We start from the raw sequence: 127,324 nt of genomic DNA, 5'->3' as shown, positions 1-127,324 counted from the left end.
CCCCTTTATTACTATCACTCTCCCATGTCCCCTCCTGGGGCCTTCTTTTCCACCTGTCATCAGGGCTTTTCAGTTTTCTAGATCATGTATTTTATCTTTCATTCTGTAACTTTCCTAGTCTCCCTTTTCTCACTACATCAGTAAATTGTAACAGCAACCTATTTTCCTGAGCTTGAAGATAAGAAAAGCAGTGTAGTACCACAAACAGTAAAAGTGTTTCAGGTCTAAGAGGTCTTGAAAACAAAACAAAATCACACAGTTTGCCTCTTTGTTTCACTGCTTTTTAACTGACACCTAAGCAACGGCATGCAAAGTCAATGGACAACCCCTTTAATGTTTTAAGCCTGGAACTAAATATTAAACTTATCTGACAGGACTGACAACACCTCTTTAATAATTAATCAGACACACTCGTGACAGAATCCTTTGTGATGCATAAACACTTCCTGGTAACACAGAGAGGGAATTACCAGCACAGGCTGGTTGTTTTGGAAATCTGAGGACCAGGATGGGTGAAGGGCGGGGGTACCTCTTCTCTTAACAACCTTTTTTGGCCACTTTGATTACCAAAGTTACACATGCATCATTGAACTTTTAAACATTATAGAAACAGACAGAACGCAGAAAGTTAAAAGTCTCTCTAATCTGAGCCTTCCAGAGATGACCACCGCTGAGCTTGTGGAATTTTTCTCCAGATTTTTTCCTAAGTGGATACTCTTTTATGTTACTCATTTTACAAAAGAGGCTCGTAGTCTACCAGTTTTTTTTGCAATTTGTTCTTTTGGTTGGAGATCCACACTGCGCCCTGCTCACGCTGTTGGGTGCTCGTGGGCTGCCTTGATCATAAACTAAATGCTTGTGGCACACTTCTGGTTTATCCTGAGCAGAACCCTTGGCACCCTGGGCAGCCTCCACAGGGATGGGCTTGCAGCTGCCCTGTGGGGTGGGTGGAGGGGCTCATCAAGCCCCAGCAAAGGGCAGACTGGACTGTACCTGCTTCTCTGCCTCTGCCCCTTCAAACCTCTCCGTCCCTCCCCTCGCCTCTCCCCTCCCCGCATCCTCCTCCCTCTTCTCCCCTCCCTCCTTGGTTGGTTTCTCTTGGTGCCCAGAGAGAAGCCAGGAGACCTGACACATCTAGGAGTAACCAAAATTGTTTTGAAACATTCCCTACACTGTGTCCTAGAACCTTGACATCTCTGTGTGGCCTGATCTCTCCAACAAGGACTTAATAGGCTGTGCCTCTTGAAATGGGGCTTCCTTGGACCTCATGCAATGCAGGAGACCCCAGTTCAATCCCTGGGTCGGGAAGATCCCCTGAAGAAGGAACTGGCAACCGGCTCCAATATTTAACAAACTGTGAGCTTAGAGCCCAAAGAACTAGATTCAGTCCTGGCTCTGCAAGTTAGCGTGTTTCCTCATTTGCAAAACAGTGGGACTGGGTAAGAGTGCCTTTCTCATAAAAAAATATTGACAGGGATTAAATGAGCTAATACAGGTGAGCTATTTGGCAGACAGGCTGGCACCATTGAGCTGGCAGGTGTCGTCGCTGCCGCAGGTCCCATCTCAGAGCTGTCTGGACAGACTGCTCTCCTCCTCCAGGCCAGGAGATCCTGTGTTGCTCCCTTGCTCCTGCCCTGAAGGAGGGGCAGCCAACAGTGATCCTGGCCCCCCTGAAGCCCGATTCTCTTTCCAGGTAGAACTTGGCTGAGAGGCCTGGGTGGGGCAGCTGGGAGGCTGGGTGGGTTAAGATGAGTCCCCAGGGAAAAAACAAGAGCTGGAGGACCCTTTGGGTCCCAGCTGCACCAATCCAACTGTGTGACCTCCGTGTGTCACTTGACCCTCTGTGGCCTGCTTTCTGAGGAGATGATCTCACTGGGGAGGTAGAGTGAGGCCAGTGACTGAGCAGGGCTGGGGTGCTGCATCCAGGGCAGGGGGGTGCAAGGAATATACATTTCTAGCAGTAAAGAACCCACCTGCCAATGCAGGAGGCATAAGAGATGCTGGTTTGATCCCTGGGACAGGAAGATACCCTGGAGGAGGGCATGGCAACCTACTCCAATATTCTTGCATGGAAAATCCCATGGACAGAGGAGCCTGGTGGGCTACAGTCCAGGGGGTCACAAAGAATTGGACACAATTGAAGTGACTGAGCACACAGGCATGTATGTATATGTGTGAATATATATATATATATATATATGTATATATATATATATATCAGTTTAGTTCAGTTGCTCAGTCGTGTCTGACTCTTTGCAACCCCACAGACTGCGGCAGCCAGGCCTCCCTGTCCATGACCAACTCCTGGAGCTTATTCAAATTCATGTCCGTCGAGTCGGTGATGCCATCCAACCATCTCATCCTCTGTTGTCCCCTTCTCCTCCCGCCTTCAATCTTTCCCAGCATCAGGGTCTTTTCCAATGAGTCAGTTCTTCACATCAGGTGGCCAAACTATCAGAGCTTCAGCTTCAGTCCTTCCAGTGAATATTCAGGACTGATTTCCTCAGCATTGACTGGTATGATCTCCTTGCAGTCCAAGGGACTCTGAAGAGTCTTCTCCAACACCACGGTTCAAAAGCATCAATTCTTCTGCACTCAGCTTTCTTTATAGTCCAACTCTCTCATCCATACATGACTACTAGAAAAACCATTGTTTTGACTAGACGGACCTTTGTCGGCAAAGTAATAATGTCTCCACTTTTTAATATGCTGTCTAGGTTGGTCATAGCTTTTCTTCCAAGGAGCAAGCATTTTTTAATTTCAAGGCTGCAGTCACCATCTGCAGTGATTTTGAAGCCCCCCAAAATAAAGTCTTTCACTGTTTTCATTATTTCCCCATCTATTTGCCATGAAGTGGTGGGACCGGATGCCATGATCTTAGCTTTCTCAATGTTCAGTTTTAAGCCAACTTTTTCACTCTCCTCTTTCACTTTCATCAAGAGGCTCTTTCTTCCAACCAAAACAAAACAGAAGCACTTGGAAAGATTTATAATGATGAGGCTGCTCCGTCTCTCCCATCCCTGTCCCCTTCATCAGAGGCAAGCCCTTCCCTGTTTCTGGCTTCAGTTCTCTGGGGCCACTCCTATTTCAGAGGGGTTTTTGGTCAAAGTGGTAGAGAATCCCTTCTCCTTTCCAGGCTCTGATATAACGCAGAGGATATTTTTATAAGCGGTGAGACATTCAGAACTGTATGCAAACATCTTCAGAAGGGCTACAACAACCCCCTTATGTTCTTGTCCCAGTTTTGCCTACACTTCTTGGGTCTTCACCGATGAAGTCTATTTCATCACATCGATTCATGTGTCCAAACGGTGGCTAAAAACCAGAGGCTTTTCCTTAGCTAAGTTCATAAGCAGAACCATGTCATTCCTCTGTCCTAAACCTGCTTCTCTCTCTCTCTCTCTGGGAAGTTAGCAAAAGGGACATTGAATGTGATGTTTCTTTTCTCATTTGGGGCATTGAAAACTGGGGTTCCTATAGTCCTAGTAGGAATATTCTAAATTAGAAAGTATGTATGAATTCCAACGACACAGAGCAAAATACCAAAACTGAAGAAATATCTTAGACATCGATACCCTCTACTTGTAACTCTTATCCACTTTTCCTAGAAGGGGACCCTACTGAGACTGAGGGCAGAGTGCCCTTTCAGCACACCTACAGCAAGTCTGGGTGTTCACAGGGGAAGGAAATGCTCCAAACACCGGAAAGGCCAAAGTTCCTTGCCCTCAACTTACTTGCCACGACTATCCCAGCATCTCCTGACAGAGTCCACCCCTTGACCCCTTCGAGTCATTGGAAACAGATGGGCAGAAACAGCCATTATCCACTATGAGGTGAAAGAATGGGTCTGCGGCCCATCTCTCTCAGCAACAGTAAAGGGCCAGTAAAGTAAGCACACCTTGATCTTTCCATAAGATCTTATAGAAAAGTCCACATGAATTTCTTGGCCAACCCAGTATTTAACTGACTGCTACTTTGTGACGCATGTTTCCCTTGTTGCTGTGGTTTTACACACACACACATGTGTGTGTGTGTATATATAGTGATTTTAAAAAAATTATGTATCTATTTTTGGCTGTGCTGGGTCTTTATTGCTGCATGGGCTTTTCTCTGGTCGTGGAGAGTGCGGGCTACTCTTTGTGGCAGTGCGCCAGTTTCTCGTTGTGGTGTTTCTCTTGTTGTGGAGCACAGGCTCTAGAGAACAGGCTCAGTAGCTGTGGCACATGGGCTTTGTTGCCCCATGGCATGTGGGATCTTCCTGGACCTGGGACTGAACATGTGTCCCCTGCATTAGCAGGCAGATTCTTATCCACTGAACCACCAGGGAAGACCCTGTTGCTGTAGTTGTTTTATCTTCTATCCCTCTTGCCTTTCCATCTCATATTAGCCTTTCACATGCGAGGCTGAGATGTTCCCTTTTTCAGTTTGAACTGGGTTAAAGTGTTCCACCAATGTGGGTGTTAATTCAGGTTATCCTGTTGGACCTGGGGATGCTACCCCTGGTTTTGGTTTTATACCAGAGCTTACATCCTCTTCTGGGAGGCACATCATTTTCTGTCAGCCATGGAGGGAGTGGGGGCATTAGTTTGGACCTCCATAGCCTTGTTGGTCCAGAGCGTGATACCGAGTGACAGTTGATAAGCTGGTTAATCGTACAGGCAAAGATTGTCCCGTGATCATTCCATCTTCTCCCTCTGTCAGGGGAGTACCCTGATGTGGCAACCATGGGGCTTTACAGCAAATCCAGCCATTTGTACGGAAGTTTCCATGAAGAGGACTGTACGCCTCCTGGGAAGATCTCATAAAATCAATCTACCGCTGGCCAGCAGAGTCATGGGGAAGATGCTGACAGATGGGGCATCTCAGCTAACTACAGTTGTTAGGAAGAACAAAAATGGGCATCTCTGAGTGTCACATCCAGACACTGAAACTCTCCAGGTCCTGTATCTTGCTTCCCTCCACCTGGGTGGAATTCCAGTAATAATATCAATCGTGCCACAGACCGCAAGTCACAGCCTCCACTGACTTTCCTCTGACTAGGACTGACTGTTCTTCCTGTGTGGACTTGCCAAGTCTACATCACGACTCACTTTGAAACTCTTTCCATGGCACTGTGCCTTAAAAGCAAGAGTCATTCTCCCAAAGATTTTGTCTAATGCCCTTCAGGTCTGTGGCTACTGGGGTTTGTGGAGAACCCACCCCGGGAGCTGAGCCCTGACCAGCTGTGGGTCAGGAGGCAGTGCTGGCAAAATAGCCAGCACGGCACGGGACGAGAGTTGGAAAGACGGTTTTCAGGGGTAGGGTAGCGATGTTTTTAGCCACCCCACCCTGAAGGAAGGGGGAAATACCAGGGTCTCCCAGCTTGGAGAAGAACAGCAGATGTGAGTGAGCCCTGAGATGGATATCAAAATTCCAGATGATGACAACAATGGTACCAGCTGAGGTTGGCCTGTGCCAGATAGTGCTAAGAGCTTTCACTTCACTGTCTCAGTTAACCCTCAAGATAACCCCATGAGGTACGTACTGGTCACCACTTCCTCCCATCTGTTCTCCATGGAGAGTATGATGGAGGAGCCAGCACCATAAATGGAGCGACTATTGAGAAGCTGAGCAGCCTGGGGTAGAACCACAAGCCACTCTGCCATGTGTCTGTATCAGGGAGATCTGACCTGTTGTTTGAGGCGACCACCCTGTGTTTCTTTTTTTTTTTCACCCTGTGTTTCTACCTCACCTGCCACTCAATAGGCAGGATGGACTCTGGGCTCACACTTTGACCAAATGACTGTGAGCTGTATTCTCTGATCAGAGACCATGAAGTCAGGGATTGTTGCTTGTGGTTCAGTTGCTCGGTCGTGTCCAACTCTTTACAGTGCCATGAACTGTTGCCCGCCAGGCACCTCTGTCCACGGGATTTCCCAGGCAAGAATACTTGAGTGAGTTGCCATTTCCTTTTCCAGGGGATCTTCCCGACCCAGGGATTGAACCCGGGTCTCCTGCTTGGCAAGCATTCTTTACCACTGAGCCACCAGGGAGGCCCAAAGTCAGGGACACTGTGTCTCTAAACAACTTCCTGGAGTATTAGAGAGACCCAGCACACATTCTGCAGGGGCTGGTTTACTGGGCGCTCAGCCACATAACTTCAATCACTTGACACCAACTGCTCCGGGAATATACATTTTTATTCTGTTAGAAAACAAGAGCCCTAATGAAAATTTCTCTGCCAGTGACAGAGTCTACACCACAAGACACCTGATGTGTGTTAAGCAGATTCCTTAGCCTGAGATGGGGATTCTTGTTCTAGTGATTTACTTGTGTGTCTGTGTGTGGTGGGGGGGTGGGGTGAAGAGGGTGGGGGCAGAGTACAGGATGCAAAATAAGACAGGGGTAGGAAAGGAGGGTGCGGTCTTGGCTAGAGTCTGATCTTGCTGTGAAACTCTGGGACATCCCTAGGTTAGTCCACCTTGAGGCAGGACCAGGCCCATCAGTCAGGGGCTAAGAACTGGGAAAGGGTTTGGGAGGGGGCGTCACATCCCAGGTTGGGTGGCTTCCATTTGACTCATGGAATGGTAGCAGGAGGTGATTCCCACAGCAAGGGGATCTGAGCAGGGTGTCAGCGGCACCCACTACTGGCTGGTTTTATTGGCACCCCTCACCCCAGGCTACTGTGAGTTAGCTCAACCCATGACCAAGCAGAGTTGTTTCCCCATAGGTGATTAGGGGGTGTCAGAGAGGACCCTGGGTTTGTCTACCACTTGGCTGTAGTGAGAATTCTCAAGGAGGTTTGGTGGACCCAAATTGGTTTAGTGAAACAAAGGTGTTTAATTTGGTCAGAAATGTCAGCTGGTTGAAACTAAAGGGATGTGTCCCATATGGGGTCTGGGTGTACCATTCAAATAATTAAAAAGCCAGCAGCCAGAGCAGCCGACTAGACCTTACCCCGGCCCAGGTATCCGTATAATCATGTCCTGTTGTTACTCTACCATGTAGGCATGTGCTGCAAGTCCCAGGGTGACTGTCTTTCATCTTCATGTGGGGTATATCCCTGAGGCTGAGTAGGTGGTAGCTGCTACCTTGTCCTGCCCTTTGGAAATAATAGGAAAGAGCCATCTTTGAACCACACTAGTTCTGAGGTCAGAGGACAGTTCCTCAGGGGTTCCAGGACCTCTAGTGTCAGTAGGGGTTATTGTTGTTTAGTCACTAAGTCGTGTCCAACTCTTTGAGACCCCATGGACTGTAGCCCACCAGGCTCCTCTGTCCATGGGATTTCCCAGGCAAGAATACTAGGGTGGGTTGCCATTGCCTTCTCCAGGGGATCTTCCCAACCCAGGGATTAAACCTGGGTCTCCTGCATTGGCAGGTGGATTCTTTGCCACTGAGCCACATGGGAAGCCCTCAATAGGGGATGTCTCTTATAAAAAAAAAAAAAAGATATATCAGACCCAAAATGGAGTCAATTATCCCTAGGACAGCAAACCAAGACTCTACTATAGAGTCAACCACTCCCAGGAACTCGACCTTTAACCAGTCAATCTGGAATTACCTGGTCAGCACAGTGAGGTCACCTGCATGACAGAGTCCCCTTTCCTCCCAAAGGAAGGCGACCTTGCCTGAAATAATCCTTTCTTTCCTCTGACTTTATTGTCCCACCTACTTCCTGCCTTTAAAAACCTTCCACTTTGGGGCTTCCCTCAGGGTATACTGATTAAGAATCTGCCTTGCAGTGCAAAGGAAACCGTTTTGATCCCTGGTCCAGGAAGATCCCATATGCTGTGGGGCAACTAAGCCAGTGCTCCACAACTACTGAACCTGTGCTCTAGAGCCCAGAAGCCACAATTACTGAGCCCCTAGAGTCCGTGCTCTGCAACGAGAAAAAGCACTGCAATGAGAAGTCTGTGCACCATAACAAAGAGTAGTCCCTGCTCACTGCAACTAGAGAAAGATCACACAAAGCAATGAAGACTCAGCTTAGCCAAAATTAAATTTAAAGAATGAGATAGCCTCCCTGAGTGTGACTAGCTCATGGGTACTGACAACATCAAGGTACAAAATTGGAACCCAGACTCTGCCCCATGCAACACTGTTGATCTGCCAGTAACCAGAATCCACTTTCAACATAATCCAAGGGACAAGAGACAGAATCAGATCAGGAAATAGAAGAGTTACTCTCAGAAGAAACTGTATGAGCGAGCTAACGTGCATCCTTAGTTGCTTCAGTTGTATCATATTCTTTGTGACTGTAGCCCACTAGGCTCCTCTGTCCATGGGATTCTCCTGGCAAGAATACTGGAATGGATTGCCATGCCCTCCTCCAGGTAATCTTCCCGATCCAGGGATTGAACCCGCGTCTCCTGCTTCTCCTGCATTGCAGGCAGGTTCTATACTACTGAGTCACCAGGAAAGCCCTATGAGCTAGCTAATATACCTTGTCAAAAAATATAGGGGAAATTTATGGAAACTTTAAGGCTGTTTGACCAAGATAGTACAGCATAGTTTGTTGATTCAGGTTTTGTTAACTGATGTGTTCTCACTCACCAGAGATGCTGGAGAAGCTCAAACAGCCACAGTTCTTACCATGTGGGGTGGATATGCTGACCCATGCTAAATTGTAACAAAAGACCAAAAAGCCAAGGAAGGCAGGAACTCACAGATTTCAGGAGACAAGAGGGCTTTATTGGGTCCCTGGCAAGCATCCAGTCCAACTACGCTCTCACTGTTCTCTGACAGGACCGGCAAGATGGTCTCACTCTGTCGTGAGAAACTGGCGAGGGAGGCTCTGCTGGCTTCCCTCTCTGGGCCTGGAATGCTGGTTGGAAGAGGTCCTGTGAAAATGAACTCCCTGATCTCAGCAGCAGAGATAGATAAATAGAAGGAACACAGTAGAGGAGTCAGCATAATGGACATGGGTATAGAAACCAGACCCCTAGCTATGGTTAATCGATCATGGGGTCCCAGGAAAGAAAAAGACCAGACAGTGCCAAAGATATTACCCAGTTATGACCATAACTGAAGACTTCTGGTCGGGCAAAGAGGCCCGTCTCAAACTGCCAAAGTAGAGTCAAAATCTCCCATTTAATTTCCAGACTTCCAATGGAGAGGAAGTCAAATATTTTTTAAGAAAAGCCTTATTTTGCATATTATGAACCTTCCTTGCAGCCTTCCCTCAAAGGGATCTACGTTCAATTATTTGGGAATGGAAAGGAAAAGAAAATACTCAGACTCGGGGAGGGTGTTCTATAGGACACTGCCTTCAAACTAAGTCGAATGTCTGGGGACAACAGAAAAGTATGTGGTCTGCCCATCCAAGGAGATATTTAATAGATTAAATTTTGTGCCATAGTAGACTCGGTGGAAACTCAAAGCCAATGAAGGGTTAGTTATTTTGAGTGTACAGTTGACATGGATATATTCTGAAACAGGTATAACCTCCACAATGGCCCCGATGAGAGGGATAAGAGTGACAACAGTAGGATAGGATAAGCATGAGTGATTACAGTAGGACAGGATGAGCACAAGCCATCAGAATGCCCCCTCACTACCGAAATGGTAAAAGTGATACCATTTTTGTGCAGGAACTATAGATATCAGTGTTACTATCAGGTTGGCGGGCGAAGTCATAATGACTCCTACCACAGCCCAGCTTGGCTAGTGCAAAACACCAGGAGGTCTTTGGCTCGTTGTAAACTTTTGTAAAACGTGGTGACTCCGAGGACAGGTGCTCTCCCAGAAATGGTCTTCTTGCTAAAGGAAATCCACCCACCTCTTGGCATTTGGTATGAACCCTTTGGTCTAGCAAAATCATTTTCCCCCCTCCATTTTGATGAGCAAAGAGCAGAAGCAATCCATCTTCAGGTGGCAGGGCCACAGGACTCCATTGCTGTCCTGCTTAAAGATATGTAACATCTTATCTGTACATCTCTGTGCCACAACCTGCCTCATGGGGACCTTGACCTCAGCACTACAATGTTCCATCATGTTGATAGGGCCTGGACATCAGCAGTTTCCCTAGATGCTTTGTTAAGACATATGTATGAGTCAGAGGTGGGAGATAAAGCATGTGGAAATGCAAACTTTTCCCCTGATAAAGTTCCTGGGGATCAAGTGATCTGTTGAGGTCAGAATAGTTTGTTAATGTAGAACAAATTCCTACACTATGAATTCCTTACCACTAAGGCCCAATTTCAGGCAAAAATGTCAGGTGGGGGCATCTTCTTGCTCCAAACCACTTACTGACTGACCCAGAAGACTGCCAGCTTTGGGTTGGGCCCAGAGCGAGTGAAGGCTCTTGAACAGGTCAAGCCATTAACACAAATGATTCTGCCAACAGGCTGCCTGTGACAGACCCAGGGTGCTTGAGGGATTTATCTGTGGCATACTGGGGAGCTACACAGAGCCTCGGCTGAGCAGAGTGCTGTGTGTAGCTTTTGGAAGGTCTTGATTTGGAAAATGAGGCAGGAGAACCCAGACTGTGGAACCAAGAGATACGCTGGCCAACAAGTAACTATTAGCCTGTTGAGACACAGCCCTCTGACTTGTCACTGGGCTCTGGGGCAGTCTAAGGCTTGGCTACAGCATACTAGGTGGCCATGCTGGCCTTCAGGAAAAGAGGCTGTCAGACCCACCCAGCCACAGACAGGTGTGGCCACCATCACTAGGCAGACACGCCAGGATGGGGTTCTCAAGGCACAGGCAAGCATGTTGGTGGGGGAGGGAGGCGATGTGGCTCACTCACTCTCTCCCACAATGCCTCCTCCTGACCTATGGCTGAATTCATCTCAGTCTACACCTACGCTATGGCTTTAATGAGGTGGGAACCCGTTCTGACCATCATGGGCCCTTCTGGATTTGGTTTGCTCTCCTGACCTGTGACACCTCTCCCATCAAAATCCACAGGAATATCAAATGTTCTAAATCTTCAACCAGAAAAGGCACTTCATAGTAAAGTGATGGGTTGATGCTAATGGCATCTGTTCATCTTGTCAGGATCCCAGAAGTCTACAAGCGGTTAGCTTGAAAATACAGTGAAATAGTTTGCTGAAAACTCAGGTGTGGCACCAGCTGAAAACAATACCTTGAGAAACTGGGTAAGGCCTGCATGATGGAGCATAAGCTCCAAACTGGCAAACAGTTCATGGTGCTGTTTCTCCTACAGGTTGAAGTGTGAAGAGGGGCATGTTATTACTGCATCTCAAAGCTCTTCTCATACCTGAGATTTAAGATTCGACTGGTGTAGAGGTTTTAGTCCCCAAGGAAGCATCTTCAAAAATTCATAGTAATGATTCAAGTGAATTAAAGGCCTAGGCATCTGGCCGTCTCGGGATTTTTGTACCTCTGAGCAACACATAGCTAGGATAGGAGTGTATCTAGAATAGAAGTATACATAAAGACTACATGTAGGAGTAGCTAGGATGATTAACCCTATCAAGGGAAAATAAGATCTCGGCTATTTAAAAGGGGCAGGGTACAGATGGACGTGGGGTGTTTTCTAAAGTGCTTCCTGGTTCTCCATATCCAGTGGCTAATGTTTGCCACACAGGCAGGACCACTAAGGAACTGGACTTTGGGACTGAAGATTTAGGTCACTCCAACAGGCAAAAAAAATCCCATGATAAATACTAGTTCTCATGACCAGTTATGGAACTGTGCTGTAGCCTTTACTCACACCTCCCTTCTTGCTGGGTTATATTCCTTCCACAGGTTGCAGAATTTCAAGATGAGATTATGATAAAGGAGGGAAGAGTATAATTTGTGACACTGGACTTCAGAGAATGGCAGCCCTGGTCACTATCCCTGGACTTGGTCATTGGCTATGACCTTGAATGGTCTCCCCAAGCAGAAAATGACTTGCTTTTGGTCACATGTGAGAATCGTAATAAGTCATACGGGAAGAAGGGTATGTTTTTATGTGTCAGGGTTTCTCCAGTGATTGCCTACCAAGCCCTTACCCTCCACCATTCTTCTGGTGAGAATCCCCATTCTTTGGAAAACTGCCTCTCCCCTACTGCATTGCCCTGAGCTCCGGGATGGGAATTTGAATCTTGAGTGGAAGGAGACCCACCGAAGCCAACGCTAGCAGCTCCTGGGAGGCAAGCTCCAAGCTACTATGGCTCCTGCCCTTCTAGGTCCTGTGAACTACCCCACACCCTTCCCGAGTCCCTGCTCCTTGTTAGGTTGGTCCAAGTCCATTTCTGTTACTCAAAACCTGAGAAACATAATGGCCAGTGTCTCTTTTGAGACCACCTCATACATCTCTGCCTCCCACCGGTGGTCAGCTCAGGGTCTGGCATAAAGGAAGTCTGCTCAGTATGTCTGAAAGAACAGGTGGGTGAACAAACAAATCAACAATATTCAGCTCTCAGTTCACCAAGGCAGTCTGGATATGCAGGCTGGGAGAGTGGGGGGCACACTGGGGCGAGAGCAGAAAGAGGGGAGAGTCACCTGAGCACAAGAGGAGGTAGAGAAGTCAGAAATGTCTAGTGGAGGGGGGAAATACGGGACAAAGAAAGGCCTGGGCAGTCGGGTGGGGCTGGGGCTGAGAAAGCTCTGCAGCTGGGAAAGCCAGAATCAGTCCGTGAGTAGCTAAGAGGACAACGGCACTGGTCATCCCTTCGGCTGGTCTTGCTCCAGTGGAGGCAGTCAGAGACACTGGGCATCTCCCCAGCTCTACTCTTCTTTCCTGGGTTCCTTTCTTTGTGTTCCTCTTCCAAATGAAGGAGCAGTTCCAAAGGCCTAAGCACCCTCATGCTCAGGGACCCAAGTCATCTTCCCAGTGGTACAAGAAGCACAGACTGTCTGGCTGTGGCCATGGAAGGCTGAGACTGTCAATCCAGGAGCCAAACCATGGATCTATCTTTCCAGTGGGTCCAGGGACTGGAGGATGTCCTCAGAAAACCCTGCCTGGGGAGAGGGGACCCTGACCCCGTATACCTACAACCACACTAGAGGAGGTGAGCTGGATGCACAGTGGCTGCCTTTATTGCATTCCAAGGGGACTGGGCTAGCTCTAGACTCCCCCTCCCAGGACTCAAGAAGGGCTCTCAGGAAGGACCCAGGGTGCTGGGCTGAGGACAACAACTCCTCAGGAGCCTGTACTGAGGCCCAGAGCTGGAGGCCCAGGATTGAGAGCTGAAGGTTGGAGGCAGGGGTCCTAATCCCCAGACAGAGATGCTTATCTACCCCATGCAGGGATGGGCTGCATTCCTCCCAGAACTCCCACGTGCACTCCCTCTGGAGAAGAGTCCAGCCCTCTGTCCCCGGTCAAGAGGGCAGTGTGGAATTCACTGTGACCCCCTCTCCTTTCAGTAAGGAGCACGAGGTCTCGCAAAGTTGACGCCTTCCCTCTGGCCACAGCTGCTGATGCAACCCTCACCTCACAGGGGAGGGCCCGAGAGGAGGGGACAGGTGTACTGGGGATGGCGGCTGAGAGGCCAGAGCGTGTGCTCCTTCCCGAGGGGTGGTGGGAGGGTGGGGGTCAGCTAGGAAGCCCTCGGGTAGGGGGACAGTCAGTGAAAGGCAGGCACAGGCTGCAATTGGGCTCAAAGCCAGGGATGGGGATGGGGAGCAAGAGGGCAGGGGAGGCAGGGGAGTGAGTGCTTGAGCAACAGGGAAAGGCTGAGCATGAACACGCATCACCAAAGACCACTGCACAAGGAGGGGCAGGCCCTGGAAGGGCCCCGAGCCCCACTCGGGCTCAGGGACAGGTTAGTGGCAAGATAAGCTGGGATAAATGAAGCAAAATGGCTGAAGGAAAAGACCCTGAGAGTCACCAGGTCAGACAGAGCAGAGGAAGTCTGGAGCCCTGAGGGCAGGGAGAGATCAGAGCCAAGTGAAGGGAGAAGGGAGATGCTGTCCCACATGCCCCAGAGCATGACTTAGTGGCAGGGTCTGGGCAGGACATTGGCTGCAGATCATGCAGAGGACTCAGGGCGGCCCCAGCAGTGGCCAGTGTAAACTTCAAGGATGGCCAGGCTGCCAGGCACTTGGAGGCGGGGCCTGGGAGCCCTGGTGACAGTGGCATCATGAGAGGCCACGGGGCTGGGTGCCCCACGCCCAGTGTCTGAGGAGGAGCTGAGTGAGGAGCGGCTGCTCGGAAAGGCCCTGGGTGGAGCCTCCTGGGGCACACCTGCTCCGTTGGTTCTGTACTGGGAACACCTCTGGCGGTTTGAGCTGCTTCCTTGTTGGTCTGCTGCTGGATGGAGGCCCCCAGCCTCCTGTGGGGGCTACCGCATGCTCTGGGTCTTGGAGCCCCCCTCTTGGGTAGGAGGCTGTCCCAATAACTGGGTGGTGACCACCTCTGAGGCCTGAGGGGTGGCTTTGGAGCCCGAGGCACTCTTCCGGGTGCCCTGGGGACTTGGGGGGCCTTTCTTCTGGGGCTGAGGACTCAGCTGGGGGCCCTTCCTGCCAGCAGATGGACTCTTGGAGCCTTTGGCCTTGGCTTGAGGGTGGGTGGCCTCTGGGCCTTTGAGGGGTTTTAGCCCCAGCATCTCACAGAAGGTGTTGCACTGGTGGGAGGAGGCGAACTGGTCCAGCAGGGCGGGGAAACAGCTCTCCTTGAGACCTTGGTACCTACGGCAGGACACAAGAGCTGAGTGGGGTCCCACCCAGAGAGGCAGTCCTCAGAGGCAGACCGTGGGGTGGCCATGGCATGGTGTCATGTCTGAGGTGCCTCTTACCTCACCTCGGGGTGCTCGGGAGTCCACCTCAACGGGCAGCACCCTAAACCTCACTTTTAATCTGAGGCCTCATTTGGCCCTGGCCCACGGAACTCATCACGTGGGATGTCACTTGGTGTGAGGAGGCTCTGCTTTATCAACATACATTAGTGCAGACTCCAGGTCCCCACTCCACTCACAGGCCCTGTTTCTCTGCCCCCTGATGAACCCCACAAGGTTTCTCTGTGATAAAGCAGAGGAGCGGGTTCACTGCAACCCCAGAATGCCAGGTGGTCCTTTGTGGGTGGCAAGAGCTGCCGGTGGAGATCTGGGGTCAGGGCCGCAGCAGGTGGGGAGCAGAGGTCCCTGAGACTTTAGGACACATTAGCCTTGGGCACAGCGGGGGCTATTGAGTCACAAGGTCCAGCACCTTGGGAATGGAGAACCAGAAGAACTTTGACATTTTACACCCCAAGCAGCCTCTCAGAGGGCATTCTGTTGCCAAGAAGCACTCACCCTCGCAGTTTGGTAGCAATCTGCACATCGGTCATTTTCCAGTTAACCCCTGAAAAGAGAAAGACAGAGAGTTTTGGGAGCTGGTAGTAGCCTGGGGCAGTTCTGGGGGCCCCAGGTCTCCAAGATGCGTACCATTTTAGATGGGAACAAGCCAAGCTCTAGGCACATCTTCGGGCTACCTCTCACTGGGCATCACCTGGCCTGTGTCAGGGGCAGTGTGGGTATATTTGTATTATGGGTAGTAATAATAGTTCCATTTTCACAGGTGAGGGAATTAAGTAACTTCAGCAGTCATTCATTCATTCATTTAGTAACTGGGCACAGTCTGTATGCAATGACCACTGTGAATTAAAGTATCATTCCTAGACCCACAAGTCTTCCAGCTAAGTTATTCTGTCTCTACTAGGTGAGATTAGGTCATCCTAAACTGGGCAAGTCTCTGGCTTTGAGCTAAAACTTTCTGCTCCTCCTTAACAGATTAGCTCATCTGGACAGAGAGAGAGAGGTGGAAATGGAAAGGTATAACAGGGCTGGGCTGGCAGAAGTATAGCATGGATAAGACCAGCTTCCACATACTCATCAAGGCAGCAAGCAAGCACTCCAAGCAGCCAGACAGGATCCAAGGTTAAAAGAGCCTTGAAAGACAGAGTTGGGCAAACAGTGATGGAGGAAACACATCCCACCCTGGCCAGGCTACCCCAGCACCTTAACATTGCGCGTCAGGCCTGTGACCGCCCTTCCCTGTTTGCACTCTGTCCAGCTGCCTTCCTCCAGGAACCAAGCTCTCACTAACAGGCCTGAGTGCCAGTAGAAGACAGAGTAGCACAGATGTGGGCTTGAAACCAGGCAGATCCGGACTTCCATTTTGGCTGTATCACTTTGGAGCCGTGTGTGGTTGGCCAGTCACTTCCTATCTCTAATCCTCGACAGTAAACCCAGTGATCATGCTGCCCATCTTGTAGGGGAATTAAGATGATCACAGTATGTGTCAGACCCTAACTCAGTGTCTGAAGCACAGCAGTTAGGCAATAAATATTCATTTCTTTGTCTTTTCTCTTTCAGCATTTTTCACATTCCATTTTGCATGATAATACTAATGATCCCTCACTTGCACAGAACTCTGGTTTGCAGAGGGCATTCCCAAATACAGTCTCATGGAATCTTCATAATAAGTCTGAGAGAGAGGCAGGGAGGATACTATTATTCCTAGAGAGGGAAAGGAAATGGAAGCTCAGGGGGATGAAAGACGTGATCTGTCTGAGCTTCTTTTCTTCTCTGTAAAACAGAGACCCAGCTAGAAAATGAAGAGGCCTGGGCTTGAATTTCTTTTTCTTTCTTTTTTTTTTTTTCTTTTCTTTTTTTAAGGCTTGACTTTCTTTGATTTCCAAGTACTTCTACTATATTATGTTATTATCCCATTGTAGAAATTGGTATATTTATCATAAATTCTTGAGGACAATGGCTATTCCTAATTCACCTTTTTATATTCTCAATACTTAGTAATGTTAGGAAAAAAGGAAGGAAAGAAGAAGGGAAGGAAACATTTACGAGTTAACAAATGGAATGAATAACAGTTTAATGTGTTACTAGCTCACACTTCAATGTCTAGAGTTATATATAAATATTTATTGTACAGCTTACCCCCAATGCTAAGCACACTTAAAGTCAGTTTTCTATCTCTGGCCCTGGTTTTCTCACTTAATTTACATCAGGGATAAAATGAAATAATGTGTGACATCCCCAGCATCCCCCAATGTGTGTAGATAGAACTGTATCTTTTCCTTTCTCCTGCCAGGTCTGGTTAAAGAGTGTAGACCTGGAGAGGAGAAGTCAATGAAGGAAGGAGAATTCACACTTGCTGGCCTCCCTTTTTTGGGAAGAATCTGAATAATGGGAAAAATAGAAATAGAGAAGTATGAGAGATTAAGTTTGCTTACATAATATTAATAATAAACTACCAAAGACTGCTCAGTTGGTAAAGAATCCGCCTGCAATGTGGGAGACCTGGCTTTGATCCCTGGGTTGGGAAGATCCCCTGGAGAAGGGAAAGGCTACCGACACCAGTATTCTGGCCTAGAGAAGTCAATGGGGTTGCAAAGAGTAAGACACAACTAAGCGACTTTCACTTTCACACTCACCAAAGACTGAGAGGGAACAGAGAAGGAGGAGACAATAAAGCTCTGTGTGCAAGGGTAGAAGAGTTTAGGAAGTTGGAGAGGAAGAAAGTTCAGAGCAGAGCTGCAGGGAAGAAGGGTGATTTTGAAAACGTGGTCCTGCAGCTTGAATTAGATCCCATGAAATAGTCTTTGAAATAATATATTTTTTAAGTGGAGCCTGGAGTATACTCCTTTAAACACAACTGCAGTAAGAGACTAGGCTCCATGAGGGTCTGGCATGCACTAGGGCTGCACACAAAGTGCACTTTGCACTCTACAAGGTTACCGTGAAAGCAGAGGAGAACACACGCGGCAGTGCGCTGCACACCAGTGCCCCGCCCTCGGTGTGCTCTCCTGCACATGCACACACCCACCTCACACCCTCATACCTGCCAGGTCTGTGACAAGGAAGCTGCCGTTCGTCCACAGATAGAGCCAGTGCTGGAAGGTCTGGCATTTCCACACGGCCTCAGAGCTGCTAGGCGCTGCAGGAGCCGCAGCACAGCCCCAGTCTCGGGAGCAGTAGGACTCTAGGGGCTGGCCCAGGTCCTCCTCCAGGGTGGCATAGGGGATGTTGTTGGCAGGCCGATAGATCAGATACAGTGGGATGATCCTAAACACAGTGCCACCCTGCAGTGAGCAGGACTGACTGTGCCCCGAGAGCGCCTCCCTCCACCTCAACTCCACACTCTTGGAGACAAAAGGAAGGCCCTTCCAAAAAGGGAACTCAGCTCTAAGCCTGAAGGGCAGCAAGGACAGGAGTTCCCCGCTAGCTTCAGGGTCCTGTCCATCCTCTGAGGTCAGTGGAATGAGAGCTGAACCCTACTCTGGCCCCAGGAGGCCTCTGTGCCTGAGTGAGGGGCTGGGACCCGTAAGTGACAAACAGAAAGGAATACCTCTGAGAGGATTCAGCCAGACTGTGTCCATGCCCACTAGACCCTGGATGCTTTAGCCTCCCTGTCACCTTCAGAGAGGCCCAGAAGCTGCCATGCCTAAACTCCACAATCAGCAAAAACTGGAAGAAGGGGTGGAGAATTCGGGTGGGTGAGAGGAGACTGGAGACCAGAGCAGAAGCTTCTCTAAAGTGGGCCGTGAAAATAAATAAATAAATAAAGTGGGCCGTGAATCTTGAAGTCTTTGTTTCTAGATTCTGTGGAACCATTGAGCTGAGCATGGGGCTAGCTGGGAGCCCATTTGCACATGACCACTACTCAGAGGGTCCCCAGGAGGCTGTGAATCATGGCTCTGTGCAGAAGCTCAGGTCAGACTGCATGGCCCCCTCCCTGTGCACTTACTCAGGCACCTCTCCAAAGCCAGGAGCAGCCCGGGCTTCAGCCGCAAAGATTTTGCAGTACTCTCGGCTCATGTTCTGGATCTTGCACCCCTGTGGATTGAAGAGAACCAACTCTGGTCAGCACGGAATTGCTCCTGCCCTCGGTCATACCTTGCTCTAAGTGGGAGGCTGTCTGCTAGAGGCTGCAGGGAGGATCCCAGCCCTGGGGAAGGTGGGGTTCACTCCTACCCATCTCCCTCATCTGCACCTCATTTTTCTCATTTGTAAAACAAGAGGCTTCAGACATGTTTTCAAAGTGGTTTCCAAACTGTGTTTGCTGCAGCCCTAGTGATAGGTGGCTGTGTCCCAGGGGCCACGCTGCAGAAAGTGGGGTACCCCCCCACCCACAGTCATCACTTGTCCCCTCACAAATAAGGCTTCTCTGTGCAAGATACAGTTAAGGGAAGTGAAAAAGGTTTCTGCTGAAAAATACAGTTTGAAGACTATGGTCCCAAAGATGTAGCCTGGACTGTATCTCAGGCTCTCCTCAAGGTAAAGCAGAGACTGAGATGGCATCCACCTCCACATGGGGCTTACCAACAGGACCAGGCTGGGAAGGGGAGGGACTAGAGGGTGGAAGCAGGGGCAGGGGCATGAGACAGTACCTGGATGGTGACATCATAGTTTCTGCCCAGGAGAGATGTCTCGCTGCTGGGCCCGAACACAAGCAGGCTGGACACCTTGATGATGCACGTGCGGCCTGACTCGAAGATGGGTTCCAGCCCGTAGATGACCTTGGCCTGGGAGGCCTTCCTCAGGCTGCAACCGTGTCCACCCCCTCGAAGTTCCTCGCTCACCAGGCGGCCAAAGAGCTTGTCCCCCCAGCAGCCAGAGTCAGCCAGACCCTTAGCGAACACCATGGGGGTCATCTCAATCTCTTCTCCAACTGGAGGGAACAGGAAAAGTGTGAAAAAACTAGAAACTCCCCCTCAGGACATACCTGGCTGTCCAGGGGTTAAGATTACGCTTCCAGTATAGGGGGGTGTGGGTTCAATCCCTGGTCAGAGAACTAAGATTCCATATGCTGCAGGGAACAGTCAAACAAATACATAAATACACATTATAGAAACTCCCCCTGACTGATGCAGAGTTCACAGGGCAGGAAAACCGTGGAACTGGTACACTCACTCTGTCCATTACTGCTTTTTGGGGGTGCACTGTGGGGTCCCTATTGGACTGTGAGCTCTTGACGGCAGACCCTGTAGCTATGCAACCCTCGGTCATTCAACAGTGCTTGTGTGTGAGGGCTCAGCACACACAAGTAAGGGCTCAGCCTGTGTCTGTGGAAGGCAGGGGTTTTCTGAGGAAGCAGCAATCAATACAGACTATCAGGACTAATTTGTTTTAGAATTTGGTGTTTTGATCAAGTGAGTAAGTGATTCCATCTCAACCAACATGTTTGACTGGAAAAAAAAGTTTGAGACTAATCCAATAGCAGTGAGTACTCCTGGTGCTCAAATTGTGATCACTAAATACCATTTTCCACTAAAGTGAAAGTGAAAGTCGCTCAGTCGTGTCTGACTCTGCAACCCCATGGACTATACAGTTCATGGAATTCTCCAGGCCAGAGTACTGAAGTGGGTAGCCTTTCCCTTCTCCAGGGGATCTTCCCAACCCAGGGATCAAACCCAGGTCACCCGCATTGCAGACGGATTCTGTACCAGCTGAGCTACAAGGGAAACCCAAGAATACTGGAGTGGGTAGCCTATCCCTTCTCCAGGGAATCTTCCCAACCTAGGAATCAAACCGGGGTCTCCCGCATTGCAGGTGGATTCTTTACCAACTGAACTATGAGGGAAGACTATTTTCCACTAAAAGGAACCAGAACTCCCTGAACTAATGGCAGGAAGTGTCCTGGATTGACCAGAAACATCTATGGATCAGAAAGTAAGTGAAATATCAAAAACAACTGGTTGCTTGTCATAAGAACACAAGAGCCAACCTGAAGGGGCTTCCATTGGCCAAAAAAAAAAAAAAAGAAGAGAGAGAGAATTTTACTAACAAAAAGATTAACTGCAAAGTATTGAACATTCAAATGTGTTAAAATCCATACTTTCATAATTATTAAAAAAAAAAAAAAAAAACCTTCCTCCTAGAAAAAAACAAAAAACCCTCATTGGTGACCTGTGGAAGATGTTACAGCACTAATTCATTATTCTGAAAGCTTAGCAAGAGGGAAAAGAAAGTAATTTCCATTCATTTTTTTGTTGGACCTATATGTATCAGGATTACCAAATAAACATTTCCTCTTTACTGAAAAATTTTAGCTAGTGAATAAAGAAAAAATGACAGAATTAAAGTACTCCATGTTGTAAACCTTAAGGAAATAAAGGATTGAGGTAATAATCAGGGCTCCAAAATCACTGCAGATGGTGATTGCAGCAATGAAATTAAAAGACGCTTAATCCTTGGAAGGAAAGTTATGACCAACCTAGACAGCATATTAAAAAGCGAGACATTTCTTTGCCAACAAGATCTGTCTAGTCAAGGCTATGGTTTTTCCAGTGGTCATGTATGGATGTGAGAGTTGGACTATAAAGAAAGCTGAGCACCAAAGAATTGATGCTTTTGAACTGTGGTGTTGGAGAAGACTCTTCAGAGTCCCTTGGACTGCAAGGAGATCCAACCAGTCCATCCTAAAGGAGATCAGTCCTGGGTGTTCATTGGAAGGACTAATGTTGAAGCTGAAAGTCCAATACTTTGGCCACCTGATGTGAAGAGCTGACTCACTGGAAAAGACCCTGATGCTGGGAAAGATTGAGGGCAGGAGAAGGGGATGACAGAGGATGAGATGGTTGGATGGCACCATTGACTCAATGGACATTAGTTTGGGTGGACTCTGGGAGTTGGTGATGGACAGTAAGGCCTAGCGTGCTGCGGTTCGTGGGGTCGCAAAGAGTTGGACACAACTGAGCGACTGAACTGAACCGAATAATCAGTGACTGCTAAAACTTCTCGATAACGACAGGGGTGGTATCAGATACAGTTTTAATTAATTTTTTTTAAACTGTGCCTTGCAGTAAGTGGGAATCTTAGTTCCCCTAACAGTGATTGAACCCAGGTCTGGTGGTGAAAGAGTCGAGTCCTAACTACTTGATTGCCAGAGAATTCCTGTTTGTTTGTTTTTTAACTTTAAAGGGGATAGATCAGGCAGAAAACATGTGAATGAACTCAGTGATCATTCTTAGTAAAATGAATTACTAATTTAGTAATTACTCATTACTAAAACAAACAGATGTCATGTGCCTGAATATTAGAGACAAAAGGAAACACACAGCTTACCTGTGAAATGTTCCCCCAAATTTGCACCTGAATTGGAGCACTTCAAGCTAATCACCAGTTTAGAGGAAGTCCATCGATGAAGGAACATGTTAAATGGTGATACAATCAACAAAATCCAAAATGGAAGAAATTCTACACATCAAGTGACTTCAAGAAATAAATGGTAAGGAGGGAAAACAAGTGAGGGAGGAGTAACTATTATACACTTGACAGATTTGAGAGATATGTCAGGGACTTCCCTGGCAGTCCAGTGGCTAAGACTCCATGCTCCCAGTGCAGGGAGCCCAGGTTCGATCCCTGGTCAGGGAACTAGATCCCACAAGCCACAATTAAGACCTGGTGCAACCAAATAAATAAACAAATATTAAAAAGAAAAAAAAGAAGATATGTCAGCCAAAAGCACTGAGTGGTTTCTAATTCAAATAAACCAATGCTTACAAGATAGGAAAATCTGGTTTTATGAGAATAAAGTATTATTTGTTTTTAGGCATAAGGTTATATTTGATATTAACTTTGATAACTGAACAAAAGGTACTAATTGAATGAATGAGTAAAGGAGTGAGTGAATGAAGGAATTCATGAAGCTCTAGAAATCTTTCCATCACCAGCTGCCTTCGCAGTCCTAAAACCTTAATGTGTCTTTTGCAGGAGCAACACAAACTCTTCCTCTAATATTTGTGCCTTCAAACTGTTTGTCAAACTTCAGGGTGTATGACAATCACTAGGGTGTCTACTGACATGCAATCATGTTAGGTCCTTCCCCAGAAACTGTGATTAAGAGTGTCTGCAGCAGGGTTCAGGTAACTGCATTTTTAGCAGGCTCCCCACGTGGGTCTCATGCCGGAATTCACAGACCTCTGTGAGAAACTCCAGGGAGGAAGCCGGCAGGGAGAAGTACCCTGGTAGCCAGTCCTGCTCTCGATCAAGTGCTCTGATGAGGGGAGAGGGCACAGGCTGACTGAACTCCTTGTGGGATAGCCCTCTAGCTCTTCCTCCCCCCTCAACTTCTGAAACAGCTGTCCCCCTCTACCTCCTCCACAAGCCACATGCTAAACTAGGAGGAAAGGGTAGCTGTATGTGGAGATGAATGTGGCATTTGGATCAGATTCCAAGCTTCTCTTGTAGCTCAGCTGGTAAAGAATCTGTCTGCAATGCAAGAGACCTGGGTTCGATTCCTGGGTCAGGAAGATTCCCTGGAGAAAGAAATGGCAACCCATTCCAGTATTCCTGCCTCAAGAATCCCATGAACAGAGGAGCCTGGGAGGCTATAGTCCATGGGGTTCCAAGAGTCGGACATGACTTAGCAACTAAACGACCACCACCAAGTCTTTAAAGAACCCCTGCAGAGGCAGGCCTGGGGACACAGGCCCATCCATTCCTCCCCCTGAGGGACATCGTACCTTGACCTTCTTCTCTGGAGATGAATCCTGATAGCACTGTGTGGAGAAAAAGCAGAGGAAGTCACTGTCCTCAGGTAGGCATGCCCACAGAGAGCTCTACCTCTGCAAAGATGACGATCCCCGTCCTCCTTGGAGCAGAGACCAGGTGCAGGGGGCAGGGTCACACTCACCCTCAGGGCTGAGGCAGAAGTCGGTGGAGGCTGAGCCATGCTCGTTGTGGATGGTGCATCGATACACGCCACAGTCCACAGGGGACGCCTGCACGATGGCCAGGGCCGCGGGCCCCTCATCCCCGGCACTGCAGAGAGGAGACCCACCCCCTGAGGCCATCACCATGGCACAGCCCAGGCCAGACTGTGTCCTGAGGGTCCTCAGACCCCACTGTCAGAGGCTGCTGTGGGCACAGGCTCCAGGAGCTCTGGGCAGAGCCAGGCCTGTATCACACAGGCCAGGTTTGTGATCCTGACCCTCACTGGCTGTGGGACTCTGGGCAAATGACTTAATATCTCTCAGCCTCAATGTTCTCCTCTTAATGGTGGGAGTACTAGAGTATCCCTTATAGGGTTACTATGAGGATTAACTGAGAGGGTGGATCCAAAGTTGGGATGATGCCCCCACGTGATCACTGCTGCCATGTCTTAGGGGGCCAGGTGGGGGTGGCACCCATCTGGCTTACCTCCTGCCCACCTCGCCCACTGGGCGCTGGTCCTTGGCCCACGTCAGGACGGAGTCACTAAGAATGTTGAAGAACTGGCACCAGAGCTTCAGGCTGCCCGAGGCATCAGGAAACTGCTCCACCCGAATCTTCCGAATCACCTGTGGGGCTGGGATCAAGGGCACAGTGGGAAGGAGTGAGCCCCCTCCCCACCGTCCTGTGCCCTCTATGCCTTGCCCCACTTCCCTCGGTGTCCTTGGTGCACAGGCTGAGCGAAAACAGGATTCAAGTCTCCATACACACTCATCACTTCACCCGCCACATCTGTGTCTCTGAGGCCTTTGCCCTGACTTCAGAGCATACAGCTTTGCTAGAAAGAACCCAGCTATGTGCCCCTACTCCAGGCCAGGCAGAGCCTCACAGCTGAGGCCAAAGACAGCAGTCAAGAGAGGACATTCAGCCTGCAGCCTGGGCTCCTAACCCTAGGATCCTGCATTTGAGTCCTGTCTGCACCACTCTGTACTCATGGGACAAGTCTGCAAAGAGGGGATGATGGTGGTGACAACGATGATGATGATGCTAGAGCTAGGATGCTATTGAAGCCGGGCCCTGGGCCGAGCCCTGGATTTATTCTATCCCATTTAACCTCATAATGTTATGAAGTTGGTCCTATTATCAGCTCCAAGCCACAGAGCCAGGACAAAAACTAAGCCTTTCTGATTTTACAGCCTGTGGGATTATTACATGGGAATACCTTTACAGAGGTGCACCAGGTCTCCAGCAGGCAGGTGACCCAGCAGCATCCTCTCCTGGTAGCCCATACCCAGTATTCACCTTTCAGCAGGTCTTTGGCCTTCCTGGACTTGGCCGGAGCATCCTGATTGCCTTCCTCCATGGCCAGCTCGGCATCTAGACTGCTGGCTTTGGGGCTGGGGCCTGGGTCTCCTGTTGCCAACTCCTCCTCTTCCCGTGGCACCTCCAGCATGCCTGCCTTTCTGCCTTGAGTCGGGGAGCGTCTTTCCCGCCCAGGAGTCCCTGGGGACCCAGGTGCAAGGGCCTTCCTGGGCCCCCTGGGGGAGACCGAGGGGCTCTCCCTTTCTTCGGGCTTGGCGGCCTCTCCGTCTCCCGCGGCTTTTACCTTGGGGAGAAATCTCTTCCTCCGGGCCCCCAGAGCCAGCTCCTCAGGCGTCGCTGCGGGGAGCGTCTCCCCCGGGGCCTCCTCCTCTGGGGAGGGCTCCTGGGTTCTGCTCTCTGCTGACAGCAGGCCCTGCCCGGGGGCTGCCTGCCCACCACCCTCCTCCCTAAGCAGCCCACCCATGCTGCTTTCCCGGGAGGCCTCCAGGAGGACAGGCCCCTCAAGGGGAAACTCTCCCTCACCCTCGCTGGATCCTCCTGAGGCCAGCCCAGGGCCCTCCTCCTCACCAACCACGATGGCGGGGACCGAGAGAGGGCTGGGGCCTGGGCGCCGGGCAGCAGCCAGGGCCTGCCGGCCAGCCTCCACCTCACGGTCCAGGAGGCCAGTGAGGCGGCGGGAGGTGCAGGGACTCAGCAGGAGGGTCTGTGCACTCTGCACCAGGTGGTTGTTCTCCACGCGCTCCAGGATGCGCCGTGACGTTCGGGGACTCAGTCCGGCCACTTCTATGGTGGGGGCCAGGGTGGGCAGGGGTGCCGGACCCCCAGTGGCAGCTTCCCCCTGAGACTCCGGGCCCCCTCCACTTGTTTCTGAGCTGGACAGCTTTAGCAGCAGAAGCAAGTAGTTCTTCAGGGAGTCTATGAGGCCAGGGTCACAGGTCCGGGGACCTGAAGTCCTCTCGTCTGCATCTGGCACCTTGGCACAGGCCCCCTCACTGTTTGCCGCCACGGTTTCTGGAGGGTGACTCTGGCTGGATGGCCCTGGCCCCAGGTGCAGTGAGGGGGCAGAGCTCAGCAAGGTCTTGTCCTCAGAGGGCGGGAAGGCAGCTGCACTCCTGGGCTGAGAAGCTGGGGTGCTGGGCAGACCCTCCTGGGAATGACGAGCCAGGCCAGCCTCAGGAGGAGAGGGCAGGGGGCGCCCCTCGGGGCCTAAACCCCCTGGAGGACGGCCACCCAGAGCTGCAGGTGGTGCTCTTCCCAGCTCTTCCTCCCTCGGACCCTGGAACAGGCCCTCCCTTGGTTTGTCCCTCCCTGGAGCGGACCACTCCGGCCCTCCAGAGCGCTCTCCTCCCACCTGCTCCGAACGGCCCTTAGGAGGCAGTTGTGCCTTGGAAGCGAGGCCCCCCACCAGGGGACCCAGCACAGCTTCCTCCTGGTTCCCAGAGGCTGGTCCTGGTGTCTGGTCAGATGTGAGGATACAACCCAGTTTGTCTGGGACAGAGAACTCTTCCTGGCTCTGTCCAAAACCTTCAATAACCTGAGGAGACCTAGGATTCTCCGAAGGTGGGCGTTTGGGGGCTCTGGAGTGTGGGCTGAGACTGGTCATGGACGCCTTCTCTGAGCGACCTTTTGTGGTCAAGGGAGTGCTCCCCTCTGATTGTGTCCCCTTGTCTTGCTGCACCCATCTGTCTTCCTGGGTCCTTTCTTCTGCCTGCGTCCCCACCCTTCCTTGTGCCATCACATCCTCCTGGGAATTCCTGTCTGACTCTGACCTCTCCCTTCCTTGCATCACAACATCCACTTGTGTCATCCTATCTGCTTGTGTCCGCTGGGAGGCTTCTGTTTGGTCTCCCTGCATCCTCCCGTCCACTTGCATCTTCCTGTCCACCTCCGTATTCTTTTTGCCTCCTGTTTTCTGGTCAGGAGACATTTTCCTGTCCTCCTGGGTTTCTGCATTCATGGGCTCAATGATGCCCTGACTTCTAGAGGTGCTGTGATCAGCAGAGACTGGATCGGAGCTGCTGCTGGCCGATGCAGGAGCCATGGTTGCCTGGGACTCCTGGACCTGGGAACACACGGACAAAAGCAAGAACTTAACTACAGGTGCCTTAGGCTCTCTTTCCAATCTGATGTCCCAGTCTCCTCGGGCCTTAATCACAACTGCTGTGATGAGAATCTGGCCACCTGGTTTCTCAAGCCTGTTAAGGGTGACAAAGTCCCATGCCCACCCACCAAACCCCGTGAACCCAGAATCCAGATAAAGTAATATTCAGCATCGAGGTCTAGCTCTGGGCCTTCCCAGGTCTCCCTGAAGAAATCCTGCCTTTCCTGATGGACTCTGCTCATGTACTACTCCTCCCCTCACCCCCACCATTTGGAGGGGAGTGTCCTCTCTCAGGGCTTCTGAGCAATCAACCTTTCCCTCTCCTGTGGCACTACTGCTCTGGATAGAATGATAGGTGAAGTGGGAGAGTATTGAAGGGTCTTCTTGACAGCATCGGGGGCAACATCACCATTAATGCTGAGTGAGCGGTAATTACATAATGCTAGTCATAGAAGGTTAAAGTCGTTGTGAATGACACATATGCCAGGAGATCCATGAAATGTTACAATGTTACCCTTCTGAACACCCACTATTTGCAAAACATTATGCTAGGCCCCCACTTATTACATAGGTATTACCTCACTCCTTACAACAATATGAAATGGTTATAAGAATTATCTCTATTTTAGAGATAAGAACACTGATGGTCAAAGAAGAAATGTGGTTTGTCCATTATCAGATAGTAAACAGAAGAGTTTAGAAGCCAGGTGTGTCTAACTTCAAATTGCAAGTTCTGTGCTTTTATACTATAATGTCACACATTTAAATATAATTAAAGGACCCCCTATCTAAACACAGTGGCCTAAACAGTAATTTGCCTCTTCCCTCTTGGATATGCTCAAAATCAGCTAAGTAAACAAGAAAAATAAAGCAAATTTCACTGTTAGTGGAACTGGAGGCTGATAAAACCTATAGTCTCAAAAAAGTGTGGGGAGGTAAGGAATGCCAAAAGCAGACAGATGAAACTCTGGGAGGCTGTAAGACTGTAGGATTGTGGAAGACTGGGTGGAAATCCAGCAGAAGACATATAAGGGAGATGTCTAATGGAGTCAGGGAAAGAAAAGTGGAACAGCCTACCAGAGGCAGATCTCAAAAAACATCAACAAAAAACACACTCTTGAAGAAACCTCCTGAAAATTGCTAAGAAAATTGTTTTTGAATATGCAAGGGCTTAAGGATAAGTGTTCCCAGGGCCCTGGAGGAAATTACTGGAGAACAAACTTTGGTCAACCAAAAAATGATTGGAAAACCACAGCAAGACAACTGACAGTGAACAGTGAATATGCAGTTAACCCTCTGGCTAATCAAGACTAAAGCCAAAAAAGTTTAGAGTGGCAGATCAGAATGTCAATGCTTATGCCCTGACAATGCAGAAATGATACAACTAGCATAGAAGGGGAAGGAGCAAGAAGATGAGTGGTGTGAGTGCCTTAATTGTATCACTTATACAAGCTAGGAATCAGAGGAATGATTCAAAGCTGAAAATCCAGGCAATAGAAATATGGGATAGATATATATATAAAGATAGCCACTTAGAAATACAACTTTGGGCTAATAAGAGAGAGAAAATGAAAGGGAAAAAAGATAGGGAGGAAGTGGAAACACCACTCATAAAAAAAGTAAAACATTAATTAAACACAAAATTATAGACATATTATATAGAATTTAAATTCTACATTATTACATACAAATATTTCTAAGTATCAGAAGAACCACACACAAAACCAAAGCTAGAGGGAATCTGCTACATAGCACAGGGAGCTCGGTTTGGTGCTCCGTGAAGACCTAGAGGGGTGGGATGGGGGGAGGTTGGGAGGGAGGCTCAAGAGGGAGGAGATATATGTATACCTATAGCTGACTCACGATGTTGTACAGCAGAAATTAACACAAAAGTGTAAAGCAGTTATATTCCAATTAAAAACAAGAGCAAGGAGAATACATAATGAAAGACTTTATACATAAACTATATTCAAGTCTAGAATTTAAAGATACTTTACTGCATATGGAATGCTGTCCCTGGTGGCTCAGACAGTAAAGAATCTGTCTGCAATGCAGAAGACCTGGGTTCGATTCTTGGGTTGGAAAGATTCCCTGGAGAAGGGAATGGCAACCCACTCCAGTATTCTTGCCTGGAAAAATCCCATGGACAGGGGAGCCTGGCAGGCTACAATCCATGAAGTAGCAAAGAGTTGGACATTTTCAAGTGATCGACTAACACTTTCACTTCCATATGGGATGCTGAATGAACAGTATGAATTAAAAAAAAAAAAATAGAGCTTGGAGAATATTCTCCAAGTCTCTCCAAGTCACTTCAGTCATGTCCGACTCTGTGCGACCCCACAGACGGCAGCCCACCAGGCTCTGCCGTCCCTGGGATTCTCCAGGCAAGAATACTGGAGTGGGTTGCCATTTCCTTCTCCAATTGGAGAATATTAGGAGCCATCAAATATTAAGTCCAACTGAAGAATGTTAGTATCTTTTTACTTCTTTTTTTTTTTTGGATCTTTTTACTTCTGATATTCTAGGGTTCAGTTCAGTTCAGTTCAGTCGCTCAGTCGTGTCCGACTCTGCGACCCCATGAATCGCAGCACGCCAGGCCTCCCTGTCCATCACCAACTCCAGGAGTTTACTCAAACTCATGTCCATCGAGTCGGTGATGCCATCCAGCCATCTCATCCTCTGTCATCCCCTTCTCCTCCTGCCCCCAATCCCTCCCAGCATCAGGGTCTTTTCCAATGAGTCAACTCTTCGCATGAGGTGGCCAAAGTATTGGAGTTTCAGCTTCAGCATCAGTCCTTCCAATGAACACCCAGGACTGATCTCCTTTAGGATGGACTGGTTGGATCTCGTTGCAGTCCAAGGGACTCTCAAGAGTCTTCTCCAACACCACAGTTCAAAAGCATCAATTTTTCAGCGCTCAGCTTTCTTCACAGTCCAACTCTCACATGTATACATGACCACCGGAAAAACCATAGCCTTACTAGATGGACCTTTGTTAGCAAAGTAATGTCTCTGTTTTTTAATATGCTATCTAGGTTGGTCATAACTTTCCTGATTAGGAAATATTAATATGGACATGAGAGCTTTAAATTTACAAAGAAAATGCTGACTTTGCACACATGGCTCACGTGAACAGAACTTTTTAATTTTTTTGGCCTTGCCTTGCAGCATGTGAGATCTTAGTTTCTGGACTAGGGATCAAACCTGCACCCGTTGCAGTGGAAGCAGTGTCTTAACCACTGGACCGCCAGCGAAGTCCCATGAATGGAACTGCTGATTAAAGCTCTTCACTCCCCCTCACCCCTAAACTGATCAGTCCTATAGAACCTACTGCTTCACTATCTCAATATCCATTCCCTTCTGTCTCCACAGCCAAGAGCCTAATCTAAGCTGCCAACAATTCTGTCTTGCCTAAGCCTCCTAATTGGTGTGTCTGACTCTAGTCTTTGCCTCTGCAAATTTGCAGCCCAACTGATCTTTCCAAAATATAAATCTGATTGTGACACTCCCCTGCTTAAAAGCTTCTCAGTGACTTATCATCACTTACAGGTTAGAGCCTAAAAGCCCCAACCTAATACAGCAAGAAGTTGAAGAATACTCTGTGCCAGGGTGTGGGGAAACAGGCATCAGCACAGCCTCCATGGATAGTAATATGGCTTTACCTACTTAAACTGAAAATACTCACACTCTTTGACCCCAAAATCCCATTCCGAGGAGTTTATAGAAATACTTCCATGTTCAAACGGACATACATACAGGGATATTTGTTGCAGCATGGTTTACAATAGCAAAAGACTAGATATGATGCTGGGGAAGATTGAGGGAAGAGGAGAAGGCGATGAGAGAGGATGAGATGGTTGGATGGCATCACTGATTCAATGGACATGAGCTTCAGCAAGCTCCGGGAGATGGTGAAGGACAGGGAAGCCTGACGTGCTGCAGTCCATGGGGTCGAAAAGAGTCAGACATGACTTAGTGACTGAACAACTACAAAATCAGCAAGAAATGATCTAACTTACCTCCATATGGGATTAACTCAATGAATTATGGTACATCCACATCCCAAATAAGTAAAATAAATATCCAAATAAAAAAGCAAAGTATTGGGACAGAAAATATCATACACCACCCGTGTGTAGGAAATACAGACACATATACTTGTAAATGCACAGAAAACAGATCTAGAAGGATGCCCAACATACCAGTTACAGCAACTGACTTCAGGAAGAGGAATGGGGTGGGGGCAGTAGAGAAAGGGTGAAGGTTTCAGTTCAGTTCACTTCAGTCACTCAGTCGTGTCTGACTCTTTGAGACCCCATGAATTGCAGCACGCCAGGCCTCCCTGTCCATCACCAACTCCAGGAGTTTACTCAAACTCATGTCCATCGAGTCGGTGATGCCATCCAGCCATCTCATCCTCTGTCATCCCCTTCTCCTCCTGCCCCCAATCCCTCCCAGCATCAGGGTCTTTTCCAATGAGTCAACTCTTCGCGTGAGGTGGCCAAAGTATTGGAGTTTCAGCTTCAGCATCAGTCCTTCCAATGAACACCCAGGACTGATCTCCTTTAGGATGGACTGGTTGGATCTCGTTGCAGTCCAAGGGACTCTCAAGAGTCTTCTCCAACACCACAGTTCAAAAGCATCAATTTTTCAGCGCTCAGCTTTCTTCACAGTCCAATTCTCACATCCATACATGACCACTGGAAAAACCATGGCCTTGACTAGACGGACCTTTGTTGGCAAAGTAATGTCTCTGCTTTTTAATATGCAGTCTAGGTTGGTCATAACTTTCCTTCCAAGAAGTAAGCGTCTTTTACTTTCATGGCTGCAATTACCATCTGTAGTGATTTTGGAACCCCCCAAAATAAAGTCTGACACTGCTTCCACTGTTTCCCCATCTATTTCCCATGAAGTAATGGGACCAGGATAAAGGTTTCATATACTCTAAATACTTCTCATACTTCATGAATTTTATACCATGTGCCTATGACACATATTCCACAAAAGCTAATGAAGAATGAAAATGAATAAGTAAACAGGCCCTTCTGTGATCAGTGAGGCCTTTCAGCAGGAGAGCCAGGTCTGTCTCTCCAGGCTCATCTCTTGGGTTCCTCCGTCCTATAGCACTGACACCATACTGACTACTGTGCTATTTTATAATCACTTTGTTTCTTCTCTGCTGGACATTGTCAGTCTTCTCATTGCTCACCCGTAGGACTCCTTTTCCCTAAAGACTTCCCTCAAGTTTCTTCTCTTCTCTGAAGACTTCCGAGTTCCCTTGTGCTGTGCTGTGCTGTGCTTAGTCGCTCAGTTGTGTCTGACTCCTTGCGACCCCATGGACTGTAGCCCACCAGGCTCCTCTGTCCATGGGGATTCCCCAGGCAAGAACATTGGAGTGGGTTGCCATGCCCTCCTCCAGGTGATCTTCCAACCCAGGTCTCCCACAGTGCAGGCAGATTCTTTACCATCTGAGCTACCAGGGAAGTCCAAGAATACTGGAGAGGGTAGCCTATCCCTTCTCCAGGGACCTTCCCGACCCAGGAATCAAACCAGGGTCTCCTGCATTGTAGGCAGATTGTTTACCAGCTGAGCTACCAGGGAAGCCTTTGAGCTCCCTTCTCCATCCCTAAAAATTTAAGTGGCTTCCTGTCCTATGTACCCTTGGCAAATGTACCTAATTCTATCATTATACCCTCATTCTCTGTGGCAGTTATTTGTTTCATGCACATGTTTCATCTGCTAATCTTTGAACTCTTCTGAAGAGGGCCCAGCTCAGGTCCAGGGTTAGACTTGGTGCACAGTAACTATAAAGGTTGATGTCTCTAAACACTATGGTATGTATGTGTCTGCATCTGGATCTGGGTAGAGATCTGAGGAGAAATGTCATGTACTTCTTAAAAATAACACTTGTGTGAGCTGGGGTGAAACTAGCTGGTTCTCTGGGAGCTTTTTCATTATGAAGAACATTAGCAGTTTTAATTTGCTATCTTGTCTTTCTGTCTTCCCTATAAATTCTCAGAGATTAAGGAACCAGTTTGATTTACCTTTGCAATGTTCATAGGCCATGGCACATAGGAGGTTCACAGAAATGAACCACTGAATGACAAATACTATGGCTTGTCACCCTCTGAGAGGGCATGACCCTGGAGCGCTGGTTTTGGGAAGCAGGATTCAAAGCCAAGGGCTTAACAGGGATGGAGCTGGGCAGTGTCAAGGACCTGGAATCTATTTCTTGATGAAACCCAGACCCAGGGCTCATATCGAGGCTTCATCATCTTTAAATCTTTGATATAATTACCCAGTGAAACCATCCGGCCCTAAAGATTTTAGGGGGAAGACTTAAAAATTACAAATTAAATTTCTTTAGCAGTCATAGGGTTCTTCAAATTATCCTGTTTCATTTTCACATGAGTTTTGGTAGTTTCTGGTTTTTTTTTTTTAAAGAATTGTTCTATTTCATCTAAGTTGTTGAACTTATGTGTGCATTTTTTTCATAATAGAACTTTATTATCCTTTTAATGCTTGCAGGGTCTCTGGTGATATCCCCTTTCATTCATTTTTAAAAAAGCTTTACTGAGGTATAATTAACAAAACAGTATGCATTTAATATATACAACTTGATGTTTTGATATATCTATATATTGTGAAATGATCACCACAATCAAGCTCCTCTTTCATTCTGAATACAGGTAATTTGTCTCTTTTTTTTTTCCTTGTGAGACTTATTAGAGGTTTATCAATATTATAGATCTTCTCAAATAAGATTCTGGTTTATTTTTCCATAGTTTTAGTTTTCAATTTCATTGTTTTTTGCTCTTTTCATTACTATTTCCTTCCTTCTGATTGCTTTGGGTTAATTTTGTTCTTTCTTTTCTAGTTACTCAGTATGAGAGCTCAGAGTTTTGAACTCAGACCTTTCATGTTTCTAAAATAAATATTTAATGCTATAAATGTTTATCAGTACACTAATTTAGCAGCAGCAAAATTTTGAGATGTTGTATTTTCACTTTTATTCAGTTCAAAATATTTCCCAATTGATTTAAAGTCCTTCCTATTTGACCCATAAAAGCGTGGTATTTAATTTTAAAGGGTTTGGAGACTTTCCTATTACCTTTCCATCACTGATTTCTACTTTTATTTCATTTTTGCCAGAGAACATGCTTTGTATGATTTCAATCATTTTCTATATTTGTTAACGTTTATGACCCATCATATGATCTATTATAGTGAAGGTCTTATATGTACCTGAAACTAGTAAGTATTCTGCTGTTGTTACACAGAGTATTCTATCCGGCTATTAGATCCAGTTGGTTGGTAAGGCTATTCAACTCTACTCTTAAATAAAAAAATTATTTATGTTGTGCTGGGTCTTCATTGTTGCTCCTGGGTTTTCTCTAGTTTAAGAGAGTGGGGGCTACTTTTCATTGAGGTGCATGGGCTTCTCACTGTGGTGTCTTCTCTTGTGAAGTACAGGCTCTAGGCACATGGGCTTCAGTAGTTGTGGTAGATGGGCTTAGTTGCTCCATGGCATGTGAAATCTTCCCAGACCAGGGATTGAACCCGTGTCCCCTGCACTGGCAGGTAGATTCTTAACCACTGTACCGCCAGGGAAGTCCCCTGGTTCATTTCTGTTCTTACTGTTTGCTAGTTCAATTCATTATTGAGAGGAGTGTTTAAATATAGTCTCCAACTATAATTGTCGATTTGTCTGTTTCTCCCTTTAGTTCTGCCAGCTTTTCTTCAGGTATTTTGAAGCTCTGTTGTTAGGGGCAAACTCATTTTCATTTTCTTGAATTGACTCTTTTATCATTATGTAATTCATTATTTTTTCCTGGTAATTTTCTTTTTTTTTTTCTGGTAATTTTCTTTGCTCCGAAGTTGGCTTTGTCTGGGGGCTTCCCAGTGGTGCAGTGGTAAAGCAGCAGCTGCCTGCCAATGCAGGAGAGGCAAAAGATGCAGGTTCAAGCCCAGGTTGGGAAGATCCCCTAGAGGAGGGCATGACAACCCACTCTAGTATTCTTGCCTGGAGAATTCCAGGCAAGCAGGCACACACATGCTTTGTCTGATATTAATATGTGAAAGTCAAAGTGTTAGCTAGCTGCTCAGTCGTGTCTGACTCTTTGCCATCCCATGGGCTGTTCCCCACCAGGCTCCTCTGTTCATGGAATTATCCAGGCAAGAATACTGAAGTGGATAGCCTCGCCCTCTTCCAGAGGATCTTCCCAACCCAGGGATCCAAGCTGGGTCTCCCACATTTTAGGCAGATTCTTTACCGTTTGAGCCATAGCCAGTCCAAATTTCCATTGATTAGTGTTTGTATTATATATATTTTCTATTACTCTACTTAAAAATTTTATTTATTTATTTATTTTTGGCTATGCTGGGTCTTTGTTGCTGCCCTAGGGCTACTCCCTAGTTGCAGTGTGCAGGCTTCTCATTGTGGTGGCTTCTCTTGTTGCGGAGCACAGGCTCTAGTCATTGCAGCACGTGGGCTCAGTAGTCGCGGCTTCCGCGCTCTAGAGCAGAGGCACAATAGTTGTGGTGCACAGACTTAGTTGCTCCACAGCATGTGGGATCTTCCTGGACCAGGGACTGAACCCATCCCCTGCACTGGCATGACAGATTCTTTACCACTGAGCCACCAGGGAAGCCTTGTTATTTTTATCACTGGAATTGAAGTCAATTTCATGTAAAAAGTAGAGTTGGGAATGTGTTTTTGATCCAATCTCAAAATTTATGTCTTTTACTTCATGTATTTAGGTCATTTAATATAATTATTTAGATGTTTGAACTTAAATATCGATTATTTTATTCTTTGCTACTTCAGTTATTTCTTCTTGTTTCCCCTGTCCAGGTTTCTTGTAGATTATTTGACAATTCTTAGTATTCCACTTAAATTTACATGTTGTGATATATACTATATTTCTTTGTATTTTAATTATTGCTCTAGGGCTTACAATATATACACTTACACAGTCTCCTCAAAGTCAACATTTTACCATGGCAAATGAAATGAAGCAATCTTACCACCACATAGGTCCCTTTACCCTCTCCCTCTCTATATATTAATATTACATTCACATACATTAAAAACTATCAATGTTATATTTTTTTTGCCTTCAAACATATTTTAGAGAATTCAAGAGGAGAAAAATAATTATATTTACCCAGATATTTACAAGTTTCCTTCTGGTATCATGTCCCTTTTGTCTGAAAATTTTACTTTAGCAATTCTTTAAGAACAGGTCTGCTAGTGATGTAGTCCCTTAGTTTCCCTTTATCTTGGAATGTCTTTATTTCACCTTCAATGCTTAAAGATATGTTTGCTGAATACAGAATTATTGATTGAAAGGTCTTTTCTTTCAGCAGTTAAAAAATATTATTTCACTTCATTTTTAACCTCCACTGTTTCTGATGAGAAATTGCAGTCATTTGAGTTACTGTTCCCCTATAAACAGTGCATCATTTTTTTTTTCTACATTCAAGATTTCATTGTTTTTTTGTCCTTAGTTCTCAGCAATTTGACTATGCCATTTCTTGGCATGGAATTATGTGGGTGTTTCTTATTTGGGGTTTGCTGACCTTCTTGATCTGTAAGTTTGTGGGGTTTTGTTTTTATTTTTTGGCCAAATTTGGGACGTTTTCAACCATTATTTCTTCATATATTTCCTCTGCACCACACTCTCTTCTCTCTTTCTGGGTATCCAAGGACATGAATTTTAGACATTTTGCTATTGTACCACAGATGCCTGAGGTTTTGTTCATGTCTTTTTCTCTCTCTTACTCAAACTGAATAATTTCGACTATTTTCAAAGTACACTATTTTCTATTGTCCTCATTTTTCTGTTGTTCCTAACAAGCAAGTCATTTTGTTTCAATTATTTTATTTTTTCAGTTCTAAAATTAATATTTAGTTCTTCACATCTTGTATTTCTTTGCCGAGACTTTTTATCTTTCAACTTATTTCCAGAGTGTGCACCCTTACTTTTTGTTATTGCTTTAAAGTCAGATAATTCCAACATATCTGCCATCTTGACATTGTCATTCTTTAACTGCCTTTTCCCATGCAAGTTGAGATTTCCCTTACTTTCTCATATGCCAAGTAATATTCATTATATCCTGGATATTTTGAATATTATGAGATTCTGATTTCTTGAATAAATCCTATAGAGGAATCCTATAGCAGATGTTACTATTTTTGTCTCAGCAGACAATCCACTTGGTTGTGGTCAGGCTCCAAGTTCCATTCAACCTTCTGTGATTGTAGTTTCAATGTCAGTTCCATTTTCAAAGTCTTTGCAGTTATTCAGATCTGTGTGTGTGCCACCCAGTGGCCAGTCTGGGACTTGGATGATGGTCTCTTAGCGGGTTTTTTTGGTTGCTCCCAGAAGCAAGCGGGATCTTAGTTCCCCGACCAGGGATTGAACCCATGTTCCCTCCATTGGAAGTGCAAAGTCTTAACCACTGAACCTTGAGGAAAGTCCCTCTTAGTTCTTCTTGATAACAATGTTCAGAACCAGATCCACGCATGACTAGCTTGGAAATAAGCCCAGGAATTTATAAACAGCTTATGAAGTCACTTTCCCCAAACTTCCTCCCCATGATCTACCCTTTACTTCCTGGGTCCTTAGGATTACCTTTTCCATTCCTCTGTCCAGATAGTTAGGCTTCACTTAGCCTTCTCTGTTGCATACTTTCACACATGAGCCCCTGCCTTGGGCCAAGGAAGAAATCCAGAAGAGAAAAAAAAAAAACATCAGAAATTGATCCCACCCTCTTGGGACCACAGCTCTTCCAAACAGAGAGAAAGAGTCTCCTCCATTCTCTTTCCTCTCCTATTAGGCCTGCCTTGAAGGGCTTTTCTTCTCTCTATACTGGTGCTTACTTCTGAGTTTCTGACTGCATAGACCAGGCCAGGGAATAGTAGAAGATTTGACAGATTTTATCTTCTTGAGCTCCAAAATCACTGTGGACAATGACTACAGCCATGAAATTAAAAAACGCTTGCTCCTTGGGAGAAAAGCTATGATAAACCTAGAAAGAGTATTAAAAAGCAGAGAAATCACTTTGCCGACAAAGGTCTACATAGTCAAAGCTATGGTTTTTCCAGCAGTCATGTATGGGTGCGAGAGATGAACCATAAAGAAGGCTGAACACCAAAGAACTGATGCTTTCAAACTGTGGTGTTGCGAGAAGACTCTTGAGAGTCCCTTGGACAGAAAGGGGATCAAACCAGTCAATCCTAAAGGAAATCAACACTGAATATTCATTGGAAGGATTGATGCTGAAGCTGAAGCTCCAACACTTCGGCCACCTGATCTGAAGAGCTGACTCCCTGGGAGAAAAAAAAAACCCTGATGCTGGGAAAGAGTGAAGGCAAAAGGAGAAGAGGGCGGCAGAGAATGAGATGATTAGATAGTATCACTGACTCAATAGACATGAATTTGAGCAAACTCCAAGAGCTAGCGAAGGACAGAGAAGTGTGGTATGCTGCAGTCCATAGAGTCGCAAAAAGTTGGACAGGGCCTGGCGACTGAACAACAACATTGCAAAATCAGTAGTACTGATCTTATTCCTGGTCTTATTGAATCCTGGTCTTATTCCTCAGTCTGCTACTATTTGTTTATCAAAGTCATCAAATAGATGCAACAGGAGTTTTGCCCACGTTTTTGGTTGCATTCAGTGGGAAACACCAGGGTGGAGGGTGTTCACTCCGTCTCGTCCAGAACTGGAACTACCATAACCACAATAGTTAACTTAACATTAGTTATTATATTTTCTAATTCTGGAATTCTAGTTTTCATCATTCTAAAGTCTTTGCTACTTTTTATAGTTTCTAGTTCTCTGCTGAAATTTTCAGTCTTAACCTTTTATCTTTTAGAATATAGGATGTACAGTTTCTAGTTCATGTCTGATCATTCCAAAAGTTGGAATACATTGTGTGGCTGTTTTTGCTGGTTCTTTTTTATGTTGTTTTTTTGTTTGTTTGCTCATTTTGTTTTGTTTCAGCTGTGCCACTAAACTTGCAGGATCTTAGTTTCCTGACCAGGGATTAGTTAGTCCCCCAGGGTCATGAGAGTGAAAGCGTCGAGTCCTAACTATTGGACTGGCCAGGGAAGTCCCCATCTTCATGTTTGTTTTTTTTCTCTTTGTGTGCCTGCATATCATTTAGGTGCCAAATATTACACGTGAAACATTTTTCAGAAATGGTTTGAGGCCTAAGATGATGCTATCACCCTCCAGGTGACTTCTGTTTGTTTCTCCCAGGTGCTGCATGCACATCCAGGCACTGGGGGGCAAGGTATCTTGAATCACCTTAACCTAACTTCAGGGACTGAGATATTTCTTTGTCACCCAGGTAACTCAGAGTTAAGCCTCAATCCCTGTGAGGGTAATTTGCTTCTGGTCCCCTTAATCCTATGGTACAAACCTTCAGGGTTCCCCACTCAAAGACCAGAGGGTTTACCAGGGCTACCACTCTTGAGACCATGGGCTCCAATTATGGTCTCCCAAGTCCCTTGAGGCTGTCTGCAAACACTGCTGAGTGTTTCATTCGCCTCTTCTGGAGTGACAAACAACCCCAGGACAAAAGCTAAGCCAAGTGCTGGGGCTCACCATTATGGATTCCCATCTTCTCCCAGATCCTGCAAAGCGATTCTTCACTGTGTTAGCTCTCCAGTGCCTTCAAGCAGACATTTTTATAGTTTGCTCTACTTTACTAGTTGCCCTCAGTAGGAGGGCATTATCTAACCCAGCATTACTGGAAGCTAATATTCAGTAAGTGTTAGTTCTCTCCCCTTTCTGTCTCACGCCCAAGCCTGAAGGATGTTACAGTTAATGCTAAACAAACTAAAGCAGAACACAAGACACAGAAGAGAAAAAGTGTTGACAGGCTTTAAATGCACCAAGGCGTTAAGATTAGGACAAGCAGGTGTGCGTTCCTTGCCTAGCCTACCACCTTCCCTTTGTTTCAGGCTATGTGTCCTTCCCAGAATGTGTTCCTTCCTCTCTTTCATCCATTACTTTATTTTTATCTGAGGATATTATGGGCATTATTTTATATTTAAAAAATTGTATTGGATATTTTTCTACTATGGTATTTCTAGTGATGAATCCTATACATGCTGCCAACCAGTCTGGCCTCTTTCCAGATGCCTTCCATCATGACTGCATACCGCCCCATGCTTCGTCCCTGGAAACCTACGTAGTAACACTCACCACAACCTCTTTGAGCTTATGGTTTGGAGCAAGTCTAATCCCCTTGAGTTATTAGATAACTTCTCAAGCAACGATCATGTCTCTCCCCAATCCCTCCTTCCTTCACCAGTTCTCAGAAAATACTTATGTTCATGTAGGCTCTGAAAACCAAAGCTCCCTGATGGTGGGAGCGGAGTTTCCATGTACTGAGACCAATAATCCTCAGGATATTCGGGGCATAAGGTACTGTGAGGTCTAGAGGCATTCAGCAGAGCCTCCTCATGTCAATACCATCCCCTCAGAGGACAGTATTGACTATATCCCCACACTCCTATACCTCAGCTCCAGAGTTCTGCAGAAAAGATCTCAGGTTAGGGCACTTTTAAAAGGGGAACTAATATCCCACAAGCTGTGAGGGGTCACCAAAAAAATTTTTTTTAATTAAAAAAGAAAAAAAAAGTAAAAAATGAAGGTTTGAATGACAGAAAGAAATACCATGCTCCCAGATGAGAAAGCTAAATATTAAGATACTGATTTTTCCAAATTAATTTTTATATTTAATGCAATCTCAATCAGAATACCAATGGTAGAGAGACAGAAGGCAGATTAGTGGTTGCCTGGACCTCAGGGTGGGAACAAGGATTAACTGCAAAAAGAAGCAAGAATCTTTTTAGGGTGATAAAACTGGATTATGTGAGTGACTGCACAGCTCTGAATTGTGTGCACTGACCTGTACACTTTAAATAGATGACTGTTAATTGGTATAAAATCATACCTCAATCAAGCTCTTTAAAAATATATGCCTAGCAAATTTTACTAAAAGACCATTCAAAATTCAAATCTGACTAGTTTTCCATAAAAAAATTTAATATAGTTTTGATCTTGTTAAAAATAAGTCATCATTTTTTTTTAAAATGTGTGGGGTTTTTTTTAATGGTGAATATAAAGATACAAGGTAAAAAAAAAAAATGATATCTGGGAGTTTGGAAAAATTCAAACAATGATTCTAAAGTTTTCCTAAAGGAATAAATAAGAGAGAATAACTTCAAAAATGTTTAAAAGAAGTATAAGAGGGTTGCTCTGTCAGAAATTAAAGCTACAACAATTAAATGAGATCATTCTGTTGTAAGAATCAACAAATACATTAATGGATTATGATAGATGTATATATGGGAACTAAAATAGACTTTAGTGGGTATAAAGGTAGTTTATAAAGAAAGAATCACAAACTAATAGGGAAAGGTTGACTAGTCAAGGTAGATATGAGGGGAAATTACTTATTATTGAGCTAGAAACTGATATTATGCTATATACCTAAATCAATTCCAGACTGATTTAAAAGTCAAATAAAGGAATTCAAACAATAAAAATTATAAAAATATAGATATATGCTTAATTAACCTTGGAATAAGAAGGAAAATCATAAACACTATTGAAGAAATGGTTAAAATATGTATATTGTGGCGTCTTATATAACCACAAAAAGTGAACTTTTTCAGATAACTTTAAGGAACCATTAGAAAATGCTCATAAAATAATGAGAAGTAAAAGAAGCAGAATATAAAACTAATCAAAATAATATAAATTAAATTTTAAAAATAATAAAATACATATGCAAAAAGATTGGTAGATACAGCAAGATATCTGGATGGCAGACTTATAGGTGAGTTTTTACTTTTTCCTTTTAGTTTTTAGAATTTCCCCCACATTTTTTACTACGGCCATGTTTTCCTTTCATTATCAAAAACTAAAATGATTTGGTAGAATGAGAATATGAGAAACCAATCAAATTCAGCTACTAAATTTGTAGGAGAGAAAGTGGTCTCCCCGTCCTACTCCTCCGCCATCTTGGCTCCTAAAACCAAATTCAGCTACTAAAAAGCAACATCTTCAGAATACATATGGCCATTATATGCATTTTTCACATGTATGATGATACACTCCACAGTTTTTTAAAGTATTAAAATAAAATAAAAGCCACGCAAGCTCTTTGCGGCCATAGCAGAACCTCTGCAGACAGCCTCTCCTGCCCTGCGCTGCCCGAGCCCATTCATCCCACCTCGGAGAAGGCCTTGCCAGGAGGATGCAGCCGTCTGGCTGTGGTACTCCCCACCGCTGTGGGTGGAGAAGCCAGACTCACTCACAGACTTGGCCACCAGCCTGATCTCTTCCCAAATGTGCTCCCTAGGGGCCCATGAGGGCCATCCCTACAGTACGCCCTGCAGTCCAGCCTCTGGGCTGTCAGGCACATGGAGTGGCCCCATCTGGCCACTAGGAGCTCACCACTCCAGCTGCTGAGATCTCATGAGACCAGGCATGAGGGGCTGAGAGTCATGAACAGATTCCAGAGTCTGGTTTGAGGTTCACCCCACTCCAAAGATCTCTGAACTACTATCCCCACAGACTAACCTCAGCACCCACTGAAATAAAACCATCTCTCCTCATCACCCTAGAAACTGGCGCTCCCTCCTACCTCTTTGAAAGTCCTTTCAATGGGAGTGGCAGCTCCTCCCAATTCTCCTTACCTTCCCCATTGCACCCTTGCAGGTCCTGCAGCAGTGTGTACCTCATGTCTGTCCCTTCACCCTTCCATCTTCTGCCTCGACCCCTGTGAAATGCTGCTTTCAGCTGCTCCCCGTTCCCCCAGACCCATGCTCCTGCATTCCTGTGACCCAAGAAACAATTTCATCTTAGTTCCCCCAAAATGCTGTCTCTACTTAGGGTTGCCAGATTTAGCAAAGAGAAATATAGGACACCCAGTTACATCTGAATTTCAGACAACCAACCAACAATTTCTTAGTGTAAGTGTATCCCATCTATTTTACCCAACCCACCTCCAATCTTTTTTTTCAAGTTGATATGTTGTGTTCTCATTTTTATTCAGCTTAGGAAATTTTCTTTCTTCTTTTTTTGGCCACGTGGCATGTGGGATCTTAGTTCCCTAACCGACCTGACTGGGGACCGAACCTGCACCCCTGCGGTGGAAGTCTTAGCCACTAGGTGAGGGAGAAAGTCCCTCACCTCCAGTCTTGAAACACTTTTGCTTTCTGTCACTCATAAGAAATACTGTCTTCTTTCTGCTCCTCTATAAAACACTCCTTTCTCTATACAAACTCCTGGGAAATAGTGCCTGCCCTCTGCTCTCTGAAACACGAAACACTGACCAAACAGGACAAAGTTTCCTTTCTGTTAATCCCCTCAATCTTGCTCCTCCCCTCCCTCTTCACCCTCCCCTCCCTTATCAAACTCCTTATGCTGTCACCCACCAGCCTCTTTCTTTGAAGAGTGCATGTCCCTTCCCTATCTCCACACAAGACCTCTTTCCTCAATTGGCTACCAGATCCCCAGGAAAACACCAGCACACCTGTTTTCAGGTAAAACAGTTTGCCTCTACCTCCCACCACAGGAACGTCTTAAACCTATTGCCATTTGTCTTGTTCTTAATATGCACCAAGCCCTGTGCCAAACACTGATTCTCACAACAGCCCCATGAAGTAGGTGTTATTTTTATTACAGTTTTATGACTTGTTGAAGATCACACAACGTTGAGGATAGTCAGATTTGCACACAGGTATCCCTAACTCCAAAATCTCAGCTAAAAACCCGGATTAAGTCAGAATTTTCTGGACGTTGGATATGTTTTAAGTCTTCTAATAAGCATCCAGGTGAAGACCCACTGTCCACATAGACTGCTCCTCGGTCTCCCCCTTCTTTTCCTCCCTAAAGAACATCCTCCTCCTCCACCTCGCTCTGGGACATCATCGCCTGGCAGTGAATGTCCCTGCTATCTATCGGAGGAGACGGTCACAGTCGGGCTGTGCTGCCCACATGCCTGGCAGCTGGGGACTGCCTGGGGCGGGGGCCAGGCCTGTGGTCCCTGCTCCTGGCTAGCACCCCACCCCACCCCCTTCTATAAATATCCCACTGCTCACTGGCTGCCAAGCTGTTACAGCAACAGTTTCCATGAGGTCAGCACCCCAAGCGGCCTCCAGGTCCCAACACCCACACGTACCTTGCCTGGAGTGCTGGGGCCTGCTCGGCCCTGCAGGGGGCTGTCCCGGGTGCTGTGTCTCCGACGCGCAGGGGGTGTGGGCGCTTGGGCAGAGGCCTGGGATGGAGTCTTCCCCGAGCTCTGAGCCACGGGTTCCGGATCTTGACTCGGGGAGGAATCAGGCTTGCTGCTGGCGGTGGGCTCTCCTTTGAGCTTCGGAGGGGCAAACCTCTTCCTGTTGAAGGGCCCAGTTGGCTGGGGGGCTGTGGGCACAGGCTGGCTGGGAGCAGTAGACCCCCTCTCACCTCCAGCTTTGCTGGATTCCCGACATGAGGGCCTCTCTCCAGGTGTCCTGCCCCGAGAGGTCTGGGCCTCTGTCTCCACCTGGGGCTGATCTGCTCGGGTGCTCTCCAGGTACATGTCCTTCAGGGAGAAATACACTTCCGGCTCTGGGCCTGGGACAGGGGCTGGGACCTGGGTCTTCTGGGCCTGGACTGGAGTGCCTGCACCAGAGGCTGGCTTCCTGGTGCCATCTGCTCCAGGGGATCCAGGCCCCCGGGCAGCCCTGCCTCTGGGCCGGGTCTGAACCTGCTCCATGTTCAGGGGCCCCTGTGTCCCACGGGAGTCAGGCTTGTCTGAACTGGGGAAACGGTTTTCCGAGGCACGATGGCTTTGAGCTGCCTTCTCCACCTCTGGCTTCCGCACTCCTTGCTTAGGTTCCACGTCTTTCTTCTTTTTCTTGGCCCCAGACTCCTTTTTGGGAGCTCTCTGAGGCCCCAGCTCCATGGCCTCACAGATGTAAGTCAACAGGCCATGCTCTCCATCCTCCCCATTCTCAGGGGCAGCCTCCCCATTGGTAGTCACCTCTCCAGAAGCAAAACTGTTGATCAGGCCCAAACCTGGGTGCTGACCAGGCTCGGTCTCTCCCTCCTGCCAAGCCACCAGGGGTCCGTCCTCAACTTCCCGGGCAGGGGCCAAGGGGACAGGCACCTCGGCCCCACTCAGCCGCCGCTTTCGCTGGAAGCGGTCAGGGCTGAGTTTGCGCAGGGCATCAGCCTCGCCCACAGCCTCCTTCCCATGCTTCCAGCTCTGCTCGATTTCCCGCATCTTTGCTGCAGCCTTGCGCTTCAGCTTTGCAAACCAGCGCTGGTGGATCTTGTATTCAGTCATGGTGCCCACCTCCAAGACCCCTGAGCAGGACACAATGCCCTTGGCATTCCGGGCAGAGGCCTGGTAGATGGCGGCATCTTCCTCTCGACACCTAGAGGCAGGAGCATGATGTGGGAGGTGAAAGCCCCCCATCCCCTCACCCAGAGTCCTGCCCCTGCCAGCCCTGCCTCAAGTGCCCCTCCCCCCACTCCTCACCACGGCTGAGAACACTGAGGCTGGCAAGAGGGTGGGAGCTGACCGAGGCCACGCTGTTCTAGGAGGGATTAGACCTGGGGCCCCAGGAGGCTCCCTTCATGAGCAGGTGACCCACACAGCCCGTGTAGGGTAAGGGTGACTTGGGAGCTTTTTTTGGCAGCTGACCTCATGGAAAATGTTTCTATGGGTCAGGACCTCCTCTGGCTGTGCTCAGCTCTCTGGCTGTCAGAAATACTCCCATCCTGGCCTTAGGAGATCCCAGACACTGGCAGCCAGACACGCTTCACCAGGTGGTTCAACTCTGCAGCAGAACCCTGCCCCCACCCCAGACTTGGGTCACAGGACCTGCAGGAGGGCAAACAGAGCAGAACGGGCCCCGGGCCCCTCACCTGTAGAGCTGCAGGGTGTGACGGTTGCCCTGATGCATGATCTCATACTTGGGCAAGCCACAGTAGCGGTCCAGCTCTGTGTCATCCTTGTACCAGGTCACCTCTGGCTCTGGGTACCCTAAGAAGGAAGCAGCAGATTGGGTTGCAGGGAAACCAGTTCCAAAATAGTGGGCAGAGAGAAGAGGATCCCATGGCTTTCCCAGACCACCTGAAGAGACTGGACTGGTCCACCTGCCCCGGGCTGGCAGGAGGAAGAGGGCTACCCTATGGCTCAGCCTATATTTAGAAGCTAGGCCCTATCAAGGCCAAAAATTGTTCCCCTTCAGCAACTGGAAGGCAAATATAGAGGAGAAATTTCCTGGCTGCTGATTAGAAGGGAAGCAAGGAGTTTCCAGAAAGCTTTAGCTGGTAGTAATAAGCTTCCTCTCTTCAGTGGCCTGTTGTACATCCTCATCTGTAATAACAGCTCTACTCTCAGAGGTCTCTCCTCAACACCCAACATCAGCACCAATGCCAAGCACCCTTCTTTCATTCCAGGTTCCTGAGCTATTAGTATTATTTGATGATGCAGCTAAAACATCCATCCACCCATTTGTCATCCATCTATCCACCCATCCACACCTACCTTCTCACCTACTCACTGCTGTGAAACTGACTGAGGTGTTTTTCCAGCCCGTCCTCTCTCAACTTTCAGCCCTACTCACAGAGAAAGCTCCTAGCTGTGAGGGCCACATTTCCCTGCCTCCCTGACCACCTAGCTGATTGGTCCAGTAATGGACACATAACCACTTAATCTAATTCAATTCTTTGACCTGGTATTTGGGAATTAGAACATAGAGACAGTCTATCCTTAGGTCTGGAAATAACTTGGAAGGGGTGCAACCATATTCTGCCACATGGACTGAGAAGGAAACAAAGCTACAGTGAGATGGAAATGAAGTTGATGTTCAGGATAGAATGAAAAAAAGGAGACAGAGAGGGTGGTCCTGATATCCTTCCAAATACTGGTTCCATTCCTTGCCTAGCCACAGCCACACTCTTACTTGTGAATTCCATAAGAAGTTCATCTAAGCCTTACCAAGGAGTTCTGTTTCATTTCTTAAGCTGACTTCAATTAATTTGCAATGGTTATTAGAAATTAGAGACTCCTAACATTGTTGCTGTGCAGTCACTAAGTTATGTCTAACTCTTTGCAACCCCTTGGATTGCAGCACACCAGGCTTTCCTGTCCTTCATTAACTCCCAGAGCTTGCTCAAACTCATGTCCACTGAGTCAGTAATGGCATCCAACCGTCTCATCCTCTGTCACCCGCTTCTTCTCCTGCCCTCAATCTTTTCCAGCATCAGGGTCTTTGTCCCTTAAATATATGTATGTATTAGGTGTGTGCTGATTACCCAGCAAGGGTTATGAAGATACAGAAGCTTGGCAGCTCTCTGCTCTCAGGGAACCTACTGTACAATAGAAAAGACAGGTCTCCACACAAGGCAGGGATGCACCTACAACTGAGCACCCATGCGCTCTGCCTTCCCACCTGTCTCGATAAACTGCCCAAGTGTCTGTCTAAGACACCCTCACTGGATCCCATCTCTTCCTGCCTCATCGAGGACATCTCTCCAGCAGCTGTTCCTCCTTTCCTGAATTTTCAGGCTTTTCCTCTCTTAGATCATTCCCATCAGCATACAAGCCTCTGGACTGTCTTCCTTCTTTTCTTTGACCTCACACCCTCCCCTGGCTCCTGCCCCCATTTCTCTCTTTTCTCCTTTACAGAGAAATTGTTTGAAAGAGCTTTCTGTACTCACTCTCTTTACCCTATCTCCTCCGATCAGACTTTTGTACCTACCACTGCACTGGAATTGCTCCTGTCAAGGTCACCCGTGACTCACATATCACCAAATCTCTTAGCATTGACCTTCCCTTCCTGAAACTTTTCTTTGCTTGCTCCTGGATGCCCCTCCTTCTGAGTGCCTGTGCCACTCTACTGGCCACTTTTTCTAATATCTCTTTCATCTGCCCTCTCCCCACGACCTAGGCCTATAAGTGTTAGATGGGCCAGGGCTCAGGCCTCAGAACCATTTTCCATTCTCTCTATATATAACCTAGGGGATCTAATCCTGTCCTGCAGCCTTTAAATAACTATATCTTCCTAACTCCCAAATTTGTATCTCTAGCCCAGACCTCCCCTGAACTCCTGGTTCTTATTTTTGACTGCAAACCTGACATCTCCACTTGGAGGTCTCATGGGTATCAGACTTACCTAGTCCCAAACCAAGCTCCTTATTCCCCTCACCAAGCTGAGTCCCACTTACCTCAGTAAATGGCAACTTTATCCTTCTAATTTGGCACAAGCCAAAAACCTGAAGGTGATACTTTATTCTTTTATTTTCCTCACATACACTCCATCCGATGATTCCACAGGCCCTCCCTCCAGAATACATTCAGAATCTGATCACTTCCTGCCACCAACCTGCTCCATCAGCATCATCTTACACCTCAATTTCTCAACAACCTCCTTGCTTATCTCACCAGTTCCACCCTGGCCTTTCTTCAGCCCACTCTCAGCACAGCAGCCAGAGTGAGCCTTTTAAGAGGAAGTAAATAAGGTCAGGTGATAGCACTTCTCTGCTCAAAACACTCCACTAGCTCCCATCTCATGAAAGCCCTCATGATCTAGGCCATATCAGCCCACTGACCTCGCCTCCTCCCACTCTCTACCTTGCTTGCAGTTCCCCAGTCATACGCCCCTGCTGGCTGGCCTCAAGCATCACATGAGCATCACATCTTGATTCCTCCAGCCTATGTCCGCACATTACCTCCATGGAGAGACCTTCCCCACCACCTGTATACAATAACGACTCTCACTGCCTGGTGATTCTTATCTCTCTTACTGTTTCTTTTTCTTCATTTTCTTCATTGAACAGTGGCCACAGGACTGGAAAAGGTCAGTTTTCATTCCAATCCCAAAGAAAGGCAATGCCAAAGAATGTTCAAACTACCGCACAATTGCACTCATTTCACATGCTAGCAAGGTAATGCTCAAAATACTTCAAACTAGGCTTCAACAGCATGTGAACCGAGAACTTCCAGATGTTCAAGATGGATTTAGAAAAGGCAGAGGAACCAGAGATCAAATTGCCAACATCCACTGAATCATAGAAAAAGCAAGGGAATTTAAAAAAACCCTACGTCTGCTTCACTGACTAAAGCCTATTGTGTAGATCACAACAGTGGAAAATTCTTAAGGAGATGGGAATACCAGACCACCTTATTGTCTCCTGAGAAATCTGTATGCAGGACATGGAGCAACAGTTAGAACCGGACATGGAACAATGGACTGGTTCAAAGTTGGAAAAGAAGGACGTCAAGGCTGTATATTGCCACCCTGCTTATTTAACTTACATGCAGAGTATGTCATGTGAAATGCTGTGCTGAATGAATCACAAGCTGGAATCAAGATTTCAGGGAGAAATATGAACAACCTTAGATATGCAGATGATACCACTCTAATGACAGAAAGCAAAGAGGAACTAAAGAGCCTCTTGATGAGGGAGAAAGAGGAGAGTGAAAAAGTTGGCTTAAAACTCATCATTCAAAAAACTAATATCATGGCATCTGGTCCCATCACTTCGTGGCAAATAGATGGAGGAAAGGTGGAAACAGTGACAGATTTTATTTTCTTGGGCTCCAAAATCACTGCAGATGGTGACTGCAGCCACAAAATTGAAAGATGCTTGCTCCTTGGAAGAAAAGCTATGACAAACATAAACAGCATATTAAAAAGCAGAGACATCACTTTGCCGACAAAGGTCCATATAGTCAATGCTATGGTTTTTCCAGTAGTCATGTATGGTGTGAGAGCTGAACTATAAAGAAGGCTGAGCGCCAAAGAACTGATGCTTTTGAATTGTGGTGCTGGAGAAGACTCTTAAGAGTCTGAGCAAACTCTAGGAGATAGTGAAGAACAGGGAAGCCTGGCATGCTGCAGTCCATGGGGTCACAAAGAGTCAGACACGACTGAGCAACTGAACAACAATGCGTTACTGCCTGAACGATTATACCCCAATGAGTTTCCATCCATCTACTCCAACTCCCTGGGGAAAGAACAGCTCCATGACTTGTCTGTGTTATTCGCTGCTATGTCCCCAGTTCCTAGAATAGTGCCTGGTATGGAGTCAACACTCATTAAGTATTTATAGTTGAATGAATGAAGCAATGTGCTAAGGGCTCAGGGTACAGACAAGGGAACAGGCACCTCTGGCTGAGGATTCAGGGAAGGCTTTATGGCATGAGAGGCATTTGAAATGGCTGTGAGGGGCATGGAATTTCAGAAAATGTGGGTTCAGTGTCTTCCACAGTGCAAATCCCGATACTGGAACCAACTGTTCCCTTCTCTGTCTCCCCTCCTCTGCTTATGCCCCATGTGCGTCATCATCTCTCCTTCACTTCTGTATCTCTACCACCTAAGACAGTGCCTGGCACATAGTAGCTACTTAATAAAAATCTGCTGGATGAGTAAGGGGACGAGTGAGCGAACAAACAAGAGGTGGGCAGGGAGGGCATGCTGACAAAGGAACCACGACACCAGAGTGTGGCGTGGAAAGCAGAGGGCACGCTGGGGAACCGTGACAAGAGCAGGGAGCAGAGGAGGTGAGGCTGCGGCCGCGCCAGCCAGGAACAGACTCCGGGCAGCCCTGACTGTAAAGCGAGCCCCATGTTTCCACTGTGAGCTAAAGTCCCTGGTTACATCACCGTGCATGTCCTCACCATCTCGAGCAGTGAGCTCATCCCTCCAAGGGCCCGGCTCAGAGCCTCCTTGCCCCATGATCTGCCCAGTTGGGCCTCAGCCTCCAGGGCATCTGAGTCCAGTCAGGCTGCAGTGAGGGCAGGGACAGGGCAAGAAGGGGATGTTGAGTGGACCCCACAGCCACAAGGCTGGGGGGCTCCAGCCCCCACGCCACCTTTTGGTGTCTCTTCACTAGGTGGGGGCCAACCTGAAAGTCTGGGCTCCCTGGCAACAGTGGGTTATGGAAACAACTTTAGTTGAGCAGAAAACATTTCTTTGTCCCCTGGGTAATATGAACTATATTTTGAAACACACAAAAGCAAGGGAGGTCCATTACTCCCAGCTGCACACACACATGTGCCCACGTGCATGCCCACAGGCTGGCATACACACACACAGCCCTGGCCAGGAGACCCCATGGTGGTACTGACACCTGTGGCCTTCCCTCTTCCCCTTCCTACCCTGACACCTCTGCTCCACAGCAGCATGCCTCAGTCTAGAAGAAATCTAGCTCAGAGACTTACAGCTTCATCCCAACCACTCCCAGTTTGGAAAAGCTCAGATTCAGGAGAATAATACTGATGAATATACATATTTAGAGTTTTCAAAGAGCTTTCAAAGATAGAATTTTATTTGGTCCTCATAATAACCCTGTGAAGACAATTGTGAACATTTATTGAAGACTTACTATAAGCCAGATACTGAGCTGGACATTTTTCCTGTATTACCTCATCTTCTCCTCTCAAGAGTCCTATGAGAAAGGTGCTATTATACATCCTCAACTTAAAGGAGAGGAAACTAAGGCTTCTGTCCAAAGGTGTCCAGCTGGTACGTGGAAGAACCAAAATCCAAATCCCTCTCTTCTACAAAATAGGCAAGGCAGGTCTCTGAATCCGTCTTATACAAAAAGGAACATAAGACTCAGAAATCAAGTAACTTACTCAGGGTCACAAGGCTGGCATGTGAGAAAGTCCCTGGCTTCCTTTCCCTTATTCCTCTGTTCTTCCCACTACGAATTGTGGGGAAATATGTAAGTTTCTGACCCTGGCAGCCATCATCTTAGACTTATTTCTCTAAAAAGCGTATCTTCAGGAACTTGGTTCTAAGTCTAAAGGCTTACTCCCTCTGTCCAGCTGGCCCCACACACGCACAAGCTAACACAGTATTGACAATAGAGGTGAGGAGAGTAGGGGAAGGGGATCACCAAGCCAGACAGAGGTGGGCACCTCGAGAAGGACAGTAGCCCTGGCCAAGGGGCCCCTGGGGGAGACAGGAGCCAGAAGGCTCCGCCAAGGCCCACTGTCCCCCATATGCCCACTGTGAGAGGGAAGAACCCCAGGGTCGTTCGCCACTTCTTAAAGTCCCGAAGGACTTTCCGCAGAGTCAGCCAGCAGGGGCTCTGCCACAGACTGTTCTTCCTCACCTGAACCAGGGTCTCACCCACCACGAAAGCATCACCTCCTCCTGGCAGGGCCCTGCTTAGCCTGACTCATCACAAATTTATCTAGGGAATGCTACCAGCAGGGTGGGAGGAAGAGAGTCAAATGTAGTCACTCTATCTCCGTGGAATAAGCCAGGATCGCCATGCCAGTCTCATGCGAAAGCCACCCCCCATCCTCTACTCCAGACAGGCGCGGGGCAGGGTGGAGGGGAGTGGAGGGGAGACCCACTTTCTAGCTCTGTTTCCTGTGTTCTCTGATCTTTCTGTATAACCCTTTCCCTTTCCCCGGCCCTTCTCTTACAGTTTGCCTTTTCTCCCTGTTAATTGGGAAAGGCTTATTTACAGTGCACTATGGTAATCACAGAGACTTTGGTACTAATCTGCTACATGAAACTCAGGTAACCTAAGATCTCTGACACAGGTGGGGGTGAGGAGTGGGGAGGAGGAACTAGGTACAACAGTGGATTAAGGTATGGATGGTAGAGACAGCAAGTGCCTGGGAACCTCACAGCCTTACTTGGTAGAGCTGTAGATCCCATCATGGCAGGTGTTCCTGAGCAGAAGCCCACTGCCCTGGTGGGTCATCATGAGATAAGAGGATTATGGAAACTGAGGGGAGAAAAGCTTGTTCCTCTGAGTTGGGCTTGAGGCATGGAAAAGCTTACTTCCATGACGACACTGGGGGTATTCAGTAAAATACCCTAAGACTGTAAGTCAGACTCAGATCAGCTTCAGCACATTGCTCTCAAGAGTTCATGGCTACAAAGGACAGAATAGAAGAAGGAGAGGAGGGAGGCTCCTGCAGCAGCTGCTATTGTCAAGGCACTGAGGCTGCAGCTGCAGTGAACAGGCAACATGGAAGGTGTTGTCAGCAGAATCAGGGTCACCGCAGTCATACTTGCAAACATGTACTGAGTACCTTCTTCGTGCCTGCTGCATGAGGTGTCAGGGGTATGCTGTGTTTCACGGTCTTTTTTTTTTTTTTTTTAGTTCTATCAGTTTATTGCTACCAACCCACCTCCCTCCACCCTCGTGCACACAGGCTCAGTCATGTAACCCCATGGACTGCAGCCCACCAGGCTCCTCTGTCCATGGACTTTTCCAGGCAAGAATACTGGAGTGGGTTGCCATTTCCTTCTCCTGCTGTCTCATGGTCTTATGGGGAGAAAGAAGTAGGAACCAAGAAGCTGCACTGTGAGAGGCACAGCAAGAGCTCTCTATGGAAATGCTGGAGATGACCTCCTACAGCATAAGTTGGTTGACCTGGGCCTTGAAAGATGAAAAGGAATTTGCCAGGCTTCTAGGTAAAAAGCAGCATGAGCATACCATCTACTTTCACTCTCTCACCCAAACCCACTAAACTACATTAATGAGTTTTTTATTAAAAATATATGTGTGTATGTGTGTTAGTTGCTCAGTCATGTCTGACTCTTTGCAACCCCATGGATTGTAGCCCTGACAGGTTCCTCTGTCCATGGAATTCTCCAGGCAAAAATCCTGGGTGGGTTGTCATTCCCTTCTCCAGGGGATCTTCCCAACTCAGGGACTTGAACCCATGTCTCCTGCATTGAAGGCAGACTCTTTACCATCTGAACCACCAGGAAAGCATATATATGTGTGTGTGTGTGTGTACATATATATCTCCACCAAAATAAATGGGATAATAGAAATGAAACCAACAGGAAAAACAATATTTTGAAAGCTGGAAAGCAGATGGACAAGTAGAAACTGACTTAACAGACTCAAGGCAGCTTAACCCTAAGACAAGAAACTGAGAACTATCCTTTGAACACCAGAAAATCCCTGAAGGGCACAGGAACTGGCCACCAGATACCTCTGGGACTTGGTATAAAGGGAAAGAAGGAGAAGTTAAAAAGGGTGTGGAAAACAATTAGGTCTCTGGATCTCCTCAACACTCCATATCACTCCTTCTCCAACATGTCCAAAGATGAGGTTTAGTATCTGGAAAAGTAAAACTTTGTCCTGAGAGTAAGCCAGCACTGTTGATGGCATGAATTTTCTATGGAAAGACGTATCTATGAAACACATACTCTATCCTGGAAGCCCACCCAATCCTCTAATCTGCAGAGCTTCCAGAAAACTCAGTAAGACACAAGAAGAGTACTCACTATGGATTCTAGCTAGGCCAAGAGAAAGTAACTAAAGAAACTCATTTTGTCAGTTCCCAATTCTAGTGGTGGCCAGGCCACCCTAGAGTGAGGACCCAAGGTTTCAGGCTCCTCCTACTCACTCAGAACTTCCAATCAGCTTTTTAGTCTCCTACTCGTAATCATTATCTGACAACCAAAGATTCCTAGATATCTGAGGAAGCCCTATAAATAGGAGATGAAGAATCAAAACAATTAAATAGAAAAAAGGCAAACTGGAAGAAACACAAACTACATAGGAAACTTTTAGAAAACTACCATTACTAGTCTCAGAGAGTTTAGAGAAAATATTACACTCATGAGAAGAACAGAATGCTTTAGAAAACAATTTTTTAAAAACTCTTAGAAATTAAAAACCCAACAAAACAGTTGAAAGATAATACTGAGGAAATCTCTCAGGAAGAACAAAAAGACAAACAGGTGAAAGGGAAGAAAAGGTAAGAAAATGAGTCTGTGGAGGAGACATGCACAGGTGTTCCAGAAAGAAAGGACAGAGAAAGCAGAAGGAAGAAATCAAGATAAAAATAATCTCAAATTTCTTGAACTAAAGGCTGTCAGTTTCCATACTGAAAGCGTCCAAGCATGCCCCTGGATGAAGACACTCGTATCAAGATACACCATTATGAAATATCAAAACACTCTTAAAAGATTCCGGAGAGGACAACTGGCCTCCTACACAGAATCAGGAATCAAAATGCCCTCCTGCTCTAAACAGTAACACTGGAAGCAAGAGGGCAACCTGCAGCAAAGTTTCCAAAATTCTGAAGGAAAATTATTTTCAACTTAGAATTCTATACCTAGCCAAACTTTCCATCAAGAGTAAAGCAAATAAATAAATAAAGACATTTTCAGACATAAATTGTCTAACATTTATTTACTATATACTTCTCCTAGGAAGCTATCAAAATAAGAATGTAAGTCAAGAAAGAGACAAATGTAGAATACAGATAAACAGGAAGTCCATTAAAGGTGAGGTAAAGGGAACCTGCAGGATGATGATGAAGGGAGATCCTAAGATGACAACTGTGTACCAGACACACAGAGCAACCAAGTCACACTGGAACAGGATGACCCAAAGGAGAGAGAGGCTGAGAGCTTGTCATCATAATGCCTCCTGCTGTTGTACCATCTTTGGGACCTGAAGAAGCCACTAGATGTAGCTCAATAAAGCCAGAGAGTAAACCAAGAAAAAGGAAGACATGAGACCCAGGAAACTGAATCAAGCTCAGGAGAAGGGCAAAGGGAAGACCCAGTATAACAGCTGTGTATTAGGCCTAAAAGGCCACCAGTTCAAATAGAATAGGGATGTCTCTAAGGAAAGAAGCTGACAGAAGACTGATGGTATCAATCTTGTGGAAAGTTGTTCTAAAAGGCTATTAGAAAGTATAAGAAAAATTAGTCATAGACACCAAATAGCTAATTAAAAGAAAAATTAAAGAAAGAACTAACCTTATGAAAAATAGAAGAAAGAAATATAATCATAGTATACTACAATGTTCAGTTATGACTAATATTGCAGAGACATAATAAAGTCAACAGTAAATATTTATTAAACAAATATTATGATATAACTATTATTAGAAGGTAAGTGAGATGAAGCAGAGAAAATAACTGTAAAAAGAGCTAATTTCCTCTCTACTACAACAGGAAGACTGGGTAGCATCTAAACTTGAAGACTCAAAAGTTAGCAATATTCACATACTACACCAGCATTACAGAAATGTGTACACACCATAAGAAAGTGCTAAAGGCTGAACACAGTTGCTTCTGGGAAGGCAAATTGATGAGAGGGGTGAATGGCTGTATTTTGATAACTGCATTTTTAGTTCAACTTGAAATCTTAAACTATTCATAATATATTAATTTGATGAAATAAAAATTAAGTTTCATTAAAAAAGGATTAAGGACGTTCTATAAGGAGAAAATAACAGATGAAACAGCATGGTGTCCTGAAAGAGCTGAGTTTTCCTAGAAAATGGCTACTGCCAGAGTAATGCATCAGATGCAGGCGTAAGCAAGCAGCATCAGATGCTGCAGAGGGCAACAGCAGCATCTCCTCTTTACCAACTTCATGGGCTTTGGCAAGTCACCTAACCTATTCTAGTATCCTTCTCTGTAAAATCTGACTAATAATAGCACTGACTTCACTGGGTTTTGTAAGAATTCAACAACAATGGAACCAGATCAATTTTGCAAAATGTGTTGCGCTGTACAAAGGTAAGGGAGGCAAGTGCACCTCTGTGTCCCTGGGAAGTGCTCTCAGTTGGGAGCTCAGAAGATTCTGGGCAAGGTGAAAACTGCCCAGGGAACCCAATCCTAGAGAAGCTGTTCAGCTGGCTGGGGCAGACACACTCCCTAGAATCAGGGCATGTCACTGCTAGCATGTCATTAAGGGCATCAATGCTCTTGATTTACTGAAAAAAAAAAAGGGGGGGTGTCTCTCGGAGAGAACCTTGATCTGATGGCTGCAGAGCTGGAAGCGGTAGGCACCCATAGGTGAGTCCTACAGCCCTGGTGGCGTTAGTGCCATGGAAGCCAGTGCTGGGAGGTGTGGGGGAGGGGCAGTGCCCAGAGCCAGCTTCCCAGCCCTCACCCCTTTACCCTCCCCTTCCAAGGAGTATTTCTCTCTTCCTATTCTGCCAACCTGTTGCATCAAATTCCACTATGGAATTCGGTGAAATGCACATAATGATAACCAATTGCTAACACTTATATGGTACTTACTATATGCCAGGTATTATTCCAAATGCTTTGCATTCACACCATTACAGTCCCCACTTTGCAGATGAGGTATTCAATGTCATATAACTGGAAAGGGGACAAGCCAGCATCCTAAGTCAGGCAGCCTAACTCCAGCCAGGGTCTGCATTCAGAATCACTATATGTTACTGTTTATCAGGCTTAAGACTCCAAAGTCTCAAACTTCTCAACTGTAAAATGGGAATATTTGAGAAGATGGCCTTGAAAACCTCTTTCAGCTAGACAGCTTCTTTCCTTGGAATAAGATTCATCAGTCGCATATGCATATCTGAGAGTGAGGGACCTATATGGAAGACAGGCTTTGAAGAACAGCAGGGTGTATGTGTGGCTTCAGAGTGGGAGGAAAAAGGGCCCCCGCCCGCATGGAAGAGCTAAACTGGAGAGGAAGCTAAGAAGGCCAAAGCCAACTCGCACAGCCAACCCCTCTCCAGGCCTGTGCCCACAGGCCCCCCGGACCCTGACCTGCGCAGCAGCCCTGGCACAGATCACACAGGCGGCCTCATTACCTGTGACGATGCAGGTGAATCTGACGTCGCTGTCCTCGGACACAGCCCGGGACTTGAGTGTGGTCTCAAATAGCGGCTGGGTCTCCTCTGTTAGCTGAGCAATGATGGAGCAGAAGGTGCTCCTAGGAAAGGCAAAGAACTGTTCAGAGCAGCGTTTCTTCTATCTCCACTGCACGATGCCATGGCCTGGAGTGGTCCAAGGTGGCTTATATCTTACCATGTCCATCCAGCATCCTGTGGCCATGGCTCCAGCACCTGGGCAAGTCTTTCTTCAAGAGAGTTAGATCTCATGGCCAGGATGGGGGCAGGGAAGTGACCAGGGGCTGAATGGAATCCTGACCCAGACCCATTAAAACGGGTCCCTTCTGACCAGGGACCAGGCTCCTATCCATGCCTGGTCCTGGCATTCCCATTCCATCCTTATTGGGGGGCCTTGCTTCACACTCCACCTTTCATCTCCAGGTAAGCTTGTGCATGGGGGAGACATACACATGGACAGGCCCAGCTTCAGAGATGGAGGTCCCAGCACAGCAGAACCTCCATTCATGCCATGGAGGGAAAGCCGGCTGACCCCAAGGATAACAGGTCCCAGGAGCTCAGGGGTCAGAAGAAAAGCCCCTGCCTTTGTGAGGATGAGGAGAGACCCATAGCAGACAAAGAACAAGCTGGCCAATACCAGGGGTCTAGACCCAATGGCAGCCTCTAGTTCCTCGGAGTATCAGAAAAGAAAGATTCAAATGAATCCTGACCCTACACAGGGCTATGGACCTCCAGTGGAAAGCTAGCCATGGCTCCCTTGCTCCCCAGTGGGTACCACATGCTCAAGTGAATACTGGCAGCTCCAGGACCTACCAGCAGGACTGCCAATCACAAACAGATCCACCCATGCGAGAGTCAGGGCTTTTGGTTCCCTCGTGAAAGTCCATCTCCCAGAACTCAGAGGCATTTGTGGGCTCACTGAGTTGATCACAGACTCACCAGCACTGCTCAGCATTGACAGTCCTCTCCTGCCTGCCCACACGCAGCAAACCACCATGCCAAACCCTTCATGGGCCAGCAGAGACACAATGCATCCCTAGGCGTGATGTGTAAGCACATAGCCAGGTTGTGCGGTGCACAAGCCGTGCCCAGCCCTCTTCTTCCCGCCCCCAACCCACACACCCTCTGGTGAGCAGCAGGGAGGACTGTCAGGGATGATGTGAGGAGAAGCAGGAAGAACTGTTGGGGGGCAGACAGATCAAAGCTGCTTTGCTCTGTGCCTCAGAAGAAGCGGTGATTGCCCAAGGGTAGTGTGTCTGCCTCTGACCTCTCCACAGGGGCAGGTAAGAGTCTGTGGGAACACAAGCAGACAGGAGCTACAGCCCTACTTTGTTGGGAGGGCATCCCCATTCAGCTGACCATCTCTGTGGATGTCATTCCTGACTTGAGTTTGAGGAGAAAGCTTGCATCCCAGGAGGAAGGCCTGGAATCAAGTAAGACTTCTGGACTGAGAGGGGTCCAGCCGTCTCTGCACAGGATCGAAGATGCCTGGGCCTCTGGGGAGCTGACAGGAGTCCTTCCCCAGAAAGACTACCCAGAAAGAGGATCCCAACTAGGGACTATGGTGAAGGCTGCCATAACACTCCCTGCCACACTCCCATCTGGAACCTAAGTAACTTATTAGACCATTTTAAGAACTGTCTTCTTGTAGCTTACTGTTGGAAGAAACTACTGTCCTTTCCTTTCTCTTTTAATCCACTCGAAAATAGAGGGTCCTTCAGGATCTAGACCGTCAACTCTCTGACACGTGGGAGTTACAACATCTGAAAACATTTCTCACTGCTCTCATACTACCAGCAATTTCTGACTTTGGGGAATATCAACTCCCAACCAGCAGTCTCTAGAGGAAACTGCCCTGCCAAAAGTCATTGGACTTCTATGATTTTGCAACTAATTCAAAACATCCCTAATTATGTCCTCCCTGCCTAATTTGAATCCTAACCTACTCATGAATATGAACCTGGCTCTCATACTCAGCCTAGGCTCTTAGGGATGAAGCTGCTTGGACAAGTCTAAGAAAATAAGCAACTGGGTAAGTGAGGAAAACAGGGAAATCAGGCCTCAAGAAAATTTGCTCATGGTAGATATGTAACAACAAGGTAGTTATTTCATTATTTTTGTTTTATAAGAAAGAATGCTTATCTTTTCAAAGTTCCAGACTAGGTCCTAACTGTATTATAACTTTCTTATAATGGAAAATCCTAAGTAACTGCTGAAAAGTATAGCTAGGAAAACACCCTCTAGGAAAGTGGATCCAGGGTGGATTTGGTGGGGACAGAGTCATTGCATATACTATCATATTCTAATAAATTGTCACCAGCTTTCTCTTCCTATTTTCCAAACCACTCAGACATGAGAGGGACTCCAAGTCTGCTCCTTCCAGTCTCCTGGGAAGCCAGGAAGTCCACACACCTGGAAATGGTCTAGTCCTACCCTGACACCTCTAAGTCCTTCCAATTCCGTGAATTCATAAGAATATCATAGCCTAATCATGTGTCTCTATAGAACTCCAGAATCATCACTGGTTTTCAACATCTTCAAAGGAACCTAATCCTGCCCATAGGTTTGGTATTTACCTTACTTTAAATAAACTTCCAAACTCTCTTCTAGCACTTACCACACTCCGCTTTGAATGAGCTGGAAACCCTGTCTTCTGCCCCTTCAGTATCCACCCCTATCACAGGAAACGTACATAGTAGCTACTGACCATCCCTGTAAACATTATTAGCTATTCAGAAACCAGTTAGCTATACAGAAATCTTTCTCTGTGTGAAGAAACTATGGCCAACTTTTCCCTAGATCTACCAGAGTCTGGGAGGAGGCCCAAGCGTGGGAAGTAGCCAGGAAACATTCCCATTTTGATCACAATTGTCAGTTCAGCCAGGAGTGGAGAGCTGTCTCCAGTTAAGGAGGTAAGAGGACAGTCGTTCAACAGGCAAACTCTGACTGCGAGCCTGCTGGGGCCCTGCTCTGTCTCTGAAGCGGATTCAGAGAACAAGTTAATACAGAAAGACACTCACATGATAGCCCTAACCTCACAGAGCTCACAGTCCACAGGGTGGAGAAAGGAGAGGGAAATTCAGAGAAGGAGATAACAGAAGGAGAACTTAAGGGACTGAGGAAAAAGAAAATTTTTTTAAGGAAGTAGCCATGGTTAGAAGACAGACAATAAGGTGTCAAACCTAGATATGTGGTTACAAAATCCATGAAAACCTAGGCTGAGGGGGAAATGGGTCACGTAACTGGAGGCTCTCTGCTCTGGTCCCACAGTGCCTATCCCAGGGGCACAGAGATAGAGTTGCAGGCATCTTGGGAACCCCTGCCTATCTCTGGGTCCCGGCACCCCTTTCCAATGGTCCATGCAAGCATCACCTCTGGCTCCCGTGAGATCCATGCTCACTGAGTGCCCGCTCACACCCTCCCCAACCACCCTCTCCACTCCCCTCACCCCATGCAGCTTGGTTATTAGTGCACAAGCAGTCACCCAGAGGCCCCTCAGTGCCCAGACCCAAGAGAAAAAAAAAAAGCAGTCAGAGAAATGTAATGCAATGGTGCGTTTACCTTCCAGAGCTGGGGTGAGACAACCGGTTGCTTGATAAGCTAAGCAAAAACAGCAAACGGAATCATTAGGCCAAAAAAGCAGAGAGGAGGAGGTGAAATCAACAACAGTAGGCAAAGTATTAATCGGCCACCATCTGGGGCCCAAGGGCCTTTCTATTAAAAGGGACCAGCTGTCTTACTTGGCCGGCTCCAGTTAGCAAGTGGCCTCACCACCGGACACCCATGTATCTGAAACCAAGAACTTGTTAAGTGTAGCAGGGTCCAGGGAAATGGTTAGGCAGGAGGGAGGCCCCTCAGGGCTGAGCTTTAAGAAAGGTGTGCCCTGGGTCCTTGAGTTACTCATAGCTGCCTGGCACATCTCCCCCCTTCTGCAGCACACCAGCTGGCGGGGGTGGTGGGGGGCAACTCCTGCTTCAACCCTTGGCCTTTTTGGGGAGAAGAGCCCCCAGTTCCTGCAAATCCCTTCAGAGGCTGGGAAGGAGACAGGTGGCTTGGAGAACACCCATTAATATGTTAAAGTATGGTTAAAGAGGCCACGCAAGGCAAACCAGCTGGGAGAGTCAAGAAGAGAAGGAAAACAAAGCGGTTAATTCAGCAGGAGCCAGGAGGCACCCAGTTGGGTCAGACCAGCACAAGGCCCACGACGCTGATCACCCCTCCTGCCCCAGGACAGCTGAGAGCTGAAACCAGCTGGGGGCTGGGTAGGCCACTGCAGGGTAAGGATCACACAGAGCTGCCCCTCAGTGGAGATCCAGTGGGTAGGAGCCAACTTTCACCTCTGCCTCCACTCCTTCCAACACAAGTATCTCCAGAGGGGTCCAGGGATAGAGTTCTCTGGGAGATCTCAGGCCCCCGCCCCTCCCAACTACACTCACTCCCTTCAGCTGTCCCCACCGTGAGAACAGCTCTCCTTTCATTATCAACAGCCCAATCTGCTCAATGGAACTCTCAGTCTGCATCTCTAACCACTGACAACCTGTATCTGTATAACAAAAAAAAAAAAAATTCATCTTCTGCCCCCAAATATGGCTTCCACTTCTGTGTGCCTGGATTTATGGATACCACTAGGGAAGTACATGCTTCAGACCCAAAGAGCCCTACCCCCAGAGAAGCTGCTGCTCCACAATGCAGCTGCCTTTGTTCAGAACTTTAAAAATCCTCCAGAGGCCGTGAGGGCAGACCTCCCACAGTTTCAAGGCACTGGCCAACTCCATCCTTTCCTTATCATGGACTTCCTTTGCTTTTCTCCTTAGAATGGAGAGATTTCTCCTTTGCTGGGTCTGGATTCTTCCCTGGGAAGGGGACAGGGAGAATCAGCTCTCTAATTCACATGCAATGACAGCTTCCACCTGCAAGTGGGCAGGGAACTCAGCTGTGACAGTGACCCCTCCCTGGTTCTCTCCAGGGCTAGAGTTCCCCAGCCTCATCCTGCTTTCTCTGGGCCCCACCCTTAGTTAATCAGCCATGTCAGGAGGAGTCCCAGGCAGTGAAGGCACCTTCTCTTCAAAAGGTGCCTGTGACCTGCTGGCTGGGCCAGAGGTTGGCTCAGGGCTCTCACCCAGGAACTCCCCAATTACTGACTGTGAGGGGGTCTGAATCAGAGGCATCAAATGTTGGGATGTTGTTTTTTAGTTGCTCAGTTGTGTCCGACTTTTGCAACCTCATCGACTGTAGCCTACCAGGTACTTTTATCCATAGGATTTCCCAGGCAACAATACTGGAGTGGGTTGCCATTTCCTACTCCAGGGGATCTTCCCAATCCAGGGATGGAATCTGCATCTCCTGCATCTCTTGCATTGGCAGGTGGATTCTTTATCACTGAGCCACTAGGGAAGTTCAGTGATGGGATAAATAGGCCTAAAAACATTCTTAGTGATACTTTCATTTTATAGAATAGAAATTCAGGACCCACAAAGGAAAAGTCTCTTCATAAAGGAGAAAAGTAGGCCTGGGAGGTGGCCGGGGCGGGGGATGGGGGGTGGCAGGAGGGTGGGGGAACCAGGACTGTCCCTGGAAGCTGAGGCCCCCCATTCTTCCTGGCTTTCATATATTCTGGGACACAAAAGGCCTTCAGAAAGTCCTGGCCTGATGCCTCAGTTTTCCTGAAAGCCCTAGACAATCTGCTTTATCCAAGCTGAACAGAAGGGATGCCACAGAACTACAGCAAATATCACCTGCTCTACTGCTCCTCTGGGCCTGCTTGGGCCAGGGCATCCAAGAAATGAGGAGACAGAGATTTCTGGAGCGTCTCAATGTCCCTCAAAATCCAGTTATAACTGCAACATCTGACTGTGGTTCCTTAACCTTCTCTAGCTCATCCAGGCTCCATTTTCCCATAAAAGTGAGGTTGGATCTATAGGAAGTTGGGGCAACAGTTTGTGGGGGTTACTTGCATGTTGGACCTCTCACTCCTGAGCTAACTATGGATAGGAAATCCTCCCAGGGTTGGAGAAAGGAAAGGAATGTACAGGAAGACAAGTTTCCCATAAAAGTGAGGTTGGATCTATAGGAAGTTGGGGCAACAGTTTGTGGGGGTTACTTGCATGTTGGACCTCTCACTCCTGAGCTAACTATGGATAGGAAATCCTCCCAGGGTTGGAGAAAGGAAAGGAATGTACAGGAAGACAAGTTCTAGACTTGGGCCATAGCTTCTGGTACCTGGCTCCCAGTGCAGCTGTACATCAGCTCACAGGGGCAGCCCACCCTCCCAAGGCTCACAGAATGATGACTCACAAGCTCCATGATAGATATGTATGGAAGTAGACCCAGGAAAGGTTGAAGTCAGGAGTGCATGGGCCAGAATTTGCCTCTCAGTCAGAATTCTGGGAGAGTCAGGGCTCAGCAGCCAGGGTTAGCTGACGAAGCCCTCAAGGGACCCTCTTTCTTCATCTCTTGGCCCCTCTTCCCATCCCCACAGGCATTCAGGTTGCTCTGAGACAGAAGGCTGTACAGTTACCTGCTCTAACACAAGAGTCAGGTCTTGACAGGGAACTATGAACTGGCCCCTGTCCCACCTCAAGTCCCCAACAGCCCCATTCATGTCATAGTCTCCCCTCCTTGGCCAGAGGCTTTTCCAGAGGTGAGAGAAACCTGGCCTTCCTGGTGCCTCAGGACCTGGCTGGTCTGTGGCCACCTGGAAGGGGCAAGCCCACAGGCCACAGTCTTGGGCTAGAAAACCCTCTCTCCCAATGTTCCAGCCCTGCCTCTCCAGGCACTTGATGAAAAGAATCTCCATTTAAGACCATTCTCACTTAGGCCTAAAGGGACCTAAACCAGACACTTCTAACCCACCTGCAGTTCTCAGGCTGACACACTGCTCAACAGATGTGTAATTGTATCTATCATACAACTGCTCACCCTTTTTCCTAACAGCCCCGTTCCCCTGACCTCCCAGTTATGTCTGGTTTGCAAGCCACCTCAACGTTGTCTCTGAGAAGGGCCCTGCATCCCTCTTCTGCTGTACCACTGGTACTGACAAAGGCCAGACACAGGAGGAGGAGGCAAAGCCCAGACACAATCTCGGTTACAAGTGTGAGACAATTGTTGAGGCTCCCACAGGGCAGTCAGCTTCACCACAGACTGGATAAATACACACATTTCATTCCAGTTTTTCCACAGATCCAGTGGTCAGAGGAAGGGGCATGCTTTCTTGGCAGCCAGGGGCCTTGGCGAGTCTGACTCAGTCACTAACATCAGCCCTCCGCCCTGCCCCAGACATGTGACACCATTTGACGAGTTTTATGCAGAAACCGGTTCTGGTTACATTTGAACTTTTCCAACTCCAAGGTCAACAGAACTCAGCCAATCCACGAGGAAGTGCTTGGGACTTTTCCTGAATGTCCTTGATGTCTGTTTTTGTGCCATTTTAAGAATGGAGAACAAGAGGTCCCTAGGCAGCTTCTCAGAGGAGGGGCTGTTTTCCGTATATAACCTATGATTAGCCAAGTTCTGGGGCAGTGACACAACCACTCACCCACTAGCCATCCATCACAATTCCCTTTGGAACAGACTCCAGAGTTGGAGGGAAACTAAGCTGCCCAGAGGAGACAGGAAGTGTCCATCTTCATGGTAATGCATGTGTCTCTGTGTGTCTGTGTTCCTCTGAGGGCCAAGAGACTAGCTCAGTCGTGTCCGACTCTTTGCAACCCTATGTAGCCCGCCAGGCTCCTCTTTCCACGGGATTTTCCAGGCAAGAATCTTGGAGTAGGTTGCCGTTTCCTACTCCAGAAGATCTTCCCAACCCAGGGATAGAACCCCTGTCTCCAGCATTGCAGGGAGATACTTTACTGCCACCAGGGAAGCCCTTGAGGGCCAAAATGCCAATCTATTGTCTTATGAGTCTTTCCACCTGTGGGTAGCCTAGCTCCTAAAACAAAGCAACCATACCTCTTCAACCCTTGGAAGAGGATAATTCCGGCTCCTTCCCTTGGCATCCTGAGGATGGCACCCATCCCCCCAAACCTGGCAGGGCGACCTGCGGCCACAGAGCCTGGAGCTCTGAATCCTCAGGCAGACTGACCAGCATTTCAGGCCACCCCTTCACTTCACCAGCCCCCACCAAGATCCCAGGAAAGACCAGGGTCCAGAGGAAGCACCTTCTTTGCAGTTTATTTCTTCCCAGTGACTCCTGAACTAAACAGCCCCTCTCAGGGCAGTGCCTCTGGCATACCCCCCCCCCCGCCCCGCCCACCCCGAGAATGTTCTCCCCCTCCCCCCAGCCAGCAGGAATGTCAGCCCGACTGGCTTTCCTTATCTCGGGCTGTGGAATCCGAGGCCAGGGAGTAGCTGAGCGTGGGGCGAGGGTACGGAGGGGCGGGAGTGACGTGGGGAGATAAGGAGCCACTCGGGACCCTGGAAATCACCCCAAAGTAGGCCTTCCTCGTCCCCAGGGCCTCGCATGGCCTGAGGCCTGAGGCTCACGGAGCTGGCAGAGGCCAGGGGGACCCTGAACGGCCTTTAGGGCCGGTCCGGCGGCACCATGTCCTCCACAGGCCGGGCGGGGCCCCTCCTGAGGCCTCGCTCGTGGCCTCCGCTCGCCTGCCAGCCCGACGGGCCGCCGGCCCGGCCCCCCAGGGCGCGACTCACCTGGTCTCGGGCCGCACGCTGAGCAGGTAGCTGCGGCTGGCGGGGCTGGGGATCCACACGGGTCCGTCGTCCTCGCCGTCGCCCCCCGCCTCAGACCGTCCGCCCGAGCCCCAGCCGCGACCGGGGGCCCTCCGCGACCCCATGCTGCTGCCGGCCCTGCCTGCCTCCGGCCCCTGCCCGCGCTCCTGGCCCCTGCCCGTCAGGCCCGCGCCGCCGGCCGCCTCTCTCGCCCGCGGCTGACGCGCGCCCCTATTTATAGCCCAGGGCCCGGCCGTCATCACCTGCTGCTGTCCCTCCCCCGGCCCGGGCCGGCCACCGCGGCCTCCGAGGCGCCGGAGGGCGCCGGGCCGCGAGGGGCCCCGCCAGGGCCTGCCTGAGGGGCCCACTCGGGGGCGTCGGCTCCTTCCTTTAGCCGACCACCGACGTGTGTGTAGCGCCCTCTTGGCGCCCGCAGCCACCCCGGGCGTCGGGGTCAGTGGTCAGAGCGGCCTCAGGGAGCAAGAGCGAAAAGGGGGCGGGGCGCGGTTCTAGAAGGGGACGGAGCGTGTGCCCCTCGCCTTCCTCACCGGGTCTCTGGGACCCAGGCTTCCCGCCAGCCTTCCTTCCCCACTCGCCCCCGTTTTGCAGGTGTGGAAGGTCGGGCTCTGCGGCCTTTGCCTAGTGGAAGGTGCGGGAGGACCAGAGGAGCTGCGTCGGGTGCAGGGGGCAAAACCCTGAAAGACCAAAGATGGCCGGGGTGGGGGCTGGAAGAGGCAGTGAGGGGGAGGGGAGGGAGGCTCGGAACCTCGACTGAATCCAGCGGGAGCCCAGGGAGCCCAGGACCCGTCCCTCTTCCTGGCTGCAGCCCTGACTGACCCTGGCCTTCCAGCGGCTGTTGGCCCAACACTTAGACCCACACCCACATACCTACATAAGTAACCTCAGTTCCGAGGAGGCCAAAACTCCTCAGAATGTTCCTCTTCATTATCTAGTGTAGATTAGGGGTTCGGTAAACATCTCTGGAATTATTGAACCTCCTTCTTCACCCTGTTCAGCCTCCATTTCCCAGCACCCCAGGTGGAAAGTGGGCTGAGTCCTAATGCCCAGAAAAACAATATAATCATTCGACAATTTCTTAGATCAAAATCCTAAGTACTGTCTAATTCTGGTTGTAAAAGTGGAAGTGACCACAGTCTGTGTGTTAAGTCACTGAGTCCTGGCTGACTCTGTGACCCGCCCTGGGCTACTGAACTGTAGCCCATCAGGTTCCTGGGTCCAAGGGATTCTCCAGGCAAGAATAATCCCACCCCAGGGATCAGACTTGGGTCTCCTGCATTGCAGGCAAATTCTTGACCATCTGAACCACCAGGAAGCCCTGTTTACCCATCCTTTCTTCTCCTACCCCGTTGAAAGCATCCAGAAAGTACCTGAGCTGGATGGTTATAGCCATTAGAAAATTGGAACAAAGGAGTAGAAACCCTCTGTTCTGTAAACTGCACTCACATCCTTACTCCTTTTGGAAATGGCTCTTCTTTCACTGTGTGCTTCCAATGGCAACTGTCTTGATCCTACACGCTCCCTCCCCAACTCCCTGAAAACTCCCTCTGACTCAAGCCAGTCTATTCATGGTACCCAGGGGCCCTGATGCTGGGAAAGATTGAAGGCAAGAGACTGAAGACAGAGGATGAGATGGTTGCATGGCATCCCTGACTCAGTGAATGTGAATGAGCAAACTCTAGGAGTGAAGGACAGGGAAGTCAAGCATGCTGACATGACTTAGGACTGAACAACAATGGGCGTAGAGCCTGAGCACACACGTATCTCCTTGACCACAGAAGTAAGCATCAGACCCAAGCTGTGCCAACCAAGGTTCTTTACCAAAATGTTTTCAACTGGAATTGGGAAAGAAAACCTGGACCTCCATGGTGGTTAGCTGAAAGCTGCAAGGTCCCAGCTTTTAGTAGCGATGTTTCTTGCTGTGTTGAGAAGCCAGTCTGCAGTGAGGAAGAAGGAAGCTGACACAGAGAAAAGCAAAGGCAGAGGGCAGAGTCCTGCTGCATTCCAGGTGCCTTGTTGCAAGTGTTCCTGAGTCGCAGCTTTATCCGTGGCCTTCCTGCAAGTTGGCAGTTCAGCCATTTCCTGGAAACTGTATCCAAAAATTCTCTCACTTTGCTCAAGCTGATTCAAGTTAGGCTTCTATTAGTGGAGTCTAAGATTCTTAGCCAATACTGAAGACTTTCCATTTAATGAGCCTGAACTTGCCAAATTTGCCCACACACACCCATGCAACCGTGTTTCTGGTTTCCTGGAGGTAGGCATATTAAAATCTCTTCAGTTGTCTACAGGACAGTCCTTCACATATTTGAAAGTCTGCTTGGAATTTTGGTTCATTTGTTTAAGTTTAGAGTACCAGTGGGGCTTCCCAGATGGCATTAGTGATAAAGAACCTGTCTGCCAATGCAGGAGACTCAAGAGACTTGAGTTCAATCCCTTGGTTGGAAAGATCCCCTGGAGAAGCACATGACAACCCACTCAAGTATTCTTGCCTGGAGAACCCTATGGATAGAGGAGCCTGGCGGGCTACAGTCCGTGGGGTAACAAAGAGTCAGGCACAACTGAAATGACTAAGCATGCACCCATGTATCAGGCTGGAACACATATGCTAGAGGCAACGGTCACAGGATATGTACCTTCAAGAATCTTATGGTCTAACAGGGGGAGAGGAATAAAAGCAAAATACACTGCAAGGTGAAATGTACAATTATAAAGCTATGTATAGGGAAGCATAAAGTATAGAAGAAAGAGTAGTTGGCTCTGCCTGGGGATTTGGTTAGGGTGGTTTTCAAAGAAGAAAGTAAAGCTGAAGAAGGATTTTGGAAAGGGCATAGGCGCTCACAAATAGACTGTTGTGGGTGGACGGTAGGGTAGAATATTCCAGATGGAGAGACTAGTATGCACTAAGATAAGGAGGTATGAAACAGCTCAGTATTCACATCACTCAAGTGTAAAGGATTTGGGCAAATAGAGAAGTGGGGACTTCCCTGGTGGTCTAGGGGTTACAGTGGTCACAAATTTATGATTCTAGTGCAGGGGTCATGAGTTCAATCCCTGGGCAGGGAAGTTCTGTATGCCTCGTGGCGTGGCCAAAAAATAAATACACATTTTAAAAAACTGAAAAAATAGAGAAGTGATTTAGGCAGGAACCCTCATTGTGAAGGACTTGCCTAGTCCAGTGAGGAACCTGGACTTATCTTTCAGGCCGTTTCTCTTCCGACAATAGAATATGGTGCCACTAGTTACCCCAGTGAGTCTCCAGTTTATCCATTTCCTTTTGAAAATGTTACACACACACACCCCCACAGAGGTCAAACCAGAGCAGCCCACAACTGAATTAGCACTTCTCTGGGTCTGGGCGTCACAGAATTAGCAACAACTTTTTGGGCAGTCAAATTATTCCAAATTATTTCAAAGCCTGTAAATTTTCAACACAAACCTCTGTTCATATAAGTCTTTCCCACTCCTACTTTACCTACTTGTAAAGTCTTTTTTTATCCTAAGTGTGAACTTTCACTTTTTTTTTAAAAGTTAAATCTTGTTTTCCTAATCTCACATTCCCTTTCCTTCTTACCTGAATCTTTTTGAATTCTGCTCCTGTCATCCACTGTATAAGCTGTTCTTCTCAGCTTCTTGCTATCTGCCAATTTAATGATGATCAGAGCACAGCTGAGTAAGGAGGGTCAAGGCATTCAAGGATGGAGAGATGGAAAAGGCACACTCTCTTTCCTGGATTTATAGTCTAGCAGGAGAAAGAGGATATATAAATTGGTGTTTAACAAGAACTAGGCCAAAAGTCCAAAGACTTGGGTTATAGTTCTGCCTTTCCACTGAGTACTGTGTGACCTTGGGCAGGTGGCTCACCATTTCTGAACTTTATCTCTCTCCTTTGTTAAGAGGAGTGAGGTCATGATCCTTTATGATCCTGAAGGTCATAGCTGTTGATCCAATAAGAATTTATTAAGTCACAGCTGACTACAACTTGCCAGGCATTATGGCAGGTATTGAGTGTGTTATAGTCTCTATCCTTGAGAACTTCTCAAGCCTGAAAGAAAGACAGAAAATTAAAACAGAATCGCCATCAATCCTCTGACAGAGGTTTATGCAGAAGAGCACATGCTGTGGCTCTGTGTTTGGAAATAACCATGATACAAGGCAGTCAGTGTTTGCTATTAAATACGAGCACTGACAAAGCGTGGTAGGAGCTGGTACTGGTGCCAGGATCCACTCGCCCAATTGTTTTGAACTTCCTGGGGCCCCCAAGTAAACTGGGTGCCTGTGGTAGGAAAATCTTGGGCTACTGTTAATTATCATCCTTGTAGTTGTTCAGGCACTAAGTGGTGTCTGACTTTGTGACCCCAAGGACTGCAGCCAGGCTTCCCTGTCCTTCACGGTCTCCCTCAGTTTGCTCAAACTCATGTCCATTGAGTCAGTGATGCCATCCAACCATCTCATTCTCTGTCACCCCCTTCTCCTTCTGCTGTCAATCTTTCCCAGCTTCAGGGTCTCTTCTAATGAGTTGGTTCTTCGCATCAGGTGGCCAAAATATTGGAGCTTCAGTATGAGTTCTTCCAGTGAATATTCAGGGTTGATTTCCTTTAGGATTGACTGCTTTGGTCTCCTTGCAATCCACGGGACACCGTAGGTGACCTTATGAAGCATCATTAGCTTCCCAACCTGTTGCAAACTCCCCAGATGTTTTCAAAGCTCCCTAGACCTGTGACCCATCTCAGTGCAAATCATTAGTAGCATTGTAAGTTAATCAAACATATGTCTATCCGAACCCACCCCCAACACCTCCAGTTTCCTATTTTTCCTTCTCTTGATTCCACTCATTTTAAAGTTCTCAGCCCTGAGCTCAACTAAAGCCCTAGATTTCTGCTGACCCTGCCTTCTTCTGGGAAACTTCTGGCTTCTGCTGCAATCAAGCTGCCCTCCCTGCCAGCCAATCTGTGGTGCTCTGGACTGCTCATCTGACCTCCTTCCAAGAGCTCCCCAGACTCATGCTCAAGACAGCTGAGTCCCTAATCCTGAGAGTAGAGACTCTAGCCCTGCTGCTCTGGGATGAGCTGGCCACTCTGGCACTCCAGGGATGGAGATGTGGCCACAGCTGTGCTGAGGTAAGTGGACACCAATTAAAGGATCACTGGCAACAAGAAGCCACTCCTAATTCTGGTTTGATTGGTAGGGGAATTTGGGATTCAAGTGCAGAGCTGTGTTGGCCAGGTGCCCTCCCCAGTCCACTTATTCTGATTCAACATCCGATTAGAGGGGCCAGGAGTTCCTGCCTCAGATGTAGGTCCTTTCCAGAATAAAGTTACCATTACATGACAGGGTACCTCTGTGGTCAGGGGGCAGCAATTAGTTGGTCAGGCCCAGGACACAAGCTCCACAAGTTTGGAAAGACACCACCCAAGCCCAGGCCTCTTCAGGTCTTCTTGCAGAGTCAACTGGTCCTTTTCCTTCAAGTCTTTTTTTCCTAAGGGATCTTCTGTATCTCAGTCAGCCCTCCTTTTCCACTACAGCTACCTCTTCTTATTCTTTAAAACATGTTAATACCTCCTGGCAACAGCTGCTGCAATTTCTGTTCAACCCAAGGTACGTCATTGACCAACTAAGCCACTGCCTCCATTTTTGAGCTTGCTAGCACCTGCCCCACTTCCTCCTAATCAGCCACTCCTACTCTCTAACCCCACCTCTACCAGCATCACCTGCCCTAAAAGTCAAGTGCTGTTCCAGGTTCTAAACTCTCTGCCTGTTCAAACTCTCCTGCCTGCTCCTTCACAACTTTCTGTGCCTTTCCTCACCATTACCTCCCCATCCCCCTCACCTCATCTTCTTTTTCCCATTTAAAAATCATATTCAAAACCCTCCTCAGACCCAGACCTCCAGGATAGAAATGGGACACCTCCTTCTTAGGTAAAGAGCTTCTTAGGAAGCAGAACTCACCTTCCTCCTCAGATACCAAAAATATGCAGCCCTGTCTATATGCACAATAGGTCTTGGGGCAAAATTTCAGGCAACTTGGTCAAAGGACAAGGAAACCTCAGAGGAAGACAGAATTGTATATAGTGTGCCCTAGGCTATAACTGAAAGGGGAAGTCTAGAAAAAGTGGAGCTTCCCAGTTTAAAATATCAAAAAGCAGCTTAATTACTCACTTGAAACATCAAAGACATAATCAACTTTCTCCATTTTCACAGAAAATAGAGGCAAAGACTATGGGATTAAGTTTTAGAAGTAAAATCTAATAGATTTTAGTCTATATCTGCATGCTCAGTTGCTCCGTCGTGCCCGACTCTCTGTGACCCCATGGACTGCAGCCTGCCAGGCTCCTCTGTCCATGGGATTTCCCAGGCAAGAATTCTGGAATGGGTTGCCATTTCCTCTTCCAGAGGACTTTCCCGACCCAGGGACGGAAGCTGCATCCTTTATGTCTCCTGCATTGGCAGGCCGATCCTTTACGATTGAGCTGTCTAATCTGTATCTATCTATCTATAAATAACACATTCCCACCCATGAAACAAGATGGTGCAACTGGCCCACTGTCACGTGAGCACTCACTATGGTGGAGGCTTTTCCCAGTTAGAGCTGACTTAAATGGGTTCATCATATTGTTTTGCTACATTTTCCATACCATCCATTACCTACACACTTGTTGAGTTTTCAGTATTGAAGCACTAAAAACTATTTCAAATTTGCAAAGGGTAGTAAATATTATTAAAAAAAATAAGAGCATGCTAGTTCATGACACGATGAACTAGCTCAATAATTCATCTGGCCCTAGGTCTCTAAATAATGAATAGCTACCTGGGTAACAGAAGGATTTGAAGATGCTTTGGAATTACCAAGTAAGCAGTTCAGACTTGGAAAGGCTTGACAAAAGCCAAAAGAAACATTTCCTCAAAAAAACTAGAATTCTAACTAAAAAAGCAGAAATCTGATGCAAATTGAAATATAAATAAATGCAAATAAAAGTGATATTGCCTTGTGGGGGTCAGTGGAAGGGGTCTTTCATTTTTTTATATATCTAGGCCAAAAGTCAATAAATAAATAAAACAATTAAACAAAACAAGAAATTCAACAAGAGGTCTTGCCTTTAGTTAAGTTCCCTCTATATAAATACATACAGGATCAAGAAGATAAAATCTTCTTGGGCTTCTTAGGGACTTCCCTGGTGATTTAAATGGTAAAGAACTCACCCGCCAATGCAGGAGACATAGAAGATGCAGGTTCAATTCCTGGGTCAGGAAGATTCCCTGGAGTGAGAAATGGCAACCCACTCCAGTATTCTTGCCTGGACAGAGGAGAGCGGGCTACAGTCCATGGGGTCACAAAGTCAGACACAGCTGAGCAACGAAGCACAGCACATACAGGACCAAGGAGATAAAATCTAACCAGGTTCAATTCTAGATCCCCAGGAATTTAAAACTCCCCATCTCCCAATTTGACAGATGTCTGAACTGAGGGCAAGAAAAGAGGGATCAAATAAGCTGTAGCATTCAGATTGGAACCTAGGGCTCCTGACTTTTAGTTACTGGATTTCTTCATTCTATCACATTGTCAGTGAGTTTATTCTCAAGGCTATGTAGAAACATGGAAAATGTCCAGACATAACATTAAGTATAAAAAAGTAGGGTACAAAATCAGAGGCAGTGCAGCGTTAGTCACACCTAGTGAATCTCAGCTCTGCCCCTTACTAATTCCATGACCTCAGGGTCAACCACTCCCATCCAAAAGGAATAACAGTATTTATCTCATAAGACTGTTAAATAGGCTAAATAGGAGAATGAATGTGAGAGTGATGTCTGTCATGTAGTTTGATGTTAACCACTGTTATTACATAATTATTATCATAAACTCAGCTATGAAATGCACAAGGATTGGAAAATGATATGCAAAAAAGAAAACAACTGCAAAGACAGATTATAAATATGCATGGTTTTTATTTTATCTAGTAATGCTATATCATTTCCCAATAAGAAAAAGCCTTTTTTTATTTTATTTTGGCCACACCGCAGGAGTTGTAGGGGCTTAGTTCCCCAACCAGGGACTGGACCCATGCCTCCTGCAGTGGAAGCACAGAGCCCTAACCACTGGACCACTAGGGAAGTCCCCTGAGAAAAAGGCATTTGAAATAGAGATCTCAAAAAAAAAAAAAAAAAAAAAAAACCTACAATGGGACTTGAGTCTTAGTCTGCTCTTCCCTTCAGAGGGACCGAAGGCTCCCAGTGTGTAAGACTGCTGTGGCAGTTGTTGGTGGAAAAGATCAGGCTTTGGACCTGGATCCCCTGGAAAAGACAGGGAGAAATTTCCAGAATCTAGAAGATTCTGTCTCATATCAGGCCCTGAGAGAACTGTGTATTGACAGCTATCAAATGAATCAGATTCTTCCACATAGGCATGCATTAATTCACTCAAACACTCTTTAAACCACTACTGTATACAAGGAACTGTGAATTAGACTGTCCCCACTGGATGAATCTGGAACAATTTCCACGATATAAATGAAAAAAAAAAAAGCAAGCTTCAGAACACTTGTGTAGAGAATGCTATCATTTGTATTAAAAAATAGATATATAAATACACATATTTTAAAAGCTTGTAAATGCATAGAATTACTTGGAAAGATACATAAGATATAGAAACAGTGATTAATTCTGGAGAGCGGGCTGTGGAACCAAAGGCTGACCTCCAATGAGCAGCTTACTTTTCATTGTATTCTCTTCTGTGTTGTTTGGATGTCTTACCATGTATGTGTGTTAATTTTCTTCAAAAAATGAAAAAGAAAAAAATTAAAAGCAAGTAAAAGGAAGTGTACCCAGAGCTGAATATACAGTGATGACCAGGGTAGGCAGGGGTAGGGTGGGGTGTTCAGCCTCACAGAAGGCAAAGTGGGTTGAACTTGCTGAACCACAGCTGTTTTCAAAAGCCAGACTGTTTATATAAGTTAAGAGAAGAACTCTCTCTACACCAATCAGATTATAGTAATTTGACATATCATTTTACAGATAAAGTTGTTGGAAAATAAATACTAGTCATTGGTCAGGCCTCAGAGTGTATTAAATTGTAGTTTCTACATGGGTGGGAATCTTATATGTTTAACTTGGGCAGCATTCACTCCAGCAGCTAAGTGCTTGTTATAGCAAGCATTTTCTGATGATAACAAATGATAGCAACAGAACTCTTTAAAGACACCTTTGAAAAAAAGATCAAAAGATACTGGACCCTGAGGGAACCATGATCCCTCTGAGGGTTGAGCCACCTTTTCTGGAATAGCCCCCCCACCAAAATGGTGATCTTCAAATGGCAAGGTAAATACCAATGAGAATGAGGTCATAGGGACACTGCATGTGCTGTGGAATGCCCCAAGCAAATGTGCCCTCCTTGGGGTGAGGAGGCACAGACTGACTCCAAAGAGAACCTGGTGCTCAGTGGGCATCCCAACTGCAGGGGAGGTAGGAAAGCAGGTGTCTGGATGGCTGCAAACTGGTGATAAGCTGGCCGCCAGCCAGAGTAGCCGAGTCACTAAGGCAACACAGCAGTTGACACAGTGGACTTTAGAACCAGATGGGCTTGACTTACAAGGTTATCCAGCAAGTTATTTAAGCTCTCTGAGCCTCGGTTTCCTTCTCTGTAAAATGGAGAGGATCACTGTGAGATAATGCTGAGGACAAAGGGAGAACCCCTGGAAAGTGTTTTTAGCAAGATGCTGGGCCCATGAGCAGGGCTTACAGTGCTAATAATTACCGCTGTTACTGAATAGTGGAGAAATGACCATCAGCATCTAAGTCTGAGCGGCGGGCAAGGTGCACTCCCCCCTCCAAGCCTAAAGTCAGGTCAAGAATCCCAGACATCGACAGTGTTTCATAAACTAGAAAACGCTTCCTGGCTTATCAACTCACAGCAGCCTGTGAACCGAGTCGGGTGGGAAATACCAGGCCTATCTTGAGGAAGGGGCTGGTAAAGTTAAGGGGTTTGTCAAGAGCTGGTTGAGGGTAGAAGCCAGGCTGTGACCCAGGTTTCTTGGTGAGTGGCTCCACATTCTTTCCACTCCACGCCACCCCCAGGAAGGAGACAGAGCTGAGGTCAGGACAAGTCAAACCTGTGATTTCACCGCCTCCTCTACCCAGGCTCCAGCTAGCACGGTCTCTGACCGGGAAGCAACTCAGTCATCCATTTCCAACACTTCTATCAACCTCTTCTATAATGTGTTCCTGTGAACAGCCCCAGGTGCAGGGCAGGCACCCTGAGGCTGGAATCAGGAGGGGCTGAAAACTGAGTGGGGGCCGGCTCTGGTGCTGCATGTAGCCGGAATCAGGCCTGCTTGGACCTCATTGCCGGCTTGGGAAGCAGGGACGTGGTGGCCTTGGCAGGCCTGGGAAACACTGAAAAATACTGTTTCTCTGAAACTGAAAAAGCATTAACCTTTCCCAATGCCTTTAACATTTCCACTAGAAATTTGGCATTTGCTAGAGGAAGAAGTTTTTTTTCCCAATTGTAAAAAGGTCAGGCGTATTTATCTGACTTAATAATTTATAATTGATATTCGATGCCCTCCTTGAAAGATTGTCACTAAGAATGCCATCAGCACCCACCTACCGGTGCTGCATGAAAGCCTGCCAGGCCCAGCCCCAAATCCGACCCAGGCAGGGCTGCAGCAGCCGCTTGGAGCAGAGGTCAGAGGGCACCTCCACATGGCCAGCTCCTTGTGCTGGCCAGGTCCTTGCTCTGCCATCAGTGAAAAGACAGCCCAGCCTCCCATGTCCAGTCCCCATTCTGCCACACCCGAGTTCCCTGCAACAGTGACAATACCACAGTCTCTTGAACATTGTAGAAAAAACAAAAATTCCTCCATTCTCTCCCTTCCCCTCTCCCACCAGTAAAGGGTTCTCTTAGTAGAAGAGAACCATTTGTAGGAAAGATGGAGGTGCCCAGCAAAATGTCAGTAGGCCCTAAAAGCCAATGCCACTAGTTCAGTGTTGCAGGGGGGACTTGGATGTGACTCCTGACTGGCATTATGATCCTCCCTTCACCCCTTCAGAAGCCCTGAGCTCCTGGTTTCCTAACCACAGCTGCAGAATCTAGACAGGACCTTCCTTCTTGGACAGCAGGAAACGCCATTCTCTCTCAGAGATGGGCCAGCGAGGGAAGTCTGAGGAGGAGGAGGGTAGGGTCAGGCTCACCTGAACAGGAATACAAGAGCCTACCTGCATGGTAAGAAGGTTTTCTTTTATTTGAAATATAGTCTGAGCAACATGAGTGTAGCCGAGAGGAGGAGGGGCTGGCTGCTGGGGCAGCGGCCTCTCTAATGGCACAGGAGCAAGAGTACAAATATCCCCATGTCTGTGTGCCTCGAACCCCGCTCATCAGGAAAGGCAGAACAGCAGCAGAACAAGGACGCACAGCTCCTTCAAGGGGGCGGTGGGGGAAGAGGGGGGGTCCTGCCTCTCTGCGCCCAGCTTCCAAACAGAAGCTTTTCCCGCCCACACAGACAGGATGAGCCCGCACAACAATGCATCCTCAGGACTGTTTGCAGGGAAGGAATCAGAGAAGACAGAGAGGAAGGGCATGGGGACCGAGAGCCCTCTGCAAGCCGGGCGGGGCGCGCTCTCTCAGAGGGGGGACACGCCAGTACCCTCCTCCCCTGTCTCAGGCTCTGGTATTGTGAAGCAAGCTGCTGCAGGGAGGCCCGGGCTGAAGGCAGAGTAAGGGGACCTCCCAGAAGAGTGCGGCTGCTGAAGGGCCTTGAGCAGAGGTGACAGCGTCGGGGTTAGAAGGACACAGACGAGAGTTGGGGTACCGAGAAGCAGCACAAAGCCATAAATAACAGAAGCAGATTCGGAGCTGTGAGGGTCCTGGGCGACCCCGCATCTCCCAGGGCTGGGGGCCACCCAGCCCCCCGCAGCTCAGGGCAGACACTGCTCCAGGACACAGCCAGACACACTCACGCCGGGTGGGGCCTGTTCTTTCCCACTGTCCACACAGCAGGCGGAAGACACCATGGCGCCACCCCGCCCATGCACCGCAGGGCCTCCGGTCACACCTGCGGGGACGGTGTGAGGCTGTCCCGGTCCTGAGAGGTCTGTGGTCGACTGGAAGCGTCTTGGGCCCCGTCCTCGTCCTGGGCCAGGCCCAGTGATCTCCCCGTCTCGGAGTCGCCCACCAGAGGCTCCTCGGCACCTTCTTCCAGTCCGTTCTCCCTGGTCTCCATGGACACCTCCTCCCCAGAGCCCTCCTCTGGCTCCGCCGCCTCTGCCTCTTCCTCCTCCTGGTCTCTCACCTTGTGGACGATGAAGAGGTGGCGGCTGAGGGAGCCAGCAGAGGTGTAGCACAGGCCACAGAGGAGACACTGGGCTGTGGAGCTGTCCTTCTGGTGCTGAGGTATGTGGCTCTGGAACTCCAGCCCTGAGTCCGTGGCAAAGCTACATTTCGCACACTGGAAAAGCGACTTGTGCCTTTTGGTGGAAGAGACTGGCGTGCCATTGCTGGTGTCAGGAGCGGCCCCCACTCCGCTGACTGGTCTTTTCAGATGGTTCACCTGAAGGAGAAACGATGTGAGCCTGGAAGCCCAGGACATGAGCCCCCAGCATGGGCAATGCAGTCCAAGGACTTGCAGAATCATCACCCAGGCCGGACTCAGCCCAGCCCTAAGTTCTGGTCTAGGTGTGGTTTGCTTCTTTTGCTTGTTTTAATGGACACATCCATGTAGCACAACATTCCAAAGACGTGGGAAGGGTACAGAAGAATGAAGTCCCCCCTTCCTGGCTCCCCAGACAACACTGGGGTTCTGAGGTACCGCCGAAAGATGTTCCAGTCATGCACAGAAATACAACCACCACCTTTTACAAGATGACAGCATTGCATGCACACTTTTCTTCACCCTGCTTTTTTTCACTTTACAACATATATTGACAGATTTCTTTATCCCCTAGGCCAAAGCTATCTGACAGACAAATCTCAGAAGTGGAATTGCTAGATCAAAGGGTGTACGCATGTGCAGAGAAAAGAAGGTGTGCATCTTAATCATAGACAGTTGTTGCCGAAGCGTGAGTTGACACCCTACCTGCTGTGTGTGAAAGGGCCTTTGCAGACCAGGGCCCTTCTCCGAATAGCCAGTAAAGAGCCCCCTGAAAAGCTAGGCAGCTCTCTGGGTTTCCCAGGTATGCCTGCCCCTATGAGGAGCCGCCCCCACCATGGAGTGGGGGGAGTCCACTGGGAAGAGGGACACGAGGCTGCCCCAGAAGCTGACCAGAAATGGGTACAGGGCATGAAACAGGGGTGAGGTCAGAGGGTCCGGGGTAGTGGGATTCTAGGTCTGGCTCCTCTGGAACTAGGGGGTGGGGTGGGGGTGGGGATGGGGGTGTGACTCAGTGAAGCGTTGCATCCTCTCCCAACAGTCAGGCCTACCCACCCCACCTCCCAGGACCGCAGAGAGGCAGAGGCAGGAGGTAGGTGGACGCGATCCAGTGTCCACAGGGCACAGGACACCCCGAGAGATGGGTCACGGTGATGGAAACGGCGGCGAGAAAAGGTCACTGGGCCGCCTCGGGGATCCCTGCTCCTTTCTTTGTGTGCAGTCCCCAGGCAGGTCACACAAGGCTAGAGAGTGACCCGCATGGAGGTTGCTGTCACTGCTGGCTGCTCCCCGGCCACAAGGACATGTGGGCTCTGGTAACCTGCCCAGCGCCCCTCCAGGTCCAGCCTCACCAGGCAAGCTGCTCCGGCGGGCAGGGGCCCCACACTCACCTGAGGGGAATGTCCACCCGAAGGTCTGGCTTTGGACGTCTGGCTCAAATCAGGATTTCTGATACCGTGCATAAGGCTGATGTGGCTCTCCAGAAGGGAGGGCCGAGGAAAGCTGGGGCTATCCTCTGTGCAATACCTGCAGAAGCGCAGCCAGAGCGGCCGTGTAAGATGATTGGCCCCGGGGTCTGGGGGGCCAAGCAGGCAGGCTGAGGTGAAGCTGCCTCTGGCTCCAGGGGAGATAATCTGGGGTAGGCAGGGTGGTCCTCGGGCTGGCAGGGTGGCACTGGGAAATCCAGCCAGTACAAGCCAGCCAAGGCAGAAGATGACAGGAAGTCAGAGTATCTGTATTGACCCTAAGCTGTGACCTGACTCTCCTGTCTCTGGTATCAGTGTCCAGAGACCCAAGTGTGGGCCCAGCGGCCAGCCTGACAGCAGCCTGTTCTGTCCAAAAGCTCGGAGAGATGGTGCTGAAGTCTCACGGCTGACAGGGCACCTGCTCACATCGCACCCATTCCTCTCCAACCTCAGGGCCCTCCACCACTGCGGGACAGGGTGGCCTGGGCTTAGGAGTTGGGAAGGGGGAGACCTCCAGAGCCACCAGGCTCTGGAACACCCTCTTCCTAACCTAGCCACAGCACTTCCCAATAGAAACTGGCTTGTCTCTTGCCTCTGAGCCCTGATCTCACAGCTGAGAAAAGCCCTAGGGGTACCACAGTGGTCTGGATGAATTTCAACCCCTTGACTCCCACCTCCAGGGACTCACCCACAAGTGTAGACTTTCTTCACTGTGTCGTGGTTGTTGCGGATGTGTTTGCGCAGGCTGTTGGGGGTGTGAAAGGACTGTTCACACTGCCGACATGGGTACCGCTTCAACGTCTATGGGGACCACAGGATGCAAGGCGTCAGAACCCTAAGACACTTCTGGGTGCATCTTTCTTCTCAGAGGAGGCAGGCAGAAAGAAGGATGCCCCAAGAACTCAGGATCTGCATTGCCCACCATGCCCATGGCACCAGGAACCACAGGGGGTCATGCCGTGGCAGAGGCTCTGATCTCGTAGGACAGACGGACCTGCATGTGCCGCACTTACCCGACCGTGGCTCTTTTTCATGTGGGACACGTAGCTCTCCCGATCAGGAACCCACTCCTGGCACTCCTGGCAGGTCCAGCCAGTGTTTCTCAGCCGGGGCCTGGCCTCAGCCCTGCGGTGGGCCTCAGGCCTGCCCCAGCGGCTGGAGGGCAGGGCACTGCCCCGAGCAGTCACACTGGGGGCTGGGGGCTCAGCAGGCACTCGAGGGCCAGGGCGGCCTGAAGACGAGTCTGTTGAGGACTGGAGGCTGGACAGCTCATCCACGTTGCGGGGCACACCATGGGTGCTCTGGGGACAGAGGGAGCGATTACTGACTGGTTGGGGGCGGGGGATGCAGGGCTAGGCACCTGGCCTGAGGACATGCCCGTCTCCCCAGCCCCCTCCCCAAGGGGCCCCACCTTGACATGCTGCATCAGCTCCGGCTTCTGCAGGAACAGGAGCGGGCACTCAGGGCACTTGAAGACGCCCACCTGCGCCGTGCTGGCGTTCTGATAAAAGTGCTGCTGGATGTGCCTCTTCTTGTTGAAGACCATTTCACAGGAGCACTTATAAATGAGCCTGCCACGACAAGCCCCAGGGCATGAGGTGACCAAGGCCCAGCTGGCAGAACCACAGGCCCCTCCACCGCACGTATGATCTCTCCGAACCAGACTCAGGTTGGGAAAAGCAATACTCTGAGCCAACGTGGACACTCCCCCGTCTCAGACATCTCCGAAGCACTCCGGGCCTCTAGCCACTCTCTGCCACTAGCCTGGGCTTCCCAGTCCATCCAACACCTCCCATTGGGCCCCACCCTGATCTGCTCTGCTCCCACAGGCCTGCAGGCCCGGAGCCACACTCACTGGGAGGGTCTGTGGGGCTGGGTGGGATGCTGGGTGGCGCTGTGGTCCGCGGTGCTCCTGGCAGTCTTGAAGGCCATGGGGCAGAACGCACATTTGTGGAAGACCTGGCAGTGCCGCTCCTGGATGTGGCTTTTCAGCAAGGCCAAGGTCAAGTGGACAACCCCACAGTGGATGCACCTGGATGACAGAGGTGGGGCCAGGGAACAGGTATGTCAGACCAAGAAGTGGTATTAGAAGAGCAGGGATGGAGGACAGGAAGAGAGCCATCTCAGGGACCTACCCCTCCCTTATGCATTTAGTCTTGAAAGTCTGCTTGCTGCCGCCAGGCACAATGCAGTCACCGGGGCCTCCCAAGCCCAAGACCCTCCTGGTCAAGGAGGGGAAAGAAAGCCCTCCCCTCACAGGCCAGAGAATATTCTTCTGCAAGCTAAAAACTTGATTGAGCCTAACCATAGAGCTGGTGGGAGTGGAGAAAGGGGAGTATGGTTCAAAAATGACATTAATAGCACCCATTTAAGTGTGATCCAATTGCAGGAGTCCAGGACGAGTTTTAGAAGGAGACTGCAGAAAGCCTGTGCCTCCCCACATGTGGGCACGGAACAGGCAGGGATGTTTACTTAATAAAATGTACACCGAGGAGGTGCTACACCCACCATGACAACCACATTAAAACAAACAGCCCTCAAAGCCCAAGAAGTGCTCTAGAACAGCACTGTGGAACTTGCTGTGATGACGGAAGTGTTTCATACAGCACTGTCCATGTGCCTATTTAAATTTCAATCAATAAAATAAAACGTCCAGTTGCCCTGGCTACACTTCAAGCTCTCAATAGGCACATGTGCCTGATACCATTCTGGACTCTGCAGCTCATCAGTGTTCTAAGTTCTCCTCAGTGGGACTATGGATAACATTTTTATTTCTCTTTTCCCCTACTGATTTGTACTTTCTGAGTTTTGTTTAGTGACTATATCATTTTTATAATATAGGAATTGTCTTAAACCATTTCTCTGACATTGAGGTCATGTGGAACTCTTCTTTCAACTTCAAAATATCTCTCTATAAATACTGTGTTTCCTTGCTTCAACATCAGAAAATGATGTTCCTCTAAGCTAACCTTCATCTATTCCAGTTCCTAGACTCTCTCATGTGTTCAGTCTTTCTTCCCACCTGAAAACACAGACAGGTCTCCCTACATGAGAGAACACCCTCCTTGCTCCCAGCTCTTGAGGTAACTGTTATTTTCTGTCTGCTGCAATAAAGCTTGCTCCTGTAACCTTGGCATCCCCGTAATCTAGAAGAGAGGGTGTCAATTTACTGAAAGAAAGGATATGTCTTCACTTAAGAATTCTTTGACTCCAAATATTAGCATTCATTTCAACATATTAGCCCATTTTTGCAATCCACATGACTCATCACAGAATCCTGACCAATCCTTTTTGCTTTTCATTCTTTTGTGTATGTTTAGGGCAGGGCAGGGGGAGAGGGGGAGACAAAATCACCTTTTACAAACTTAACCAGCAATGAGGAAAAGTGCACAGAACCCAAAGTCTGTTCGCAACTAAGGCCAACAAGCATTCATTACTAAATGTGAATGTGTTAGAGATTCCACACAAACTACTTACACTTAAATTGTATTTTCTTTTCTCTCCTGCCAAACAAAATAGTGACCAGCTCCTAACACACAGAAGCATATCCACACCACAAGTAATTATGAGGGGAGAAAAAAATCCACACATTTCCAAATTTATTCAAAGTAGCCAAATACACCTGACATGTGTAAAGAATCTAAGTGGTTTTATTTGTGCAGTTTGACCAAAGTCCTACAGGAGCAACATAAGTACAAGTGAAAATCCATTTAATTTACCCAGAAGACATTCTTGGCGGAAACCTCATGGAAAGTAAGACTATAAAGGGGAAAAAGAACACGAGCCGAGTGGTCTCAGTGAAGGGCTGAATCAAACAGGGTTTGCAAACTAATGAAAAGTTGTGTAGAAAAGAAATCTAACCCCACGACACAACTCTTTACCAACTGTGTTTTTAAGAGAAAACAGACAATTATAGAACCATATGCTGTCTAATATATAAAGCTTTAGAAAAGATAGGGCTTCCCTGATGGCTCAGCTGGTAAAGAATCTGCCTGCAATGCAAGAGACCTGGGTTCAATCCCTGGGTTGGGAAGATCCCCTGGAGAAGGGAAAGCCTATGTACTCCAGTATTCTGGCCTGGAGAATTCCAAGGACTGTAGAGGCCACGGGGTTGCAAAGAGCTGGACATGAGAGAGTGACTTTCACTTAGAAAAGATAAAGAGCAGTAAAATATTTAGCTTTGTCAATAATCACAAATAAGGCTTCCCTGGTGGCTCAGAGGTTAAAGCGTCTGCCTGCAATGTGGGAGACCTGAGTTCAATCCTTGGGTCGGGAAGATCCCCTGGAGGAGGAAATGGCAACCCACTCCAGTATTCTTGCCTGGAGAATCCCATGGATGGAGGAGCCTGGTGGGCTACAGTCCATGGGGTCGCAAAGAGTTGGACACGACTGAGTGATATATGGGGTAACATATTATTAAGTAGTCTAAACTTGCTTCCTTATGACATCATTGGTCACTCTCCAAATTATCAACAAAGAGCAGAATAATTTACAAAATCCTAAAAATATTACATTGTCAGGACTTCCTTGGCAGCCCAGTGGGTAAGAATTTGTCTGCCAGTGTAGGTGACATGGGTTCCACTTCTGGTCTGAGAATATTCCACCTGCCACAGAGCAACTAAACCTGTGCGCCACAACTACTGAAGCCCACACACCTAGAGCCTGTGCTCTGCAACAAGAGAAGCTATCTAAAGTAGAGAAAGCCTATGCAAAGCAACAAAGATCCAGCACAGCCGAAAGATACAATTTTTAAATAAATAAAAATATTATTAATATAAAACTCGATAGTAGAGCTTATTGAAATGGAACATAGGTACTCTTAGCATTTATTAAAAATGATTACTATCCAGAGAATGGGAGAAAATACTTGCAAATCATATATCTGACAAAAGACTTGTAACCTGAATATATAAAGAACCCTTACAGTTCAACAAAAATACAAATAACACAATTTTTAAATGGGCAAAGGATCTGCATAGATATTTCTCTAAAGAAAATATACAAATGGCCAATAAATTTATGAAGATATGCTTGACATCATTATCCACCAGGGAAATACAAATCAAAACCATCATGAGGTATCACTTTACACCCACAATAACTATAATCAAAAGTCAGACAGTAACAAATATTGGCAGCGATGTAAAGAAGACAAAACTCTCATCCACCCCTGGTCGGAATATAAATGTGGTGTAGCTACTTTGAAAGACAATGTGGCAGTTCCTCAATTTGACTCAGCTATTTTACTCCCAGGTATATATCCCAAAGGACTGAAAACATTGTCACCTAATAACTTACACATGAATGTTCATTAGCAGCATTATTCATAAAACCCAAAAAAGGAGTGAATAACTATTATTTGTTACAATATGGATGAATCTTGAAACTATTATGCTAAGACTATATATGATTTCATCTAAATGAAACATCCAAAGGAGGCACATCTATGTGACAGAAAGTTGTTGTTCTCTTGGAATGGAAGGACTACAAATATAGAGTTTCTTTCTTTATGGGTGATGAAAATACTCTAAAATTGATCATTGTGACTGATTGTAAAATTTTGTGAATATAGTAAAAAGCACTGAATAGGACACTTTAAATAGGTGAATAGGATGGTACATGAATTACATCTGAATAAAAGCTATTACAAAAAATACATTAATAGCTGAAGATCTTAAGTACAACAAATACTATGTCAGTGTGCATATCTTCTGAATTCAACCACAGATCACTGAAAACATTAATGTCAGTATCTTCAGTAATCCTAGCTGCATCATTTTGTCTGACCTTTCTTACAAAAAGGCTTGATAAACTACTTTTGAGACATTACATTGCTTTTTACTCTTATAGAAGAAGGTAAAATATATAATTAAAGTACAAAAAATACTATTAATCCATCTGCGTTACTGAAAATTTCTTGAATTCAAGATTCAAATACAGGGACTTCCTTGGTGGTACAGTGGTTAAGAATCTGCCTTCCAATGCAAGGGACACGGGTTTGATCCCTGGGCAGGGAAGATCCCACATGCTATAGGGCAACTAAACCCACAATGCAGCCAAATAAATCAATATTTTTTTTTTAAAATTCAAGTACAAAAGCTAAAGTATTGATTGCTATGGATTCAATTAGATCTTGAAACAAGCAGCATACACTTACGTCAAAATTAGAAAGATATTTTCAAGTGTTATGAATACTGCAAAAAGCACTCATTCAGGTGTTCAGTTTTAAAATGTAGCCTAGAATGCTGCCAAGCCATGCTCTTTGCAACATGGTGGCAAGGACTCTGTATAACCCCATCTCTGGGTTGTTTTCTTCCCATATATGTTAGCGTCTCCATTCTCTCTAACACGTAAAAGAAATAAGTCTACATTTGGAAATGGTTATCCCAAGAGAGAAACCTGGAAGTGATCACTAACCACTCCCCATCCCTCACCCTGGTACATAAGCCATCCTCAAGCCCTAATGCTTCTCCTTTCTAAATCTCTCTCAGGTTTTCCTTCTCTCTATCCTCACAGCCATGCCTTAGCTGGATCCCTCGGTGTCTCATAGGAATTGTCACACAACCAGTCTCTAGTCTCTCACCTCTAATACACGTATCAGCTTTCCAGAATGATCTTTCTAAAACACAGATCTGGCTGGATCACTCCCCTGCTGCAAATCTTTCCATCACTCCTCACTATCCCCAGGAAGAAGTCCAGATGCCTGCCAAGGAATACAAGGTCTTGCACAACCTGGCCCCTACCAACCCCCTTGTCTCATTGCTCACCCTTCCTCCAGTTCATCGTGACCCACACCATGTTTATCCTTCCTAAGAGTTTTCTGTGTGTGCTGGCACCCCTGCCTTTGCTCTTGCCAGATAGGCTCGCCTCCTTTCTTCTACCTAAAAACCTCCTCCTATCTTCTCTATGAAGCTTTCCTGACCATTCCTCAAATATAGGACTTAGCCACTCTGAATCATAAGTACCTGCATGCATGTTTGAAAGCCATCGGATTGAAGCCCCCTTGAGCGCAAGAGATGGGTTTTAACCATCTTTGTGTCTTGAGTGTTTGGCACAAGCCTAAAGCAACAATAAGAACTCAAAAAAAGTTTATTAAATGAACTGTGCTCAGTTGCTCAGTCCTGTCCGACTCTTTGCAGCCCCATGGACTATAGGCCGCCAGTCTCCCCTGGCGGTTTCCCAGGCAAGGGAAAATGGGTTTCCACAAGCAAGAATACTGGAGTGGGTTGCCATTCCCTTCTCCAGGGGATCCTCCTGACCCAGGGATTACTACACCTGTGTCTCTTGAGTTGCCTGCATTGGCAGGCATATTCTTTACCATTGGGCCATCTGGGAAGCCCATTAAATGAACTAAATCAAAATTTAATACCAAAGAGAAGAAAACCTTAATAAATTTGGGCAAAATTAAATTTCTGAAGCAAAAATGATCAGAAAACATAAGATGTAGAAACTCCCAAGCAAGTAAACACGTAAAGGAGACCTGATTGGGTCAATGTAAAATTACAGATCAATGAGTTTTAGAAGGAGCGTTCACCCTCATTTTGATCTTTTCTTTGAAAATGACTTCTTGCTTATATCCGTTTAACACCATAGAGATAGATCAGTTTAAAACAGAGTTTTCTTGGTTTTACCATGAAGCTGATCATTTTTTCCATTCTCAGGTCTTACTTCTCACAAACTGACAAAAACTAATCAACACAAAGATAAAAGTTCTTTGACTTTGGCAGCTTGTCATTTGTTCAGAAATTGAGAACATTTGAAGGTACCAAAATGTGCAAATTTATTATTGAAATAGTACTTTAAAATTAATATGCCAAGCATGATAACTTTCTGAGCAAATTTATATACCTTTAAAAAAAAAAAATCAAACTGACAAAGTGAATGTTAGGTATAGCCTAATCTCCCCAATACCTTCCTCTTTAAAGCTCTTCTCTTTTTTTTATCTTTTGGCCACACTGTGCCACTCACAGCATGTGGGATCTTAGTTTCCCAACCAGGGATCAAACCTGTGCCCCCTGAAGTAGAGGCTCAGAGTCTTAACCACTGAATGGCCAGAAAGGTCCCAAAGCTTTTTGTTTCCCCCCAATGTTTAACTTTTTAACTCCTTGTTCTTCTCCCTGCTTTTCTGGTTCCCTACAAAGTAAAAATGTCTGTCCACATACCAATCAACATTCTTGTCTTATTAAGCTAGAGCCCAGGGCTCATAAGACCAAAACTCAAAATTCCTCTAATAGTTTGGCTATGCCAAAATATGTGGCTTATGGGATCTCAGTTCCCCAGCCGGGGATTGAACCCGGGCCACGGCAACGGAAGTAGCCAACCCTAACTACTAGACCACTAGGGAACTCCCCAAACTCCAGTCTGAAACGAGCTAAGGTCCAGAAAAAGCAGCAGCCACTGGGCAAGCCCAGGACAGCACCCACCTGTAGCCCACCTTGCGGGCATAGTGCAGGCAGTTCTCCTTTACGTGGGTCTGGAAGTAGGCAGAGCGGCAGAGGGCCCCGCACTCCGGACAACAGTAGGGGGACTTGTGGGCGTGGATCCGCTGGTGGGCGCAGAAGCTGCACTGGTTGGGCAGCAGCATCTGGCACACCTGGCAGGTCTAGGAAAGAACACGGAGAGAGCAGTTCAGGCGGGAGCCACAGGCCAGGAGCTCTCAACCAGGGCTGCCTGGCTTTCCTAGGACGCTGATCAGAAGGGCCACCACCCCCAACCGTTCTCTCTCCCAACTCCCCTAGGACACTGGTGACACCCCCAGGCCTCACGCAGTGATGACACTGATGCCCACTCTAGCTTTGCCTCTCACCTTATTAATCAAAGGCAGACCTAACCCTATTTTCCCCAAAATCAGTCCTACACGTCGGGCTGTGATCCTGCTCTCCCCTTGCTCAGCAGAGGACCAGCTTTCCCTTTTCGGAGGCCCAAGGCACTTCTTGCATTCTAAAATCTTGCTACACTGCCAGGCCTACCGGGGCCTCTGCCCTGGCTCAGCAGGTTCTGACTCAACACCTTCGGTAAGCTGGCTCAGAGACTCCCAGAGCAGACCTGAGCCCCCATGGTTAACACTCAGAAGCCTCCATGCAGACCGAGTTTCCATATGCTGTCTGTCTGCCCACTCTGGGGTGGGGGAGCAGTGCCTGGAGCCACAACTGCCCACATCCATCCACAGAAAAGCACAGAATAGCTATCGGCTTCCTTGTTCTCAGACCCAGGAGAGAACCAGAGGCTGACAAGTCCTCCAGGCTGACTCACAGAAGCTCTCAGACAGGGAGAGTGCAGAAGCCCAGAGGTGAGAGCGAGAGGCTGAGCGGGGGCCTATGTCTGGAGTGGCCCTGCTTAGTAACAAGGGAGCCACTGACCTGGGCTCAGAGTGCTCAGACCGATAAACTGTTAGGGAGGCCAGGAAAAGATCTGTTTTAAGCAGTGATATCCAGAATGTAGGGCCCTTACAGCACAAACAATCCAGCTTTTTTAACAAAAGAAATGCCAAGGCAAAAAAAGGAAAAAAAAACGATTGAGGAAGAGGAATTTACAGATTAAAAGAGACTTAAAAGACATTTTCAACAACTGCAAATGGATAGCCCTTATTTGGATCCTGATCCAAGCAAGCCAAGTGTAAAAAGAAATGAGATAATTGGATATTTTAAACCTAACTTGAGACATTTGACACTTGATATTAAGATTTGATTATAAGGAATTATTATTAATTTTGAGGTGTGATGATATTATATCTATGGTTTTTTTTTTAAGCAAAAAACTTTTTCTTTTAGATATATATACTGCAATAGATACTATAATGCTGGGATTTGTTTAAAAATAATACACTGAGGGAGAGGGGATAAGAACACAGATGAAACAAGACAGGCCACTGAGTTGGTAAAAAAAAAAATTATTCTCTGTGACTTTTACAGCACAGTATTTTGACTTATACATCCTGAATATGATATATTCTAAGGACATGAAGAACTAACTGCAAATACACACTCAACTTTATGTGGTGTCCTAAGGTTAGAATTAATATTGGGAAAAAAAAAAGAATTAATATTGGTCTTGACATTTTGAAATGTGTGTATATATGTGTATATGTATGTATGTGTGTGTGTATAGTAGGAAAATTTTAGGAACCACGATTTTCAGTATAAAATCAGTTACATAAAGGGTATGATCTTGGCCTCCCCTGGTGGCTTAGTAGTAAAGAATCTGTCTGCCAGTGCAGGAGAGACAGGTTTGATCCCTGACCTGGGAAGATCCCACATGCCACAGAGCAACCAAGTCCATGCACCGTAACTGTGCACCACACCTGGGAGCTGCAACCACTGGCGCCCTCGAGCCTGCACTCCATGACAAGAGAAGTCACTGCAGTGAGAAGTCCCCACTCACCGAAACTAGAGAAAAGCCCGTGCAGCAACAAAGATCCAGCACAGCCAAAAATAATAAGATTAAAAAAAATTTTTTTTTTAAGTATAATCTTACATTTCAGTACCAGTATAAACTCAAGATCTCCCTTTCCTTATTTTAAAACTTTGTATTTCTTAGTTCTGGCCACTAAAAAGGCCTAGAAACATATTCAGCAGAATAAGCATATCTGGTGCCCAGAATGTAGCCTCTAAATATCATTTCTCACTTTAAAAAAAACCATCATGGCCTCTTGAAAAATTGACTGATTCTAGGTTGAGCACAAGAAACACGCCCAAATCTTGCTGTGGCTCAAAGCAGGGAAGCGTCTCAAGGTTTAATGAGTTCATGTGAAAGGAACACAGGAATACGGGAACCAGCCTGATGGGACCCCACCGCCCGACCAAAATGGCATAATTGAGCATGGAGAAGAGTGAATCACAAATCAAAGACATACAATAGACTGACAAAAAAAAAACAAAAGGACAGACACGCACAATACAGAAGAAAACCATCAAACCACAAAAGGAAAAACAAAAGAAAGGAACAAAGAAGAAAAAAAATTAACTGAAAAAACAAAGGTTTAAAGTGGTAATAAATAGTTATCAATCAGTAATTGCCTTAAATGTCAATGGACTAAATGCTCCAATCAAAATATATGAGAGTGGATTAAAAAAACAAGAGTCTACAACATGCTGTCTACAACAGACCCACTTCAGAGTGAAGGGCATGCCAAGATTGAAAGTAGGGGGATGGAAAAAAGACATTTCACGCAAACGGAAATGACAAGAAAGTGGAGGAAGCAATACTCAGACAAAAATCCCTTCCAAAATCACATCAAAAATAAAACTTAGGACTAAACCTGACCAAGATGGTGAAGGAGACTTACATGCTGAGAACTATAAACATTGATAAAGGAAAGTGAAGATGATTCAAAGAAATGGAAAGACTCTTGGATTGGAAGAATTAATATTGTTAAAATCGTCATACTACCCAAAGCAATCTACAGATTTAATGCAATCCTTATCAGGACATTTTTCACACAACTGAAGCAAATAATCCTAAAATTTATATGGCACCATAAAAGACTCAGAATTGCCCAAGCAACCCTGAGGAAAAGGAACAAAGCAGGAGGTTTAACCCTCCAGACTTTAGACAATACTACTAAGCTAGAATAATCAGAACAGTGTGGTACTGGTAGAGAAACAGACACATGGACCAATGGAACAGAACAGAGAGCCTGGAAATAAATCCACACATCTACAGTCAATTAATCTTTGACAAATGAGGCGAGACTATACAATGGAGAAAAGACAGTCTCTTCAGCAAGCAGGCTGGTAAAATTGGCCAGCTGCGTGTAAATCAATGAGGTTAGGACACACCCTCACACTACACACAAAAATAAACTCAAAATGGCTTAAAGTCTTAAATATGAGACAATAACTCCTAGAAGAGAACATAAGCAAAACATTCTCTGACATAAATTATACCAATGTTTTCTTAGGTCAGTCTCCTATGGCAATAGAAATAAAAGCAAAAATAAACAAATGGGACCTAATCATACTTGCAAGCTTTCGCACAGCAATAGGAACCATAATCAAAACAAAGACAACCTATGGACTGGGAGAAAATATTCGCAAACAGGGCAACCAACAAGGGCTTAATTTTTGAGATATGTAAACAGCTCATACAACTCAATAACAACAACAACAAAAGAAACCCAAACAAAAAACAGGCCGAAGATCTAAACAGACATTTTTCCAAATAAGACATACAGGTGGCCAACAGGCACAAGATGCTCAACAACACTAATAACTAGAAAAATGCAAATCGTAACTACAAGGTACCACCACACACCAGCCAGAACGGCCATCATTAAAAAGTCTACAAATAATAAGTGTTGGAGAGGATGTGGAAAAAAAGGCACTCTCCTATACTGTTGGTGGGAATGTAAATTGGTGCAGTCACTATGAAAAACAGTATGGAGGTTCCTCAAAAAGTTCAAAATAGAGTTACCATTAGATCCAGCAATTACCACTCCTGGGCATATATCAGAAAAAAACTTATAATTAAAAAAGATACATGCACCCCAATGTTCACAGCAGTGCTATTTACAACAGCAAAGTCATGGAAGCAACCTAAATGTCCCCAGACAGATGAACGGGGTAAAAGAAGAATGGGGTAAAGAAGACGTGGTATGTATGTGTATACACACACACACACACACACACACACACACAGAGGCAGAAATACTACTCAGCCAAAGAAAATGAAACAAAGCCATTTGCAGCAATATGGATGGGCCTAGAGATTATCATACTAAATGAAGTAAATCAGAAAGAGACAAACACCGCATGGTATCACTTATATGTGGAATCTAAAATATGATACAATTGAACTTTATTTACAAAACAGAAACAGACTCACAGACACAGAGAATAGGTTTGTGGTTGCCAAAGGGGAGAAGGGCTGAGGGAGGGATGCACTGGGAGCTTGAGATTAGCAGATGCAAACTATTAAATACAGAGAAAGGATAAACAACAAGGTCCTACTGTATACCACAGGGAATTATATTCAATATCCTGTAACAAACCATAATGGAAAAGAAAAGACAAGAATGATTGAACATATAAACATAATAAATATATAGAAACCAATGAGCTTATTATAACACTAACACTAAATAATAGAGAAGGTCATTTCATACCGATTAGGGTGGCTATGATGAAAAGAAAAAAAAAAAAACAGATGCACTATTGGTGGGAAAATAAAATAGTACAGTCCCTGTAGGAAAAAACAGTATGGGGGTTCCCTGAAAAATTTTAAGTAGAATTACCATATGATCCAGCAATTCCACTTCTGGATATATACCGAAAGGAATTGATATTATACAGTACAGGGAATATAGCCAATATTTTACAGTAACTATAAATGGAGTATAACCTTTTTGTACAGCAACAATAATTCAATAAAATGAAATATTTGATCACACAAAAAAAGAACTGAAAAGATATTTGGATACCATGTTTGGTCTTCCCAGGTGCACTAGTGGTAAAGAAACGGCCTGTCAATGCAGGAGACCTGAAAGATGCGGGTTCAGTCCCTGGGTCAGGAAGATCCCCTGGAGGAGGGCATGGCAATCCGCTCCAGTATTCTTGCCTGGAGAACCTCATGGACAGAGGAGCCTGGCAGGCTACATTCCCTAGCGTCATAAAGAGTCAGACACGACTGAATCGACTTAGCACATGTGCACATACCATGCTCACAGTGGCATTATTCATTTTACAACTAGAGGCAACACAGTGTCCATTAATGAATGAGTGGATAAACAAAAGGTGGTATATACAACAACAGAATATTATTCAGTCTCAAAAAAAAAGGAAATTTGTCAAATGCTGGAACATGTATGAATCTTAAAGATATTATACTAAATTAAATGAGTCCTTCAGAAAAAGACAAACACTGTATGATTCCATTTTCTAGAAATTTGCTTATTCTAGTCAAATTCATAGAAATAGGAGGTAGCATGGTGGTTACCAGGGGGACGGAGTGGGGAGAATAGGGACTTGTATTTAATGGGTTTAGAGTTTCAGTTTTGAAAAATGAAGAGTTCTGGAAATTGATTGCACAACAATGTGAACCCTCTTAACCCCACTAAACTGTACACTTAAAACTTTATGTTATGTGTATTTTATCACAACTTTTAAAACTATTAGAGGAGGGACTCTTAAAACACCATTTAGGATTGCTGGGGCATCCATTCACTACTATGAAAACTATTAACTGAGGGAAACAAATTTATCCAATTTTCCAACATAAACTACATTTCAGGGTAACCTAACAGCCCTCAAAGGAAGAGGGGAAAATATTTTACATGGAATTCTAGCTGATAAATGAGAATAATAAAATTTACCACACCCTCGCACAACTGCCAATAAAATCACTGACTCAAGCAGCAATTATTAATGGTAAAAAGATAGGGAACTTTCTAAGAAAAGGATCAGAACATCACTAGCCTAAACTCACTGATGAAGTTTAGCATCATTAAAACTGAGACAGTCAAGAACCCTGAGCCTCCCTGAAGTAACGAATTATGAAGAACACAGTATTCCCACTCCTCAAGACTGAATCTGAATCTAATCAAGTCGTCACTTCTAACTTCTAGTCTATAGATAAAATATTGGGTATAGAACAACAATTTTATTGTCTGGGGAAGCAATCAGCCAAACAAAATTATCCTGAAAAAGCCTCAGGAAGCAATCAGTTAAACCCAGAACAGCACTGGAAAATCCATAGGACACATGACCCAGTTTCTTCAATAAAGTGATGATGTGAAAAATTGGGGGGGGGGGGGGGAGTAGTGTAGTTGTTGGGTGGAGTAGGAAGAGGTACTGCTCTAGATTGAGAAATATTTAAAAGCTGGAACAAACAAACACAACACGTCGTTCACATTTGGCTTGTGATTCACAATAAGCTCAGCTGTAAAAAGACAATTTCGACCCAAAGGGAAAACTTGAATACAGACTTATATTAAGACACTATTCTAATTTGGTTAGCTGTGACAGTAACGTTATAGTTAAACAAAAGCTTAAGAATAAGAACCTTTTTGACACCTGCCCAACAAATTGGCCTGGAATGTAAGGGAGGACCCCTCCAGCCACTGCAGAGGGAGGGGTTCAGACTCTGGGAAGACTCTGGGCTGCCCTGCAGCCCCTCCCTAGAGTGGAGCCCAGCCTGGGGCCTGGGGACCCCTCTTATGCAGCTCCCACTAGAAGGGAATGACACAGAGAAGATGCAGGGCGAGAAGGGTGCCCGCCTGGGATCCTACACCCAGACTTCAGCCTGCTCAGATTTTAAAGAGCAGATGATTAACAGTTGGGGGAAAGCAACCACGGGCCCAGGCATCAGACCTCCACTGGCAAAGGTTCTGACCACAGGACCCAGAAGACCCACTCCTGTCCAAGGCAACCATGCTGGTACAGCCCCAGAGGAAACGTCCTGGGGGGCCCACATGCCACCTGACTAATCAGGAAGAAATGCAAACTGAAACTGAGAAGGTAAAGATGAGTGGCAACAGCCTTGTGGCCCCAAGCGGGCCCCTCCTGGGGGCTGCCCACTGAACTCCACCTCTGGCCTCTAGCCCTGGACCCCCTCATTCCTAACCACTCCCTGTTCCTCTGGCCACTCTACACTTTCCATACCTGTCCCCGCCCCCCCCCCCCAAACTCACCCTTGCAGAGCCAACTCAAACGTCATGTCCACAGCACAGGCACCTTCCCTATACCTGGAACCATGATGAGTCAGTCCCTCCAAGGAACTCTACACAACTGCTCACCAGCGTGTTTTAACCCCAGTCTTAGCCTGCTCCACACTCCAGCGGTCTGGGTGGGGAGCCCTGCCCTTGCTGAGCCATCCTGAGCTCTTGAAGGAGCTGTGGTCTTCCTCGCATGGTCATCCCTGCTCTCAACACAGAGCCTCCGGGCACACAGGGGCCACTCAGAAGACAAATGCAGAGCTCATCAAGGCACCAACAGGTGCATGGTCCACTGCGGCCCTGGCTTAAGGAAGCTTGGTGAGGGGGTGGGCATGGCTAAGCCACGAAGAGAGACACCTGGAGAAGGAAGATGAGAGCCTTTGGGAGGCCTGCTTCTGCAGACAACCTTGCTGATATGGACACGAGTGACACACGGGGTGCCAAAGGGTGCTTTCAGCATGGAGGGCCTAAAGACACACACACACACACACACACACACACACTAGGATTTCATCATGTGCACACACACATCAAGCATAAACACACACACTCATCAGGATCTCATCAAGCATAACCAGGAATCGGACGAGAGATAAGGGCAGAGGCTTTCTCAGTGGTAAGGACAGAGATGAGAGGAGGAGGCCCCGAAGCCTTTGCCTGGGGCCCACATGGCAGTCCACTCTCCCTCCTTCCACATCCATCCTCCTGCTGGCCCTGCTAGGGCTTCCCCAAAGGGGTTCTGCAGAAACCAGCTCTGTCCACTGCGGGCACAACAACCTGGTGAAGACATGGTTCTCAGACACACAGCCTGAGGCGCCGGGCAGGGACACACCTACCCCTGTCCCTGAGTTCTCTGGGCACATGCAAGGGCTACACTGACAGCAGCCAGAGACCCAGCCCTAGCCGGGCAACAGGCCCTCAGCCACTGGAGTGGGAGTGGAGCGTCCAGAGATGCACACCTTAGTCCACCAGGGCCACCCCTCAGCTGCGGGCAGGACGCTTTCTCAGGAAATCCCAAGCACTACACATCCGGGTGAGTGGCTAGCCAGCAAAGCAGGTTCCTCTCCCAGGGCTCTTCCAATGCCCCCACCACCCTAGATCAATGACCCCAGGTACGGGACTGTGTGAACCCAGGGCCTGACAACCGCCCCAGAGATGGGAGATGGCCCTGCTCACCAGCCCCTCGGTCTCCTCAGTCGTCCTCTGGAAGTGTGCGGCCATCGCCATGTAGTCACGCATCTGCTTGTGACACTCCAGGCACTTGATACTGTGCCGGATGAGCCTCACGGGGTCCGGGTAGAGTGGCAAGGCGGGGAGTGGGGTGCTGGCATTGTTTGAAGCCGGGCCGGGCTGGGAGGGGGAGGGAGACGCCGCGGCGGCTGGCGCCGTGGAGTTCCCGGAGGTGGACACGAACATCTGGTCCGCAGAAATGGGCTTCACAAGCAGCTGAGAGCACTGCATGACGAGCCCCTTGCTCTTGTGGTCGCGGGCATGCCGGAGCAGGCTGCACTTGTTGAAGAAGAGCAGCGTCTGGGAGCACAGCGTGCACAGCACCTCGATGTGGACGCTCCGCCGGCCATAGTGCTGGCTCAGGCTCTTCTCTAAGGCGAATGCATCCCCGCACTCCAGACAGCAGTAGCCACTGGCTGGCACGTGGATCCTGCTATCCGCAGGCGGGCTGAGGTTGGGTGCGTAGAGGGGCACGGGGTTGGAGCTGTGGAGGACCTTGTTGAAGACCTCCACGACCAGCGGGGCGGCCTTCTTCACCTGGTGGACCAGGGGCACTGACATCTGCGTGGGCTGAGGCTGACTCCGCCTCTGCGCGGAGGACTTGGCCGTCACTGATGCTGCCACACTGTGGGGGACCAGGTTCAGGTTGGCCAGGTGCACGGCCTTGGGTAGGAGGTTGGCAGGGGCGGGGGTGGAGGCTGGCGGCGCCGGGCTCTGCTGCGGCTTTCTGCCCGCCTGCGTGCCCGAGGCAGCCCCCTTTGGACCCCAGGCCCCAGAGCTGCAGCAGGAAGGCGAAGGCTCGCTGGCTTTCGCCGTGCACTCCTCCCCTTTCCGGTCACTCTGGGGGCTCCCGGGATGTGCTCCCACCTCAGCAAAGTGCTCCACTCCGGACAGGGTGGTGGCCTCGTCCTCCGGTGCCTCACTCGGGGCCTCGGTGGTGGCACTTCCTAACGGTGAACCAACAGGGGACTTACTGGGGTCGTCAGGGTCTGGCAGGATCCTCGTGACCGTCCGCTTGATTTCCCCTGAAGACGTCTTAATGGTTTTGATCCTGACTTTGGGGATTGCTGGTGGGGAGCTGGCAGCCACGGAGGGGGAGCCCTTGCTGCTGCTGTCACTACAGATGCTCCGAGGGCTGTCGGAGGGCTTGGTGCTCTTTCGGGTGGCCTCCAGGGGGCTCCGGGGACTCTTTGGTGACTTGGGCATCTTGGGGCTGCCTTTGGAGCCCTCCTTTGCGGGCCCTGAGGGATCCTTCGTGTGGCTGGGCTGATCCTCCTTGGCGACATTGGCCACTCGTTTAGCCTGCAGGGCCACCAAGGCCGCAACACAGGAGGACAGCTTGGAATGAGCTGGCTTGAGGCGCTGCCTGGGGGGGACTGCCGAGCCGGAGCCGAGCTCTGAGGCCAGCCCCTTGGGCTCTCCAATACTGTTGCCGGGATGGCTACTGAAGTCCAGGGCGTCCCCGAAGAATCGACTGGCATCTAGTTCCTTGTGCACCTCCAATGCTTTCTGCCCACCTCGCTCGTGCTCGTGCGGACTGCCAAGGGGCAGGGGCTCAGGCTTGGGTTCTTTCTTACAAAAGTGATCAAACATATGCAGCTCTGGGACTGGAAACTTCGTGAGAGCCTCCAGGACAGGGCCCTCCACAGACCCACACCCAGGAGGGGGAGGGAAGTAACTGTCAGAGTGCTTGGGCTTCATCCCAAACCCATTGTCTTTGATGGCATCCTCGGGCTCTGGGCTGGAGATCGGACTAAACTGGTTAAAAGTTGGTAACGGCTCTGATTTGGAGGCCTCCAGCTTGCCGGGGAAACCCCTGGTACTATCTCCATTCATGAACGTGGAGTCAAACTTCCCACAGTTGTGGCCTAGACTGTGGGGGTCTGCAGGCAGGTCGGAGCCCCGGAACCCATTGTGCAGGAGGCTGGGGGCGATGTGGTCTTTCTCCGCCTCAAACGACTCCTGGCGGCTGGTATTCTTGACGATGACACTCACAGCCGGCACATCCGAGGCTGAGCCTGAGTGAGACAAGGACACGTTCTCATCCACACACAACCCTGGGGGTTTGAGGGGGCTTTCATTCTCCTCACTGGGGGTCTGGATGGCCTCCTTGGCATCAAGGCTAGTGGGGTCTGGGATGTCAAAGGCAGCCAGAAGGTCATCAAAGTCTGGAGTCTTCATATCCCCCATGGCTGGATGCAGGCAAGGGCTAGAACAGAAACAGAACAGAATCAGTGATGGCCGGATCCCACCAGGCTCAATCCAGCATCATCTTCATCCATAACCCACTCACTAACACGCATGCAGCCAGCACGCCTACACACCAACCCCCGCACTGTGGAAAGCCACACCCCCGAGTTCTACCCCAGTAGGTTTCCAAAATGCTGGAGATGCTGGGCGAGGGAGTGGAGAGAAAAGTTAGTACATCGTGACATGCCTGCCTGGTGGGCTCTAAACATCAAACTGGGAAACTCCTGGCTGGCTACATAACCGAAAAGAGGGTGCATTCACATGATACTTCCTCAATTTCTCAGGGAATATCATCATTCCACAATCATAAGCATAAGCAAAAAATTACTCAGTCCTTAAAAAAAAAAACAACAACAACCTGGCTCAGCACCAGTACCTCCGTTCTTTAGAAAACTTCTGGTTCATATATGAGACTTGGCTATAATTTCTGCTAATTTACTCTTAGTAATTGATCATTAACTTTGTATAACTTGGTTTTTTGCTGCATGAATTCAATCAAATTCAAAATGATTTACTATTGCCAGGATTTAAGCTATCTCATCAATAAACTCTAGCAAACTATATCATCCCCAAGTTTTTTTTTTCTCTAGTCAGTCTCTGCTTGATTCCTTAATTTTCACCCCAAATTCATTACTGGTTGGTGAGTGTGGATCACTAAACCTGAGGGACTGGGTGACTCTCAAAGAAGCACACAGTTATCAAGCTGACCAGGGAACAGTTTTAAAGCCCTCAATTTTACTTTAATACACAAAGAAAAGAAAATCTACCTGATTTCTTCATGCTTTGGAGAAGAAAAGCTACAAAACTATTGCAAAGGAGGAAACCTGAGGCCTTCCATTAAGAAATTACTAAGGCATTCACATTTAGTTGAAATGTGGAGCTGGCTGGTTCAAACCTGCTGAGAAGAGGAAGAGAAACCCCACCTCATCTGGTTCAGCCCATAAATCCTGCATCTGCTGTAGCATCCCAGAGCCTGACATGCTTAAGTGTCTCCTACAGCACGTTGGTACTGAAAGCCTTTGTGAACGCTGACCAACACAGCTCTTTCATAAAGCAGAACAGTGGCTGTGCAGAACCAGGTAAGGGGCGAATCCCTGGGCCCAGGAACCCCAATGCCAGAAATTTGTTCTAAGAACAAAAATTCACCCACAAGTTATATGCAAAAGTGTATGGTATTATTAAAACACCACCAAAAGGAAACACACACAGACACACAAAGAAATCTAAATGTCCATGGACAAGGAATGGTTAATAGACTATTATGTAGTCATTAAAGACTCCAATTATGAAACCTAGGTAGCAACATGGAAAATCACTACAGTGTTAAGAAAAGATAAATACAAAAACATTGTCAAACTATAACAATGTAAAACTGAGCATGCATTTGAGCCAAGATTGAAAGGAAAAAGTGATTTGTGCAGGGTAGTGGGATTACTGGTGGGTTATTTTTTCACAACTTTTTTTGTGTGTGCTAATAGACTCCTTTTATAATTAAAAAAAGGGAAAACATACAGGAAAAAAACAAAAAAGAAACAGAATCACAGGGGACCAGTCAGCATAGGTATATCTATTGCCACCCCATGGGATCAACAGGCTTGCAGGCTTGGTTTCTTGTCCCACCCCACCAAGCCCCAACAAAACACACCTGCCTTCTTAAAGAGTTCTCATAGAACATGAAACAGACTCCCCCCAATTGGGAAGATGTCTAATCATGGCAGATAATAACAAAGTGAAACCCCAATTATCTTAACAGAATATGAGCTGGCAGAATCACTGAAAAGAGATGTTAAAAGTTTCTGGATAACAAGTGATTGTCTCGTGGGACCGAAGTGTTGGAGCCCATAAGTGAGGGGAAGACACTGGGTGTGGTGGGAGCACCAGCTCCTGGTACCAAGTGAGCTACTATGCAGGCCAACGCCAAATGTAAGGAGACACCTGTGTGGTATTTGCTTTACCTTCAACTCCCCGGGGCTCCTCTTCTGTCTAGGAAAAAATGGTTGAGGGAGAAGGGTTGAACAGACTGGTCTTTTTAAGGGGCTGGGAAAAGCATGTGGGAAAGGAGTGGTGGCAGTTGGTGGGGTGGTTCAAGGATTAGTGAGGAGCCCACCAGCTTTACCTCTGACTCACAGAGATCCTATGTGGAAGTCCTGTTCTCCACACAGAGAAGCCTCAGGAGTGGGCTGAGAATGGTCAGAGGTCAAAGCAAAAGCTATCTTTTGCTAGGAAAATCAGAGCTAAGAAATGGTATAGTGGGTCTCTATTTAAAACAAACCAAAAATTTTAATATAGCTTTTATGAAAAAGGGGAGAGCAATAGTCTAAAATGTTAAAAATATCTCAACAAATGAAATTTTCTTTCGTTTTTATCTACATTTTAAAATTATTTATTCAAACTATTTATTTCAAATTTTATTACTTAAGTAATTGTATTACATTATATTTTTAACATATGAAAAGAAGAAGAAATTAGGCAGACCAAAAAATTTGAGGAATTTCTTACAGAGGGCTCCAAAAATCATTACTATAAAACTCTTAAAGTATATCTAGCATAACTCAGCAAGGGACTGCCAGCTAGAAAATTGGTTAAGTAACTTAACTAAGATTAAAAAAAGTGAAAAAAGTGAAAGTGAAGTCGATCAGTCATGTCTGACTCTTTGCGACCCCATGGACTGTAGCCCACCAGGCTCCTCTGTCCATGGGATTCTCCAGGCAAGAATACTGGAGTGGGTTGCCATTTCCTTCTCCAGGGAATCTTCCCGACCCAGGGATCGAACCCAGGTCTCCCGCATTGCAGGCAGGCGCTTTAACCTCTGAGCCACCAGGGAAGCCCAATTAAGATTAAAGTTGTAGTCAAAACAGTAAGTGTCAGCACACACCATGTCTGCAAACTTGCAAGCAGTCGAAGTTGGAAAGAGCAGACCACAAAAGGCTGCCCTCCCGCCTGCCTGCCTGCCTGCCTGCCTGCCTTACCTGGGGGCAGGCCTCAGGACCCAGGGTGATGGCCCCTGCCCCAGGGCCACAAATACCAGCCTAGGACCCACGGCCCACCCCACAGAGCATTCAGTAGGGCTCACCCTAAAGCGTCTGAACAAGCCAGATGCAGGCCTGGTGAGCTAGCCCAGTGATCTAGAGCGGCCAATCAGCAGGCAAGGCAGGTTCCCCGGGGCTCCGGGGCCTAGGCTGAGAGCCAATCTCCCTGCGAGGTGAGATGGTAGAAATATGCCATGATGCATACAAGTCCCTTGAGAGTGAAGAACAACTTCAGAACTGGCAGACTGACATTGTATCCTCTCAGGATAACTTTTTATTCAGGGAAGATCTGGAAACTAAAAAAATAAATAAATAAAGTGAATATAAATTCCCGGTTTTCTTACAGGGTCTACCTGCTGCCCAGAACATTCTGCCAAACTGTTAGGTAAACATCAACTAGATGAGAGGGAGGGAACACCTTGATTTTGAAAGGGCCCTCACCAGGCCTGATTAACCTAGTAGAATTCTTTGAAAGGATAAAAACAATATAATTATGGCAAAACTAGTAGGCAGAATTTCTAATGCCGAAATTCCACCAGAAAAACCAACAAACTATGTGTATGTCTGTCTTTATCTGATTGTTGCTTATAGGAAATCATGAACAATGGCATTTTTTTTTAAACCACTGACTAGTTCTGGACTAGAACTTGATGCTTTCATAAACTGCCTAGAATGGTAGTTTCCAACCCATAGGGCACCCAACTTCATATCCACAAATGTGCTTCCAGTGACCAGCCATTAAAAACACCACTACTGGGACTTCCCTGGTGGTGCAGTAGATAAGAATCAGGTTTGATCCCTGGTCCAGAAGAGTCCACAAGCTGTACGGCAACTAAGCCTCCTGTACACCACCACTGCTGAGCCCGAGCTCCAGGGTCCAGGAGCCACAACCACTGAGCCCATGTGCGGCAACTAGAGAAGGCCATGTGCCTAGAGCCTGTGCTCTGGAACAAGAAGAGCCACTGCAACTAGAGAGCAGCCCCCACTCACCGCAACTAGAGAAAACCTGCACAGCAACAAAGACCCAGCACAGCCAAAAATTAGCTAGGAAAAAAATTAAAAAACAAAAAACAAACCCACTACTGAATAAGAGTCCCTGAAAAAATTAATTTGAAAAGGAGGTATCATATTTAAAATGCTTTGGGAACCAATAATCTAGCAGAAAATACATTAGGCTGTTAGATTCACAAGGGAAGAGGTTTATCTCTCTTGTTCACCACTGCATTTTCCATTAGGCACTCAATAAATATTTGTTGAAGCAACAAAATGAAACCTTCAAGATTGCAAATGCCTAAAAGCTGTTCCAGAAATCAAAATGCAAAATTAAAAGACAAGTTCTCAGGGGGCTGTATGAATAGGCAAAATTATGGCAAAGAAGCCTCAGTGAAGGCAAACATGAAGGAACACTTAGGGAAAAGCAATTCCAATTACACTTTTAGAATAATGGGTTCTGAGCTAAACTGTTCAATAAAGAAGCATCAGTTTAGACTGTTCTCTTAAGATACTGTGTTGCATGTCTCATCACTGAAAGCCCAGAAAATACTGGACTGTATCAGAAAGGACAGTGGAAACAAAATAAAGCTTGTGATCCCACCCTTATTCAGAACCACTCCGTGTCCACAGCAAGATGTGCTGTGCAGTTTTGGCTCCCCACATCTTAAGAAAGATGTACCAGAATTGCAAAATGTCCCGAGAAATGAGATTGAGTAGATGGAAGAGCTTTCTAATGAGAGCCTAAAAATCAGAGCTCTATTTTATTCTAGAGATGATGGTTTAGGGGTAAGGGGGAGCATAACTGAAATATAGGTTTATTCATCAAACCTCAAACACTGGAGAGTAGAAGGCTGCATTTTTGAAGTCTGAAGTAAATAAAGATATAGGTCCACAACAACATAATCCCTTAGTCAGAAAATATACTGAAATTGCTAAAGGAAAAATACATAAATGTGGTAACATCCACATTGACTCAAATCTAGGAAAAAAATTTTTAATGGCTCTAAGAAACTGAAAACTTGGTGGCCTGTTTTTCTTAACAGTGTTAAGTTCAGAAACAACAGATTAATGAGAGTTCAATAATAGGACATCAAGTGGGGGAGAGGCCCTCCAAATCTAAGAAAAGTCTGATCTTTATTCAGTACAATCTGTCTAATGAGACAAGGCAACAAATAATATCGCAGATTTATAGAACAATGAAAGTGAAAGACCACATGATTTAGGGAACACTGGGCCGTGAGACCACAAAGACAAGTTTCTTTGCATCTGCCACTGCCTGCTGGATGAAGACTACAGGGAAGGATGAAGATATGTGGTTTCACAACCTGCAGGTGACCTCTTTACACTGCTCCCCCACATGATCAAATGTGGTGTAAATATTGACATCATCTATGTTCAATTATTGTTATTAACAGTTAAAGGTTTAAAAGTGAATAAATAGAAGTTACCCTCACCTTTTTAATTTAGAAGGAGCATCCCAGGGGATAAAAGAGCAAAAAATAACTCAATCTGTATGAAAGCACAGAGGAAGAGGAAGATTACTTAGCAGATACTAAGAAAGCACTTGAGTTGGTTCCCAGGTGGGAGAACTTCTGAACCAAGATGGAAGCTGGACAAAAGAGAGAATGAGAATGATCGAGCAAGCTGCTACTCCCATGACCTGCAGCAACATCAGTCTGGACGTTCAGAAACATCAGAAAAAGACATTGCTGCTATGGGGCTAGATATGGGAGCTCAGTGAAACTTTAGCTGGATCAAAGGAAACAGGAAGAACTACTACCCTTCACCAATTAACTGTGTGAGGATCTTGGGAAAGTCTTGGCTTAATATGTAAAATTAAACTAACTTGAAGGACCTCTGAGAACTGAACAGGCTAGGCTACAAATTAAAACTATCAGATTTCTATGTAAAACTTGAATCCTAAAGAAGACAGGCAGACTCTCTACCACACATACACTATTGCCCTCCTCAATACACACCTGAGGCCTCCTTACAGATCTAAGTGACCCCAAGTCACGGACGTTCTGAGTTGGTCACTGGCCAGTGCTTCATTTCATGAGGCATTTCATTTCAACAGCCAGAGAGAGTCTCAGCTGCATACAAGAAAACAGTGCCCCAGTGGACCCACGCAAAAATGAGAAAGTGTTCCATTTGTCTCTGACTGGTCTTTGCCAGGATGATTGCTATGAAATACTTATCTGATCCCATCTCAAAATCCCATCACCTTCAGAACAGAGCTCAAAATCTTCCCCAGCAGGCAGAATCCATTCCCATCTGCTCTGTGTCCACCTCTCCAGCCACTGCCCAGGGTACCTTTCAGTTACTAGTGCTTCTTTCCAACTTTCTTGGGCCTGTGGGTCAGAGCTCAAGCTGTCCCCCTCACTGGACCCCAGCATAAACCTGACCCAAAACCGCCCGCACCCCAGAGCTCGTGCTGCAGGGCCCTCCTCCTGGATGCCTTTTCTCCCTCTCCGCGGCAGCACTGCCCGGGGGCTGGGACCCTGGCCTCTGCCTCCCCGGCGGGGACCTGATGCACCTGGCCCCACCCCTCCCAGAACCTTCTCCCGAGGCCCTTCAGACCCTGGCCGACACACCTGTCCCTGCCTGCCCTGCCCAAGGCGTCCCTACCTTTCTCCCTCTCTAGGCCCTTCCACCCCCAACCAAAAATTACATTTCCCAGGAAGAGAACTACAGTGCAAGCATTCTGACAAGACTCACAGGATGTTAGAGCTGAAGTGGACCTCAGGAATGACCTGGTCCAGGGACTTCGGAATACCTGTCTGCAGACCGCTGATGGACCCGCTGCAAAAGAATAACACAGGGAGTGACTTCACAAGAGAATCCCAGGTTCCACTGTGGCAACTCTGATTCATTGGGCCTGGGACAGATCCCTGCATTGGTTTTTAAAGCTTCCCAGTTGATTCCAGGGCTCTGAGTTGGTATAACCTGTTCGTTTTATTCTCGAAGAACTGAGGCTCAGAAAGAACAGGTTCACCCATCTCATAATGATGCAATGCCAAGACTTCTGCAGGTACTGAGGACACAAAGGGAAGGCCCAGACCCTGTTGTTGAGCACCTTCCGCACTACAACCCACTGAAAACACCCCGCAGCCACATACCTGTGGGTGCCCCCAAATGCTCGTCAAGGAGACACGGGCCTCCTAGACCAGGGAGGGAGGCAGACTTTCTCTGACTGTCCCTGTCAGAAGTCACCCCACACTCCCTTGTGCTCCTGTCTGTTTCACTTATGGCATCACTGCCTACCTTTATTTCAGCTACTTCAGAACCTTCTGCTTCTTCATAAGCCCCTCAGGAGGCACTCACATCATTAGTTAATTGGTATCTCTCAGTTCTAGACTCAGCTTTTTACCTGGAGAGGCACCTCCAACCTAACATGGCCAAAATCTGACTCTTGATTTCCTCCTACCTTCTCTCTCACTCAGTAAATGCCAACTCAAGCCTTCCAGATGCTTAGGCCGAACCTCTGCATCCTCAAATCCTCTCTTTCCCCTCATAACCTTCATCTAAATCCATAAGCAAATTCCATCAACTCTACCTTCAAAAATCCAACCATTTCTCAGCACCTCCAATCATCTTCTCCTCTTTCCTGGATTCCCACAAAAGCCTGCCTGCCTGGTCTCCTTGACTCTACTGTTGTTGTTGTTCAGCCATAAGTCGTATCCAACTCTTTGCAACCCCATGGACTGCAGTCTGCCAGGCTCCTCTATCCATGGGATTCTCCAGGCAAGAATACTGGAGTGGATTGCCGTGCCCTTCTCCAGGGGATCTTCCCAGCCCAGGGATCGAACCCATGTCTTCTGCATTGGCAGGTGGATTCTTTACCAAAGAGCCACCAGGGAAGCCCCCTTGCCTCTACTACTCATTTTCAACACAGTAGCCAGAGTGCTGCTTTTAAAACACCCACCAGATCATGTTCCTCCTCTCCTCAAAACCCTTCCACATCATCCCATTTCATGAAGAGTAAAGTCCAGTCTTCATCCTAGCCTACATACCCAGGATAATCTAACAGTTCCTCAACCATGCAAGGCAAACTCCTGCTCTGAGTCTCTGCATTTACTATTCCTCTGCTTGGGATGTTCCTCCCCTCAGATTTCTGTGAGCTCACTCTTCTCTCCCTTCAGGTCTTTATTCAAACATCACTTTGTGAGGAGCCTTCAGTGACCACTATGCATAAGCTACCAATCCCCACCCTCACCATCAATTTCTGTCCCTTCAGTCTGGTTTGTTTTTCATCATGGCCCTTAGACCATCTGACATTACATAATTGCTAACCTCTCTGTTGTCTATTTACAGGCTCTACTCAGTTTGCTAGACGGTAACCCCGGTTAGAAAGGGGGAATGATGCAACAGGCTTATCTGTCCAGAACTAAGATTGTTCAAGGACAGTACAGATTCCTAAGCAGATTTATTACCAGTCAAACAGCTGGCAAATTTGCTATGTTGTTTGTGTTTAGCTTTTAAAAATCTATTATAAGTAGAGAGAAACTGAGTGGTGATGGAGCCTTGCCAGTGGGAAGGGTCTGTCTGAAGCAGCACTTGTCTATGAATTGGAGGCCTCTGTGGGACTGTTTAAGTTAAATATTTTATTGGTGGGAAGTGCCTACTGGCCACTGTCCCCACAATAAGGTCATCTGTCTTGAGGATGGGATCAGTGTGATGCCAGCAGAGGGGGAAGACTAGCTCTGAGATGATGAGGCCATGGGGTGGTCTGGAATGTTAAGAAAACAGGATACAACTCTGTGATTACACCAAAAATCACTGAATTCATGCACTTTACATGGGGGAATTGTATGTGATGTGAATTACATCTCCATAAAGCTGTCAGATTCTTAGAAAAGACAGAAAGAAAGGAGGATAGAACTGAAAGGAAGCAAGGTTATAGAGGACTGTACAACCACCGGCAATGATACAAGTGGAAACTAGGTGTAGGCAACAAAGTTGAAGCAGAAGAACCAAGATAAAAACAGATACGTTGTAACCAGTGCCCCCTTTCCTTTCATTACTTGAAACAGATCCCAGCAGGAGCAAGTACTATGAGAAGCCACTTTGTTAAAAGGGAACAGGACCCAGGGACTGAGTAAAAAGGAAGACAGGGCTCCTGCTCTCCACACGCCATCCTGAGGAGTCCCCACCCACTGAACCTTGTAAAAGCATCATCTCTTGATAGCACAGACCCCCAAACTTGGACAAGAAGCCTCAGACCTACTGGGAATCGAGCACTCACTCCCGGAAAAGGTCTCCTCTGGTACCCACGGCAGCTCTGCGTGTGTCACCAATCTCATCCACCATGGGCAAACAGAGTTCCCAGATTTAAGGGTTGGGGTGAGGGGCAAATGTGCTGTTAGTCTTGGGGTGTCTCTGCAGCTCCCTAGCTCACTACAGAGTTTGGGAGTCGGAGAGTCAAAGGCCTGATCAAGGCTGCCTCTCCCAACTGCTCTGCTCTCACTCCTCATTTCTTGTCCTCACAGCTCCACACACAAACATATACTCTTCTCCTTCCTCTCCCTCTCCCATCCCCGACTCCCTCCTCCACGCCCCCCATCCCTCCATCCCCTCCTCTCTCCCTCCTCCTCGCTCCCTCCATCCCTCCATCCCATCCTCTCCTCCCCTCTTCTCTCCCTCCTCCACACCCCTCTCCAACCCTCTGCCCCCTTCTGTCTTCCCCCTCTCCTTCCTTCACACCCCCCTCTGTCCCCTTCTCTCTTCCCCTCCTCTCTCCCTCCTCCATCCCTCCATCCTCTTCTCTCTTCCCCTCCTCTCTCCCTCCCCATCCCTCTGTCCCCTTCTCTCTTCCCCCTCTCTCCCTCACACCTTCTTCATTACCCTCTTCCTCCGCTCTCTTCTCTCCTTCTCCTAAAAGAGATCTGGGTGGGCTCTTCCACATGGCTGCTCAGATCCCAGGCAGCTAGCCTCCTGCAGGGACACAGGGCCCCAGCCAAGGCAGCTTTTCAGCAACAGCCTGGCATGGCAATGGACTTGACATCCAGGTGTCCACAGGTGTGACCACTACATATGTCTCTGGTGAGCCACGGGAATGACAGGGAATAATGTGCTCAAGAGGACATCTCTGTGTGCCCTTCCACCGTCAGGCAAAATGGAATATTAAAAGTGCTTATCTTTTAAAGATATTATCTGTAAAATGTTCACAAATAAAATGATGTGACATTTGGGATTTGCCTCAAAACAAACACAGGGCAGGAGGAAGAGGGAGGGATGCAGATAATGAGACAAGACTGGCCAAGAACTGATAACCGCTAGACCTGCTGTGAGGAATACATGGGGGTTTATTATGTTACTTTCTCGGTGTATGCACATTTCAACATACTAGGGACCAGACTCTTGGAGAGTGGACTCTACAGGTGCAACTAGCCAACCTCCAAGGTCATACCCATTAGGATGGCTATTATAAAAAAACAAGCAAAACAAAAACAGAAAACAGCAGGTGTTGATGAGAAAGTGGTGAAGAAATTAAGGTCCTTATGAATTGGTGGTGGGAATGTGCTGTTCTCCACAGTGGCTACAAGTACACAAACAAGTGGATCTAAGACTTCTACTTCTAGGCATACAGCCAAAAGAACTGAAAGGGGCCTCAAAGAAGTATTTGTAAATCTATGTCCATGGCAACATGATTCACAATGTCCAAAAGGTGGGAAAAAACAAAAGACAAAATAACCCAAGGACCCCACTCCAGTATTCTTGCCTGGAAAAGTCCATGGACAGAGGAGCCTGGCGGGTTGCAGTCCATGGGGTTACATGACTGAGCACGTGTGCACGAGGGTGGAGGGAGGTGGGTTGGTAGCAATAAACTGGTAGAACTAAAAAAAAAAAAAAAAAAAAAACCCAAGGACCCATCAATGGATGAATGGGTCAACAAATGTGATATAAATATAAAAGGGAGCATTACTCAGTCATAAAAAGGACTGAAATTATGATACAGGCTAAAACATGGGTGAACCTTAAAGACAATATGCTAAATGAAATTAGCCAGATACAAAAAGACAAACATGGCATGATTCCACTTAATAAGAAGTACCTAGAGTAGTCAGATTCATAGAAACAAAAAGTAGAACAGTGGTTATCAGGGGATAAGGGGAGGAAAGTATCAGGGATCATTATCTAATGGTACAGAGCTTCAGTTTGGAATGATGGATAGGTTCTAGAGATGGATGGTGGTGATGGTTACGTAGATGTCCTTAATGCCACTGAATGTACATTTTTAAATGGTTAAAATGGTTTAAGTCAACTATACTTCAATAAAAATAATAATGAAAACACTCAAAAAATTCTAGGATCCCTTTTAAAAGTGGTTTAAATGGTCAATTTTCTTATGTATATTTTACCACAATTTTTAAAAATAATAACAGCTACCAAGGAACATGAAAAAAAAATCACTGTGTCCAGACTTTCAGCTCTTCAAGGTCAGCTCAGGTGGACCTAGACATCATACCTCAGTGAGGCTCTCAAAACAAGGGCGTGGTAGGTGTTGCTGGGGGTGCAGAGCTGTGGAGAAAAGAACAGCTTCTACCTAGGCACATGGTCTAGTTTCCAAACACCACCTAGGAAAGAAGAAAAATAAAATGTCTTTTAATAGGCCTGAAGGGCAAACATTAAAGTTAATAATAATAATAAAGTGTAGGTCAGACCCTGAGAAAAATCTCCAAATGTAGTTCAAAGCATGCTCAAATGTAACCCAAGATAAAACCTTCCCCAGTCCCAGAAGGACTTCCCAGGTAGCCCAGTGATAAAGAATCCACCTGCTAATGCAGGAGACAAAGGAGATGCAGCTTCGACCCCTGGGGTGGGATGATTCCCCTGGAGAAGGCAACCCACTCCAGTATTCTTGTCTGGGAAATCCCATGGACAGAGGAGCCTGGAGGGCTACAATCCGTAGGACTCTCAGAATCAGACATGACTGGGCAACTAAACAACAACAGTAACAACAGTCCCAGATCCTCTCCTTTTTGCTCATCACAGTGTGGTGGTCCAGAGTCCAGACTGCCTGGATTCAAATCCCAGTTCTGCTACTTACTGGCCTTGTGACCTCGGGCAGGTTTCTTCACCTCTGTGTCTCAGTTTTCCCATATGTAAAATGGGAGTTACAGGAGTTAAATGAGGTAATATTCATAAAACTCTTACACTGCCTTAAACATATCAAATACATGTGTTTGTTAGGTATTTTGCCATCAATCTCAGTGGCCAGTAAGGTTCACCTCATAATTTTTCAGAGTGCCCCTGCAGACAACTGAATCCCTAAACATCAGGCTTCCTGGAGACACGTGCAGGGGACAGAGACAGGACATGTGAAGGCTGGTTACCCCTCATCACAGCTCACCCTCCAGTGCTCAGGAGGGCCACAGAAGCAGAGAGCCAAGAAGTGTGCAAGGCATCTGGGGGCAGGCAGGCTGGGAAGAGTCACAGGTATGGGAGAGACAGGGAAGGGACAAGTACCAAGCAGGGGGTGAGGACAAGAGGGAAGATGTAGGAAAAGCTGGCAGACCCTTCTTTGTTTTAGCTAAGTGGTCCTCAACCATACCTGAACAATGGAACCGACTCGGGAACCTTGGAAATGGCCACAGCCCCCCAAGATTCCAATGTAACAGGCCCATGTGGAGAAACCCTCAGGTGCATGCACACACAACTGACAGAACAAAAAGTCTCATTTCTAATTCTGCTCACTCTCACTCTAATTCTGCATTCCCTCGCTTGGCTTCATTTTTGTCTTAACTTTGATAGACTAGCATTTGATTGGATTCTAAATAGAGATACAGACACTATTAGTAGAAAAATTTATAAGGGAATGGAAGGAAACTCATTATCCCAATTCAACAGAAGGGAAACACAGAAAACTTGATTTTTCTTTTCTTATTTGGATTTTATGTTTTCAAAATATAAACAAGTAGAAACCATGCTTCCACATGAGGATAAAGTCCGAGGCCAGGGGATGGGGTAGGTGATGTCTTAGATCTGATGCCCAAAATGAGTTAGTTCCAAGGTACTCCAATGAGAGTGACCGATTCTTTACCCCAGGGTACCCTCAGTTCCTGCCAACACTGGAGTTTTCCGGGTTATTCAGACCATCTCTGCTGCCCAGTGACAGCCTGGCTGCACACAGAGGTGGCAAACTTGAGCATTAGGCTCCAATGACCCAGGCTGGCTGGTTCTCTTGGGTCACCCTACATCCGACACACACGTAGATTTATAGGAGCTTCACCATTTATAAAACACTACTGCCACTTCACAGGGAACTCTCAGTTGAGTGGCAGAAATCAAGACTCAAGCTCAGGCTCCCAGGTGCCTCCAAGGACCAGAGTGCCCTTCCACCCAGGGACTCTGAACCAAGAGGTCTGACTTCACACTGCAGGTACCCAACCGCCTCATCTTCCCAAGGTGCTATTGTATATGGCACACATTTTCTTTCAACTGGTATTGAGACACTCACTACAGCCATTGCCATAATTATGACACACCTCAGGGTGTTGTAAGACTGAGGTTAGAAAACAATGTACTCAAACACTGTTCTAGATTAGAAGTTCTTCCAACACCAGAAAGATTAAAACTGTCAGAGCCCAGGAGATTCTAGAAAGCCATTAAATTTAAGCTGCTAACTCTACAAGCAAGGAAATGAAGGCCCAGAGAGGTGAGATAATCAAATGAGATAAAGGACATAAACTGAAAAGAGTTTTATTACTGTGGAAGATTCCTATTATTCCTAGCAAGGCCACTGGCCCTGCCTAAGCTTCCCAGAGCACCTGAAGTCTCCAACTCACAGTTACCATCCAAATCTTCCCATCCAACACCCAGCATTAAGCTTATTAACCCTTAGACCAGTGATTCTGGTCCTGGAAGCACATGAGAAACACCCAGAGAGCACTGTTAATACCTAACCCCACCTCAGACCAACTAAATCAGACTCTTTAAGAGTGGGGCCAAGCATTTTTTAGAAAACAATGCAAAGGACTGATAGTGTCCGGGGTTGTGAACCACGGTCTTTAGACCAAAGTATACTCCGGGGACCTCTGGCCTCAAAAATCACCCTGAAATCTTGTTAATAATGCAGACTTCTGGGTCCACCTGGAGACTGACTCCACGGGAGAAAAGAGCATCCCAGGAACCTGAGGCTGGCTGGAGAGCCACAGAGCTGGCATTGAGTGAGTCCTGGAAATCACACCCGTGTTCCAGCCGACCCTGTGGTCTGGGATGGCCCCAGCAGCTTGCCTGGCAAAGTCTCCCAGATGATTTAGACTTTGGTTTGCTTGGACTGCAAGGAGATCCAACCAGTCCATCCTAAAGGAGATCAGTCCTGGGTATTCATTGGAAGGTCTGATGTTAAAAGCTGAAACTCCAATACTTTGGCCACCTGATGTGAAGAGCCGACTCATTTGAAAAGACCCTGATGCTGGGCAAGATTGAAGGCAGCAGGAGAAGGGGACGACAGAGGATGAGGTGGTTGGATGGCATCACCGACTCAATAGACATGAGTTTGGGTGGACTCCGGGAGTCGGTGATGGACAGGGAGGCCTGGCATGCTGCAGCTCATGGGGCCGCAGAGTCAAACACGACTGAGCAACTGAACTGAACTGTCCCTCTCTAAGCTGAGAGCCCCTGCAGATGCCCCACGGCATCAATCCCCAGCAGCTGCAGCAAACCTTTCAGAAAGGACGGCAAAGCCTATCATGGTTCTGCACAGCCAACCCGGGCCTCCCATCTCACCCAGAGCTAAGGTGCAGGCCCCCACAAGAATCTACAAGCCCAGTGGGACCACCCCGGCCCCCTCTCCCGTACCTTCCCCCTCCTCTCTCCAGTTTTTCCTCTCCACTAATTGCTCCTCCCTCATGGCTCCTTCTCTCACTCCTTCAGAGCTCTACTCAAATGTCCTTTATCACGGAGATGTCCCTACTTCAAGCAGAAAACCTGCCTCCCCACCAAACCTCTCTGTCCTCCATCCCTGCTTTGTTTTTCTCCATAATACTTTTCACCACCTCTCAAACTTTGTTTTCCTTATTACCTATAAGCCTTCACACACTAGATCACGAGCTCCATGAAAGTTAAGACTTTTGTTTATTTTCTTCTGTGTTACCGTCCCAGTACCTATCATGCCTGGCACAAAGCAGACACCCAAATATTGATTCTAGGAATTAATACCTTAGAAACACCAATCTCAAAACATGATTTGTACCAAAAGATCACCAAGGAGCTGATTGTGCAGAAATCACTTCTCCACTCATCTCATCTTAGCCGAAGCCTTTTTAAAAACAGGCTAAAACCCTAATGAAACAGAGACCATTTAGAAATAAGGATTTCCAGTCAATTAACCCAGTCCAGATGGGCCTGTGAGTCAGGGACAACTTGTTCTGAGGAACAGACAAAACTATGGAGACAGAAAATACAGTGGAAAGAAGTTAGCCAGACGAATGGATTTCAGATACTGCCCTGGTATCCGTGCAGGTTCAGAAGAAAACCTGAGCACACTCACAGCCCTTTTCCCACAGAGAAGTCTCCAGCAGACCAGAGAGGACAGGCAGGCTCCCATCCGGGGTGAGTTGGCAACATGCAGGCCCAGCGCAGGATACGACTGCCTGCTCTGCACAGAATGAGCCGTCAAATGAACACACCTGAGGGGGACCCATCTCTTTCCCTGCACCCACTTATCCCTATCTGCTTCCAACACTCATCCGAAATCACGGACAATAAGCTCTACCAGGCTGGGAGCACAGAAGCTTTAGTCAAGGCCTCACAGCAAGCAGCTGGGGAGGATCCCGCCATTCCCCGGTCTCACTGAGGTCCTCGGTGCTGCTTCCTGCCTCCATCCTAGTCCTTGCCAACCTCTCTCCTCGCCAGCTCTGGTCTCTCCCCACAGTCGTCCTATGTGTCTATTTAAGACCAGTCTTCCCCCAAACACCATTTTTATCAGTCATCCACTCTGTTCAAAAACCTACAATAGTTTCCTGTGGCCCATCACATCAGCTGCAACCCCAATGCCCGGCTTTTGAGAACCTCCGTAACCTAACATAAGCATTGACCAAGTCTCCCGACTTTACATTTCAACAGCTGCTTCTTCACCTGCTTCAAAGCACCAAATCACTGCCCTCACCTTCAACAGCACTGGTAAGAAACCAGATTGTAGAGACTGGAACAGACCACGTCTCCAATTTCCATTCCTGCCAAAAGCGTCCTCACTGTCCACACCACCCACACCCATCCGCCCCCTCCCCAGCTTCTATTATGCTGTTTGTTTGTTATTTGGATATTTTTGGCCTTGCTACGCGGCTTGTGGGATCTTAATTCCCCAACCAGATATTGAGCCTTGGCCCTCAGCAGTGAAAGCAGAGTCCTAACCATCGGCCCACCGGGGAATTTCCCCTCTCCTCCCGGCCTCTAGTCCCACCGCCCTTTCCCTCTTGATTTCCACCACACACACATACACACACACACACACACACACACACACACACACACACACATCTATGCTCATTCATTCAATCAGTAACATTAGTTGAGCACCTACTACATACCAGGCCTTATTCTAGCCACTGTGGACACCACAGAGCAAAGTCCCTCCTCACACAATGATGACATTTCACTAGAAAAAAACAAATTCATATGTCAGGTAGTCATACAGCCTTTCTCAACAGGAATTCAACTGAAGTCAGAAATTGGAATGACTACATTCTCAATTCTGAAGCAACTGAGAGAGCAAGCCACATGAATACAGTGAAGAGGTTTTGGGCAGAAGAAAGAGCAAGTAGAAAGCCCTGAAGCAGGAAAGTGTTTGGTGCATGCAAAGAACCTGAACCAGAGCAGGGGCTGTGACAGGAGATGGAGATGGGAAGCAGATAATGAAGGGCCACTGCGAGGACTGATGTTCACTTTCAGATGGAAGGCTGGGGGAGGACATGGGGTAGGGGAGCGACCTGCCCTGACTTTCACTGTAAAAAGATCACGCCCCTCTGCCATCTATCAGGAAGTAAAATTATGAGGGACTTGTTTTCCTGAATGTTTCAAAATCTTCTAAACTGAGTATGCATGCATGCTAAGTCGCTCAGTCATGTTTGACTCTTTGCAACCCTTTGGACAGTAGCCTGCCAGGCTCCCCTGTCCATGGGATTCTCTAGGCAAGAATACTAGAATGGAAAGGAGAAGAGGGCATCAGAGGATGAGATGGATGGACGGCATCACCAATGCAATGAACATGAACTTGGGCAAACTCCGGGAGATGGTGAGGGACAGGGAGGCCTGACTTGCTACAGTCCATGGGGTTGCAAAGAGTCAGACACGACTAGGCGACTGAACAACAAACAACACACACACACATAGTGACGTGAAGTCGCTCAGTTGTGTCCGACTTTTTTGCGACCCCATGGACTGTAGCCTGCCAGGCTCCTCCATCCACGGGATTTTCCAGGCAAGAATACTGGAGTGGGTTGCCATTTCCTTTTCCAGGGGATCTTCCCAACCCAGGGATTGAACCCGGGTCTCCCGCATTGTAGGCAGATGTTTTTACCATCTGAACACACACATCCACTCTTTTTTAGATTCTTTTCCCATATAGGCCATTACAGAGTATTGCATAGTTTCCTCTGCTATACAGTAGGTCCTTGTTGTGTGTGTGCTCAGTCATATCCAACTCTTTCCAACCCCAGGACTGTAGCCTGCCAGGCTTCTCTGTCCATGGGATTTCCCAGGCAAAAATACTGGAGTGGGTTACCATTTCCTTCTCCAGGGGATCTTCCTGACCCAAGGATCAAACCCAGATCTCTTGCATTGGCAGGCAAATTCTTTACCAGTGAGCAACCGAGGAAACCCTATTTTATATATTTTATATATAGTAATGTGTATACATCAATCCCAATTTCCCAATTTATCCCTCCCCCGTAACCCTCTGGAAACCATACCATATTTTTTAAATGAAGGAAAAACAAACTTCTAATCCTTTAAGCTGCTTGCTGCTTAGTCACTCAAGTCATATCTGACTCTTTGTGACCCACTGGACTGTAGCCTTCCAGGCTCCTCTGTCCATGGGATTTCCCAGGCAAGAATACTGGAGTGGGTTGCCATTTCCTTCTCCAGGGGGTCGTCTCAACCCAGGGATGGAACCAGTGTCTCCTGTGTCTCCTGCATTTCCTGCACTGCAGGCAGATCCTCTACCTGCTGAGCCATCCATCAGCGAAGTCCTTTACGACTGAGCCCAAATTCCACCTCCACCTCAAAGTCCCCTGTACCAGTGTGAGGCCGTTCTACACCCTACGCCCAGGCAGCAGGACCACTAGGGTGGCCCCAGCATTAGCAGCACGTGCCCACAGCAACTAACATTCACGGAAGTTTCTTGTGCTGCCCATACTCCTCTCCTGTCACATGGAACATGTCCCTTTGGACACTCTTGCCCCCAAGTGCCTGCCTGGGTCCCAGTCTCTCTCCCCATTGACTTAATTAACTCCTGGTAATTAAAGCTACTGTTTAGTGATGAACTGTTGAGAGACTGACCTCTCCCACAGGGTGTAAATATTTTAAAAGGGGACTCTAAGGGGAAATGCAGACATCTTCAGACTCAGGGGAATGGTGGAATGATAGGCACTGGGGCTCACTGGGGATATGGGTAGGTGGCTGCCTTCTAAGGGTATAGGCGCTTAGAAAAGCAATGTCAAAGGGAGACAAATGGGGTCACGAAAAATGAGATTACATCACTGCCACCACCTCCTTCCTCCCAAACAGCCACTGAATCCATTTTGGGTACCAGGGAATGTTCCCCAGAGGTAACCCCAGCCATCTCAGAGGGGTGACTGGTGTGAAAGTAACCACCACCCTCAGAAACAAAATCCCTCTTAAGACACATCTGGCCTGGAAGCAAATTGTTCTCTAATTGCTTTCAGTGGGGAAACTCCTTGAGGGCAAAGTTCATCTCACGTGATACTTTTATGCTCCACGGAGCATCCAGCTCTATCTGGGCTGGGCCCAGGGTGGGCCTTACAAAAGCAACTGTAGATAACTGATCAATGATGGCACAGTGGCAAAAAGGCTCCAGAGGATTTTAAATACAAGCGAGCACTCTAACCAAGGACATTCTAACCAACAGTAGTATTAATCATACACCTAATATTTTTAAGGGCCTGATGATATATAGCTTTAATGAAGTCTCAGGCAGTGAAGCAGTTTTTACAACCCCAGCCAGTTCAGTTCAGGTCCGGAGAGTCTGTCTAACAAGGCAAAGGCAGAGAGCAGCCTCTGTCCACACAGACCCGAGCCTCAGCTGGGCCAAGCCCCAGAAGAATCTGAACAGCTGCTCATTACCCATCCTGGACTCCCTTCTCCTCCAAAAAATTCATTCTACTTGTCAGCTCCTCCCAGATGGGTGCAGCCCTGGCTCCCTGAATTAAGGAACCATTCCCATCAGAGATCCTAGCCTAATTCACTGCTGGGGAGAACATGTCTTTACTGCACGTCTAACAAAGGCAGCAGCCAAAGAGGGGTGGCCTGATTCAACACCATACCTCTTCTAGAGGAACGCAGTTCTGAGCAGTTAAGAGTTTTTGCTTTAGGGCATTCAATGTCTCTAAAATTAAAAACAGGTTTACTGGTTGTTTTCTTTTTGTAAAGATGACATACAAACTCATAGAAAATTCAAATGATAGGCAAAAATATAAAGAAAAGAGTAAAAACCACTCCAATTCCACCACTCAGTGGTAAAATCTTAGAGTAAGCTCTGTTCTGCAGAGAAGTGAACCCATTCTGAGTTAAACCTAGGCTGTTGCTCTTGCCTTCCTGGATAAGCCTGTGGATTTCGTTTTTTGCAGAAGACTATTAATGCTACCACTGAAATACTGGAAAAAATTTCATGGGTCTCCAATATTCCTGGAGCTCACAAATGGACATAACAAAGTCATACAGACCCCTCATCCCACATGCATACTGACTTGAGGCCAGGAGCTCATCTGTTCAGCAGACATACCCCTTTTTTCACTCAACATGGCAGCAGTCTTTCTACAATCGATCATGTAAATAGAGCATGTATGCAGAGCTCCAGCACATCCCCTGGAGCATGTCAATGACAGGAAGAGGGACAGACACCATACCTCTTGATACAGCACCTTCAGAATCTGAAATGGAGAATCTGGGTAAATGTGACTTTACCCAGAGTCACCCAACCAATAGAGGACAGCTGTTCTCCAAGCGCTGATGCATTTGAGGAATGACTCTGAGGTGACACCGAACTCAGAAGGTGATTTTCTTTCAGTCATAAAAAGGATCAGATGTGTCATTTCAACACACACATAAACACTTCCCACTGTCAAATAAAAATGAATGGTTGGCTGAAGTAGCACTTTTATCCCTAAAAACATTTCTCAGAATTAAAAAAAAAAAACTAATGGACATCCCCTCTTCCACTCCTAACACATGAAGCGGGAGAATACTGGACCAGATGCCCACAGACGGAGACACACACAGACTGTGGGCACATGACCAGATGCCCACAGACGGAGACACACACAGCCTGGGGGCACATGACCAGATGCCCACAGATGGAGACACACACAGCCTGCGGGCACAGGACCAGATGCCCACAGACAGAGACACACACAGACTGCGGGCACACAACCAGATGCCCACAGACGGAGACACACACAGACTACGCGCACACGACCAGATGCCCATAGACAGAGACACACACAGCTTGTGGGCACACTGGACCAGATGCCCACAGATGGAGACACACACATACTACAGGCACACGACCAGATGCCCACAGACGGAGACACACACAGACAGCGGGCACATGACCAGATGCCCACAGAAGGAGACACACACAGACTGTGGGCACACTGGACCAGATGCCCACAGACAGAGACACACACAGACTGCGGGCATATGCCACTACTCCACCTCACAGACATCGACACTTGGAACGCTCTCCTATTTGGGATGCTCCTATTTTTGTAGGAAAAGAAAAAAGTTAAAACCACTTACATAGAAAGATAGAGCTGGAGAAAAAGATCTAATAAAAACACTAAATATTAAAATGCTAACAGTAGATCTAGGTTATAGGGTTTATCATTTTTATTTAATTTGTGTACCTATCTGTATTGCCTAAATTTTCTACATGAATGTCCTTTAGAGTTTTAAAAGAAAAATAATTAATCCATAATCTAGGTTGGTCTATTTGGATTTTGTTTTCCACTGTAGAAAAATACAGATTCAGAACTCTAGGGGGCCCACCACTCTTTCCAGCTTTGCAGAAGCAGAAGTGTTAAGATGAAGCTCAAACCACATGAAGATTCCCATGCAATAGGAAGGCTCACCATGACCAGGCTGAGTAGAAGGCAAAAATTAGTACCTTCTTTTCTGTCCCCCATGTGTAGGCAAGATTAAAATCCTAAACCAAACTCTCCTTCAGGTGCTACTCCAACCCACCCCCACCCAACCTCTTTCAAGAGTTCACAGACCTCTGCTCTCGGAAAAACTTCCAAGGTACCCGTCCACAACCATCCCTTGGCCACAAAATTACCCATACCACTTGGTATCTGCATACCTTCCCCAGTAACCCAATCCTAAGGAGCCCCTTTTGCAATACTTTACTTCTAAAAAAGTTATTCCTCCTTTTCCTTAAGTTTCACAAACACAGGATCCCATTCAAATGATACAGAATTATTCATTCCATCAACTAATAAACATTGTTAACTACACTGTATAGAGCTTTAGGGCAAGGTAACGTTAACAAAAAAAGGTTAGTATTCATGGAACCTGAGATAAACAAATGGGAATCGAGGAGTAAGAATTTGTTAGTATGTCCGAGCCCTGCCCAGAAGTTAGGGGGTGGGGGTGGGGAGGGCCATGACCAGAGGACAGAAACATCTGTCATTCTGCAGTTTCATTTCTCAAGGCTAGTTAATACCCTGATTTTTTGCATCAGTCTCTTCCAAGTTTGGTTAGCCAGTCTCCCTGGATCTCAATCAGCTCTACGTGGCCTACAAAACTGAATTTCAGGGCTTCCCTGGTGGCTCAGTGGTGAAGAATCCACCAGTCAATGCAGGAAACAACAGGTTCGATCCCTGGTCCCGGAAGAGCCCACATGCTGTGGATGTGGTGCAACTGAAGTCTGTGCACCACAGCTATTGAACCTGTGCTCTAGAGGCCAGGAGCCACAACTACTGAGCCCATGTGCTGCAATTACTGAAGCCCGCACACCCTAGAGCCCAAGCTCAGCAACAAGAGAAGCCACTGCCATGAGAAGCCCGCACACCACAACTAGAGAGTTAGCCACCACTCGCCACAATGAGAGAAAAGCCTGAGCAGCAACAAAAATGAAACACAGCCAGTAACAAAATAAAAATCCTATTAAAAGAAAAAAAAACAACCACCTGAGTTTCAGGTTTCTGAAACTTCAGATACTGAAGCCCTAAGATACAACCAAAATAAAGTCACCTCCCAGGATGACAACTGTATCCACTCTCTATCAGCAGCACCCATCATGGTACGGATCTGATGTATCCAATAGTCTCTGATAGGTCCCTGTGCCTTATGGAATTAAATTCAAACCTGACCTGCCTTCCACAAGCCCAGCTCGGCTTACCAGCCTCATCCCTGGACAAACTAAGCCTCTCACGGCTCCGTGCTTTCACGTATAACTCCCTCTACATAGAATGTCCTTTGCCCAGTCTTAACATGGTGGTAACACTGTTCTTCCTTCAAAGCCCAGTTCAGAAGTCACCCTGGCCCTAAAGCCTTCCCTACTTCCCCGGGCATTTAGTTCTTACCAGTCTTAATTGTAGCTCTCTAAATACAGGGATTTTTGAGAATTTGTTAAGTACATTGTAGCTCATTTTAATTATCTGACCTCCCCTAGATACACTGAGCTTGAGGGAAGGAACGCACATTGTATCCATAAGCCCCAGTGCAGGGTCAAGACTGACACAAGAGCTCAGTGTTGAAGGACTGAGCACATGGAACATTGGCATTAAGTTATTTAAAGGAAAACAGAGCCTCACAATATTCAAGAACTGAATTGTCCCTACAGTTAATCTCACCCAAAATGACAACAGGGCTGGGAGGCAATGTGGTTGTTTAAAAATTTTTAGTAAAAGCAACTAACATGTTGTACTAAAAGTTAATTTAATCAGAACAACCCTAGGAGGTAGGTACTTTTACCTGCATTGAAGCTGAGAAAAGCTTGAGGCTTTTCCAGACTGGAAACTGAGGCACCAGAAGGGTTAAATAACTCAAAATCATTCAGTTAGTAAGTGGCAGAAGCAAGACACAAACTCAGTAGTCTGGCTCCAGAGCCAGAGGGCTCCGGAATCAGGAAGATCTGGGTTTGAATACAGATTGTGTTACAAATGTAGCTTTGGATAAGTCATCTAACTCCTCTGAGCTTGTATGTAAAGGGGGCAGGACAAACTCCTCTTAGAGTGCAGAGAAGATTAAGTTAAATATGATAATGTTTGTAAAAGTCTCTAAAATTGATTCTCCCACCTAACAGGCACTCCATAAATGTTAATTCATTTTTCTTTCCCTTCCTAAAAGCTGGGCAAAATCATCTCTCTAAGAGAAAAGATCCTCCTCCCCTCCGGACTGCTTGAGGCTTTTCCAAGCAGATCAAGTAGTGAGGCCACTCAACCCTTACCTGCTTATCTGTGTCCAGACCAGAGTCCTTTTAAAATGTAAATATAAATATCATTATGTCACTCAGTTAAAACCCTTCAAAGGCTCCTAATTACACTGGGGGTAAATCCAAACTCTGGAGGGAAAGGCATTCTGTCCCAGAGGCCCCCAGTGAACTGACACACCTCTCTAGAAACTTATCTCCTCTCCAGTCACACAGGCCTCTTTCACTTCCTCCAACTCACCAAGCTCCGTGCTGCTCCACACATGGTTAACTCTCACCCCTCCTTCAGGTCTCAGCCTAAATGTCACTTCCTCAAGGGACGCCGTCCCTGAGCCCCCAACCCAAATCAAGGCCCATTATTTCTCACTAAGCTCTTCACCTTTCTCTCCTTGTACTCATCAGTTTGAAATGATTAGTTCACCACTTCCTTCAACATTTTATTCAAAAGACAACTTCTCAGGAGCCCTTTCCAGACCACTCAAATATAAATTCAGTCTCTACCCAATAACCCAATAACCTGTTTTCTTTTTCTCATTAGCACTTATTAACAGCATATATTTTTATTTTATATTTTATTTTATTGTCTGTACAACCCCCCCACATTAAAGCTCCACAAGGACAGTTATTTTTGCTTTGTTTTCTTCTCAGCATCTAAAACAATGCCTAGCACATATTTGTTGACAAAAATACCTGTTGCTGAGTGATGTTTCAAGATTATTTGTTTATTATTGAGTCTATGAACTCAAGGTAAAACATGTCTTTCTGGTTTACCCCTATATTCCCAGCACCTAGTGCAGTGGCTGGCACATAATAAGTGCTCAGTAAAATTTTACTGAATGAATCGAAGCCATGACCAGTGGAACAACTGGAAAACGGTCAAAATCTGTGTGCTAGCACCTTGCTTCCTCTTCTCTTTCACTGCATAATGTACTTGGGATGAGGCAATAGACCCCTGAAAACCCACCACACACCTTCCAGGCCAGGCATCCATCTGTCCAGGTTCTGTAACCTCAGCCACACTGTACACACCAACAGATGCACCCAACAGACCCTGCAGAACACAGAGCTGAAGGCAAGTGGGCCAGCCCCGAGCCAAACACAATCTTCCCCCACTCCCCCCGCCCCCCGCCATGACCCATTCTCTGACTGCCAGTCCTAACCTAGGCTAGTCCTGGGTGCCAGTCATGCTGGTCTGGGTGGGCCCTCGGATTTACTCCAGTCCAGGATTTTTAATGCCACCTCTGGCCTGCTCAAAAAAGAAAAGTTCAAAATCCCTGAGCAGCTCCAATAATCCTAGGGTTCTCGGAAGCAGGCATACCTAAGGTCGTCCGGACCCCTCCCCCTCACAAGCGCTGATCCAAGGCCAGGAGGCCATCTGTCCAGCAGACGCTCCCCGTCCGCCCTCGGGTCACATTGAGCGTCTTCCCCCCAAGGTTGGCAGAAGAGTCCCTGCAGAGAGACGATCTCCACCCTGATCAACAGGCCTGGTCACCCTCCCTGGGCCCCCCAACTCTGGAGCAGGCATACCCGTCTGCTCCCGAAGAAACCTCCCCCACGGACAAGAACTTGGGCGGAGGTGGGGGCAGGGACTGAGGGGCGCCAAAAAAGGACGATCCCCTAAGTGTCTGCCCCGTGACGGCGCCAGCTCTTCGGGCGGCCGGAATGGTCCGGCTGACAGGGCGCCCCAGCTGGGCAAAGTGGCACCGTTATCCGTGCCCGGGCGGGGGGCCGCGGGCCGACGCCAAGGGCGGCCGCCCGTCTCGCGCGGGGAGGACAGACAGCAAGCGTGCCCGCCCGGCGAGGTAGCGGAGGGTCGGGACGGCGGAAGGGGCAGGCGGCCCGTCCGCCGGGGGCGGGGTGGGGTGGCGGCCGGGGCCCGCCAGGCGGCGGTCGGGGGAAGTAGCTGCCGCCTCAGGCGGCGAGCAGGGTCCGCCCGGCTGCAGGGCCGGGCCGCGGCGCGGGCGCGGGCTCGGTCCCGGCTCCGCTCTGCCCCCGGCTCGGGCTGGGGCGGCCTCGGCGGCGGCCCCGGCCCACAAGCCCCGCCCGGCCCGGCCCGCGGGGGGCGCTTACCTGGCGGCGGCGGCGGCTGCAGGCCCCGGGCTCGGCCGCGCGCGTCCCCAGCGCCGGCTGTGGGAGCCACAACATGGCGACGGCGGTGGCGGGCGGGGCTGCGGCTCCGGGGGCGGAGCGGGGGCGGGAGCCTGCCTGGCGGCGGGACCTGGCTGGGGCCGCGGGCGGGGAGGGGGAGGGTGGCCGGCCGGGCGGAAGGCGACTTGGACCTGGGCACCCGCCCAGGGCGGTGCGGCTGAGGGGCAGCCCGGGCCTGGGGCCTGGCCTCTCGCCTCTTTCCTCTCGCCTCCCGCCCCAGGCGGACTGCTCGGCACCGACCCGACGGCGGCGACGGCGGTGGCGGCGGGAGGGGAGGGGCGGGGACGGCGTCGGGCAGGGCCGGACCCTCGGCCTCGCCTGCCCCAGCCGAGCACCCGGTGCGGTTCCGGTCCGGCGGCCACCCCTTGCGACCTGGGCCTCTTGCTCCTCTGACGCGCCTCCCGGGCGGGGGCCTGGGGTCGGGGCCGAGGTCCCCCACTAGAGGGCCACGAACTGCCTACGCGGTGCCTCGCCCCTGCGGACAGAGCGCCTCTGGAGCCGGGACGGCGTCCTCTTCCTTCAAAATCCGGCTCGTAGTGGGGCCTAGGAGGCTGTTAGCTGAAAGGAAGCAGAGGCGGCGTGGGCCTGCGCTTAGTAGGTGCGCCCTAAATGCTCGGTCATCGCTGCATCTGGGGGCTTGCACGCGGGCCTGGAGGTGCAGGGGCGCTGTGACATGACCGTGAGACCCGCGGCGAACCGAGTTGGAGGCCTGGCGACGGCTGCCTCCCAGGGGTAGACTGAGATCCTCCGAGTTACTGGGGAAGCTCTGACTGTGCGAGGTGAGAACTTGGAACAGGCGGGCAGAGGGCCAGGAAGGACCTTCCAAGAACCCGGAGGAACCGGGAACGGGCGGCGTTAAAGGTGGCAGCCAGGTGGGGAGGGGAGAGCACGGAGTCTGTATCTGGCACTGAGCACCCACTGCCAATGGAGAAATGCCCTCAGAAGAACGAGGAAAGAGACGCCGATTTGCTCGAGGGGTGGAACTAGCTCAGCCAAGGCCTGCTCTGGGCCAGGCTCTTAGCTGAGTTGAGCACTGGGTAGGCAGAGCGGTGGTGGAGCAATGAAGGCAGTAAAGGGTGATGAATCCAGAAATTTGGCAGGGGGAGGGAGGGGAGGAAGGGGGAGGGCTGGGGGTAGGTACTGGGCCTATGGCTCCAGGGGTAGTAACTGTGGTTAACACTGGAAATTTCCTAATCATCTTGTGTTCTCCCCACACGCAAGTGTATGAAAGGTAAATACCTGAGATGATCGACAGGTTAAATAACTTGATTGTGGTAATCATTTCCGTGTACACATATGTATATAAATCATCACATTGCATACTTTCAATATGTATATTTATTTGTTAATTATACCTCAATAAAGCTGGAGAAAAAAAATTTAAAGGTAAAGGAGAGGTGATTTCTTTTCAATTTGAGGAAGAGCTCTCAAAGGAGCTGAGAGGGGAGACTAAAAGATAAAAGATAGCATAATTAATGGTGGGTTATCTCAGAAAAGAAATAGGGCTGGGGAAGAGGGAGGAAGAAATCTGAGAAGAGGCACATCTCTTCCTACTAGATTTAGACCCTACACAGAGACAGAAATATTATGAGGTGAGGTGGCATACATGCTCACCCCTGCATGTTTCCATGGGTCAGCTGCCTGGATGACCCCCTGAGTCAACCATAATACTTGAGGGGTCACTGCCCTTTAAAGTTTAAGTGCAATTGGCTCAAACCCCTATTACACTTAGAGTGGGAAACACAACTTATGTGTCAATATTTCCGAAGATTCATGGGGGGACTTCAATTTCTCCAAATTATCACTGGCCCCAGCTTCCTGTTTCCCAAAACATAATCCACTGTGCTTTTTTAGGAAATTTGTCTCTGTATCCTGCATTATTGTTGTTGTTCAGTTGCTAAATCCTGTCTGACTCTTTTGCAACCCCGTGGACTGTAACCCACCATGCTCCTCTGTCCATGGGATTTTCCAGGCAAGAATACTAGAGTGGGTTGCCGTTTCCTTCTCCAGGAGATCTTCTGGGACCAGGAATCAAACCCAGGCCTCCTGCATTGTCAGGTGGATTCTTGACAGCTGAGCAAACAAGGAATCCTCTATACCCTGGATACCATTCCACTTGTATTCCCCCAAAATACAGCACCATGAAAACAAATAAAATGACCAGTGTTACATGATTGTTAAATTATAGTTCATCTGTCGACATTAAAATCATGTTGAATATAATATTGTAAATCAACTATACTCCAATACAAAAACAAATCTTTTAAATCAGGTTGAACAGACTTTCCCTGCTGTACAGTGGTTAAAACTCTACCTTCCAATGGGG

At 47.5% G+C, this 127,324-nt stretch overlaps 2 protein-coding genes across 7 annotated transcripts; both read right to left on the bottom strand.

Moving 5' to 3' along the window:
• Positions 1-8,648: 8,648 nt before the first annotated feature.
• On the bottom strand, positions 8,649-71,189 carry ALPK3 (alpha kinase 3). Of its 4 annotated transcripts, XM_061158780.1 has the most exons (14): positions 66,230-66,400; positions 61,145-61,183; positions 57,545-57,666; positions 45,889-46,006; positions 44,156-45,395; positions 24,825-26,907; positions 24,012-24,159; positions 23,506-23,633; positions 23,336-23,371; positions 19,259-19,539; positions 18,616-18,704; positions 17,710-17,933; positions 15,165-15,213; positions 8,649-14,562 (listed from the first exon to the last, which is right to left on the bottom strand). In XM_061158780.1, the coding sequence occupies exons 1-14, from the start codon at positions 66,370-66,372 to the stop codon at positions 14,217-14,219; spliced, it is 5,046 nt and encodes a 1,681-aa protein (XP_061014763.1). In that variant the 5' UTR covers positions 66,373-66,400; the 3' UTR covers positions 8,649-14,216. The 4 variants fall into 4 exon arrangements, with proteins under 4 accessions (XP_061014763.1, XP_061014765.1, XP_061014764.1 ...); XM_061158782.1 differs by lacking the exons at positions 61,145-61,183; positions 66,230-66,400 and adding an exon at positions 69,837-71,189; XM_061158781.1 differs by lacking the exon at positions 61,145-61,183.
• A 3,581-nt stretch (positions 71,190-74,770) lies between these two features.
• On the bottom strand, positions 74,771-124,998 carry ZNF592 (zinc finger protein 592). Of its 3 annotated transcripts, XM_061158778.1 has the most exons (12): positions 124,921-124,998; positions 110,704-110,812; positions 105,954-106,037; positions 102,287-102,538; positions 96,910-99,172; positions 88,508-88,686; positions 81,940-82,116; positions 81,496-81,655; positions 81,098-81,385; positions 80,773-80,885; positions 80,010-80,145; positions 74,771-78,801 (listed from the first exon to the last, which is right to left on the bottom strand). In XM_061158778.1, exons 5-12 carry the CDS (start codon positions 99,151-99,153, stop codon positions 78,301-78,303), a joined length of 3,798 nt encoding a protein of 1,265 aa, XP_061014761.1. In that variant the 5' UTR covers positions 99,154-99,172; positions 102,287-102,538; positions 105,954-106,037; positions 110,704-110,812; positions 124,921-124,998; the 3' UTR covers positions 74,771-78,300. The 3 variants fall into 3 exon arrangements, with proteins under 3 accessions (XP_061014761.1, XP_061014760.1, XP_061014762.1); XM_061158777.1 differs by lacking the exon at positions 102,287-102,538; XM_061158779.1 differs by lacking the exons at positions 102,287-102,538; positions 105,954-106,037.
• Between the last annotated feature and the right edge of the window lie 2,326 nt (positions 124,999-127,324).

This window comes from Dama dama, chromosome 13 (assembly GCF_033118175.1).
Source record: "Dama dama isolate Ldn47 chromosome 13, ASM3311817v1, whole genome shotgun sequence".
NCBI classification, from domain to species: Eukaryota; Metazoa; Chordata; class Mammalia; order Artiodactyla; family Cervidae; genus Dama; species Dama dama.
The sequence above is the reverse complement of the archived record's forward strand: the minus strand, read 5'-3'. Positions and strand labels throughout refer to the sequence as shown.

Coding starts and splice junctions, on each gene's coding strand:
- ALPK3 (XM_061158780.1), bottom strand. CDS start 66,372: ATGGGGTCGCGGAGGGCCCCCGGTCGCGGCTGGGGCTCGGGCGGACGG. Junction 23,634..24,011: donor GTGGGCGAGGTGGGCAGGAG/GTAAGCCAGATG, acceptor TCCTCTCTGCAG/TGCCGGGGATGAGGGGCCCG. Junction 17,934..18,615: donor GGCTTTGGAGAGGTGCCTGA/GTAAGTGCACAG, acceptor CACTGTGTTTAG/GATCATCCCACTGTATCTGA.
- ZNF592 (XM_061158778.1), bottom strand. CDS start 99,153: ATGGGGGATATGAAGACTCCAGACTTTGATGACCTTCTGGCTGCCTTT. Junction 88,687..96,909: donor CTGAGGAGACCGAGGGGCTG/GTGAGCAGGGCC, acceptor GTTCTTTCCTAG/ACCTGCCAGGTGTGCCAGAT. Junction 78,802..80,009: donor CGGGTGGACATTCCCCTCAG/GTGAGTGTGGGG, acceptor TTTCTCCTTCAG/GTGAACCATCTGAAAAGACC.